The sequence below is a fragment of the Toxorhynchites rutilus genome, chromosome 3 (genome assembly GCF_029784135.1).
Source record: "Toxorhynchites rutilus septentrionalis strain SRP chromosome 3, ASM2978413v1, whole genome shotgun sequence".
Classification (NCBI taxonomy): domain Eukaryota; kingdom Metazoa; phylum Arthropoda; class Insecta; order Diptera; family Culicidae; genus Toxorhynchites; species Toxorhynchites rutilus.
Genome location: NC_073746.1, coordinates 263,728,043 through 263,872,221, shown reverse-complemented (window position 1 = coordinate 263,872,221; position 144,179 = coordinate 263,728,043). Strand labels below are relative to the sequence as shown.

Here is a 144,179-nt window from a genome sequence, read left to right as displayed (position 1 = left end):
TGCACCATCCTCAATCGGCACTGGAGAGAGTTTCACTGCCACGCAAAGAAGGGGGACTTGGAATAGTCGACATATCTGCACTGTGTGTTGCCCAGGTACGACAACTGCGCGAGTACTTCGCAGAACGCGCCAACCAAAACGCGCTATACCGGGCTGTCTGCGCCGCCGACAGAGGATACAGCGCTCTGCATTTGGCGCAAGCGGAGTACCAACTCAACTGCAATCTGCAGACAGTGGAGGAGAAGATTGCAGCTTGGAAGCAGAAGGCAGTGCATGGTGCCCACCCCCATCAACTGGATCGGCCACACGTCGACAAGGCCGCATCTAATCTGTGGCTAACGCGTGGTGAACTCTCTTCAGTAGTAGAAGCCGACATGATAGCCATCCAGGACAGGATAATGCCGACGAGAAACTGCAGGCGGTACGTCTGGCATCAAGACGTTGATGACATTTGCCGGATGTGCCATCAACCAGGTGAAAACATAGAGCACATTATGGGAGGCTGTCCCGTTTTGGCCAACGCAGCCTACACCGAGCGCCACAACAACGTGGCCCGTATTGTTCATCGACAACTGGCGCTCCAATGTGCTCTACTGGAAGACAACGTACCAAACTACCGGTACCTGCCTGCACCTGTCCTGGAAAATGACCGTTTCAAGCTGTACTGGGATCGCACTGTTCTGACCGACCTCTCGATCCACCACAACCGCCCAGATATAATGGTTTACGACAAGAGCGACCGCAAAGTCACCATCATCGATGTCGCTATTCCACTGAACCAGAATCTGGAGGAGACCCACGGTCGCAAAATCTGCAAGTACCGACCATTGGCCGTGGAGCTCAAGGAACTGTGGGGGCTAAGGGAGGTCCCAAGAATTGTTCCAGTCGTTCTCTCTGGAACTGGAATTATCCCGAAGACACTTCTGGAAGCGCTAAAGGTGTTGAACATCGAGAAGGAATTGGCCGGCATCCAAAAGTCGGTCATCCTTAGCACCTGCGCGATTGTCCGACAATTCCTCGGTCAGGACTAGAACAGCACGAGCATGCAGATACGTGCATTCCGCAGAGCCTAGTCCCCCTTTGGCATTCAGAAGCCCGGGGGCAGGTGAAAATTCTGGCTAGGTTCGCCTAGTTAAGAAGTGAGATAAGTCTGCTAAATATTAAAAATATATAATTTTTTTTATTGATTTTTTTGGTTCTCAAATGGGGATCAACATAGGGTAGGAGCCTGCCTGTTGGTCTCAATTGTTCCTATCTCACGCCTCCACGAAGATCATACGACGACATTTTTAGATCGGGCGTGAACTGGAAACACACACCTGGTCTTGGCTCCGAGAACGGGTGTCGAAAGTGGCTAAGTGAGGGGGTGCGAGCGAGTCAGAGCGCTATATCTCTCCCGGGGAAGGCCTCCCGGGTCATGGAGGCCTTGCCAACCCGCTGTCTCCCGGGCAAAGGAGATACACCCAGAAAATGGAGCTACGTTCACGAAGAGTAATTAGAATGCGATCACCCGAGGAGGGTCCCCGAACTGGAGCTGGTCCTGGAACGGGCGTAAGAGCGAGCGGCCAGCGGCTGGAGGGCGATGTGCAAGAGCGGGCCACCAGCCGGGTTCAACCCGAAGAGCTACCGCCACACGGAAACAGCAGCCATCGACATCACCCAAGAAACGCTGCGCCTACGAGACGTGTTGCGACTGCCAGACGACAGTCGTCCACACTTGTGGGTACCACTAGGCGCCGGATCATGTGGACACACGAAATGAATGAATTCGTGATCCGCGCCTATTACATCTGCACTGCTTTGGAGACGGACATGAGCGGTCGCCCTCGAATACTAACAATGTTCGAGGAAGCGTATCCAGAGTTCGTCGGGAGGCTTGATCAGAACGCGATGAACGCGAGGCGTAGAGCGATAGTACGCAACAACATGCTCTCCCAAACGCAAATCGACGAGATCAAGCAGCAGGTGCAGAGAGAAATAAGCTCCAGGAACAACAGAGCAAACGATGTGTCGAGACGAAGTTCAGTACGGCTGAGCAATTCATTCGCGAGTGGGGCACGCGAATCAGCACCAGTGGAGGCCACAGTACTACAACCCCCTGAGCCGGAAGACCCACAGCCAGATCAACAACTACTACGCGATCTGGTCTTCCACTACGACGAGGCGATCTCACAGTTCCGCGACACAGACCCATTGTCGCGCCCCAGGATCCAGAAGTTGCAGCATTCCCGCAGGCTGACAAGTGCAGTAAAGCTCATGAACGAGCACGTTCTTCCGCTGCACTTGGTTGATGCTGAGAACATGGAGGAGCTGCAACTGAAAGTTTACTGTGCTGCTGTGGCGACCGCCAAAAGTTTAGGATACCGTATTAGGCCAAGAGGCGGACTGCTCCAACATCTCCGTGAAAGGCGTGAGCCTCCATGGCGAAGGAGATTGGAGCAACGGATCCTAAACAAGCGCGCCGCAATTGGAAGACTGATGGCGTACAAAAGAGGCAGCAGATCGGCGAAATTATGTCGCCAAGTTGCTGTGATCGTGCGGCCTACTGAACTTCGCCAGCTGGGAGCTCACCAGCTGACGAAAAAACTCGACACACTGGTACAGCAATTGAGCGTCCTAACTAAACGGCTGAAACGTTACTCTGACTCTGCAAAGCGCCAGGAACAAAATCGGATGTTCAGAGATAACGAAAAAGCGTTCTATGACCACATTAGCGACGAGAAGCCCGACTACCGCGAAGGTTTGCCAGATATTAGCGATGTGACGAACTTCTGGGCTGGTATTTGGGAGACCCCAGTACAACATCGCGACGGGCAAATGTGGTTAAGACGGGAGGAGGAGAGTTGTGGTGAAATTGGAGAGATGCCAGCTATCATCGTCGAAGAGAACGATGTCCGCGAAGCCTCGCGGTACCTGAGGAACTGGGCAGCACCGGGCCCCGATGGTGTTCAGAACTTCTGGCACAAGAAGCTGACCGTCGCACATCAAAAGATAGCTGAGTGCTTCAACAAGGTGCTACGTGACCCACACAACCTCCCTGAATTCGCCACTCGTGGCGTCACATTCCTCCTCCCGAAAGACAGCAACACATTGAACCCATCAAAGTACAGGCCGATAACGTGCCTATCGAGTCTGTACAAGATATTAAGCAGCATCATAACCGCCAAAGTTTCTGCCCACTGCGAACAACACCATATCATCGCAGAAGAGCAGAAAGGATGCAGAAAAAATACGCATGGCTGCAAAGACCAGGCCATCATCGACGCAGCCATAGTCGGCCAGGCGGTTTATAACCAGCGGAACCTAAGCATGGCCTATATCGATTACAGGAAGGCTTATGACTCCATACCTCACTCGTTTCTCGTCCGGGTATTGGAGCTCTACAAAATTGATCCCGTCGTCGTTAGGTTCCTGCAGCATGCGATGAGGCAGTGGAGCACGTCTCTGCACCTTAGTGATGGGGAAAATGTGTTGCAGTCTAGAACGCTGCAGATAAAGAGGGGGATATTCCAAGGCGACTCTTTCAGCCCGCTTTGGTTTTGTCTGGCACTGAACCCCCTCAGTAGGACGCTCAATAGAAACGGTCATGGCTATAAAATAAGGTATGGCGACGGCGCCCACGAAGAAGTGACCCATACCTTTTACATGGACGATCTCAAGGTCTACGCTGATTCACGTCAGCGTCTAGGTGTAGCTATCCGGGTTGTCGAAGACATAAGCAGGGACATCTGTATGGAGTTCGGCCTCGACAAGTGTCGCTGTGTCCACCTGCTGAAAGGACAACTTACCGAATCCGGAGGCTACGAGGTCTATGACGGCGAGTTTATAAGAAACATGGTTCGTGGCGAATCCTATAAATATCTTGGATTCCGACAGCTCACCGGGATTCGCCACTCCGACATCAAGACGGAGCTGCGAGAGTTCTTGAGTCGAGTGAACTGTGTCCTGAGGACTTTCCTCAACGCGGGGAACAAGGTACGCGCGATCAACACATTCGCGGTTCCCCAGCTGACCTTCAGTTTTGGTGTAGTCAAATGGAGCAAAACTGACCTAGAGGACCTTGAGAGGAGGATGAGGAAAGCATTCAAAGAGGCCGGAATGCACCATCCTCAATCGGCACTGGAGAGAGTTTCACTACCACGCAAAGAAGGGGGACTTGGAATCGTCGACATTTCTGCACTGTGTGTTGCCCAGGTACGACAACTGCGCGAGTACTTCGCAGAACGCGCCAACCAAAACGCGCTATACCGGGTTGTCTGCGCCGCCGACAGAGGATACAGCGCTCTGCACTTGGCGCAAGCGGAGTACCAACTCAACTGCAATCTGCAGACAGTGGAGGAGAAGATTGCAGCTTGGAAGCAGAAGGCAGTGCATGGTGCCCACCCCCATCAACTGGACCGGCCACACGTCGACAAGGCCGCATCTAATCTGTGGCTAACGCGTGGTGAACTCTCTTCAGTAGTAGAAGCCGACATGATAGCCATCCAGGACAGGATAATGCCGACGAGAAACTGCAGGCGGTACGTCTGGCATCAAGACGTTGATGACATTTGCCGGATGTGCCATCAACCAGGTGAAAACATAGAACACATTATGGGAGGCTGTCCCGTTTTGGCCAACGCAGCCTACACCGAGCGCCACAACAACGTGGCCCGTATTGTTCATCGACAACTGGCGCTCCAATGTGCTCTACTGGAAGACAACGTACCAAACTACCGGTACCTGCCTGCACCTGTCCTGGAAAATGACCGTTTCAAGCTGTACTGGGATCGCACTGTTCTGACCGACCTCTCGATCCACCACAACCGCCCAGATATAATGGTTTACGACAAGAGCGACCGCAAAGTCACCATCATCGATGTCGCTATTCCACTGAACCAGAATCTGGAGGAGACCCACGGTCGCAAAATCTGCAAGTACCGACCATTGGCCGTGGAGCTCAAGGAACTGTGGGGGCTAAGGGAGGTCCCAAGAATTGTTCCAGTCGTTCTCTCTGGAACTGGAATTATCCCGAAGACACTTCTGGAAGCGCTAAAGGTGTTGAACATCGAGAAGGAATTGGCCGGCATCCAAAAGTCGGTCATCCTTAGCACCTGCGCGATTGTCCGACAATTCCTCGGTCAGGACTAAAACAGCACGAGCATGCAGATACGTGCATTCCGCAGAGACTAGTCCCCCTTTGGAATTCAGAAGCCCGGGGGCAGGTGAAAATTCTGGCTAGGTTCGCCTAGTTAAGAAGTGAGATAAGTCTGCCAATATATTTATATATCGTGGCGGTAGCACGAAAATTTTAATAAATGGTAATATGCAATCTAGATTCAGAAAAAAACTGTGTATGAGCATCATGAAACACACAAATGACTTGCAAATGTGAATGTAGTATTAGTAGTAAATAAATGAGTATTTATTCAGGCTAATAAATTAGTAATAAACAACGAATATTTTCGATGGTACAGCTTTTTGGAAAAAAGTACAAATGAGAATGATTTTTAACCCCTCTGGTACAGATTTAAATGTGGCAACACTGCTCCGTTATGCCTGCAAAGAGGTATTAACGTTCAAATCCTTGCACTCCAAACGTAACGCTCGAAACTTTGTACTTACAACCCGGTAAAGATATGAAAGGCGTAGTCCTATGCTGAAAGGAAAACTTGATTTTTTCCAACACTGCAAACACCTAATGATCGTAAAGGGAAGGAGGAATATTGAACATTATAGCTAGAGAGCATTCTCTCAAAAGTTTCACATACGTAGCGGAAAAAAGAATAAACTTATTTTGTGTTTGCCTCTGATTGTATACTTGATTTAGCTCGGAAACTCGGAAACGAGTCGTGAGTTCAACACCAGAATAGATAACAAAACAGAAACGATCCGGCTCTGCAATGGTAGCAAAACCAAGTGTTTTATGCGGAAGTTTGGTTCATTAAATTTCTTATTGAATATTTTATAGTGGTTACGCCTGGGATTTTAGGATACAAGATGCAAGAAAGAGGAAGGATTCTAGGCTAGGCTTGTGTAAATTTTGGTTTCTCCAAGATAGGCCAATTGCGGTTTGTGGTAACAAAACGAGCAAGAGTGAGTTCAACGAGGAAAACTATGCTTCCCACAGTACAGTCTGTTTTCTAGTTTTCGGACTACTGAGAAAAGTTTGCTTTTGTTTCATTTTATTTTAAAATGTGAAACTAATTTATTAGGACCGAAAAGTTTCTCGACCGTACATAGCTGCTCCGAAATGCGGCATAATTCAATTGTGTATGCCATTTTTCAATTCAACAAGCTGATGTATACCACCGAAAGCCCCCAAAAAGGGCTAACAAAGTTGTCATGTACATTATGAACGCCATCTCATGTGACGCCCGTACAGACGATAGAATAACTTACGGAAGTCACTTCCTGTCATTTTGACTTCCTTCCCTCGACGCGATGTTGAATGTATTCACTGCATACAACAGCATCCATAGCGGATGCTGACGACTCTTATCACAATCTCCCAGGCTGGGCGGATAAGCGATGAAACGAAAACAAAATTTTATCCTTAATGGCGCAATATTTTTTTCCAAATTGTCTAATTTATCTTCAGTTTTCATTTTCTCTTGCGTTACTTGTCCCGCGTATGCTTGGCTATACAAATATCGTCCGCGATGTGAGGTGGAAAAATCCAAACAGTGAATATCCCCTCCCGGAGGCGACATCGCTGCAGTAGACTTGACTTCAACCCGTAAGCCTAGGATGCGAGCCAGTTTGACATTTTCTTCGCTTTGGCCCGGCCTTACTGACGCTCAATCACTTACCACCAACATGCTGGAGTTAATAGCTGGAGAACAGCGATGAATCGAATCGGCGCATTATTGATTTCATGCAATTTTTCATCAAACAGCTGTTGTAACACTTGTAACTAGAGAACATTGATAGTTCTTTTGAAGTACTACCAATTATATAATTTATTTTTCAATATGATTTTTCTTTCTAGGATCTATTACATATATTTTTTTTGTTTTTACGTAACGAAAAAAAAAGAACTTATGTACAGCCCGTTTTATCAATAATACATAGGGTAAGATGGACACCCGCAAAAACGTAGTCCTACGACAAATTACATTTTTCTTTTGAATTTGGATGATGTACAAACTCGCAATACAGTGTACTAATACTATTGACACTTATTGTGTGCACCTATCTGTCAAAATTGTAAATAAAAACATAAAAAGCATCAGCAAAGAACAGTTCGATGTAAATTTTCGTCTGCAGGAAATAAGGTTCTTATTGTTAACTAGCTGACCCGGCAAACTTGGTCCCGCCCAAAATTGATTTTTCGTTATCGCATCCACGTTTTCTTACTAAGCGCACATTCATGGGTCCAATCGCAGAACTGTTCATTGGTTGATCTTCTAATCTATCCTTTAAAATTATTTTATACTACAAAATTTCAGTACTTCTACCAAAACTCGATATCAGATTATTTTCAGACACAATTCTCGTGCAAAAATTTTTCATCAACTTGCAAATAACATGTTTCTCCGTTACATGGAATAAATGTTTGATACAGAAAATATGATAGAATGAAGACAGCCCTAAATCGGACAATTTCTTTCTCGAGTTTTGCTCTTATCAACACATTCGACGATCCATTTTCATTTTTATAGATAGAAGACGATATAGGAGTGCGTTTTACCACATTAAAATCTATTTCCACTTTCGAACGAAGATCAATTTCGTTACCGCAAACATCAAAAGAACTAACAACGCTTGTTAATATGTAATGGTAGAACACATGCGAATTGAATTTTTCTAATTTTCCTTCAGAGTTTTCCGAAAAATTTTATTTGTCATGTTTGGTTGAAATATTTGTATTATTTTTGTGGGACCCCCTCTCCATTCCAGAGGAGAGAGGGGTGTCATACCATCATAGAAACATTTCTCGTACCCAAAAACCCTCACATCCCAAATTTGGCTCCATTTGCTTGATTAGTTTTCAAATAATGCAGAAATTTGTCTTTCATTTGTATGGTAGCCCCTCCTTAGAGAGGGGGGTAGAGTGTCTAACCGCCATAGAAACAATTGCACCCTAAAACCTCCACATGCCAAATTTGGTTTCATTTACTTGATTAATTCTCGAGTTATGCAGAAATTTGTGTTTCATTTGTATGGGAGCCCCCTTTAAAGAAACGTTCATCGATCCCTAAAACCTCCAAATGCTAAGTTTAATTCCATTTGTTTGATTAGTTCTCAAGTTGTTCAGCACTCCCCCCTCCCCTCTTTAGAGAGGGGAAAGGAGTGTCAAACCACCATAAAAACATTTATCGCTACCTAAAACTTCCATATGCCAAATTGGGTTCTATTGCTTCATTAGTTCTCGATTTATGCACAAATTTGTGTTTCATTTCAATGGCAGTCCACCAACCCCCATTTGTACGGAAGCCCCCGTTAGAGAGGGTGGAAGAGTGTCTAACCACCATAGAAACATTTATTGCACCCTGAAACCTCCATATGCCACATTTTGTTTCATTTTCTTGTATCATTCTCGAGTAATGCAGAAATTTGTGTTTCATTTGTATGGCAGCCCATCCTTAGAGATGGGGGAAGAGGGTAAACCTAATGCAACAGGTAAACGCATGCCGTTCAACGCTCGCCAAAGCTAGGTTGGACCTTGCTAAAGGATCGTATTCTATGTTTCAAACTAATCGGGCAATCAGTGAAACGAAGGTTTGCGTGCGAGACACCGCCGCTCTCGAATCGCGTCATCTTGGCGGATTGGGTCGCCTCGATTTGTTATCCTCGTTAAATGGGGCTTTGTCCGTATTACATTGACCTCAGAATAAATTTCGAAAAACAAAAACGAAAAAAAAAATTTATAATAGAAATTAATCTTTTTTTGTGAGGCATTTTGGTTTTGTTTAGGCATGACCTTAATTCTAGCCTAGTACACTTTTTCTGAGCAGTCGTTTCTGTTGCAGTTGTTTTCTGGAGCGATTCATTCCGGTCACGTTTTTTTTTCGATAGGGCATAACGAGATGATGTAAGGAATTTTCGAGAAGCTTCCTGCGCCTTGTTTTCATATCGAGTAGTAGTACTTAGTTGAGATTCCTATGCCGAATAATACGCGTGGCCTTGGTGGAAGTCGGAAGAAATATCCTTAACGAAAGTCTGGCTTAGTTATATTTCACAATTCTTTCACAAGTGTGTATACCACAGTTTTCAACGAGTATACGAAAGTCCATCATTTTGTTTTGATTTTACGCGTATGAATTTAACGACGTCCTTATTCTTTCTCCGTTTAATCCGGCGACAAAAAGAACTAATATGATATAGAAAGGTGCTGTAATAATGTTAAGCATTATGCCCAATGAATATTCACCACCACTGAGATTAGTTTATACATTTCATCGAACAATATTCTAAAATACAAAACAATGTCACCCGTCCAAGAAGTAACACCTATGAAAAACGTCACCTGTACAAAAGGTGACACACGTCCACATTGTACCAATACTTGTGATACGCTAAATAATCAGAAACAACGAATGAGGAAGCTACCGGAGATAGCAAGTGTTGATTTTTTTTTTGAGAAATCAACGAATCATTGATTTGTCGGTCTGTGAGACCGAATTAGCGAATAAGAAAAGTTACATGACGAAGTCGTTCCAAGCATCGCTCATTCACCTGCTCCGGTAGATAAGGCGCGAATGAGCTGAATAACGATTTGCAAAAAAATTAAAAACAAAGATTCAAACATGCCTTAATTCAACATTTCCTTCGATGCTGAATCCATCTCTGAATGTTGGAATAAGTTTTAGCATGGAAGAGAAATTTATGGATTTTACAAACTTTTAATTTTCATGTTTTTCTCTTCAAAACAGCATTCTTTCGTTACTGTCTGCATCTAATTAAAAAAAGCGTTCCATATTAGAATAGTGATCGTAGCTCCAAATAACTTTCGCATGGTTTGAGCAACCCAACGGAAATGGCCCAGCATTACCAAACGAATTACTATCGGACCGTAATAAGCAGTCTTCAATGGCACAACTGCACTGAAAATAGAAACTGACTGAGGCGAAGTGCCATCTCCACTACCGACCGCATAACAACCAACAGGGAATCGAAGCTGCACAAACTTCCGATATTATTTATAGTTTATTTTACGATCCATTTCGCTTTCTCGGTACGGTTCAAGTGTTTTCGAGCAGCAGAACAAGCAATGAGTGGCGTTGCAATGGCCCATTGAAACATCCTCTCGAGATACTGGTTTCGAAGTTGTATTTCTTCCGCCAGTTTTCCTTTCGGCGCTGCATGTCCGATCGCTGTCGAGCAGTGTTTCTCGTTTAGTTTATATTTACTGTCCGCTATCTCTCCCGGGCACCCGACTGGGGGACATACAGAACCCTGGAACTATTTTCCTGCTTAATAGTTTCGATGAAAATATAAAATTGATTTCTCGAGAGGAGCTACAACATACACACAAGACCATGGTACCAGGATGGAGAGCCCGGGAAAACTTTTGGGACTTTCGGTTATCATCGCTGTAGAACAGCTGCGGTCACCGTTTTCCCGATTGTGATTTTATGGAGCATAAAATTAGTTCCCCGCCATTGTTGGCTTTGGATTTGTTTGACGGGATCGAGATCGTTTGGGGAATACTGCCACGAATCCGGGTGTCAATGCTGTCCCGATTATGTTTTGTGTTTACTCCAACTGTTGTAAAAAATCTGAGAAATCTGAGAAATACATATTGGTAAGGTGCTGTATTGTTGGTTTAGAAAATTTAACCTACCGGCTGATACCAATAATGTAATTGAATCTTCCCAATAGTTTATTCTGATGAAAATTATTCAATTATGGAATATTTCATCTTATAAAACAAATCACACAATTCATTTAATATGATGTAATTTTTAGAAACCAATTTGTCAAAAAACACTCTCGGTGAAGTGAAATAAGTTCACTTGCCTTGAAAATTGCATTACAGAACAGTCTAAACAAAGCAATAAATCTTGCTTCCTAAAAAATATAAATTTCGAACCAATTTTCGCTCATCCCGCTACAAAAAGATGCCGCGGAGATAACAGATCCAATTAACCCAAGAAATTAGTTCGAAGTAATACTTCACCACTAGACAGAAGCTGCTGCAAGTGCAAGGCAAACAGACACACAGACAAAAATCCACGATAATTGCATTTTCAGTTACAACAGCTGTAAAGTTTCCACCACGATTTTTGGGGAAACGCTCGCAGTGGAGCGAGTGAAGAGACGCGTTGCTTACGAAGCACTGTTATTACATTTCGCATATTATCATCTCCCATTTTGCGCATAGTTTTCTTAGGTGGCATCCCATTCTGTCTCGCTCGTTTTACTTTTTTTTTCTCCAATTCTAAGATATGGGAAGAGAGGATACGCGCCACTGCCAGTGACGATGCCGCAGCAGTGCCAATTGTAAAGCATCGCTGCATTTGAAATGAATTATTGTCCGCACTAACATCGGGAAACGATCTGGGAAATAGCGCTAACGCGGACTATTATCAACCTCGACGTCACAGAGCGTTGTGTCAATATGTTTACTCATCATGATAAAATCTTGCAATGTTGATAACCCGTACGACTTAAAACGAACGTCACCCAGCGCGATTCAATCGAGTTTCCTGTAGGGCCCAAATTTGACTGTCGGGCAAAGGTAACAGGCTGACCAGAACCGTGACTAAAAAGTTTGTATGCTTCTGAGACTTCTGTTGACTATGCGTCTTCGAATTTCACGGCTGTTGCTGAACAATTTCTCGAGCACTTCGTGCTTGTCGTGTTCGATCAGAACACTACTACCAAGAAAGATTCTGTTGCGATCAGTCTCACCTGCTAGCATATATTGGGTTGGGGAAAAAGAAATGTCGTATATTGTCAATAAATGGCAACACTCAATATCTTGTGTTGTACTTATCGCATCGGGTCATACTATACGGCTATTTAAAGACGACAATCTGTGCTACAAGTATCGTTTTGACAGTGTTGTGATTGTCCTTTTCAGTCTCAAGTTATAGCGCGTCAAAGATGGAGTCCACCAAGCAAGAAATTCGCCATATTTTACGTTTATACTACCTGCGAGGTAAAACTGCAACGAAGGCGGTCGAAAAAATTCGTGTAGTTTTTGGACCCAATACTGTAACGATTCGCACAGCACAGCGTTGGTTTGATCGATTTCGTTCTGGTTGCCTTCTAAATGGCAACAAGTTTGCGAAAAAAAGGCGCATATTTGACTTGAATTGGATAATTTTAAGTATGTTAAATAAAGCGTCAAATTTCGATTCCGACAGATCGCACACAGATTCGCACACTGAACCGCACACCGTTCATCGTTGCCTGAATCAGTCTTGTCAGCTTTCGAGAAAAGCCGTGTTCGTCCATGATTTTCCATAACTGTCGTCGGTCGATTGTGTCATATGCAGCTTTGAAGTTGACAAAGATGTTGTCGATAGCAAAGAAGAGCAGGATCACTGGGCAGCAATCTTCAGGAAAATATGCAGTACACGTGGTGAGTTTTCTCCCAGGTAACACTCTCCGGAACGCGATAGATAAGAGTTCTTCGATTCAGGTAAGTATACACATGTTTATTCTATTTGTATTTCATTGCAGGTAAGTATAACTATTTTTATTTCTCCATAATTTCACCATCTAACAATTCACAGAGTATTTCAATAAAACTATTTCACGAATTATTTTTCACTGAACTTCGAGCAGCTGGTCTTCATCGGTCAAAACCGAGCGGTAAAAAGAGATCCCGCATACGATTCAACAGCCTTTTATAGATGTTGGTTGGCGGAAGTGAAAATTTTAATTTCCTGGTTACTTCGATTGATTTTGTCATGTTTTTTGTAGCTTGAAGGTAATAAATTTTCTTGCAAACAATGTCGATCATTTCATACAGATGGCTCTGCATTCGTTCATCGAACATACTGGCCCCTCTGAAATCCCATTTCAGAAATTTCAAAATGTCGATTGCTCGTTGATGGCTGGTTGTTATGATGACCTCTTGCCCTTTTAGAAAAACTGGATGAGCTTACGGATTTATAATTCTGTTGTCTTCGTTGGTTCTTCTGATGGTGTTGCTGGTTGTGTTGTCGCGATGGGTAGCAAGCATATCTTCGATACGGGCCGCACAAATTTTCCGCTGGGTGTTTGAAGAGTTACCACTCGAGTGATCCCGTCTGCTCCGGGGTGCAGTTCGATGATTCGTCCTGTCGGCCAGTGCACAGGAGGAGTGTTCTCGTCCTTTATAACCACCAGGCGACCTTTCTCGATGACTACAGGTGGATTGCACCACTTCGATCGTGGTTGAAGCGTCGAAAGATATTCGTTGTGCCATCGCTGCCACAGATGTTGGAAAAGTTTGTGCGTGTGCTCCCAGTGTCGAAGTCGATTGGAGGGAATTTTCGTGAGGTCCATGTCCGGAATTGCTTTCATCGCAGAACCAATCAAAAAGTGTCCGGGAGTGAGTGGTTGGAAATCGGTGTGGTCGTCGCTGAGAGGAACGAGTGGCCTAGAGTTCAGGCAACACTCGATCTGCTTGAGTAGAGTTTGCATGTCGTCGTCAGCTAGTTTGTTGGGTCCGAGAACACGGTAGAAATGCTTCTGTGCTGACGCGATAGCAGCCTCCCACAAGCCCCCGAAGTTAGAAACCTTAGGAGGATTGAAGCACCAGCGTATTCCATTCTTCATGCATTCTTGTTCAACTGCCTGCTGGTGATGCTCGTTGCGGAATAGACGACGAAGCTCGTTTGCTGCGCCCACAAAATTTCTCCCGTTGTCGCTGTGGATTTCGGAGCAGATTCCTCGTTGTGAGACGAACCTGCGCAGTGCCTGGATAAATTTTGCTGTGCTCAAATCAGGAACGAGCTCCAGATGTACTGTTTTTGTGTTGAAGCAAATAAAAACAGCTACGTAAGCCTTTCGTGGAGCTGCCTTTCGACTGACTGGCTTGAGTAGAATTGGACCCCAGTAGTCCACTCCTGAGACGGAAAATGGCCGCGCCGCGGTGACCCGTGATGCAGGAAGCTCGGACATAAATTGCTCCACGTGTTTTGGACGAACTCTATAGTAAGTCGTGCAGTTGTGAACCACATGCGAAAGCTGGCTTTCTGGCCCCTGTGATCCAGAAGCGGAGACGAATAATGGTGAGCAATAGTTGTGTAGCTGCGTGAAGATGTTTGTGGTGATAACCTCGAACCAACAGTAGGGAAAAGCGATGTGACGATGGTAGAAGAATTGGATGTTTGACTTCGAAAGGCTGTTGCGATCTTTCCAATCTGCCCCCAATATGTATCAGGTCATCTGGTGCTAGGAAAGGATGAAACCATCGTAGAGGTGATTTGGCGGAAATGGGTTTTCCCTGCTGAAGCTGAGTCCAGTCGCTGTTGAAGCATTGTTGTTGAACTAATGAGATCAGCGTTTTCTCGGCCTTGGAGACTTCATCAGAGCTGAGACTAGACCTTTTTGGACGTGGCCTGGCGAGACAGTTGTGACGAAATCGTTGACAATAAGCGAGTACACGCAGCATGCGATCGTAGCTGGAAAATTTCTCCACGAATAAGTCCAGGAACGTGGGTTCGGCTATGGCGGGAACTGAGGCAACTGGTGTTTTTCTGATTTCTAGTTAGGCATCGGAAGGTTCCAGTTCGTCGTGCTGCTGGATTGGCCAACTGCTGGAATGTTGTTGCAACCAAAAGGGTCCGCTCCACCAAAGTTCATTCAGGAATAGCAGCTCTGCTGTTGTCCCACGCGAGATGCAGTCTGAAGGGTTCTGTTGTCCTGCCACATGATGAAAATGACATCCAACCGTGGCGAGTTGAATTTTTGAAACACGGTTCGCCACGAAAGTTGTCCATGTTGATGGGGTGGAATTCAACCAGCTGAGTACCACCGTCGAATCGACCCAAAAGAATGTTTCGGCTGACAGTTGAAGAGACGCAGTAATTTTCTCGTACAATTGTGACGCAAGCAGTGCCCCGCAGAGTTCGAGTCGTGGTATGCTTTGCTTCTTTAATGGCGCTACCTTCGATTTGGCTGTAAGAAGCGCTACGTTTATGGTTCCGTCGGAGTTCGTCGAGCGGAGGTAAGCGCAAGTCTGCTTCTTGCACGGAATCCGCGCCTGAGAACAAGTCGTCCACATAGAAATCCCTTTTCAGGACCGTCGCAGCTTGTGGATACTCGTACCGCTCGTCTTCGGCCAATTGTTGAAGGACACGTGTCGCTAGAAATGGAGCACTAGCCGTCCCATAGGTAACCGTCCTCAATTCGTAGGTCTCGAGAGGATCGTCCGGGGAGAATCGCCACACAATTCTCTGAAGCGGAATATCCTTTTCGTCCACCAGTATCTGTTGGTACATCTGTTTGATGTCAGCGATTATCATTATAGGTCGGATCCGGGATCGCCTGATGATTGACCTGATGTCCTCTTGGGTGACTGCACCCACCATGAGTGCGTCGTTTAGGGAGGGACCGGACGGTGTTTTACAAGACGCGTCGAAGACTACGCGTAACTTTGTTGTAGAGCTGTCATCACGAACAACGCAGTGGTGAGGAAGATGATAGGACGGAGATGGTGCTGTCTCATGGTCGTACACTCGATGCATATGTCCGAGGGCACGGTATTCTTCCAGAAAGTCGCAGTATTGTTTCCGGAGATTTTCATTATGCCACAGACGGTTTTCCAGAAGACGAAAACGGCGAATAGCAGTACGACGATTGTCTTCCAGCTTGGAGAGAATATCGTTTCTGACTGGTAGACGAACTATATAGCGTCCTTCTGAATTTCTACATACGTTGCGTTGAAAGTGTTCTTCACATGCTGCTTCTTCCACCGAGTAGTTTGCAGAGCCGCTATCTTCCTCGACAGTCCAGAATTTTTCCATTTGCTGATGAAGATCTACGACGGTGGCAATATTAACCGATGCTGGAGCTGATGATTGGCCAGTCGATTTTCTTCCGGAAACGATCCAGCCAAAGACGGAGTTCACGAACAGTGGACCATTGGAATCAAGCTGAATTCTGCCAGAGGCTTTGAACAGGTCAAAGAATAGTTCGGCACCTAATATGATGTCGATGGGAGCAGTTTGGTGTAACAATGGGTCCGCGAGTTGGATCCCGGTAGGAATTTTCCAAGATGAAACGTCAAATGAATTAGACGGTAGATCGACAGTCACTCGTGGTAGGATAACGAAGTCAACCGGAGCAGAGTATTCGGTTACTAGAGAACGCACCGTAGAAACAATTTTGAAGCGAGCATGTGTCGAACGATGTCCTATTCCAGCGATCGGGAGATTAATTTTCTGACGTTGGATTTTGAGCCGCCGTATGAATGACTCTGTTGCAAAGCAGCACTCACTGCCGGAATCCAAAAGTGCTCTGGCATGGTGTCCAATACCATTGTCGTCAACCACCAATACAATCGTTGTTGCCAGAACAACGCTTTTCACTCCACGACCTGATGAAGCGTTGACAGTCGTTTCAACGATGGCTGCTGACATTGACATCGGCGGTTTATTATCCGTTGATTGTGCTCGAATTTTCATTGGTTGTGTTGATTCTGGAACATTGGCGCTAGGAAATGTGGACGAAGAATTGGAGCAGAGCTGAGTGTGGTGGTGACCATGGTACTTGCGACACGTGCTGGAAGAGGGACAATCATCTGCTCGGTGGCCTTTGCGGAGACAGTTCCGGCACAGCTGATGACGACGAACTTCTTTGTCTTTGTCGTTGATACTTAGTTTGGAGAAGACTCCGCACAAATATAGAGGATGGTGATTCGAACACAGGATACACTCTCTCGAGTTCATGGTGTTTGCTCCGTGGCTAGAAACAGGGCGCGTAAGTGGCCTTTTCACAGGTTGAGGTTGGGAAACATCGCTGGTTCGTCCAATCGATTGAAGTACTGAGACATGACGTTGAATGAAAGATGTTAGATCGCTGAATTTTATGGCATCCTTCGTTGAAGCGCAGTCCTCCCAGTCTCTCCTTGTTGTGGGATCAAGGCGAATGCTCAAGATTCTGATGAGAATGATGTCCCAGTATTCGGTTTTCTCTCCGAGTTGTTTGAGAATTTTCACATTAGCTTCGAACTTCTCTACCAGCGAATGCAACTCGGAAGCGGATTCCCGCTTAAGTGTGGGAAACTCAAAAATCGAGTCAATGTACGACTGCTTTAGTCTTATGGTGTTCTGGTAATGCTCCAACAACAAATTCCAGGCTACGAGATAGTTGTTGGCGCTGATTGCTATTGTCTGCACTAGTTTTAATGCTTCCCCAGCCAAAGACGAACGAAGGTAATAAAATTTCTGCACACTAGAGAGTTCGTGCGACGAATGAACTAGTGAGACGAAGAGATCGTGGAAATTGAGCCAATGATCGATGTTCCCCGAAAAGACAGGCAGCTTGATGTCCGGTAGACGGATGTGTGATGCCGTAGGGAAATGCTGGTTTGAATGGTTGGCTGGAGACGCAGGGTTAACCGGAGTTGATGGAGCTTTATGCAGCGACAGCAGAAATCCTTTTACACGGAAGTAAACAGTTTCGAATTCAATGCGGGTTTTCAGATGAATTTCGGTGCCGGCCTCGTCCAGCGTTTCCAAATCGCTTTGTACGGTGTTGAAGTCATTCCAGATCGTGACAAGATGCTCCAAACGGACAGATACCTCAACAGCATCGGTTTCATCATCGTAGTTGTCGACGAACGTTGCGATGAGGTTGAATGATGATAAGAGGCTCTTCTGTCTCGTTTTCAGTGATTTGATTCGCCTTTCGCTGGACATGATGAAGGGGGATCTGGAAAGCGAAAGACCGCGCAGCACAAAGAGATAAATGTGAGAGAATGGAACGCTAATTACCTTCTTAAGGCAATTTTCAATGCCTTGTATGAGTTATAACAACGCAGTAACCAGCGGTGATGTAAGTTGTCTTATGAAGAGATCGTAGCCCGTTCTGAAGGGAATTGTACCAGGTAGGTAACCTCAACTGTGCACAGCCACGTGGTTAGGATTCCACAAGCGATAGAGATGCCGGATCAACGGAGTTCAACGATCGATCCGGTTTGAAGGACCACTTTGGCGATAGCAAAGAAGAGCAGGATCACTGGGCAGCAATCTTCAGGAAAATATGCAGTACACGTGGTGAGTTTTCTCCCAGGTAACACTCTCCGGAACGCGATAGATAAGAGTTCTTCGATTTAGGTAAGTATACACATGTTTATTCTATTTGTATTTCATTGCAGGTAAGTATAACTATTTTTATTTCTCCATAATTTTACCATTTAACAATTCACAGAGTATTTCAATAAAACTATTTCACGAATTATTTTTCACTGAACTTCGAGCAGCTGGTCTTCATCGGTCAAAACCGAGCGGTAAAAAGAGACCCCGCATACGATTCAACAGCCTTTTATAGGTGTTGGTTGGCGGAAGTGAAAATTTTAATTTCCTGGTTACTTCGATTGATTTTGTCATGTTTTTTGTAGCTTGAAGGTAATAAATTTTCTTGCAAACAATGTCGATCATTTTATACAGATGGCTCTGCATTCGTTCATCGAACAGATGTGGTGCGTAACGACCTAATACTCGCGGCACTTCTGAAGGGTTCTGCCGAAGTGAAAAAATCTGGTCCGTCGTCGAATAACGGGGCAGGAATTCGGGCTGACAACTTCCCACAAATTTATTCGATATTGGCCATAGATTGTTAAAAATCATCTGAAATAGAATTTTGTAGGCACCAATTAGAAAGGTAGTTCCCACAATCCAGCTTGTCACCTTTTTTCATAGATGGGGTAGATTACTCCATTTGAATTTAAATGTTTCCCGGGAGACAATTTGTCAAGTTTTGTTAAAAAATCCTTACATGAAGGGCGCTTAAATTGTTAATGCTCCTAATATTACAGCATCTCACATCGGAAGACGTCTGAGTTTTACCAAAACTCACATGAATCGTCAGTGGGGCATGGTATTTTATGACAAAGAATGTTTTCAAAAGAATACATTTTGCTATATACCATAACGAAAAGTTCTTCAATATATAGGTTATCAGTGACGAAAAAAATTCAATTTGGATGGTCTTGATGGTTTCAACGGGTACTGGCGTGATTTACGGAAGGAGGAACAGTATTTTTCAACCAGCAATTTTGGTGGAGGCTCGTGCATGGTTTGAGTGGGATCCTGTGCAACCGGAAAGCTCAAAATAGCTTTCACATAATTCAAAATGATTAGCAAGGATAATATACATGTTCTGGTATCCTCTCTCCTACCATTTTTGCGTAGATATCGTCACAAAAAATTCATATTCGAACAAAACAATGCTACTAGTCTCGCTCGCTCTCAGCTCTCTAGAGCACTGAGAGCAAAAGGCAGACAATCGGATATCCCCGTCCGAGATATCTTAGGTAGCCGGGATCCTGATCTTCTGCTTCATCTATACCTGTTCCTCAGAAACGCCGATGTCAACGTTTAATGATGTTTCCTTCGTTGTGTCCCCGTTTCATATCCCTCCTATCCGATCGATAAACTTTTACTTAGTCGCGGCAATACATACACACACTCTTTACAGATGCACGGGCCAAAGGTTGTGCAGTCCACTGATCATTCAACAAGAGCCAAAGGTTGTACCGCTCATGACAACTCTACACGAACTGATGATTGCGCCGGCTAGTGACCATTCTATCCTGGATTCCTCGAGTCGAGAAAGACGCACCACGCTAGATATGGGGTACAGACTAGGGAGCGTTGCTGATTAATGGTCAGCTGCATCCCAATAGGAAGTAGCCCGTGTCGGGCACACGTATAGAGCATCGAAGACTGCAACATACCAATTATGAGAACACTTGTAATACTAACCTCGAGCCAACCGCGAGTAATCGGTTACATATTACTAACATAGTTGTAAGACAAAAATTGTCAAAATATTGGACTCCCGGCCCCGTCAGGCTAACGCCACATGTGCCTTAATAAAAAATATATTTTGGGAAAAAAATGCTACTAGTCATACTAGCAAGGAAACTAAGCAATGAATTAAAGACCAAAAACCCTATAATTTGGACTGCCCGGCTCCCTCTCCAGACTTGAATCCTGTTGAAAATCCTAGGGAGGATCCTTGTACGAAGAATCTGCACTGAGGGAAAGCGGTACACAACGATTGATAATTTCAAGGCCGCAACATCGGAGACATGGGAACATATTGAGAAATACGTTCTGCAGAATTTGATAAATAGTATGCCAACCAGAATTTTCTAGGTTATTAACCGAAATGGCAAGGTTACCAATTATTGGCATGTAAGTCTGCCGATTATTTTGAATTTTTCATTAATAATACTTATGGATTTTGAAATGGTCTTATAAAAACTGGACAGCTGAAATTATCATAATTAACCTCAATAAATAAACAAACGACTCTTTCGAACGAAATTGACGTTTTATATACTTTGTTTTAAGTATTCACACTGTATGAAAATATTGAAATTCTAACTGTTTGTGTTACAAGGAAATATGTTCAGCGTGTTATAGAAGTTGGACAGAATGTAGTTGTTCCATTTCTCAGATCCTGACTATCAACCGGTGCATACACTCTACAAGTTTTGAAGAGCTCCGCTGCGAGGCCATCCTTACCAGCTGCTTTATGGTTCTTAAGATGAATAATGGACCTCACTATGGAGGTGGTAACGCAGTTCCAAGACGCTGCAAGTATGTTGCAGCAAAGTTTGGCTTCTGCATTCTATGTTTATTCTATGCGTACCCTTCCAGCACACTTCCAGCAGCGCTACGATGTTGAAATTGTAGAGTCTCAATATTTCCGAAAGAATTGGGATATACGCAAGAAAGTTGAGAGCATTGCAGTTCCATGTTCAGAGAGTTCCCAATCTCTAGTTCGTGTTCGTTGCATGGGTCTAGTCCGATTGTCCTGTCTCGAATTTGTTTGTGAATTTTCCTGTGCGTTTCATTTTTACGGATGGCTTGCAAGGCCTGCACCAACCCCCTGTCTCGCCGGAGGACCATCGCGCACAGCTATGTTTGGAGTCCCACGCTGGCACGAGGACAGTGATCGGCACCGTGAGGAGGTAGGGATAGCGGTTACTGGACAAGGACCACGAATGGGGTCTATTTTGGGCCTGCTGGTACACAAAGTATCGATGGGATGCTTAGTCCAGTCGTTTACCAAGTGTAGTGTACCGGGGCTTGATATCATTCAGTAGAAAAAATTTGGTGCGGTAGATTGTGGCAAAATGGCATTTACTAATAGTATTTCCGATAAAACTAGTATATTTTAGGAAACATCGTCACGGATTGTCATCCTAGAAATTTTGCATAAGTTTACAGCCTAAAGCCACGCGCGCTCTCCTGCCCCTGTTGCAGGTATATCATCAACCGACAAGAGAACTGATATAATGGAATTATCGTACACAATTTCATATATTAAAAAAAAAAATCGCAAACTTCAGGTAAAACATTTATTCCAAAGTCATCCCTTTTAGTCCAACCGTGCGCACTGCAAAAAAAAAGGAACCAAGCGTAACCCTGATGGGTTGGCGGTGAGAGTGCATCTGCAAACGAATAACAAATAATAATAATAACGTGGAAAGTTTCTTCCTCGATTCTATTTGCTGAATCGTCATCCCTGTTTTTGGCTCTGGTTTGGTTGTTTCGTCCCCGGAGAGGCAGTAAGCTCTAAAATGGCCGAGAAGAAGACGGAGCATCTTGCGAAAGTTCCCATTTTGTGCCAACAGAAAGGATGCAGTTGGCATCTATTGTATTAGTCACTGATAGAATCTACAGGAGAGTAGGAGGAAACGGGAAAAATGCGATTGCGGGCTGTTTTCCCGGATGAGTAATTGAATTTCAATGGGAAACTGATTTTGTTCTCCTATAATCAATGTTTTGGATGTTGGACAGGAACGGATTGTTTTCGGATTCTGTGCTAATGGAAGTTTCGTCTTGTCATTTAAGCCTTGTTTTATTCTATGAGATTGCACTTTCAAGCATTCCGAATTAGAGGGATTTAGGAATAAGGAACCAGGTACTGTAGTCTCGGCATAGTGTGCCATTCATTCCATTCAAAAGAAGAATTTAATCTTTATTCACGAACTTCATCATTTCAGTTGAAAAAAGGGTTGACAAAAATTAATGTCTCTGCAAGATGCCGACAGAACCAAAACTCAATTCATATTCTCTCTATTGAAAGAGGATGCAGATGAACGCTTTGATTCCATCCCTTTTCTGACCATCAGTCGCGAGGCCTTCCAGCGCTTTGTTTTTCACATAAGCGTTAGTGCTTTTCAATTTTCCTTACCTACTGGCTTCATGAAATGGGCAGCCAAGAAACTTCCAAATAAGCAAGACTTGAAACGGGTTTCGCGTTGATCCTACAGCCGGTCCACTGCGGCAAACTGTTCAAGGTTATTAATAATACTTTGTGATTCGTTTGTCACGGCTCTTGACTGTTTTTTATGTTATTTTGTTTTATTTCTCTGCAGATGCGAGTCGAGTAAAAGAAGCCATAACGGAATGGACTGAACTGCACTTTCAATCCATATTCTTGCTGCTGTCTTTTACTGCATTATCATAAAACTGGTACCATGAACGGCAACAGCCGGTTCGGATTTATAATGGTCACTAGTTGTGTTTGATGATGCGAAGAAAGCTGTTCTTTCGATTTGAATTATAGCATTATTCCAGAAAATCTACTTTCCCGATACTCAAGAGGTTTGATATGCAAATATCATATCAATGTGGAATTGGAGCACATCATTTGATTAAATAGTAGATTTAAACATGGCTGCTAAAACAAAATCCATGTTTTTGGTCTGAAAAAATCTTAACATTTCAGTGTTTTCTGAGAAAATCTGCTTTTGAATCCGGAATAACGAAAACGAGCAACTCAAACGGAATGAATCGATTGCACAAACTTTTGTTGACATGTAAACAAACTTTTGTTTGCATGCACACTAAAATAAATTCACTCATTTTTGAGTAGAATCATAAATGTTGCTAATTACTTTTCAACACAGTTCTTAGTAGTCAATTCAATGGAAACAGTTGGGAAATCCGTCATCCTTAATGCCTAATCGCTAATCCCTCAATTGCCAAAATAATTACTGTTCGAGTAGAAATATGTGAATTTGGAATTGTAATGTCAAACCTGAATAAAACATAACTAGATATATGCAGAAAAAATATCATCTGCATCATATAATTATTTACCATTCTATTGGAATAAAATTGGACAAACAACATCGTTTAATTTCATATTTAATTTGAATCTGATGACATCAATCCACGATGTTCGCCTTCGGCCGATAATTGAATTCTGCCTCCTGTTTTGCATTTCTCATTTGATTTCCTTTTTTAACATTTCGTTTAATCGCGACTTGTTGTGAACATTTCAGTCGATATTTTTTGCCACCACCATCCGTTCAGACGTTGTCTTGCGAAACAGCTGTGCGCTCTGTGGACGCTTGGCAATCCGCATCCGTTCATTGCAAATTAGAGTCCAGGTCAATTTTGAATCCACATTGGAAAGTGTTTTTCGGAATACAGAATAATAAACTGAGGCCAGCACTGATCGGCATCTGTGACAGCTTTCTGCTCCGCGAATATTTTGGCCAAAACGTGGGACACAGATGCGATTCAATTGAATCCGATTGTGCGAATGGTGGTTTCGGGCGTTCCATGTATTGCGGCAGCATAGAGTGTTGAAAGAAAAACAATTTTCATTGATTAAAAGTGTGGACAGTACGATGCAACGAAATTGTGCACATGTGATACATGCAGACGGGCTTTCGGGTACAAAGAAGGCGCTAAATTAAATTACCTTTGATATGTGAATCCAACGGACCAGTCAGAGTCGAATAGCCCCCGAACAGTACAATCAGGACGCTCCATGCGGTAGTAGATTGTGCCTATTGCTTTACCCTCTCTGTGATTGCAAGCCAGTGATGACCCAATCTGCAGCAAATTGTTCACCTTTCGCCAGTAGCTCAGATCGAAAGCTTCCTTAGAGCCGGTGGCAGCTATTGAATATTTGTCGCGAGTGTATCTATTTGAAACGATAAGAGTAAGGTAAACAATACATAATAGGATGCAAAAAAGCCATTTTCAATTTTTTTTTATCTGTATTATAGCGATTTTCAACTCATTTGGCTGGTTCGTCACTTTTACTTCCATTTTTGGAAGAATGTCGGGAGTGAGAATTGAACTCGTGACCACTACGCCAGATCGCCTCCTCGAGCCATTTTCAAGAATTGAGAGCTTCTATTGCTCAGTTGTAAAATTTCCCCTCATGTTTTATTCCTGAAGCAGGTTGGAATTACATAGATTCGTGATGATGATGGTTTCATCACATACAATGCTTTGGACTGTACGATTTCACTTTTAGATATTTTGGAATTAAGGAACTAGCATAGAGAACAAAATGGACTGGTGCTACTGTCGATTTTGACAGGGCGACATTTCTCATATTTTTTTTTTTTTTTTTATTTGGCTCAAATTTTGCAGACGCATTCTTTATGACAAAAAAATTATTTATGGCCAAACAAGGTCAATTTGCATCCACATAATTTGTAGTCAGAAAAATGTTCGGCAAAATTTTGCTAAAGGCTACCGTTTCTGAGATCCTGTAATCTTTAAAATAAAATTTACTAAAAATTCTCTACTTTCGGTCTTTTTCGAATGTTTTAGGGTCTTATTAACCTAGAAGTAAATTTTCCTAAAGAATAGATAATTTTCTTTTGCAATGCTTGAATGATGCTGATGTGCTTAACTTTGATGGTAAAAGGTTGTGTGAAACAATAGAGTAGAAGTACCTATCATCGTAATAGTACCTATTACGGTAATACGAGTGAGGTTTTTATAAGTTTAGAAAACATATCTTATTTTTAATGGCTCTAATATGATTTTAAACATCAGAAATCTCTTCTTTATCGATTTTGGTACTTGATTCCATGCGAAACATTGTTCTTTTGTTGAAAAATTTAGTTTGAAAATAGTGTGTCTCATTGTACTTGCTTCTTAGCATTTTGCTAAGGAATATGCGGTAAAAGTAATGAGATTTTTATGCTGTGAGGTGGCTGTTTTGATGCAAACACAGTGTAGACGCATACATTACAACCTTCTTGATGTTGTGATTCGACCAATTTGTACGACTTTATCGAAATAAACATGTATTTTTGTATTAAAGGGTGTGTCACATCAAATTGCATCACGGAAAAAACGCTGTAGAAATTTAATTTTTAGGAATTATATCTTCAGCTTTCGCTTTAAAATCAGATAAGAGTGTATAGATTACGTTGGACATGCTTCACTGTCAATTTTTCGTAAATTTGGAAAAATGTCGTCGAACGAAAAAGAGCGTCGCGAATTAATCCTGTGCACTCATTTCGAGAATCCGGAGTTGTCATATCGGGACATCGGTAAGATGCTGGGAATCGTCCAATCCACGGTCAGCAGAGTACTAAAACGATACTTCGAGAACCTAACCATCGACCGGAAGGTGAAGAACGGCAAAAATGGATGCTCCATCAGTGAAAAAGATCACAAGCGCGTAGTTAAGCAGTTTAGACGTGATCCGAGAAGTTCGGTCCGGGATGTCGCCAATAAGCTGAATTTGTCAAGTTCATTCGTCCAGCGGACCAAGCAGCGGGAGGGCCTGCGTACATACAAGGTTCAGAAGGCTCCTAACCGCGACGAAAGGCAAAACATGGTGGGGAAGACGCGAGCCCGGAAGCTGTACACCGAAATGCTGATGAAGCCGCATTGCCTGGTAATGGACGACGAAACCTACGTCGAAGCGGACTTTCGTCAGCTGCCGGACCTGTTGTTCTTCTCCGCAGAGGACAAATTCAGCGTTCCGGAGGAGATTCGCATACAGAAACTATCCAAGTTTGCCAAAAAGTACATGGTGTGGCAAGCGATCTGCTCTTGCGGAAAGCGGAGCGCCCCCTTCGTGATGACCGGCACGGTAAACGGGCAGGTTTACCTTAAGGAGTGCCTACAGAAGCGCTTACTACCACTATTGAAGCAGCACGAGGGCCCGACCATCTTCTGGCCGGATATCGCTTCGTGCCACTATTCAAAGGACGTGTTGGAGTGGTACGAAGCCAACGGGGTCACCTTCGTGCCAAAAGGAAATGAACCCGCCCAACGCGCCGGAGCTTCGCCCAATATAGAAATAATGGGTGATTATGAAGCAGGCCCTCCGGAAGAACCCAAAAGTTGTCAAATCGGAGGCGGACTTCTAGAGAAAATGGATTTCTGTTCAAAAAAAACTACAACCTGACGTTGTACAGAACCTTATGGACGGGGTAAAGAGGAAGGTACGAGCATACGGGCTTGGGCTCGAAGTATGATAAATGGAAAATGCCAAAAGTTGTTTAATAGTTTTTATTTTACTGTCTAAAATTTTCAAAAGGATCGGTCTACTGGGCGAATTTTTACAGCGTTTTTTCCGTGATGCAATTTGATGTGACACACCCTTTACATCTCACGCATTTGTGATTTTCCTCTCAACCAGCAGAAAGGCCTAGCAACGAGGAGCAGGCAGTTATTTTACAACCGGGAAGCACATAACAACAGTCTAATCTAGAAACGAAACGGATATTCGGTATCCTGCCTATCCGGTCAATATTTGGTATCCGGCTGGATACCGGATATCATAAAGAAAACAATAATTTCTCATTACCAGAAGATAAATCATAATCGGAACTTGTAATGCTTGTTAATTCTTTTTTTTAATTTTTAGTTAATTAAGTGTACCCTCTCTCAGATGATCATCCCGGTGGTTCTTATTTTTTTTAAATTTTGAATACAAATAATTGGTTGCTGGTCTTTGAATATTGAAATTATGTATATTAAATTATGTAATAAAACACTGTGTTAATCTACAAAATCTTAAAAAAACAGAAAAAAATCGACTTTTTTCTTTCCAGTATTGTTATTCACTACACATACACGCAAAAAAGATTGAAGCATTCAAGTATTACATCTCAAAACTTGAAGCTTGAAATGAAGCTTTAAAATAATGTTACCCCATCTTTATGCGTTGGTTTTTCACAAAGTTACAGCGTTTCCAAAATCACGAAAAAATTTCGACTTCACGCTCCGTTCTCCCTAATCTTTGTCGAATGTCGAATCAACGACATAGTATTCCATACTAGGAATAAGATTTAGAGGCATAGTTTTATTTAAAAATTATTATTGACGTATTATTTGAATCCACCTTAACACCTTTTCCATGTGACACCGGATATTACCATAATGGATACACTTAATACGAAACTTCATAATGGGTACATGGAAGTGGTATTTTCAAACATGTTTTTTTATACAATTTAGTCAATTAATCATCGAAATATCAGTGAGAAACCTCAAAAACACAGTTTTAACTACTAGAAAAAGTATACTTTTGTATACTTTTGAACTAAAATAGAGTATTTATTCCCAAATTGATGCAAGTTGGTAACATATGTCCTCCATAATTGGTACACTTACCCTATATATTTTAACAAATCTAATTTGTATTTTCACGATTTTAACATTATCCGTTAAGACCGAAGAGACTCAGGAAATAATCTTTTGATGTTTGAAATGTTCTGGAGTTGCAGCGCATAACAAATATTCCATATTGCAATGTTGATCAATGTGAAAGAAATAATGGACAAAAACATTATAAGCTTATAAAATAATAAAACCTCGAATAAAAAGTAAACAATTTGTGAAATGTATTTAAATTGATTTTAGATAATGAAATGTGTTCAGATTTAAAATAATAACTTGATACGTAGAGGAGTAATATTTCCCAGTTGTCTAACACAAACATACCTGATGTTTCCTAAATGTATTCGCGTTGGTATATTTTTACTGGTCAGACAGAAACGTACCTAATAGTTGTTTCAAATACCCATATTAGTATATAAAACAATGCTGATGAAGCAAAGACACAAGTAAGTGTTAATCAAATGAGAAGCAAGAGATAGTTTAGAAAAGAAGAATGAAGTGCAAAATGAACACAGTAAACATCCGCTAACTGGGCGAAAAGGGAAGAACAATTATCGACATTCGCGTTTTAACTGATCCGGCATGTAAAACGTCAAATAAAATCGAGAGGAACATCAATGAATTGTTTGATTCGCATTGATCATGATATCGGATAAACAAAAGGTTTCCAATGAAAGTTTCTCATTGAGTGCGGCAACAGGTATGAAATATAATTTGAGGAAAATATTTTTCTGTAATGTAATCAATGTTTTTGTCATGCGAAAATAATGTCAACTTTCATAAAATTTCAAATTACATTCGAATGCCCCTCATAGCAAATCTTTCATTTGAATATGACGTCGATTATTTACGAAATTTTGCTTGTCCAAGGACCAGTTAACGTTCGCCCAGTTAAAAAGCAGACCAATTAAACCAGGACCAGTTACCTGCTACAAGGAACGTGTTTTCGAAAAAGTGTTCAAAAAATTGCCTAAATCTCACGCAATGTAATATATAATAAGTAATAATGTAATATAAAATTTAAAATTTGTGATTCTTGTCGTCCGCAGTTGGCCATACGAACTACCCTGTCTAGTAGTAATGATTTATCCAGTAGTGAAAGGGAAGATGTTTGTATGAACAATTCCAGTCAGGAAACAATAGAAGCGACATCAGCAACTTCAATAGAGGCAACGAATTCCAACATAAATGTTCCTAGTCAGGCGACATTATTAAAAGCAACATCAATTGAAACAACGGATTCTAGCGTTCCTGAATACATTCATACAATATTGTTATTTTCAACGAACCAATCTCAGGTATACTCATAACGCCAATAGATAAAACTAAAATTAGTTCTGCTATTTGGTTCCCGGAAAAAGTCGCCCCAGAAAACAACTGCAACAGAAACAAACGCTCAGAACAAGTGTAAGGATACAAGCACTGGGGTCAAAAATCTTTCTGATCTCTACTTTTTTTTCCAAAAATCTGTACCATCGAAAATATTCGTTGTAGAGAAAAAATAATTTATGAGCATTAAAAAATACTCATTTATTTACTACAAATACTACTTTTACATTTGCAAGTCATTCGTGTGTTTGATGATGCTTATAGTTTTTCTGAATCTGTTGAATTTTAGTTATTTTTGTTAGAATCAGCTCCATGAAAAAACTGCGACATATATCCTTTGGAATGATCTGCTTTTCACTGTCCATTGTTCTGACAATTTCTTCTGCTGCTATTCCAACCTAAAATTCTTGTCACTTTTTGAATGATATTAATTTTTAATAGCATTGGACATTGAAACAACGTAAGATTCCCCGCAAATATTAGTGAGAATGATCAAATTAAAATCTTTCAACTCTTCATGTAGCATCGCGAATTCAAGGCTTCAGCCTGGAACGAACGATTCAATCTGATGATCTGGGCAAAACATACGTAATGTGGATTTGTTTAAATGTAAGAAATTTCACGCGTGGAAAACCTGTACCATTCCAGATAAATCTGTACGTGTGGCAAAACTGGTTACAAGTAAGCTAGAAATATTCTGACGCGGAAAAACATTATGGGTATAAGATGGTCTGTGATACCGTGCGTGAGTATACGAGTTATGATTTTGCGCGTAAATGTCAAAACCAAAATACTAATAATTGTGGAAATTGCTTCAGATCGTGGTGAAATAGTTTTAATATGCAATGAGTGGTATATTTCAAAACAAAAATTAACCGAGAAAACGTAATGCACCAGGCGAACATATGGCGTCCGACGTTCGCTAAAGCTAAAGACCATGCTAGAAGATCCTGAGTTTCAAACTAACTGGGCAATCAGTGGAACACAGGTTTGCGTGCAAGAGACCGCCGCTTTTGAAGGCGGGTTGGCGGTCGACTCGTAACGCGTCATATTAGTGGCTTGGGTCACCTCGATTCCTTAATCTCGTCAAATGGGGACCTCGTCCCCAATACATTGACCTCAGAATGAATTTCGAATAACGAAAACGAAAAAAATTATTTATAATAGAAATTACATTTTTTTCTGTGAGGCATTCATACCCATGGTGTTTTACCCGCTCCACAATAGTTCTAGCCTACTTGCGACATTACATTTTTTCTAAGCGGTTGTTTCTGTTGCAGTTATTTTCTGGTACTATTTTTTCCAGTCACGCTGCTTATTATGTCATGAAGAAATATTACGAGATAGTCAACAGCATTAGAAAACACATCTTTGCTCTAAATGCGAAAGTTCAATTTGATGAAAACAGAACCAGCGAATTGTATGAAAAAGTTGAGCTGCTCAAAGAAAAGTCACCAAGAGAAGAAACGAAAAGGGCTGAGCAATTTCAACTCTTTACTTTATTGCCTAAGTCATGGACAGCCGAGAAAATAAAAACAATATTTAATACTACTTCATACACGGCAACGGAAGCGGAAAGATTACTGAATGAAGGCGGCGTGCATTCTACTAAACCCTTACCTCGCTATACGGTCGCTTTTTATACGGCATTTCGCTATAACGGCCCTCTTCAATTCAGGCACGTTTTCGATTTACAGCCTAAAAAGATTCGTTATAACGGCAAACAAAATTTGAGGATTGGTTCAAAAATCACTTTTGTACAGAAGTGAAAAAAATATTTGCGAAACAATAACTTAAGCAAAATACACATTAGGTATGTATACATACACATATTCCATGTAATAGGAAGTTGTTTCATTTTTGTTTATAGATTGTTGTTGGATTTTATGTATGTATTTTGTATGTATACAATACATGTTTATGTTATGTATGTATTTTGATTTAAATGAATTTAATTTTTGATTAAAATCAAATAAAAATAAAAGGATGAAATGCATTTTTAATTATAAACCATGTTACATATTTAACAAATTTGGAACTGACCTGATTGAATTTATATAAATTTGTATTCGAATAATTGATTCCTTATACGGCTTTTCGCTTTGCGGCCGAATTTCGTGGAATGATCTAGGCCGTAAAGCGAGGTATGGGTGTATTGGCCCGAGGGTGGTCTATGAACTGGATGAAAATATTAAGCACGCGGTTGTGCAATTTTACGGAGATGATGAAACCATTCGAACGATGCCTGGTCAGCGTGATTGTGTAACAATTCAGCCATTCCATGACATACCGATATAGTGGTTCTCAGATTTTCGTGAAAAGTGGTAGACTTGATCTTTATCGCAAACAATTAGACCCGTATTTTTGTATTTTTCCGTTATTTTTGATTGTATTTATTTTTTACGGTTTTCATGGTCTCGGGACCAAGGACGTTATATTTCTTTATATTTTTTCTAGAAAGCTGAGGTTTTTTTTACATAAAATATCTTGAAATCATAGATGTGTTCTTTTTCTTTTTTAAATTATGGTTTTTCAAAGTTAACTGAAAGCTCGGAATATCAATTTTTCCTCTTTTTCCTACCCTCCAAAATTCATAACTTTTGAACTACCGGACCGATTTAGATGATCGATATATAAATCGATATATAATGGGTCACAACATTTGCGAAGAAAATGAATTTTGTTTCCGTGATTATCGATTGTATCTGTTTTTTATTATTTGCATGATTTCGGGACTAAGGGTGCTATATATATATTTTTTTTTTTATATTTTTTATTAACATATATATGTTTTTCATAACATATCCAAAAATCAGAGATGTGTTCTCTTTGGTTTTTAAGTTATGATTTTTCAAAGTTAACATGTTTTAGTCATTGTTCAATATTTCTATGCGACTATACTGGATCTGTGCAACAAGAATCCTATTAATTTGCTAATGTGGTAACTAGCAAGAATGGCTTTAATTTGTCAATCATCTGAATCGGTACAGTCCACAGCAAGGTACAGGTACAGCAAAAGTAATGAATTTTAAAAAAAAATATTTTTTGGGATAAAGGTGAAAAATAATGTTTGGACCAATCCGTTAGTTTCGAAAAAACATAACTTAAAAACGAGAACTAACACATCGATGACTTTGAGTTATTCTATGTAGAACCATAATTAACAAAAACAATCAATAATAATGGAAACTAAATTTAAATATTCTGCAACAGAAGTATTTTCCTAAAATGTGATTGATTGGCTTTAATTTGATATATCGATCATTAGAATCACCCTAACAAAAAAAAACGGATCGAAATACGGCTTATCTATTGCATTAAAAGTATTTACAGATAGTTTGGTTGGGAAAATGCAGCAGTAGATTGTGTTTACGCCGATGTTAAAATTGCATTGACACAACTTGCTTAGAAAAAGTTTATTAGAAGAAATGGATGAGAAATGTGTTGATGAAATCATTTTTGAACAATGGGTCACAACTGACAGATGCGATATAGAGACGTTCACAAAACAGGATGAGGTGTTAGTTCCTATTCCATAATTGATACCACATGATTTCATTAAAAGAAAGCAGTCTACTTTTTTGAAATACTGGATGAAGTTCAAAGTCATCACTGGAATGCCCAGCAAGCAACGATCCATCCATTTTCGATTTATTTCAAGAAAAAAGGCATGCTCAATAATTTATGTTTCATTGTAATTTCCGAATATTTGCGTCATGATTCTATTTTCGTTTACTTATTTGTCTCAAGAATGATTGACGTATGACGTATAAGAAAAGCACTTTAATTTGAACAAACTTTATTTCATGTCCGATGGAGATGCATCCAGTCCTTTTAATGCAACGCGGTGCTAGCACCGTTTTTGCACCGAGTTGTGCGCCATGTTTTGCGCCTTGATTTGCACCGTATTTCTGTACATGTTTACACCGCGCTTGAATCTAGTATGCTTTCTCTGTTGAGTTATTTTTCTTCACACAAGCATATACGGTTGGTATGGAGGCGCACTGTTGTTTTTTTGCTTTGCTCAGAACGAGTGAAGACAAAACGGGCGCTAGAATTTGATGCATGTGTGAATAAAATGAGGCGCACATCACACAAGTGAAAAGCGATGTTTAATATCTGAATTCTGCGCTGTGTTCACTCGGCGCTCTCATGTTTATGAACTTAGTATACTTCGTACCAGGAGAGAATACGTTATGAACGCGCGCTGATGAAAATTATTCTCAAGTGCAGCGCATCGTATGTTTTGTGAAGACTGGCTGCATCACAATATAAAAATAAAAATATTAAAAGAAATTTTTCCAGTCTTCGCGAATTTATGAATAACTATGGTATGGATGAATGATGTTTTTTTCGAATCATCGCATGGCAAAGGACCCTGCGATGCCTTAGGAGGAACAATAAAAACACATAGCTACAAAGGGCTAGTTCAGCTAAAGAACGTGAACATCCTATCCAAAATACAAAGGAACGTTTCGATTGGGCTCAGAAACGAAAGCAGGAACAACTAACCTAAATCTTCTTTTCCTATGCAACAACAACAGAGTATGAAAACACCAAGCAACAGCTTAATGAAACGAAAGCGATTACTATTCAAGGCACACAAAAGTACCATTCATTTATTCCAGTTTCCGTAGATAAAATAGAAGTTAGGCAATTTACAAACTGTAATGATAGTAGACACAAATTTAGGCATTATGGAACAATAAGAAAATCTGCAATCAAATGCGATTCTCCATCATTGTACAAAACTATAAGAACTATAAAGCAATAAAATCTATTCAGGAAAAAAATTCTTATTTGAATAAACTCGAAAAACTACAAAAACAACTACTACGTTGCTGATTTTCAGTAAATTTTATTTTAAAGTCACTGTGGGCCTGATTCTCGAATACACTTCACGGTGGAAACGAAATGAAATGTATCCGCGATGACAACGGTACGGTATCGACATCTGGATACGAAATTAGTTTCCCACTAAAACTTATCATTATAATATCAAATTATCCTCAAATGAAATTTTTGTATGAGATTATTATACCACATGAAGAAAACAAAGTTTTCCATTCACATTGAACACCAGTTTGATACGAAGAAGTTAAGTTTCAATAATGATTTTTTATTTGAAAAGTGCTCATTCTGCCTGAAAACTCATTATTATCTTCGACACTTCACTAACTCGTAAAACGTAGTTCAATGGCGTGCCGTTTATTTCGTTTCCACCGTGAAGTGTATTCGAGAATCAGGCCCACAGTGACTTTAAAATAAAATTTACTGAAAATCAGCAACGTAGTAGTTGTTTTTGTAGTTTTTCGAGTTTATTCAAATAAGAATTTTTTTCCTGAATAGATTTTATTGCTTTATAGTTCTTATAGTTTTGTACAATGATGGAGGCCCTGTATCTCGGGAACGATTAGCAAAATTTTGCCACACCTTTTTTATTGCAAATCATCAAATCAGAATCAAATCTATCGGAGGAAATCACGTCCACTTCTCGGCATGTTTCGTAACGTAAAACCTCTCGATCATTCGGTCCGTGTCGAGTGCTTGATACAAACAGCAAGTATCCACAGTCTATACATTTCGTAATGAAAATTACAAAGCTAAGTACCGGTATACAGTGCCAAAGCTAAGTACCGGTATACAGTGCCATACATACAACCAACAACATACCTGGCGGCGAGTGCTATCTGTGCGTTAGACGTCTTCCGGAAACACTCATACAACAGCTCCGCTCCGAGAGCCAAGCAATCGTTGTAGCTAATCAAGTGGTCCAGCGTAAGGCGGGTGGATTCCTTGGTTGGGTTGTAGCAAGTCAGTGTTGTAGTGGTGCTGGTGCCTGTATGTTGAAGCGATATCCTATCAATCACTGGCACTGTTTGAGCTTGGGGCTGGAGTTGTACTCTTATCTCGCTGCAAATCGAAGCCACCGGACGATATAGCAGGAACAAGTTGGACGTTAACGTTCCGGGATTGACATCGAAGGCGATGAGTGGGGTTTTCTGTAAAATTAGCCAACAACATAAAACAAATTATTTGGATAATCCTCGAGGGCCGCGCTGAGGCAATATGACTTTAATCAATCTTGATTAGCGGTCCTCGTTAGTAGCGAAAACGAGTGAGTATGTGATACATCTCACGTCATAATATTAGATGTATTATATACACTTACTCACCAGAACGCTGTCACTGCACTTCCTTTGAAACTGTACTCCAATACGAAATCCTGTTGGCGTAGTGTGGCTAAGATTCCAGTTGGCATGTACGATCTGATTGACCGCCAGCATCTTGGAAGCGTTTAACTGGAAGCCCTCGAACCATTCCGGCCGCAAACTGTACGTACGCTCATGGAGACTGGCAAAATCGCCCGGATTAAGAGGAGCACGCGGAATGCCCTCGACTTTGATGAGAGGTTTTGGAAAATGAGGCCGTGGTTTTCCGCTTCGTGGCTTCGGGAGGCAAGGCTCATCGAAAATCGTACCCTCTCGTGATGACATCTTATGCGATGATTGGTTTTCGTATGGCTGCTTCGATTGGTTATTTCCTCCGATTTTTTTTGCTATTTTTTGTCTCATATTCCGAACAGTCTCAAATTGCGAACATTTCATTGTTAAATATATATTTACTTAACTTTTATGTTATAAATAAATGAACAATGAAACCACAGACATTCTTTGAGCTATAGGCTTCATTTTGACATCATTTACAGGTATCAATGCAGTCTATCTCTATACATATAAAAATGTTCTGTTCGTTTGGGTACGCGTCAAAAACTCGAACAGTACGGAACCAATTAGACTAAAAGTTGTACACAATATACAATCCACTTCAAGGAGTTGTTACGGCATAAAAAATTGAAAAATTGTAAGAAAAATGATTTTATATATGACCAGAGTGCGTTTCTGAAATTGAGCTTCTAATGAAAATCGATTGTTCAGTAATGAATATGGAAACATCTTTTTTCCACGTGTTTGACAAAATCATGAACTGAAATTGTGTTTCGAAGTGATTTAAAATTTATCGATTTCCCTCACCTAGCTCTATATATATATATATATATATATATATATATATATATATATATATATATATATATATATATATATATATATATATATATATATATATATATATATATATATATATATATATATATATATATATATATATATATATATATATATATATAATATATATATATATATATATATATATATATATATGTGCTCCCGTGGCCGAGTGGTTAGCGTCATAACTAACATGCCGGGGGTTCGGGTTCAATTCCCGTTCTGGTCGGGGGAATTTTTCGTCAAAGAAATTTCCTCCGACTTGCACTGTGATCACGCGTATTCTAGAGCTTGCCACTCAGAATGCATTCAAGGCGTGTTATTTGGCATAGAAATCTCAACTAAGTACTAATAAAATGACGCAAGTAATACTACGTTGAGACGGCGAAGTTCCTCTAGGAACGTTAGTGCCATTGAAGAAGAAGAAATATATATATATATATATATATATATATATATATATATATATATATATATATATATATATATATATATATATATATATATATATATATATATATATATATATATACACAAAAAGTTCTGTTTGTTTGTTTGTTTATGTGTGCGTTAAAAACTCGAAAAGTAAGGAACCGATTGAGCTCAAAGTTGTAAATCTTCATTAAAATTAATATTGAAATAGTGTTTGGAATATGAATCAAATTACTACACATGATTCAAATTCCGAATACTTAATTTTCAAATGTAAATTTACTGAATGTTATAAATAATTGAATAATCAAAACCCTGAAATTCTTTGGGTTATAGCCTTCATTTTAACATCATTTACAGGTATCGATACAGCCTATATGCAGAACTCTTAATTAAAATTAGTGTTCGAAATATGAATCAAGTTTCTACGCATTTACCGAACTTTCAAGTTATTCAAGTATTTAAACTAGCTGACCCGGCAAACGTTGTTCTGCCATATAATGTATTCCTAGAGAATATTTTGGTTGGTAAAAATAACGAATATACTTCAAGAGAGTTTGTATGTTATCGTTGATATCTGTAAAACTGATCTAAATGATGATTTTCACAGCGAAACATGCATATGCGTACCTCTTAGTTTCGGATTTTCCCTTTTTATTTTTAATATCCTTCTCATATATAAAGATATGCATAGTCTATTTATTCGAATTTTTCCAATCATGTCAAATATTTTCCAAAGTACTCTATCATTCTAATTTGGGTGAAGACAAACTCACAACATATATGGACGACGTAGATCCGATCAGCCGTTCTTCCGTGATGATGAGTTATACGTACGTGGGAAAAAGTCTCTTTTATATATAAAGATTTAATAATCAAAACCTTGACATTCTTTTGGTTATAGACTTCATTTTAACATCATTCACAGGTATCGATACCGATATAGCGCCCTTGATCCCGAAACGATGTAAACTATGAAAAGCAAATACAATCAATAATTACGAAAGCAAAATCAAATTTTTTGCGAATATAGCATTTTTCCAGAAATTTACCTTTGGATTAATTGACTTTAATTTGATATATCGATCATAAGAATCGGTCCAGTAGTTCAAAAGTTATGATTTTTTTTAAGAAATGCTTTCCCGTACAACATCGAGTAAGCCAACATCTGGTAAAATTCTGAAAAAAATCACACATATAGGGTTGGGGAAAAATAAATGTCGTATTTCTGATCGAAATTTGACGCTTTATTTCACATACTTAAACCTATTCAATTTATGTCAAATATGCGCCGTTTTGTTTGCAAACTTCTTGCCATTTAGAAGGCAACTTCATTATCCCCTCCTTTATAACCTCCCCTCCCCTCCTTATTTGCAAAAAACTCTTTGAGCCAGTTTTCGCAAGCCTCTTTTGAGGCCAACTTAGTATCACCAAGAGCGTTTTGCATGGACCGGAAGAGATGATAATCACTTGGAGCCAGGTCCGGACTATACGGTGGGTGCAATAGGACATCCCATCCGAGCTCCCGTAGCTTCTGGCGGGTCATCAAAGATGTGTGAGGCCGAGCGTTGTCATGGTGGAAAACAACACCAATCCTATTGATCATTTCTGGCCGCTTCTGGTCAATCGCCTGCTTCAAACGGTCAAGCTGCTCACAGTAGAGAATCGAGTTGAGGGACTGGCCATAGTTGAGCAACTCATAGTGGATGATTATCTTCCAATCCCACCAACACACAGCAAAACCTTCCCGACCGTCAATCCGGGCTTGGCGATGGTTTGGACCGGCTCACCGCGCTTCGACCACGACTTTTTTCGCTTTAGGTTGCCGTACATGATCCACTTTTCATCACCAGTCACCATCTTCTTCAAAAATGGGTCGAGTTCGTTCCGTTTCAGCAATGCATCGCAGGCGTTGATTCGGTCTAAAAGATTTTTTTGTGTCAACTCGTGTGGCACCCATACATCCAGCTTTTTTAGGAACCCAATCTTCAGCAAATGGTTCCAAACGATTTTATGGTTTTATACCCAGTTCCTGGTCAATCGAGCGAGTGCTCACATGCCGGTCTACTTGGATGATTTCAACGATTTTATCGGTTACCACGACGATTGGCCTACCAGTAGGGGAAAAGGGGGAAATTTGGACCACCTAAGCAAATCGCCTAATATATCCAAACCAATACGGTCTAAACAAAAAATGTCACATTGTATACTGAGCTACACTTGTTTTCTCTCAATAAATAATGTTTAATCATTATATTCATATATAATCATATAATAATGTTTAATCATTCAATCTACAAAATATATCGTAAAATAAAAGAGATGATTTTTGGACATTAAAATTTGATATGGGGTGATTTGGTCCAGTGTGTGTTTCATCGAAAAAAACATACTTATGTTTATGTAAAGTATTTTGGGATAATGTTACAATCAGTAACCATGTTTTGGGATCGATACCAAGTATCTTGGCCAGATTTCAGACCAGAAAACTGGATTGAGACCATCTCTAATTATGCATGAATCTTTGCACTATTGGTCGAGCATTTTCAAACACTTTTGATGCTTGGTCAAAGAAAATCCGTTCTCGATGGCCTGCGTTGCTCTTTCAAGCTCCTCCTTCTTCCAACGTTGTCTGTCCATCCTCTTTTTGTAATTCAGCGGCATCTGGAATCAATTAGACCAAAAAAAAGTCTCAAACCTGTAGGACCAATTCACCCCACAGAAACGTGTCCATGTCACCCCACACAACATGCAATTTATTGTTATCAGACTTACTATTTTCGCTACATCAAATTGTTCCTCTTCTGTAGGCGTACAGAACTGTACTGCACAATACACGAAAAGTTTGTTCAATTAGCGGGAAAAACCTTAAAATCACTATCAGAAAACTCAATTTTTTTGACTATCAAAGTGCTTGCTGTGTTTATGCTACCGTTTCCCTCTACTTGTGAAGTTTTACGAAAGTTTTTTTTTTACTTTATGTACATACGGTTCAACAATAGAAGGAAATGACATTATAAAAAATCCAAGTTGAGCCGTAATTTTTGAGATAAAGTGGTGGTCCAAATCACCCCATATGACCAAATCACCCCGTGTTACCCTACGGGGTGTATCTTCGACAGCCACTACACAGTTACAGTATCGGGTCCATAAACTACACGAATTCTTTCGGCCGCATTCGTTGCAGTTTTACCTCGCAGGTAGTAAAAACGTAAAATATAGCGAATGTTTTGCTTGGTGGACTCCATCTTTGACGCGCTTTAACTTGAGACTAGAAAGGACAATCACAACACTGTCAAAACGACACTTGTAGCACAGATTGTCGTCTTTAAATAGTCGTATAGTATGACCCGATGCGATAAGTACAACACAAGATATGTTTAAGTGTTGCCATATATTGACAATATACGAAATTTCTTTTTCCCCAACCCACTATTTAGAAAAGGCGGAAAAACACATTCTAAACCTTCAAAATTCAACTTGCAGAAAGTCCAGCAATCATGATGTTTTTGTAAGATTGCATATGACATCCGACCCTCTGATAAGCAGCTTGCGACAAAGAAAATCAAAAAAGGTCCAATTGCTATCACCAACTGCAATAAAACTACTGCGAAATAACTCAAATTTGAGCTCTGATAGTGAGCTATAATCTGAAATTGATTTATAAATTAACATAATGCAAATAAACATCAATAGTAGATAAAGTATGAAGAAAACAGAGTAAAATATTGAGTAAATTGCGCTGTAAAAATTGGTATAACAAATGATGTTCCCGAGAGTTCCCGAGTTCGAAAGGTAGTCTGCCGTATGCTTCAAACTCTGATGAACAAAATGACGTTGAGTATTGACGCACAGACGTGCATATTTTTGAATAATCCACCATCAACATGGTGTCATTTAAGACTAATACATAGTGTCTTCAGCAAAGTTATGTATTTTAATGTTATCTGAAACTTTGTGGAACATATTGAGTTAATATAATGCAATTTAGGTATAACTTAAGTTAAAAAACTAGTTTTGAGATAGTCTCCCCAGAAAAACAGTTATATCTCTGAAGAACTGATAGATAGATATTATGTGTCTTCAGCAAAGTTTAATCAAATTTACAGCTCTACAATGTTGCTGAAGACATAACTCAACTATCTTGTGAATATAAAAAATAAGTTTTTCAAGTTTTTACTGTAACTTAGTGAGAGTTTAAATGAAACCGTTGAATTATCCGAATCAATATTCTGAACAACTTTTCTGAAGACGCCTCTAAAATGTAAAGGATGACGAGAAAAGATTTTTGACCGCCTTTTTCCAGAACACTCTCACTGTGCGCCGTCGCGATTGGAGTTTTATGAAGAGTAGGCAAGATAAATAACGAAACATTTATCACCGGTCCGATTAATTTTAAAGGATATTTTCCGACAATTTTCTGCCGCCACGATTGAGTTTCATAAAGAGTGGGTACAATAAATAACAAAATATATCACTGGTTCGATTATTTCAGAAGAATAAAGATAAAGAATAGAGACGATAAAGAGTAGGCACGATAAATAACTAAGTATACTACCGGTCTGATAAATTTTAAAGAAGTTTTCCGGATTACCTTGTCAGGTTTCCCAAGAACGATTTTCTGCCGTCTCGATTGGAGTTCGATAAAAATACGCGCGATTAATAATTGATGAATGTTGTGAAACATGAGTTTGAGTTTTCGGAATTCGTTTCGTCGTTGATAGTTCACGTTTACATAATCGCATCACTTACCTTGGTGAGTCCTGATTATTACCTTTGCCCACTAACAACTATCCCTTCCGTGATATTCGCTAGGGAACCACGCTATAGAGGCGACCCTTCTGGCCTTCAGCGGCTAATATCATACTAACATTCCTTCCCTTCCCCTGGTGACTGTAAGGACGTGGCCGGCGTCGTTATTGACCATTTAAAGCTCGAATCACCGAAAATTACACAACAAGAATGATTTGCTAGTCCCAAGCGCCATTCTGTGTGTTCTTTGTGCAATTTGGTTGGTTCAGGTCAATCACGGAGAGCAACTACGAATTGTACAGTCTACCCAAGCTCAAGCTCAAGCTCAAGCTTAGTACAACTTGAGATATTGAACTTGATCTCTATCGCATGAACCAATAAAAAAATATTTTCTCTTATTTTGACCAAAGCTGGCCTCTTTTTGACGATTGCTTCCCACGGACGGTTCAATTTTCGACAGTACAGGACCGAATTGAGAATTTTGGCGCAGGAAAGGAGCTCGAAGTAGAAGATCCCTCCACATATACCCGCCTACACAGATCTCACCAAAAACACATCCTGCCGATAATCCTGGTTATTATTTTTGCAGGCTCACCGCATTTCGAAAAAAAGTGTTCGCTACACAATTTGAAAAACACTTTTTCATGCGGTGGATAGGAACCGCATAGAAAAAAATTCCTTAAGAAAATAACCCAAATCCTAATGAATCCATTTGCGATCAACATTCGATTTCCTTTTTTCACTATAAAAAGCGGCCTACTCACTTGCGCAAATCATAACATCAACTCTTTACTCCTTTCAATAAGCTCCTTGTAGGGAGACCAAGTCCAAATAGCTCAATTTTTATTCATGCTTTTAGCTGCAAATTTTAAACAAATAATTTTACATAATATAATAGGTGGAATGAATTTTAACCTACAATCTTGGTATCCTCCTTCAGTTTAAATCTAGGTTATGGTTCCTCTCCGTTATTGACCACGAGTTTTCTACCACTACTTTAGGATTTTTCTCTTTTCTTTCACAGGTTTTACAACTCTTCTGCAGCGGCACGATGCAATCAGCGATCGGCGTGAAATCTACTTAATTTTTTCCAGAACGAAAATATAGCAAAACTGCAGGTTATGTAGATTCTTTGACGGCTTCACCGTCCAATCCCACGTCGAGTAATGCCAATCTAACGACTGGCCGTTTGTAGACTGCGGTAGCTGTACGCACTTGGGCTTGACGGACTCGTCCATCGCGTCCTCTGAACTTCTCAACTCTCGCTCTCACATACTGGTTTCGCACCGCGTCTCCCACCATCAGTACCAAGTCGCTCTCGTGAATATCTCGAACATTGCCGAACCATTTTCCTTGCCTTCTGATGACTGGCAGATACTCTTTGCTCCACCTCTTCCACATCGTATCCGTGATATGCTGCGCAAGAGACCAACTGCTCCGAAGATTCGTCCGGTAGTCTACCGGTTCCGACTGGGTTTGTTTCACGCCCGATGAACTCCCTAGTAAGAAGTGGTTTGGGGTCAACGACTCTTCATCAGCGGTTTCCAGTGGCACGTAAGTTAGAGGCCGTGAGTTGATCATCGACTCGGCATCCACAAGAATTGTTGCCAATGTTTCATCGTTGGGTTTACGTGGGGCGTCGAGGATCGTTCCGATAGCTTGTTTCACCGAACGAACTAGGCGTTCCCAGACCCCACCCATATGAGGCGCAGCGGGGGGGTTGAAACTCCAATGTGTGTTTGCGTTGGTGAACGTTGTAGCTAATGTGTCGTTCATCGATCGTATCTCTTGTTGCAGTTTTTTGTTCGCACCCACGAAGCAAGTCCCGTTGTCGCTAAAAATTTCGACGGGAGCGCCCCGCCGAGCGATGAATCGTCTAACCGCCATCACGCAGGACTCGCTGGACAGGCTATGCACCACTTCTAGGTGTATCGCCCTCACCGTCATACATGTAAATAACGCGACCCAGCGTTTTACTTCCGATCGGCCTACTTTGACGAGAAGGGGTCCGAAATAGTCGACTCCAACGTATGAAAACGGTCTCACGTACGGAGTCAATCTTTGCTTCGGCAACGGCGCCATCGGAGGTGGACAAGGAGTGACCTTTGCCAGTTGACAGATGTAGCAACTTTTCACGACACGTTTGACCAGCGCCCGAAGCCTAGGTATTTCATATCGCTGTCTCATTTCATTGACGACCGTCTCGTGATTGGCGTGGTGGTAGCGGCGGTGGAACCAGTCTGTAAGGAGAGAAGTTATTAGGTGGGTATCTGGTAAGATTACCGGGTACTTAGCTTCGTATGGAGCGTACCACGCAGCTCCGATTCTCCCCCGCATCCGAAGTAGTCCATCCTCGTCTAAATACGGCCTCAGCTTGTAGATAATGCTCGTCTTAGATACCAGATTATGCTGCGCCTGCGCATACTTTTGGTTTTCCAGCAAGGTTCGTCTCTCTGCTGCGTAAAACTCAATTTGAGCCTGCCTCCACAGTAGTTTCTCAGCTTGTTCCAGTTTCTTTTGTGATAATACGCCGTGTAGAGGGCGTTCTCCTTTCCGTGAGCGATTAAGATTTTCGATGAAACGGATCACGTACGCTTGTGTCCGTTGGAGCCTTTCCCACTTACTGAAGCGAGTAACGTCGATGAGAGACTTCGGAGTTTGCCATTGGGCATGCTGTGCATTCGTTATTTCGGTTGCCGTGGTGAACCGACGATTTTCCGGCCACTCGTCTTCCGTTCTGTACAGGAACGAAGGTCCCCGAAACCATAGGTTGCCCATATCGAAATTCGGTCCAGATCCCCACTTTGTAGCCGGATCTGCAGGGTTTTGACCGTTTGCGAGTCCGACCAGAAGAACTTCCGGTTGATGTGGCACGAATGTGACGAGATGACCGATTCAGCGAGACGAGTTCCCAATACCGCAGCTTTGAGTTCCAGCCGTGGAACTGATAGTACCTTTATAGGAGCAACTTTACTCTTTGCGGCAACCAATGCAACTTCGATTCCTTCCGGTCCGGTCGCAGTTATATAGGCCACACAAGCATAGGCTTCCTTGCTGGCGTCACGAATACATGGAGCTGTTTAGGTTCATCCATCGTATGTCGAAAGTAGCTGCGTGGAATTCGAAGTCTATTCAGCGAAGGAAATTCGCTCATCCAAAGTCCTCATTTTCGAAGAATTCGGTCATTGATTGGAGTATCCCAATCGAGTCCAGCCGCCCACACTTCCTGGATCAAGATCCGTCCGTGAATGAGGAAGAATGTAATGAACCCGAGAGGATCGAACAAGCTCATCACAAGCTTCAACATCTCTCGCTTGGTTGGTACGTGTGCAGGATCCATAATCTTCATGATCTCCTCTCTAGGCGACACTGCGTATGAAAAGACATCGTCATGTGGGTCCCATCGCATGCTCAACACTGATTCGGGTTTTTTCCGCTCTCGATAGGCCGAGCTCGTTCACATCGTCCGGCGACGCATCTTCAATGGCTGCTAGCACTCGTTTCGAATTCGACAGGAAGTTTCGGATTTCAAATCCATCCCGGGCGTGAAGGATAATCTCGATGGCTTCTTCAACAGTCGCGAAACTATCTAAATAGTCGACCACTACGTTAGTGGTACTTAATGATCGCCGTCGCAGCCCGTGGGAATTCATCCATATAATCCTTCGCGTTCCGATTTTTTACAAATTGAGCCGAACTTGGGGAACAGGTTGACCCGAAGGTGGCCACATCGAGAATGAAGATCTGAAGAGCTTCGCTAGAAATTTTCCGCCATAGGAAACGCTGCGATTGACGGTCTCTGGGGCAAATCAACATGCGGAGGAACATTTCTTTAGTGTCTCCGCTAACGGCAATCTTGTGTTCGCGGAAATGGCTTAGCACAGCAATGAGTGGCGTGAGCATGTCTGGTCCCTTCAGCAAAGCCGAGTTGAACGAAACTCCATCGACTTGTGCTGCAGCGTCCCATACCAATCGCACCTTGTTGGGTTTTCTTGGGTTGACGACGATACCCAAAGGTAAATACCAGACGCGCCTCTTGTCCGTAGCGGCTAGTTCCTCTGATGTGTCACGATGACAGTAACCTTTCACCACGTATTCGTTCAGCTGTTCATGTACCCGTTCTTTCAATGTAGGATCTTTATCCAGCTTGCGCTCTAATGCTTGAAGTCTACGTACGGCCATGGGATAGCTGTCCGGAAATTCTACGATGTCCCACCTCCAAAGTAGTCCGGTTTCAAACCTGTCTATCACTCGACGAGTAGTTTCCTCCAGCAATCGTCGCGCTCTTTGGTCCATTTCCGATTCCGGAATGTCGAACGGGGGTTCGGCTCCGGTTTTTTCCAGAATGAAAAATTCGTCTAGCTGCTCATTCATCTCACGATCGGGATCCGAAATAGCGGAAACATGGAAGTTTATCGAAAAAGTCGACGGTGTATGAGCCGGCCCAGTGCCGTATATCGTCCAACCTAATCTGCGTTTCGCAGCAATTGGTTCATTTTGCTCTCCTTCCCTTATTTTCAGCGGGATCCCGAGTGTCAAATTATCCAACCCGATAAGCAGCTTCGGTTCCACCAAGTGATAATCGTCGATGGGTAAGTCCTGAAGATGAGGATACTTTTCACTCAGTGCCCGGTACGATAACGGTTGCTTCGGAAGCAGGAGTTGATCCACCGTACGAACATTGCGTAGTTGATGTTTCTGCGTCTTATTTTTTCCACAAATCGTCAACTGTACACGTTTGGAGCTGTTTTCCTTGCGTGTGACATTCCCGGTCCATTGCAGTGTCAACGGTTCAACTGGACCGTCAATTTCGAGCAAATCAGCTACAGAACGATCCAAGAGAGTCGACGACGATCCCTCGTCGATGAACGCAAAGACGAGCCGTTGCTTGTCGTTCTTGTGCAGAACCACCGGAAGAATGCGGAAATACGGAGGAATGTCTCGATCGTCAATGTTCACGGACCGGGTACCGGGTTGACTGCCGGTGGATGCAAAAGAGTGTGGTGTTTCTCCCGAAATCCTTCTACATTGCAGCCCTTCCAGGTTTTACAAGGGAACTTCTGGTGGAAATTCAGACACGTCGGGCAAAGGTTATGCTGGAGAAAGATTCGGTTGATTTCTATCAGTCACCGGATCTGATGCCGATGGCTGTGATGCTGGAAAAGGATTCGGTTGATTTCTATCACTCACCGGAGCTGGTGCCGGCGGCCGTGATGCTGGAAAAATATTTGGTAGATTCCCGTTGCTTAGCGAAGCCTGTAGTGCTGGTCGTGCTTGCGGAGGGGTTTTGGAGTTGGATTTCCGTCATCGAACGGAGTCGGTGGGAGACTAGGTTGTGGTGGTACCTTTGGAATTGCCCCTTTTACCGAGGGGTCTTTGGTCACACCTTCCTGGGATCTGCAGTTGTCCTTCAACCATCGTTGCACCTTACTTCCCTCGAATACTCTCGAAATTCCTGATCCCGAAATCGTTGATCCTCTCTCGCTCTGCTCTGCCTGCTGCCGCAACAGCTCCTGTCGCTTTCCCAATGATCGCTTTAGTTGTGACCGTTTCTCTTGTAGAGCTTTACGCTTTGCTAACTGTTTCTCTCTCAAGTTCGCTTCTTCTTCTTGCCGAAGTCGTCGCTCGTCAAGCTGCCGTTGTTTTTCCTCGAATTCACTGCGTTCTAACTCCTCCTTTTGCTTTAGCTCTTCCTCCTGAAGATTCTCATGCTCCTTCAGTAGCTCCAGTTGCTCTACGAACACCACCGAGCGACTGCTGGACACTACACTATCGTGTCGTGATCGATTTCGACTGTTTGCGGTCTTCTTACACTTCTTGGATGTCTTACTTCCGGGTTCCTTGATGGATCGGTTCTCAATAGCGTCTGGTTGGCCCTCAGTGCCGCCAACAGCATTAGCAACTGATGCATTATTATCTCCAGCTTGGCATTGGGGGCAGATCCAGGCACGTTCTGATACACTAGCACCAACGCCCATGCAGCCGAAGTGGTACCAGAAACTGCAAGCGTCACAGGCTACCATCGAATTGGCTGAATCTGGTTGATCACATAAGCGGCAGCTACGGCCGGAGGTCCCATCATTTTCCATCTTGACCACACGATTCTAAAAGATTTTGTAGGGAGACCAAGTCCAAATAGCTCAATTTTTATTCATGCTTTTAGCTGCAAATTTTAAACAAATAATTTTACATAATAGAATAGGTGTAATGAATTTTAACCTACAACCTTGGTATCCTCCTTCAGTTTAAATCTAGGTTATGGTTCCTCTCCGTTATTGACCACGAGTTTTCTACCACTACTTTAGGATTTTTCTTTATTCTTTCACAGGTTTTACAACTCTTCTGCAGCGGCACGATGCAATCAGCGATCGGCGTGAAATCTACTTAATTTTTTTCAGAACGAAAATATAGCAAAACTAAACTTGTTCAACTCACTCAGCGTTTTCAATTGTGTGGTTTAATAATGACTATAACTCAGGCTCTGACAGACTGATTGTCAGACCTGTCCGTCTTGCGTTCGTTACCATCCGGTCGTTCCGTAACGGCTGCGTCGAGGGGCTCGCCGTGACACTCCTACTGACACCTTAAAACAAACAAAACAAAACATGAGAATGGGAATTAGCTGACACAGTCCCTATGTAAAGCGATGAAATACATTTAAATAATAGAAACATAAATGACCGATGACTTCATGTTTTTTCAAATACCGCACAAAAAATTCGCATAAAAAAACGCACAAAAAGAGGTTTTACTGTGCTCACAGACTATGCGTGTCTCAGTATTATTACTATTGCGTATTTTTAGGTTTTATTGGTACTTAAAGAAAAGGATATAATAGAATGAAAGAACGTCAGAAAATATTTTTTCTTTAACTCCATTCAGTTTTAAAAATCATTTTATTCAGCCACCTCATTGATTGTCGGTCTGTCAGACTTATGCGCGAGTATAGAAAGTTTAAAATTCGGTTCCTGGGATTTTCTGCATTCTCTCATATGGCAGCCATATATCAAGTTGTTTTGTATCCAACGTTATTCAAGCGGTTCCAAATGATTTTTGTGTAGCTTAATTCCTGCGTGCCTTTTATGCGAGCTCCTGGATAATCGAAACGGTGCCTACATGGTCGCATTTGTCGATTTACATTATGTTATCGACAATTTCCACGATTTGCTGAGTAGTGACGAGAGAGAAAAAGAGTTGTGAATTTGAATTTGAAATATCTCGAGATTAGATACTTTTAAAAAGTTTTTTACCATGAATTTTATTATTTGAAATTATCTCTATAATCGGACTACGTGAATTCTTAAAATAGTTGAGATTTATCCACATCATTCTAATCAAAATCATCGCTATGACTTTAAGTCACAAACGCAGGTAATAAAAAGGCTATTGAGATATTTAAAAATAGGTGTTATTTTTCTTTTTTTTCTAAATATTGTTTTTGTTAGTGTTTTTTTTGCAAGTTTTTTGAAAATAATCTTTTATATAAACTAAGGTTCCCGAGTTGTAATTTTTCAAATGTTTAAAATGAATGCGTCCTTTTAAGAAAAGACTACTGAGTTGATAAAAGGTTAGCTATTAATTAAAAATGATTTTGAAAAAATCTACCTAACTTGAGATTTCTATTAATTCAAACGAAAGGAGAAACACACAAGTACTTACTAGTACTTATTAGCACACAATTAAAGGCACAAGCCATTTTTTTAAACTTCAATGGAATCAAAATAGGCAACTCTGAAATACAGTTTGCACCGTTTAAAAACAAATTTGAGCAACTAATTCCTGGTTGAAATGTACAGTATCGTCGTCTGGTGGAAACATTCGTGCTTGGATGGCAAATTACTCCCTATCAGATTTTCAGACCTGAAACTTGTTGAATTGTTGGAATTTGACTCTCAAAAATCTCCCAAGTACATGAAAATAGAAAATCGAAAAATGTTTTTGATGCCAAATGGCTTCAAAATGCATAAAACGTCGAGGAATGGTGTTATTTCGAAAAAAAATTTGACCGAAAATCGACCTTTTGGGACTTAGTCTAAGTGGCCAAAAAATTAAAACTTTGAGGCACCCCTAAATCATGTCCGATTAAGCTGAAAATTTGCACAGGTAATTTCTTGGACCAACAAACAAAATGTACATGGTTCTTTAAATTCGAGTTTTTTTTTCTATACTTTCATTGCCATTCTATGTCCCAGAAGGTCGACTTTCGCTCAAAAAATTTTTTTTTTTGGAGATGGCATCAGATCTCGTTTTATCCATTTCTAAGTAATTTTGCATCAAAACTAAATTTTCCATTTTCCGAATTTCATGAACCACCGAACCCCGATTGATAGTGAAGGAACTTTTGTTTTTTTTTTATAATTCGTTTATTTGTACATGCTCAGTTACATAGGTTTAAAGAAGCCAAACTCTCAAGTATACTTTTACTATTAACATGTTTTCTTAATTCTACGGTTAATGAAATAGGAAACCGATTACTCGCGGTCGACTCGAGTTTAGAAGGGTGACACATTTTTCTTAGGAAAAGGATGGGATGTAAGGAGATTGTAACCATGTTCACACTCACACTCACACTCACTTTCACATTCATACTCACACATCACACTGAATTCTTAAACTATCCTCACATCTAATATGTCTTAACAATTTAACTTATTCTAATGTTAGGGAACCGATAGCTCGCGTAGGACGAAAAGGAGGAGAAAATGGGGGGGAAAGGATGTAAGAACAATCACACTCGAAGATCGATATCTTTAAGGAAAACATATATTTGTGACATGTAATCAAGGACTAACCGAGCCAACACATCTCTCACCGGCACATTGGGCTGCCTTCCTCGGGCCCGAAGGGAGTTTTCTAAATTCGATCTACGACAAGATATAGCTCGCACGACCAAACAACGTGTTCGATGTCGTGGTAACCATGGCCACAAACGCAGAGATTGCTGTCGGCAAGCTTGAAACGAAAAAGCAGCGCATCTAATGTGATTGTGACATGAGTCGGGAGAAGGTCCGAATAAAGTCCCGACTCAAGTCCAGACTTTTGAACCATGGTTTGAGGCTAACCTTAGGGATAATCGAGTGGAACCACCGGCCCAATTCATCTTCGTTCCACTTGCGTTGCCAGTTAGCGATGGTATTTTTACGAACTAAAGAATAAAATTCATTGAAGGCGATTTGACGCTGATAAATATCGCCTTCAATTGCACCTACCTTTGCTAATGAGTCAGCCCTCTCATTACCCGAAATGGAGCAATGTGAAGGGACCCAGACAAAAGTAATGACATAACAGCGTCTGGATAAAGCACTCAAAATTTCTCGTATTCTCTCAAGGAAGTACGGCGAGTGCTTTTCCGGCCTAACTGAACGGATAGCTTCGACAGAGCTAAGACTATCCGTTACAATGTAATAGTGTTCAACAGGTCGTGAGGCGACGCTGTCCAGCGCCCAGTGAATTGCTGCCAACTCAGCAATATACACTGAGCAAGGATTATGAAGACTGTGGGAGGTGCTGAAAATTTCGTTGAACACTCCAAATCCTGTGGACTCATTCATTGAGGACCCATCTGTATAGTACATATTATCACAATTGACACGCCCATACTTTGCATTGAAGATCGTAGGAGCGATCCTCGATCGTTGATAATCTGAATATCCATGGATATCCTGCTTCATGGACAGATCAAAATGCACAGAGGAATTGATGTAGTCAGGAAAACAAACACGGTTGGGAATATACGAAGAAGGATCAACCTGCATGGAGATGAATTCATGATACGAACTCATGAATCCGGAGTGAAAATTTAACTCGATCAGCTGCTCAAAATTTCCGATCACCAATGGGTTCATGACCTTACACCGGATGAAGAACCGAAGAGATAATAATTTGAAGCGATCTTTTAGTGGGAGTACGCCTGCCAAAACCTCGAGACTCGTGGTATGCGTTGAGGGCATACATCCCAACGCAATACGGAGACAAAGATACTGAATTCGCTCGAGTTTAATGAGGTGTGTTTTGGCAGCTGATTGAAAACAGAAACTGCCATACTCCATCACTGAGAGAATAGTTGTTCAATACAACATTATAAGATCTTCGGGATGGGCTCCCCACCAGGTGCCGGTAATTGTACGGAGAAAGTTTATTCTTTGTTGACATTTTTTACTCAGATACCTAATATGGGCCCCCCAAGTACATTTGGAGTCGAACCAGACCCCGAGATACTTGAATGGCATAGCATGAGTGATCGGTTTACCCAAAAGTTGAAGCTTTGGTTTAGCTGGTCTATGCTTCCTAGAAAAAACCACCATCTCTGTTTTCTCCGTGGAGAATTCAATCCCTAGCCCAATGGCCCAGGTTGAAAAATTGTTCAAAGTATCTTGTAAGGGTTCTTGCAGGTCGGATTCATTTGATCCTACGACAGACACCACTCCATCATCTGCAAGTTGTCTTAGGCTGCAATTTTGTGTAAGGCAATTGTCAATGTCGCTTACATAGAAGTTGTACAAAAGGGGGCTTAAACATGAGCCCTGAGGGAGGCCCATGTAAGAGATCCGACTCACTGCCGAATCTCCATGAGAAAAATTCAAATGTTTCTCACAAAGCAAGTTATATAACATATTATTCAATAGAGGCGGCAGACCCCGAGAGTGTAATTTGTCTGACAAGACCTCTATTGAAACTGAATCAAACGCCCCCTTTATGTCCAAGAATACTGAAGCCATTTGTTTTTTTTCGGCGTAAGCCATTTGAATTTCTAAAGAAAGTAACGCAAGACAATCATTCGTCCCCTTGCCCCTGCGGAACCCATATTGTGTATCTGAGAGTAAGCCATTCGTTTCAACCCATCGATCAAGGCGAAACAAGATCATTTTCTCCAACAATTTCCGTATACAAGACAGCATTGCTATTGGGCGGTACGAATTGAAGTCGGACGCGGGCTTTCCAGGTTTCTGAATAGCTATAACTCGTACTTGTCTCCAATCATCTGGAACAATATTATGTTCCAGAAACCGATTGAATAAATTCAACAAGCGATGTTTGGCCACATCGGGGAGGTTTTTCAACAAGTTGAACTTGATTCGATCCGATCCTGGAGCAGAATTGTTACAAGAAAGGAGAGCAAAAGAGAATTCTACCATCGAAAACTCGGAATCAAGATCGCACCTATCTTGTGGTATATCTCGAACAATTTTTTGCACAGGAGCGGAATCAGGACAAACCTTCCGTGCAAAATTAAAAATCCATCGATGTGAATATTCTTCGCTTTCATTCGTTGAAGAGCGATTTCGCATGTTTCGAGCCACTTTCCATAATTTTTTCATTGACGTTTCTCGTGACAAATCTCCCACGAAATTTCGCCAATAAGCACGTTTTTTCCCTTTGATCAAATTTTTGAACTGATTCTCAAGGGCTAAATACATTTGAAAATTTTCAGGGGTTCCACGTTTCCGAAAAGCTTTAAATGCATTCGATTTTTCTACATAAAGCTTGGAACATTGGCTATCCTACCATGGATTGGGAGGCCTTCGGCGAATGGTGGAACCTGGGATGGATTTCGTTTGAGCGCGAGCCGCGCTGTCATATATCAAACGAGAAAGGAAGTTATACTCCTCCAACGGAGGTAAACCATCTCTGGAATTGATGGCTAGAGCAATCGCGTCCGCATATTTTTTCCAGTCAATGTGTCTTGTGAGGTCATATGCCATGTTTATAGATTCAGAAGAATTCGACCCAATGGTGAAAAATTTGAAATTTTGATTGGCAAGTGATCACTACCGTTGGGGTTCTGGATTACATTCCACTTGCAATCTAACGATAGTGAATTCGAGCAAAGCGAGAGGTCAAGAGCACTTGGATTAGCAGGAGGTTTAGGTACACGTGTTGTTTCCCCAGTGTTCAAAACGGTCATATTGAAGCTGTTACAAAGGTCATATATCAACAATGAACGATTGTCGTCGTACTGTGTGAGAGTTGAAGTCTCCCAAGTTCAATCGTGGCTCAGGAAGGAGTGAGCACATGTCATCAAGTTGTTCGCGGCTAACCGCAGCTCTCGGAGGCCAATACAAGCTGACAATACAGAGATCTTTGCCTCTGATGTTTGCATGACAAGCAACAGCATCGATCCCTCCAATAGTTGGAAGGTCAATTCTAAAAAATGAGTGGCACTTATTGATCCCCAAAAGCACCCCTCCGTATCTATCATCACGGTCCAAGCGTATAATATTAAAATCGTGGAAAGAGATATCATCTCGCCAAGAAAGCCAAGTTTCGGACAGAGCAAAAACATCACAATTGAAGTTATGAATTAAAAATTTGAATGTATACAATTTAGGGATAAGACTACGACAATTCCACTGTAAAACAGTGATATCTCCGACCTCTCTATTTGAATTAGACATCAAGAGAGATAATCATTGCAAGGAGGGGCCATGTTTGCATCAATTGTTGCAAAATTGTCTTTAATACTGGAAGCATTGAGATGACAATGGTTCTGATGGAGTCGGAAACATTAAAACACTTGAAGATTTGATCCAAAAGGTCAGACAACTTTATAAATCCCGATTGGGAAGTTGAACTGGACGGAAAAATAGGGACAGTTGGGGTTTTTGATGTCCCCTCGAGTGCTGGGTCGTTCGAAGATGAAATATTCCCACGGAAGCCAGGAGGAACCTGATTTTGCTTGTCCGCTGCACTCGATTTTTTAGGCAAGCTAACAGAGGATATAACCGTGGGGACTTGTTCTTGAACTTTGGGAGTGGTCACATTTTTGCGCCGGGGATTCCCTTTGAAAATAAACGGTGTGCCCTCGCTAGCTGTGTCCGCTTCCATTTCATCAACTGGCAACGCGGAAAAGGTATTGTGTGTTGAGATTGGTTGTTGTTGTTGAGCCAGTGGAGAAGCGCCCTTTAAAATTTCCGCAAAAGTGCGTTTCGAGCGTTCCTTTAAAGAGCGCTTCTGCTTCTCCCAGCGACTCTTGTAAGTTTCACAAGCTGAGAGCACGTGTGGGGATCCTCCGCAATATGGACACTTATGCTCAGTCGCACTGCAGGATTTCCCCACATGTTGCTCTCCGCAAGTGGCACAGCGCTCCTTGTTGGCACAATAATCTGCTGTGTGACCAACTGACTTGCATTTGTTGCAAGTCATGGACTTTGGCACGAAGAGTCGCAGTGGTAGCCTCAATTTGTCTACCATAACGTAGTCAGGGAGGGCGGAACCAGCAAAAGTTACTCGAAACGAGTCGGACGGCGTGAATTTTGTTTTTCCCTCTTCCTGGGACACTTTTCCTAACTGTTGGCAGTCCAAAATTTTAACTATCGACAGAGGAAGCTTTTAAAATCTGCCATCTCCCTTTTTTATAAATTCGTAATCACCCCCGAAATTTCTACGTTATGGCAGGGCACATAGGCGCGATATTCTAGGATGAATCTATTGTCGACAACAATCTCGTTAGCTTGCTTCCGATCAGCCACGACAACACGCAGTTTGTTCGGTCTAACCTTTCTCATTTCGACCACGGAGGAATAATTTTTTGTCAGATCTTTCATAATCTGAATTACGTTCAGCGATTTCCCGTTGGGTTTGGGCCGGAAGAAAACAACCCAGGGACCAGTTCCAGGTGCATCCTCTGGATAAACCTTGACACGGGGAGAGGACACAACAGAAGAAGAAGATGAGGACGAGGTTTGGGCGGGAACGGAGACGGTAGAGGGGGGAGATGAGGTGGATGGTTGAGAGGGATCAGGAGCAACAGATGAGGAATGCGAGGTCGATGGTTGAGTTAAAACGGGGGGGTTCGGGGGATGAATGGCGAGGTTTGTGGATTTCTTAGAGGGGGGCTTTTTAATTGACGACTCTTCTGTATCACACGGAACGCGCTTAAGCGACTTTCCGGCACCTTTTTGTGCAACGGAAAGGGAGTCATCAAAGGAGATCTCCATATTAAAAGACCCCCCACCTTCATCCATCATTTATGTGGCTGATAATTGCAATAGTTTGAATGATTCCTATAACCTAATAAAAAAAACAAAAAACAAAATGAAATAATAAAACTACTTGCTAACGCACACCAGTGCGATGATTGCGGTAACGGCTGCTGCTCGATCGGATGATTGCAGACGCCGCTGCGATTGTGCACTTTTCAGTCCGGTGCTCGTTCTCACGTTCTCACTCACAGCGATTCACACGAGATGCACCAGTACAATTGAACTTAGCGATCGGCTGATCGCGTGTTGAGCGCTCGGCACAAATGAAATGGTGTATCACACCACTAAGCGCGTTCTTCCACACTGATATTGTGTGCGTGCGACTGACCACCGTGTCCGACTCCAATTTGCGATGGCGATGAATCGGCGAGAAATGAAAGCCAGCCACTTTGGCAGGCCTTGTTGCGGCTTCTCCACTCGCTGATTGCGAGGTTGAACACAATGTCCACAAGACCACGGTAAACGCGTGATAATAAAAACACCAGGGCGAGTAAGGTTAATAACAGCTTATGGCACTCGATCACGATTACGGGAACGCAAAAGTAAACGACTGATTGCTTGCGCTGTCCAGACTTGAATGAAGGAACTTTTGTTATTGTGAAAAAAATGGAAAAATCCGAATTTCTTGAATTGACTGCAAAATTGCATGAATTGGGCTTCGAATTGTTCCCGCATCCACCGTATTCTCCAGAGCTGGCTCCTAGCGCCTATTTTCTGTTCGCAGACCTGAACAGAATGCTCGCTGGCAAGATATTTAAGACTGATGATGAAGTGATTACCGAAACTAAGGCCTAGTTTGAGGAAAAACCGAAAGAGTACTATAAAAATGGTATCGAAAAGTTGCAAGATCGCTGTAATCGCTGTATCGCCCTAGAAGGCAATTATGTTGAATAATAAAATTGAATTTTGCCAAAAAAAAAGTAGTTTTACTGTGTTACCTTATAAGCTTTTCAGCCGAACTGTTATGTTTATGCCATTCTGACTGGAAATACTACCGTGGATTTTCGTTTTGTCAAATGCAACAATTGCAATTTCAATTTTTTTAAATCTTTTTATATTGTTGTTTTAAAACTCAAAAAATTCAATAGAATATTCGACGATATTTCAAAGAAAAGAATGATTTTGGTGAACTCAAGTTAGATCTGCTATTAAAATGACAACTTTTTCTACGTCTGAAATGATGGTTGGTTCCCTACATGAATTGTATTGATGCAAATTATTTAATATATATTATTTCGTTCAGCAAATGCAGCCCTATTAAGATAATAATTTAATTTAGAAAGAAACGAATAAATAAGAACGATTTCACATTTCAATTTCAATTTAAGAATGGATACATTGTCAGTCTAAGAATCAGCTGTCAAGGCAGGAATACTTTCAATAACCTGATTTAGTCTTACGTCTAGTTTTTCCTTCAAGGTCATATAGAGTAAGAGTTTCCTTCAAGGTCATATAAGAAAGAAAAGACAGGTACCTTTTCTTTTTGTTTAAACAAAACTTACAAAATGTACTCTCGTTCCCAAGATTTTTCCTTTTTAAATAAAAATTTCAAACGTTACCCGTCCAACACACATGTTCAATATTTGCTCGTATATTTATGACTTATTCTGTTACACGGGTAGCCCCTCCACAGTGATCCATCATCTTTTGCGCCGAGCATAAGCGTGGGAGCAAACTGGAAGACAGGCTACTGATAAATAATACTGAAGTGCTTTTAACAGTTAATTATATTACATATAGCCGCTTAATTCCTGCCTGCCTTTTATGCGAGTGCAAACAGCGCCTTCTAAAATGTGCACCCTTAACCACCCTCCAGCGGCTCGGTATACCGAGAATGTTTAAGAAGATGGAAAACGCCGTGCAAGCGATGGAAGTGAATATCCTTTCCGAGGCCTTTCCTTCCTCTATTCATATGTGAGCGAGCTGTTAGCTTTCACAAAGAAGTCAAGTGTTCGCACAAGAACAACATCTTGAGGCGTCCTCTTCACGCTTCCTGGCACCTCGCTTTGAATAGCCTAGCGAGACCAGGGGATTGGATTGTATTCTACAGATACAAAGAGCAGACACCATTAATCTTTTGAAGTGCTTTTCCGCAGCCTTCTGTTAAAAATTCAATAAACGCTTTATGTGTTAGGCGCAGCTCCCATATCTTTACGAAGGAAGCGTGGTGTACACTAAGAAAAATGTAGTAAAATAAATAATTTCACGAGATATACCCATTATGGAGAGAGAAGATTATCTTGCCTGTAAATTGGAGCAAATCCTCGAGCGGAAAACTACACAAATTTCGCAGTTAATAATGGACTTCAGTTAGACAAAAGTTATTTAACGGTTGCAAGAACTTTATTTATGGCTATTCATCACGCAACTAATTATGAATTGTACCCAAGCACCGAAATCAGGTCGCATACAATTAGTGCATTGAACAGTGCAACGCAAACTGCACATCCGGTGAATGACCTATCCCAAGTTGGGACAGGAAATGCCCATAAAATTAACGCATCGATGAATGCACATCAACGAATGCAAATATATTAGCCAGGTCGTGTATACATTGTTATGCAAATTTCAGCAGGAACAACGCTATAACCACGAGCACCTTGTCAATGATCTTGGTTAACACACAATCAACAAAAAAGGCCGCATAGTGACGTCTTACACCGTTCGGGATGATCCAAGAATCTAGCGTGTGATGCATTCGTCTGGAGAGATAATATATTCGAACATCCCAAAAAAGGAATAAATCATCCATTCGTTGTAATATGTTTAATTAATCAATTTCTGCTTATGGAAATGTATGTAATAAATTCAATTTGCTATTGATGCGGGACAAACAATGGCATCCGTTGAGCAGGAAATGTTGTATTTGCATGTCAATACTATGACCAGTCGGTGTCATTCATCATTATTTCCAATGTGTCATTGCACATGGTGATTGCACATAAAAGTTGTTACGAGGCACAATGCAACTAACTCCGTAAATAATAGGAGTAATTGGCAGTAATTAAATCACGGGGATTTACTATTGTAACTCTCCCATTATCGATAGCTTAGTTATCTGAAATCAATTGATTTGGAAGTATTAAAAACAATAAAACATCATTGATGCTTATCTGCTGATATCCGGACAAATCAGAAAGGACATTAATGTTCATCGTAAATCTTTACATGAGTTTTCTGTTGTTGGTCAAATTGAGAAATATTCCACAAGAGATTAGTTCAGGAAAAAAAAAGTCACAAGAGAGTTGTGTCCGAGACACGACCGCATAATTGACGTAGTATTCAGTTAGGCTATCTGTCGATGTTGGATATGTTTGAAGAATCACATCGTTAAACTTTTTGATAATGATTTGGTAGCCTCCCGCCGTTTTGTTTGGTTGTTGGGTATTGTTTGTTCACTCCACCAGTGTTTACCGAGTGATGATGACAGAAGGATGGTAAACAGTCGTTGGATGGTGCGTATCAGATGGTGTGTTTATTTATGAACATTGAAATTAATCGTTTCATATATCATGTCATTTTCAACATAACTGCTACCATATACAATTTTACACTTACACTTGCGCTAAATTTTTCACAGTACACGATCGGTCATTGATATGAAATTTCACGAACAACCAACATTAAATTTGAATTTTATTTGCTAGAATTGATCGTATCACTCACCTTACTTGCAATATAAAAATGCCCCCGACTTTCATATATTTGCAATGTCGATTTCCCCAAGGCAGCTTGGTTTTGATGTTTCTGTTCCCTAACAGAGAACATTTCGGTAGGAAAAAAAATTCCCCCACTTCCATGTATTTGCAATGCCGAATTCCCCCAGGCAGCTTGGTTTTGATGTCTCTATTAGGGACCTGCCGCATGTGTCGTCAATTTCGACCAATAAGAAGTGGGTATTTCAGTTAGGATAAGGGTTGAGATTTTTCAATTGTTCAATAGTTAGTTTCATGGCATATATTATTTTCTTCAGTATAAAAAAATGTTATGGAGTGCCGAAATCGATTGACGCAAAAAATTCATCAATCCAACATGTAATGACTGTGTAAAAGGCGTTTGAAATTGGACAATTTTCACGATTTGCTCGATGTTCGATTTCAATTTGTACCCCAATATGTTCCCGAAAGACGTAATCCTACGTCAAAAAAAAAAATGTTTCAACGTGAAAACTATGTTTTATCAATACCAAAAAAAAAAAAATTAATCAACTATCCATTTATAAAGTCGTGTACACCAGTGGCCAAATAATGTAAAAGCCATGACCAAAAAAAAAACGCTTGAGCTCACTGACAAATTTTGGGAAGACCTTTAGAGATTTACTAAATTAGATTTTTAGAGATTTACTAAAGGGTGTGTCACATCAAATTGCATCACGGAAAAAACGCTGTAGAAATTTAATTTTTAGGAATTATATCTTCAGCTTTCGCTAATAATCAGATAAGAGTGTATAGATCACGTTGGCCATGCTTCACTGTCAATTTTTCGAAAATTTGGAAAAATGTCGCCGAACGAAAAAGAGCGTCGTGAATTAATCCTGTGCACTCATTTCGAGAATCCGGAGTTGTCACATCGGGACATCGGTAAGATGCTGGGAATCGTCCAATCCACAGTCAGCAGAGTACTAAAACGATACTTCGAGAACCTAACCATCGACCGGAAGGTGAAGAACGGCAAAAATGGATGCTCCGTCAGTGAAAAAGATCACAAGCGCGTAGTTAAGCAGTTTGGACGTGATCGTTCGGTCCGGGATGTCGCCAATAAGCTGAATTTGTCAAGTTCATTCGTCCAGCGGACCAAGCAGCGGGAGGGCCTGCGTACATACAAGGTTCAGAAGGCTCCTAACCGCGACGAAAGGCAAAACATGGTGGGGAAGACGCGAGCCCGGAAGCTGTACACCGAAATGCTGACGAAGCCGCATTGCCTGGTAATGGACGACAGAAACCTACGTCAAAGCGGACTTTCGTCAGCTGCCGGGCCTGTTGTTCTTCTCCGCAGAGGACAAATTCAGCGTTCCGGAGAAGATTCGCAAGCAGAAACTATCCATGTTTGCCAAAAAGTACATGGTGTGGCAAGCGATCTGCTCTTGCGGAAAGCGGAGCGCCCCCTTCGTTATGACCGGCACGGTAAACGGGCAGGTTTACCTTAAGGAGTGCCTACAGAAGCGCTTACTACCACTATTAAAGCAGCACGAGGGCCCGACCATCTTCTGGCCGGATCTCGCTTCGTGCCACTATTCAAAGGACGTGTTGGAGTGGTACGAAGCCAACGGGGTCACCTTCGTGCCAAAGGAAATGAACCCGCCCAACGCGCTGGAGCTTCGCCCAATAGAGAAATATTGGGCGATTATGAAGCAGGCCCTCCGGAAGAACCCAAAAGTTGTCAAATCGGAGGCGGACTTCAAGAGAAAATGGATTTCTGTTCAAAAAAAAAACTACAACCTGACGTTGTACAGAACCTTATGGACGGGGTAAAGAGGAAGGTGCGAGCATACGGGCTTGGGCTCGAAGTATGAATAAAAAGAAAATGCCAAAAGTTGTTTAATAGTTTTTGTTTTACTGTCTAAAATTTTCAAAAGGATCGGTCTACTGGGCGAATTTCTACAGCGTTTTTTCCGTGATGCAATTTGATGTGACACACCCTTTATGAATCCCGCTGTCGTGAATAATCTGCACCGCGGATAATCGGGGTTTTACTGTATACATGTATCGATTTACCAGTAGGTACTGTTTTGTCATTAGTCATTTTTTTATTGGTAGTTTTGCAGTACCTTCTTTACAAATCAAAGGGTACAGTGCGGCCCACAATATTGTGTTTTTAGCAATTTTTTTTCCGGTTCTGCTCGTCGATGTAAGTGTAATTCACATACGTATTAACGTCAACTACAATATTCGTTCGATAACTGGGCGAGAAAGAAGGCCTGGTTATCAACATTCGAAATTTCTTCCTACTTGCACTGTGGTCACGCACATTCAAAACGTATTATTTGTCCTAAGGAATCTCAACTAAATGCTCATGACGCAGGTAGTACTACTTTGAGAAGGAGAAATTTTTCTGGGAACGTTTGTGTCATTAAAGAAGAAGCGGAAAAAAAAGAAGAAGAAGGAGAAGAAAATATTTTTTTCCCTCTATTATTATTATAGTGACTTTCAACACATTTCGGCTGGTTTGTCACTTTTACTTCCATTTTTGGAAGAATGTCGGGAGTGAGAATTGAACTCGTGATCTCTGCGTGAGAGGTATGGATGTTACCACTACGCCAGATCGCCTCCACGAGAAGAAAAGTCATATTTTGATCCTGATTTAATTTCACGAAAATAGCATTGTCGCATGATTATTCATCGTATTTCATTCAGGGCATAATTTCTAGCTGTAAAAACCGTCTAGTGTGAATTTCATATGAATACGAATAAACGATCTAAAGTGATAGGTTTCACGTTTAAACCACGTGATTAATACTGTGACCGAAGGTGAAATAAAGAAAATCGATTGAAGACAAATTGTACTAGTTGAGAGTGTCATTGAGACCAGAACTTCATGTAAATAATGAATATTAATTATTTGTGTGTTTCAATTTTTTGTTTTTTTTTGCTCCATGGTTGGAGGTAACATAATTATGATTTCGAGTAATTCGAACTTAAAGTTTGAAGCTGTGTAGTTTCAGTAGCTTTCAATCGTTCTCCCCAATCTTAGCAGTCTTCAGAATGCAACTCGGTGCTGGTGCGCAACAAGATTTTTGTACCCAGTTGAGCTCCCACTCTTTGTGCACACATGCGCTCTGGCAAATAAGCACGCCATTTCTATAGTGCGCACTTGAATCTGGATTGCTATCTCTGTTGAGGTATTTTTCTTCACACAAGCGTATACGGTTCAAATGGGAGCGCGCTGTTGTTTTTCTGCTTTGCTTAGAACGAACGAAGACAAAGCGGGCGCTAGAATTTGATGTGTGTGTGTGTGTGTGTGTATTGAATGAGACGCGTATCACACAAGTGAGAAGAAATGTTTAGTATCTGAGTTTTGCGTTTTCGTGCTTATGAATTTTGTGCTCTTCGCACCAAGAGAGAATACGAGTTTTCTTTTAGCGCGCGCTGATGAAAATTAAACTCAAGCGCAGCGCTGCGTTTGTTTTCTGAAGACTGGCTCTTAGTTATTCTTTAACAAGGTCGTGTAGTTGTATGATTATGTATGAAAATGAAATGTATGAAAAAATTGTAATGGGTTGTATCTAGGACACGACCGCTGTTTTCAACGTAAAACTAGGGAATTATATTATTCAATCCACTTGTTTATCATTTCGGATATTATTTTAGAATGCATCGACATTTTTGAAATAACTTTTTAGCTATTTAGTTTTTCATTACTTCAGTAGACTCGATTCATGTATGCGAATCAGAATCGTCGAAAGCTATCAACTCTTTTCGTTTATTTGATTCTGTCCTGACTTTACGATTGAACTGCACTGCCAACTCGCATCATACTTTCTCCTTCCCACTCAGATATTGATCACAAACCAAAAACACTTTCGCTCCTATATTCCGCTTGAGATGTGGTCGAACCCCACAACATGCAACAGTAAGGTTTCCCTGTTGGAATTTGAAAGCATACTTCCATGAAAGATACGTTGTATCAGAATAAATGCAGTGTATAATTCAAAATTTTGGATACTCTTTCATACCCGCACTAGTACAAAAAATACTCGTATGCACCTTCGTATGCACAGAGAGCTTCCTTTTTCTGTATCGAGCACCATTCATGCCATTTCATTTTTGTTTTTTCCTCTAGCCATGAGAAGGGTCTGAAACTCTACTCTTCACCTGTCTTGAGAATGGCAATTCACTCCCGCTCGACGCTCTCAGGCAACTATGTTGCTTCAATGACCCATAGCGTTAGGGGGTGTGGCTTCAAATAGCGGATGGCTTATTTACACCAAATATATTGAAAACGAACAGAAACGAACGTATCAATTGCTCATTATTGACGATACGGATAGATAAGCACACAAATCGGCAGAACAAATGTATGGGGAAATGAGAATGATTCCAGCTTTTATTAATTTAAACTGTTCAGGGATTAGTGAATAGTAATGTATAGCATATCAAACAAACCTTAGAGAATTTCCGATTCCATTGTTGTGCAAATCATCAGAATATGTTCGCTGTGAAAATAGTTATTATTGTTCACTTTATTTCATTAAAACGTGACCTGTTTTACGGTTTTCTGGCACCCTTCCTGGAAGACGTAGTTCTAAATAAAAAAAAACTTTCTAAGGTCAATCAGTCTTAAAACTGGCTTGTGTACTTGGTCCCCTCTGACTGAACAATTTGATGATGGAATCATATCATCTGTCATATCCCGAGTTTGTATCGAGTTTGGCGAGTTTTGTTTCTACTCTTTTTTTTCCCCAAAATATATTTTTTATTAAGGCACATGTGGCGTTAGCCTGACGGGGCCGGGAGTCCAATATTTTGACAATTTTTGTCTTACAACTATGTTAGTAATATGTAACCGATTACTCGCGGTTGGCTCGAGGTTAGTATTACAAGTGTTCTCATAATTGGTATGTTGCAGTCTTCGATGCTCTGTACGTGTGCCCGACACGGGATACTTCCTATTAGGATGCAGCTGACCATTAATCAGCAACGCCCCCCTAGTCTGTACCCCATATCTAGCGTGGTGCGTCTTTCTCGACTCGAGGAATCCAGGATAGAATGGTCACTAGCCGGCGCAATCATCAGCTCGTGTAGAGTTGTCATGAGCGGTACAACCTTTGGCTCTTGTTGAATGATCAGTGGACTGCACAACCTTCGGCCCGTGCATCTGTGAAGAGTGTGTAGGTATTACCGCGACTAAGTAAAAGTTTATCGATCGGATAGGAGGGATATGAAACGGGGACACAACGAAGGAAACATCATTAAACGTTGACATCGGCGTTTCTGAGGAACAGGTATAGATGAAGCAGAAGATCAGGATCCCGGCTACCTAAGATATCCCGGACGGGGATATCCGATTGTCTGCCTTGTGCTCTCAGTGCTCTAGAGAGCTGAGAGCGAGCAGCATGGAACCGGATACACGACCTGACAATATGCTCGATGTCGTGGTAGCCATCGCCACAATCACAAAGATTGTTTGCTGCGAGCCCAATGCGATAGAGATGCGCGTTTAGGTTGTAGTGATTGGACATAAGCCGAGATATCACGGGAATGAAATCACGACCTACATTCAATCCCTTGAACCATGCACTCGTCGAGACCTTAGGAATAATCGTGTGTAACCAACGACCGAACTCATCTTCACTCCACATGCGCTGCCAACTAACGAGTGTGTCCTGACGAGGAATGTGAAAAAATTCATTATAGGCAATTTGCCTTTCAAAAAGTGTGCCTTCTGAAGCGCCCACCTTAGCTAGCGAGTCCGCTTTCTCATTCCCCGGAATCGAGCAATGAGAGGGAACCCATGCAAAGGTAATCTTGAATAATTTTCCGACCAAAACACTCAATAGATGTCTTATTCTTGTTAGGAAATAAGATGAGCGTTTATCAACTTTCATTGATGGGATTGCCTCTATTGAGCTGAGACTGTCTGAAAAAATAAAATAATGGTCGATGGGCAGTGTTTCAATGATCCCTAGAGCATAGTATATCGCACCCATTTCTGCGACATACACGGAACAAGGATCTTTGAGTTTGAAAGAGGCACTGTAATTTTCATTGAAGATGCCGAAGCCAGTGGACCCGTTTATGTATGAACCGTCAGTAAAGAACATTTTATCAGATCCAACTTTCCCATATTTTTCCGAAAATATCGACGGAATAACATTGGAGCGTAGGTGATCTGGTATTCCATGGATTTTTTGTCGCATGGACAGATCAAAAATGACAGAGGAATTGCAAAAGTATGGGAAGCAAACTTGGTTGGAGATGCCTGGTGAAGGGTGCACGTCGTGGGTAAGGTACTCATGGTATAAAGACATAAAACTTGACTGAGGAGTCAGTTGTAGTAGATTTTCGAAGTTATCAATCACCAATGGATTCATGATCTTGCAACGGATGAGAAATCTGTAGGATAATTCTGTGAACCGAAGAGTAAGCGGGGGTACTCCTGCCAAAACTTCGAGACTCATCGTATGTGTCGAATGCAAACACCCCATGGCTATACGCAAGCAACGATATTGTATCCTCTCCAGCTTGAGAATATGAATCCTGGCAGCTGATCGGAAGCAAAAACTGCCATATTCTAACACTGACAATATCGTTGTTTTGTACAACTGAATGAGGTCTCCTGGATGGGCACCCCACCATGTTCCGGTTATTGTTTGGAGAAAATTTATTCTTTGCTGGCATTTCTGTTTCAAATACGCAATGTGTCTCCCACAGGTACACTTAGAATCAAAATATACACCCAGGTATTTGAAAAACATAGAGTGTTGGATCGTTTTGCCGGATAGGTGAAGCTGGAATTGGGCGGGTTCGTGCTTCCTAGAAAAAACGACCATTTCAGTTTTCTCCGTAGAGAATTCGATACCCAGCTTGAGGGCCCACGTGAACAGATTGTTCAGGGTATCTTGCAACGACTTTTGCAGAACGACGGGATTAGTACCCGTGATGGAAATAACTCCATCGTCTGCAAGTTGTCTCAGCGTGCAGTCTCTAGTTAGACAATCATCCATATCATTGACGTAAAAACTGTACAAGAGGGGGCTTAGGCAGGAGCCTTGCGGTAGGCCCATAAAACTGTAACGAGAAGATTTTGAGTTGCCATGAGAGAAATTCATGTGCTTTTCTGACAGTAAATTGTACAGGAAATTATTCAGAATTGGTGAAAGTCCACGATTATGAAGCTTCTCTGAGAGATGGAAACATGGAAACTGAATCAAATGCCCCTTTGATATCGAGAAAAACGGAAGCCATTTGTTCTTTGCGAGCAGATGCGATTTGGATTTCAGAAGATAGCAGCGCGAGACAATCATTCGTCCCTTTACCTCGGCGGAAGCCAAACTGCGTATTTGACAGCAAATTGTTCGTTTCGACCCACTTGTCCAAACGAAGTAGAATCATTTTCTCTAACAATTTGCGAATACAGGATAATATTGCAATCGGCCTATACGAGTTATGATCGCAAGCCGGCTTGTTGGGTTTTCGTATGGCTATCACTCTCACTTGTCTCCAGTCATGCGGGACAATATTCAGCTCCAGAAACTTGTTGAACAAGTTCAGCAAACGCTGTTTTGCCAAGTCGGGAAGATTCTTCAACAAGTTGAATTTAATCTTGTTCGACCCCGGAGCTGAATTGTTACATGAGAGGAGGGCAATTGAGAATTCTACCATCGAAAAATTCTCATAATCGCATTGGAGCGGAATATCGCGTACGACGCTTTGTGCAGGAACAGAATCGGGACAAACCTTCCTTGCAAATTTGAAAATCCAACGGTCAGAGTATTCCTCACTTTCATTGGTATGGCTCTAGCCACGCATTCTCCTAGCCGTATTCCAAAGAGTACTCATAGCGGTCTCCCTTGACAAACCATTGACGAATTTCCGCCAATATCCACGCTTTTTTGCTTTAATCAGACCTTTTAGTTTGGCTTCTAGAGCTTGGTACTTTCGAAACCATTCCACTAATACAGTTTTCCTGAATTTTTTGAAAGCGGATGATTTTTCAAGGTAGACCTTTGAACACTCCCTGTCCCACCAAAGTGATGGAGGACGACGTCGGAAAGTGGTAGCCGGTACACGTTTCTTTTGAGCTTGAAGTGCGCTATCGTAAATCAAACTTGATATAAAATTATACTCTTCAAGGGGAGGAAGTTCATGCATCGAAATGATTGCTTCAAATATTAATTCTGCAAATTTTCTCCAGTCAATATTCTTCGTGAGGTCATACGCAATATCGACTGACTCACTAGATTTTGATTCATTGGCGATCGATAAAATTATTGGTAGGTGATCACTACCGTGGGGATCTTGGATTACCTTCCATGTGCAATCCAGGGATAATGAAGAAGAGCAGAGAGATATGTCTAGCATGCTTGCCCGTGCAGGAGGGTTGGCTATCCTAGTTGCTTCACCAGTATTTAAAACTGTCATGTTGAAGTTGTCGCACAGATCATAAATCAACGTGGCACGGTTGTCATCGTAGAGTGACCCCCATGCTGTTCCATGGGAGTTGAAGTCACCTAAGATTAACCGCGGCTCCGGCAATGCCTCGATAATATCAAAGAACTGATGGCGGCCTACCGTAGTCCTGGGAGGAATATATATCGAAGCAATGCAGAGTTCTTTGCCATTGATTTGTATCTGGCAAGCGACAACTTCAATGCCTGTAATCGATGGGATAGTGACTCTATAGAAGGAGTGACATTTTTTGATCCCCAATAGTACGCCACCAAATGAGTCGTTACGATCTAGGCGAATAATGTTGAAATCGTGAAAAATCAGCTCGTCGGCTGAACAAAGCCATGTTTCACAGAGAGAAAATACATCACAGTTAGAACTGTGAACTAAAAATTTAAATTGGTCTAGTTTAGGGATGATGCTTCTGCAATTCTACTGTATGACAGTGGTCAAATCCTTGACCTCTTGCGCTGAATTAGGCATCGAGGGAAATGAACGCTGCTAAAAAGCCACATTTTTCTTTCAAAAATGTTCTCACAACCGGAAGCAAACATAATACTATGCTTTTAAGAGGATCATTTATATTTAAAGCATTTAAAATGTTATCCACAAGGTCTGAAAGCGCAAGCAGGCCAGGTAGTGGCTGTTGCTTCGACCGCGAAAATGGAACAGACGTGTTCGTTGTTGTTCCGGAAAGTGCTGAGGACCCCTGGTTGGTAGCATGACCACGTAAACCGGGAGGTACTTGCTTCGGCCTATTCTCAGCACGTTCAGTTCGAGGCTTCATTCCAACTTGGGAAGTTTCGGTATTCTTTCTGGGGAGTGATGGAAAAGAAGTAATTTTTCTTTTCCTGATGGCACCCTGCGATGTACCGGAACATCCGGCATTGGGAGCGTCAGCAACAGGCTCGTCGTTCTGCAGAATGGAGTAGGGATTGTCCTGTGTCGTTGGCACGGAACTCTTAAGCATTTCTGCAAAAGTCCGCTTGGAACGTTCCTTTAAGGAACGCTTGAGTTTTTCCCCTCGTTGTTTGTACACCGGGCATTGAATAAGATCATGAGGAGTCCCGCCGCAATGAAGACACTTGTGCTCTTTCGCGCAAGGATTCTCATCATGGCTCTCTCCACAATCTGCGCAACGTTTTTTATTGCAACAATAGGCGGCCGTGTGACCGAGTTGCATACATTTGTTGCATTTCATTACCCGGGGTACAAACAATCGAACAGGTAAACGAAGTGCCCCTATTGCAACGTAATTTGGAAGGGCGTAACCCTCAAAAGTCACACGAAAAGAGTTTGTCCGATTGAGAATTCTTTTGTCATTTTTATGTGACACAGATTTCAGTCGATCGCATGCAAGAATCTTCACAGTTTTTAGTGTGGAGTTCTTGAAGCGACCGACACCATCGATTATCTCTTTTCGGGTCAAACCCTTTTCGGTTATTACGCCGTCTATTTCGACGTTGCAACAGGGTACGTATACACGATACTCAATCGCAAAGAGGTCGCAGCGCGTTATTTTGTTCGCTTGGGTCCTGCTTGAGACGACAACTCGTAGTTTGTCTGGCCCCATCCGTGTAATTTCGGTAACGTCAGAAAAATGTTGAGTTAGTTCCTTCGAGATGCGAATGACATTGAGAGGTTTGGATTTTCGTCTAAAGTACACAATGAATGGGCCTTTGGAGCCTTCAGGGTATTTATATTCTTACAGAATATAATAATTATCAAAATGAATAAGTAAAAAAAATATTATAAGGTTATGCTGAGGATAATATTTATATTAATTTATTTTATCTATATAAAATTCTAAAATGAAAAAAAGTTCCAATAAAATTTCAACGGTAATGTAACCAAGAAAAAATAGACACCCCTAATGCCAACGTTTGCCGATTTGGTAAACACACAGATGAACAATGGTGTAAATCGAGCACAGATGGTAGAAGGAATGATAGGAGGACAAAAGAAAAATAAACTTATACTTGCCGCTGCTGTGTGGCGTGTGTGATGAATCTGTCTGAATTGTATCCTCTGCGTCTCGGTCGCGCACCACTTTGAGCTTCGCTCTACTCGCAAGCGCAACCGATGAAAAAAAAACACAGTCTGATTCGATGTGGAAAAAAACACCTTTGTTGGATCGTTTCGAAAACCTGTCCGATCTACTTGCGAGTTATCGAATGAATGTGATTTTTGTGTTTCTACTCTTTTCCGACTTTTGTTTGACAATTGTCTATTTTTTTTCTCAATTGGGCGGAATTGGAGGCGATTGAGTAGATTAATGTTCTTATCGGAGAAATTCACTCCGTTGTCTCGATACCACTGTAGTACCTCTCCACTGTAGTGGCAGCTTGGTAAATCAGGTCAAAGCTTCGCAGGTCCATTGTGAGCTTTAATGTTTGCAAAAACGAATTTGAATTCGCTAGGGACATCAAGAACAGTGGCTATATGATACACACGTTACCCGAAACGAAAAAAAAACCACTTGGACTATCATCATATAATGAGACTTACATAAACAATGTTTGTGAGATGAGGCTATGTTTTTGCATTTTAACAAGAATACGTTTTGGCATGCTCTCCACCAAATTCTTCAGATGCACAACATCTGTTAATCTCTTTCCAGGCTTTCGATAATGCTGTGAAGTACATGTCCTCGTTCGTAACGCCGGTTTGTCCACCTTATTGTCCAGAATAGCCCACAGATTTTCAAAACTGGACTTTGAGCAGGTCATTCTAGAATTTTGATCTGTTGATCCTTGATGATCCTGTTGGAAAATGAAGTCTTTGCCTGAGCTGATTTTTGTAACGGATTCACGAAGATTTTCATTGATGGTGTCAATGTAGGCGTCAACTGTCATTATGCCGTTGATTTAAACCAAGTTGTCTACTCCGGTCAAGGCAAAGCAGCGATGTTTCCACCGCCGTGCTTTGCCTTAGGCCAGTGATGGCCAAACGGTAGTCCGCGGTCTACCGGTCGCCCGCGTAGGTATTCCTAGGCGCCCGCCACCCAGTCTAGGATAGTGTTACCTCCTGTAACCTATTTATAACGTATTTAAATTGAATATCTACTGCCAACCAAAACTTCAAACCTAATTTGTGCGACTTATTTGGCCTGTAGTATGTGAATTTGCAGCAGACATTGAAAGGGAACAGTTGCTCGTCAATTGGAATATTCTCAACATTGACTATTGTGTGCAAATTAATTCCATATTTCGGATATCATAGTGAATTTGTCGGACAAATCGAATGATTTGCATAAATTCAACTCTGAGCATGGTATTTGGTAACTTTGTGGTTGAACTCTTCCAATCTCTTTCCAAAACACGAAGTTTTTCTTCTTCAGTACAACTCTTCACATGTTCTGTCATGTTGTTCGAATGAATGATTCTTCTGTTTGCAGAACCAAAACACCCCTCGCAGATACGAACTATGTTTTGCGAAATTTTATTTCGTTCCCTAGACATATATAGATGATAAAGAAGGCCTTTTTGTTTAAAATTGAGGTTCACAATAATGTTTCCAATTCAAAAATTATTCTAGTATTTTATTTGTAAATATTTTTAACAGCTAAAACCTTCAGAATCTCTTCGCACTCTGACATCAATTGACATTCTGCGATTGGTTTTTTTCCAATTTTTGCTTTCCGGCATCTGTTGTTTATCGTTTCTTTCTTTAAGATTACGAAATCGGATAATGATGATACATCAATGAAAACTAAATTTTTGGAAAAAAACTTCGCCTTCAATGTGAATTTTAATCAAATATGGTTATTTTAATTTTAAAGCTATGATAAGTAAAGTGAATTAATTGTGCAGAGTGAGAAATTAGGAAATTCTAAAATTATATATTGGGCCCTATTATGTAATTAGTTGAAATGAATTTTGCTGTTATAGATAAAGTCTGGTGTTGGCATAATTTTTCGAGCTGTTTGGTTTGCTTGTTGCATTCCTGATATATTGCTTTGGGAAACATTTCGGCAACATTTCGAAATATGCAATTCGCAACGCATGACGTTCGAAAAAGAACTCGATTCGATTGATTTACATTTACTGTTGATTAACAAAATACGATGATTCCTCGGTGTGATAGTTATAGGGATCGAATTGACCGTTCGATTCAATTTGCATAATAGGGGCCAATAATCCAATAGATAGATCTTAGCTAATTGAGGAATATAATAATCATCTTGGGCGGATTTTTATGGAAAATAGATGCTTTGAGTGTTTATAAATGACTATTTACTTGAAAAAATCAACGATATTGATTGATGAGATTTTACAGAAAATAAAGTAATACTTATCAATTTTTAGCAACCGATAATTATTTTTATTTTATAGAATAATGTATCATTGAATATTTATTAGTATGACCCATATTTTTTTCTTTAATCAACTTTCCTATACTCGAGTATACGATCTCACAGATCGAGAATAGTTTGGTTCAGAGGCTGAATTGGTGATTATTGATAATGAATGAAGTTGAAGAAAAAAATATTTTCTGAAGTTGTTTCATTTAATTATATTTTTTCTTACTTTAAATAAATACAAATACCGCCTTAAAATACACAATAACTAAATTACAGAGACACACAGAGTCGGTGACACAGTGCGCGAGTATACGAGTTATGATTTTGCGCGCGAGTTCAGGTTGGTTAAGACTTTGTTTCATTGTCTGTTAATTTTCTAATGATTTTTTGATAAAGCCAACGTTGGTAGACCGTAACCTACCATTTGAAAAATTAGTCGCCCGTGATGCCCAAAAGTTTGGCCACCCCTGCTGTAGGCTGTAGATGCCGATCTTGTAGCGTTCACCTGATTTTCTCTAAACTCTCACTCGTCGTTTTTGATTAATGATCTCAAACTTGTCAGTCCACAAAACACGTTTCCAGAAAGATACCGACTTGTTGAGATATTTTTCGGCGAATTTCCAGTCGTGCTTTTTTATTTTTGGACTGATGTGCGGTAGTTTACGAGCGAACTTGCTCTGTAAAACATGTTCCCAAATCCTGCGACTAATTATACGGTCGGATACTGGAGCTGAAGGTTTTCATCGATAGATCGAACGGTTTCCGATTGATTTTTCTTGATTTCTCATTTTCTGTACAGCACCTCGACTGTAACTATATTTTACAGTAATTTTCCGTTGTGGGAAATTGTCCTTACAGTCTTTTACCACTAAATTGTGGATGGGAATTGAGATTTCTTTACCAGCTGTTACGACGAGACCCCTCAACGCAGCAACGCCTCACGCTACGACGTGGCGTCAGCTGTCAACGAGTGATATGGCGACAGAAGAATGCCATGTAACGCTACTGGAACATAAATAGATGGAACAAAAGAATAATTAAAAACCATCAGAAGGCTTATTGAGTTTGGCTGTACAAATGTATTCTTATTCTAATTATATCTAACTATCATAGAAACATGCATTACACCCTAAAACCTTCACATGCAAAATTTGGGTTCATTTGCTTGAATAATTCTCGAGTAATGCAGAAATTTGTGTTTCATTTGTATGGTAGCCCCCCCTTAGAGAGAAGGGTGAAGTGTCTAACCACCATAGAAACATTTATTGCACCCTAAAACCTCAATTTGCCTAATTTAGTTTCATTTTCTTAAATAATTCTCGAGTAATGCAGAAATTTGTGTTTCATTTGTATGTACCCTTCACCGGCCTCAAAAACCCCTACATACCAATTTTCATGTTGATCAGTTCAGTAGTTTCCGAGTGCATAAAAATCAGACAGACAGACAGAAAAACAGACAGACAGACAGACAGACAGACAGACGGACAGACAGACAGACAGACAGACAGACAGACAGACAGAAATCCATTTTTATATATATAGATTTTTTTGAGTTCCTAAATCTAAATCTAATTCTACCGTGAAATTGTAAAATCTATATATAAAACTAGTTGATGTAAGTATCAATTGAATAATACGAGAATTGCGTAACTAACTTAGCTGCATTCTAGAAACTAGTATTGTAATCAGCGTAGTTAAAAGTTTAGGGGAACTAAATAATGTTATGGCTATGCTAAATAAAATAAAGCTCACACACAGAAAACGTGGTGTTCATTCAAAGTTGATGACCCTAACCCAACACCAGCCATGATTTCATTCAGTTCCAACAAACTTTCCAACGATAAGTAACTGAAGCACAGCTTGAATCGAACGTAAATGGCGCGTACAAATCGTTTTGACATAAGGCAACACCAATAAAAAGGGGTGCGTCAATGTTTTGTTACAACATAATGTGAAATTTTCCAGAGGATTTTTTTTTTCATGTCATACCTGTTTTAACCGAATATTATAAAATTTTCTAAGAATTTGAAAAATTGCGAATCAAATTAAACTTATTCAATGCTGTTCAATAACGGTTGAATGAACTTCTATTTGAGAGGTTATTTTAATTATCATCCACATATTTCTTATCATTAAGCTATGAGAAAGTTTATGAATATGGGTGATTTTTTCGTTGTGAGTCACATTATTCCCGATATTTTTATCCTTCATCTCAAAATAATCGGATAAATATCTTAGTTTGTAAGCTAAATAAACAAAAAAAAGTATTGAACATGCAACAAAAATAATTGCCATCAAATAATTCTAGCACAATTTTAGGTCAGCACCTGCCAGGTAACGTTCATGTGGTTAGAATGTTTCCGGGTGCCAAAGACCCCAAAATTGAGGAGAGAAAAAAGTGCAGAACAAGGATCATGTGCAGCAGTAAAAGTTTAAATAAAATTTAACCACTTTATAACCAGATATTCCTGCTGCCCAGTTTGTCAGATTTCCATAACTTAATCCTTAGATATCGCTTTTCCACGATGTACCCAACCGAGGAAGCATGGAATAGTGCAGGAATTAGGAGGCTAGCTTTCTGCTCTGCACCAGGAGAGTTTTTCACTTGCCGTGATCAAAGGAGTAAACTCCAGCAGGGACGGGTAAAGGTGGTGAAAAAGTTCTCGGCGGCAAATATTTTGTAACCCACTCTGAAAGCGTTTCGTTACGTCGGTTCACCGGTAAACGGCGTGTTTCAATGGATGTGTGTGTGTACATTGGTTCGGCAAAGTTTTGCTCTCGCATTGCCTGACCATATGGGTTTGCGGAGTTAATCTCATCCTATTATGTCAGATTGATAATACTAGAATTGCTGATAGCCACACGAAAGTTGCATATTTGCCCTCGGGTGAACTTTGGCGGGTGGTTGAAATTTTAATAATTGATGGAATGAAGAAGTACTGTTTGGTAGCTGTGCTTGGTTAATGGATAATGCTTCTTTACATTGTAATGAACGTACAGTGATGCTTCTGAATCCGAACGCTTTTCTATCTGGACACTTTTTCATTACATTCAATATTATGCCAAAACCATGACATTTTTTGCATGTTGAATTAATGTACCTGATAGTTACTATTGTGTCAATTTAGTTTAGTGTAAAACATAGTACCTAGCTGTTAACAAAAAATTGTCAAAAATCAAAAATCAATGTGAATTTCCTAAACCCATGTCCGGAATAAAAAGCACATTCAGAATTAATTTTAAATCCGGACGGTCAAAAGTTGATGATTAAATTTCTCATTGAAGGAGTTGCATAAGGGTATGTTAAATGCCTTAATATGGTGCATGGAGTGTGGAGCAAACATTTCCGACCCGGGAAACCGCAAAACTCTTCGGTGTACAGGAAGGGGTCGATTATATGACCCGTTTCTATGTACATGGGTAACTCTGTCTGTAACGCTGTCCCACATTAATATAAATTTAACCCCCTTTCTGTTGACCGATTGATCTGAAATTTGGAACACACCGTTATCTCTGCAGTCATTATAAAACTGCGTATTTCATGATCTTGAAAATTCAAAATGGCGGCCACTATAAAATGGCGGATTTTATATTTTCTCTAATCTCCATCAACATGGGTATCAAACGAATGGGCTTGACTAGAAGAACACAGTTATTTATGAAAAATTCTAATCCAAAATGGCCGCCAGCACAAAATGGCGCGTTGTATTTTTTTTCCAAACATTGTCAATATGGGTATCAAATGAAAGGGCTTGACTAGTAGAATACAATTATTGATGAAAAATATAAATCCAAGATGGCGGCCGCTATAAAATGGTGGATTACATATTTTCTCAGAACCCCATTATTATGAGTATCAAATGAAAAGGCTTGATAAGTAGGATATAATTATTGATGAAAAATGTAAATCCAAGATGGCGGCCGCTACAAAATGATGGATAATATATTTTCTCAGAACCCCATGTGGGTATTGAATAAAAAGAATTGACAAGTAGAACACGGTTGTTTATGAAAAATGCAAATCCAAAATAGGCCACTTCAGATTTCCATTATATACAGTTAGTTGTTTCATAACATGCCTTCTTCCTCTTCTCGGATGATACTAACGTTCCAGTGGAACTTTTGCCTTCTCAACGCACTACTTGCGTCATTTTTATAAGTATTACTTGGTTGTGATTTCTATGCCGAATATCACGCCTTGAATGTACTCTGGAGTGGCAAGCTCTAGAATACGCGTGACCACAGTGCAAGCCGGAAGAATGTTATTTGACGAAAAATCTCCCGACCAGAACGGAAATCGAACCCGAACCCCCGGCATGATAGTGTGGGACGCTAACCACTCGGCCACGGGAGCACTCATTACATGCCCCACAATTTTATATTAATCTCATCAATGCTCTAGATTAATGAAGAAAGGGGTGTGATAACTACTAACTGCTTCTTGAACAATTGTTTTCTCGCCTTTAGTACATCATTTGTATTATTATTATGTTTAATCATAATGAAACCGTTGAACTTAAAAAGTGTTTTTTTACCTATTTTATTTTTTAGTTTTTAGTACATTGTCTGCATCATTAGTATATTTCTCTACAATAAAACCATTCAATAATTTCTTTAAAATTTTGGATTTGCATTTTTCATAAATAACCATGTTCTACTAGTCATTCTCTTTCGTTTGATACCCATATTGATGGGGTTTTGAGAAAATATGTAATCCATCATTTTGTAGTGGTCGCCATCTTGGATTTATATTTTCCATCTATAACTTTATTCTGCTAGTCTAGCCCTTTCATTTGATACCCATATTGATGGGATTTTGAAAAAAAAGTGGCGCCATATTGTAGTGGCGGCCATTTTGAATTTCCATTTTTCTTGAATAACTGTCTACTAGTCAATCCCTTTCGTTTGATACCCATATTGATGGGGTTCTGAGAGAATATGTAATCCGCCATTTTGGAGCGGCCGCCATCTCGAATTTATATTTCTCATAAATTACTGTATTCTACTAATCAATTCTACTAATAATTCTACTAATGATACGATTTAAAAAAATATATATGTGGCGCCATCTTGTAGTGGTTATCTTGTGAAACTACAATAAATAATTGAATTAATAAAAAACTTTTGTACCAAACGTGTTTCCATTTAGTCCCGCTATTTATGACGCACCCGTTAATAAGTTCTACAATATTTAATAAATAATTTCTCTCAAAGAACTGCAAAGAAAACACGTGTCCGGATTTAATAGCAAAAGTGTCCGGATTTCAAATCATGATTAAAAAAGTGTCCGGATTTAAAATCACGACACGATGAAATAAATTTCAAATTTTGAACAAATATAGGATGATTTTGTGGGATTCTGTGATTCATGACTTAGATGACGGCCTTCTTATTCTATAGGAACGCAAATTTTTCATGCTATGATAAGTCAATATATTTAGTAGTTGAAGTTATATTCGTAAGCGCTTAAGCGTCCGGATTTCGATGCATTACTATACATGTCACGTCATGTATATAGTAATCTGAAATGTTAATTTGTGTCCCAAGTAAGCTAACAAGAACATAATAACGAAAACAAATGATTCAACCCCTCGTTGTTTTTTCACAAACGAATTCAAGAATCTTCGCCATGAAAATAGTTCAAAAAATAAATATCTCATGCAAATTTACCGAAAGCATCTTAACACTTCTGCAAATCTCGAAGCGGGACAGATTGCACTCGAATTTTTCTCACACCGAAATTGTTTCTCTCCTACTTTTTGCTACCGTTTAGGGACGAATCTGCCTGTCGCATTTTCGTCAAGTCGAACGCGTCGTTGTATCGTCTCTATACTACTGCATAATTTATGATAAGTACTTCGATACTCCAAATTGCGAATGGCAAAACTGGGAAATCTCTACGCCGAATAGAATAACAATGAGGGTGAAAAGTTTGCACTTTACGACAACTTGGCGCGGAGGAACCGCTTACGAGGATGCCATGTTCTATCGTACCCCTAGCCTAGCGCTGGCGGACGGTATGAATGCAGAAAAAGGTGGCAGATTTTAATCTACTTAACATAAATTACGCTTCGTTCTGTGAGCTTTCCACCAGACGCGCGTAGTATAAAAATTGCTTTTCACTTTAACTCGTAAACACTCGACAGCTTTCTCGTTTTCGATGTCACCGCCGTTCCAAGTTCTTTTCTCTGTATCACTGTACCAATTGCTGGAAGAATTGGGTTTGCCCATTGTGGCTAGATTTTATTTTTAATAAAAACTTCACCAATGCAGGGTGACATGCCTTCTGTTGTCACATAATCCATAATCCCGGCAAATAACGTTGCCGTCGCAATTCCTGCCAAAGAAGCATTTTTGTTGATTTGGCGGAATGTGGCTGATTTACGCCCGAATCAGATGCTGGTGGAACTGGAATCGGAAAAGTACAACTTTTCGTTCTGAAATATGCTAGGCTTAAAAACTTACAGTTGCAAACATTGGGCAGCGCTGTAACTTGTTCATACACCGTTTCACTTTCTAGTTTTCAAATTTCTAGAAGCAACATGTTCAGAACAAGATTTGTGTCATGTTTTCATTTATTTTACAGTTCTTTTCATATTGATAGACCACCCATATATTTGAAGATTCGTGGAAGATGTATAGTTTTCGAGCTTTTTCTTCAATGGTATATTGAATGTACTTCTAAAATATGCGTTTCAAAAAACTGAAGAATAGCAGTTTTCAGCTAATCAACCATTGAGAATTGACGATTATCACCATAAATCCGTCGAACCATCATTCCCCAGAGGTTCTCAATAGGGTTTAGATCCGAAGAACATCCATAACACCAATGTGTTTAAACCTAAACCACGTCATCGTTCCAGTACTAATATGAACTCTGTCATTATCTTGCTGGAAAATAAGCTTTGCTCCTAGTCTTCTGATAATCATTGGTAGCAAACCGGCTTCAAGAACTATAATGTAGTCAGAAATATTCGAACTTTTTTGGCCATGTTATGCTGAGTTTTTAAGGAAATTTGAGACCACACAGTGACTACGCTCTATTTCTCTTCCATTTTTTTCTAATCCTCCATACTATCATCCGGTAGACCAAAATTTGTCCTTTTTCTTGCTCACTCAGCTTTATCTTCTTCTTCTTCTTCTTCTTCTTCTTCAATGGCACTAACGTTTTTAGAGGAACTTCGCCGTCTCAACGTAGTATTACTTGCGTCATTTTTATTAGTAGTTTATTAGTTGAGATTTCTATGCCAAATAACACAACACGCCTTGAATGCATTCTGAGTGGCAAGCTCTAGAATACGCGTGATCACAGTGCAAGTCGGAGGAAATTTCTTTGACGAAAAAGTCCCCCGACCAGAACTGGAATCGAACCCGAACACCCGGCATGTTAGTTATGACGCTAACCACTCGGCCAAGGGAGCACTCAGCTTTATATACTTACCCAAATTAGCAAAATACTGTGAACAAAATGATAATAGTGATATAATTAATGAATCTATCAACAATGGAATAACCGAACTATCTTTTAGAAATAGAATATTTACTTACTTTATCTCGAATTCACCACGCGTGTCATCAGAAAAAGCGTTCTATTTGGATCTTTTGTTTGTATTTGTGTCACAATTCATTGATTGTCATCATTCGTTTAAGGTGGCTTTACTCGAAACGCGTGAAAAACGAATATTTCAGGGTGGTCGTATCATTATGAAAAGCACTTATGTTTCGAAAGGATCTATATTTGTTAATTTAAGTAGAATGTAGAATGTATGGCACACGTAATTCTAACGATCTAGAACAGCATCGGTAAGTATATGATAATCAAACATTCCTCGAAAGGGGTTTCCCCTTTCGAGGAATGTTTGATTATCATATTGTCACCCACAATCTATTGTATTCCATTCAAATTTTTGAATGAATTTTTGAGTGCAAGAATGAATGGCTTATCCAGTTATCCAGTCTAAAGTTGAAAATAAGTAGTTCACAGTCTCTGAAACTTCGTAAAATGAGTTTAAAAGCAACAGGAAATGTGCTACTTTTCAAAATATTTTGCCACATACACGGTCCAGATTGAAAAAGATATAGGTTCACGTTTATGCTCTCCTTTTTACTCTTAGAAAACACTTTCCCACTTCATTTTATAATGTAGTGTAATATTATCACCCATTTATGCAACAGTGCCAGTGGCTATTTGGATAGCGTAATCGTGTAAAACAGCCTTGCATTCCAGCCGCCATTAGTTCGATCCCCCACTTGACACAGATTGGACTTTTTTTGGGTACAATCCCAAGCTGACGTTCAGTCTGAACGAGAATTGTCTGCTCCCATACATACAAATATATTAAAACTTTTGAAAAGGGTGCTTTTATTTGTTCATTTTACCTTTCAGCGCATGCGCATTTTTTTTATCTGTCGAATATGATATGTTTTCTGTCAACGATATTTTGGGTGTACAATTAAGGTTCCATCTGTGCATACAATGATTAGGTTTTTTTTTGCATGCACGTAAGATATAAATCGTACTATATTAGGCTGCGAGGGAAAGAAGTCAATTCCCTTAATTTAACAGTTGCACCATGGCAAAGTGGCAGCGTATTCGTGATTTTTCCACGCGCAAATGTCGCGAAAAGACATTTCAAGCGCCGTGAGAATGTCCCGGTGGATCGTGAAAAGGGTCTTATTCCGAGAAAAGAAAGGACAACTATCTGCGAAGGTGACCACAGGCCGTCCGAGGTCAGCTCGAATTCCGAGGGTTATTGCTGCCCCCAAAACGAAGATTCGGGCGAATCAAGTGCGTCCAATGAGGAAAAAGGCGAAGGAACACGGAATCAGTGACTTTACGACACGGAAGATCGTAAAGTTTAAGATTCTACGAACTTTCTGTCTTTTGATAAATAAAAAAACAAAACCGAAATTTTTAGGAATTTTTCTAATTTTGACATTGACATTGACATGGATTATTACGCTTACGGCTCAAACCATGGGTTTTTCAAATACACGTGTCATATTAAGAACATTGATTGAACCCATTAAAGCTACGAGAAATTATGACAAAATAGAAAGATCTAAAACACAAGAAACAATATTATGAACATACTTGTGACAAGATGAATGAGCAATGACCTAGAGCGATACTCAAAATACTTATACTTATTTTTCGTTATCACATCCACGATTTCTTACCAAGCGCTGTTCATGGGTCCAATCGAGAATTACTCATTGATTGATTTGTATGACAGCCCCCCCTCCCCCCTAAGAGAGGGGGAAGGGTATTTAATCACCATAGAATCATTTATTGCACCCCAAAACCTCCACACGGCAAATTTCATTTCATTTGCTTCATTAATTCTCGAGAAATTTAGAAATTTGTGTTTGATTTGTAGGGCAGCCCTCCCCCCCCCCTTAGAGAGGAGAGAGGGGTCTCAAACTGTCACGAAAACCTTCCCCGGCCCCAAAACCTCCTACATACCAATTTTCATGTCGATCGATTCAGTATGTTCCGAGTCCATAAGAATCAGAAAGACAGAAAGACAGACAGACATCACTATATTTTTATATATATAAAACAGCCTTGGGATCTAGCTGACCCGGCAAACTTCGTCCCGCACAACATTTGTTTTTTGTTATCGATACCTTCAAACATTCACGTTTTCTTACTATGAGCATGTTCATAGGTTCAATCGCAGAACTGTTCATTGATTGATCTTCTAATCAACCCCGTTTTATTTACCTTTTTTCATTATTTTCAGACTCAATTCTCGTTCACGATTTTTCAACCACTTGCAAATAACATGTTTCTTCGTTACATGGAATAAATGTTTGATACAGAAAATATAATAGAATAGAGACAGCCCTAAATCGGACAATTCCTTCCTCGAGTTCTGCTCTTATCAACACATTCGGCGATACTTTTTTTATTGGTTTATATAGAAGAAGATAGGAGTGCGTTTCATCACATTAAAATCCTTTTCCAGTTTCGAACAAAGATCAATTTCGCTAGCGCAAAAATAAAATGGACTAACAGCACTTGTCACTAAGTAATTGTAGAACATATCGGAATTTAATTTTCCGAATTTTCCCTTTTTCCTTCAGAGTTTTCCGAAAATTTTCAACTGTCATGTTTGGTTGAAATATGTGTAATATTTTTATGGGACCCACCCTAAAACCTCCACATCCCAAATTTCGTTTCATTTGATTGCTTAATTTCCGAGTAATGTAGAAATTTGTGTTTAATTTGTATGGCAGCCACCCTAAGAGAGGGGGGAGGAGTATCTAACCACCGTAAAAACATTTATTGCACCCTAAAACCTCAATATGCCTATTTGGGTTTCATTTGCTTGATTAATTCTCGTGTAATGCAGAAATTTGGGTTTCATTTGTATGGCAGCCTCCCGTAAGAGAGGGGGAGGAGTATCTAACCACCGTAAAAACATTTATTGCACCCCAAAACCTCCACATGACAAATTTGGTTTCATTTGCTTGAATAATTCCCGAGTAATGCAGAAATTTGTGTTTCATTTGTATGGCAGTCCCAGGAAGTTGTCTCAAACTATCACCCCGGCCCCAAAAACCCCTACATACCATTTTTCATGTTAATCGGTTTAGTGGTTTCCGAGTCCATAAGAATCAGACAGACAGACAGAAATCCATTTTTATATATCTTCTTCTTCTTGAATGGCGTTAACGTTCCCTATGGAACTTTTGCCGTCTCAACGTATGCATTAACTAGCGTCATTTATTAATACTTAGTTGAGATTTTCTAAGCCAAATAACACGCCTTGAATGTATTCCGAGGGGCAAGCTCTAGAATACGCGTGATCACAATGCAAGTCGAAGGAAATTTCTTTGACGAAAAAATCCCCCGGCCAGAATGGGAATCGAACCCGAACACCCGGCATGATAATGTGAGACGCTAACCACTCGGCCACGGGTGCACCTCCATTTATATATATATATATATATATATATATATATATATATATATATATATATATATATATATATATATAGATTCAATTGGTTTTTGAACTTCTACAAATTGTAGTACGGTGTTCAGAAATGCAATTTCATCGTAATGCACTATACATCCTCGATTTGATGCTGTAAATGAATCTACATAAAACAAACTGCTGGGCAAAAAATTCAAATTAACTATACCTCGAATGAAGATTGAGATACCATGTTTTGACATGTAATGTCAAATAATACATATTCAACGATTACCTTGCATTATTTTAGCTTACTGTTATTGCCTCCAGATATAATAATAATAGATGTATGTACATAGAATTTGAAGTGATTCTCGTAGGGAAGCGTCATAATATTCGGATTCGATTCCCGTTCCGGCCACGAGATTTTTGGTTGAGGATTTTTTTTCCGGCACATGCTTATTCTCCAACCTACTATTCGTAATACATTCAAGGCATTCAATTTGGCGATTATGGTGAATTCAGTAAAGATATGACGCGAGAAATATCATGTTGAGAAGTTTCTCTAGGAACGTTAGTGCTTTCGAAGGAAAAGAAGAAGAAGGATAAATTAAAAAGTACATGAAGAATTTTATCTAAATCTTGAGTTATATAAAACTCAAAACTGAAAACTTATCGCATCACAAATTCTAACGATTTCATCGACCAACCACTGGTCGATTAGTCAACTGCCCGAGACGATACAGTTGTTGAACATGTCAGCGAACAGTCCCTTTGGTCATCAGAGAATGGAGGAGGATGGGGAAAGCGCTCAGTGGTTCTCGAGAACGAAAAGAAAAAAGAAAAACCCTCCAAAGTTCATCCCACGAATTGTATTTTATTGTACCTGCGAATTTTTCACGGTCCGTCAGATTAGCTTCCGTTGTAATATGAAAAAAGTGACCGGATCGCCACAAGCTTCGGTCAGGTGTCTACCCAAGTGGAAGCGGAAGTTTGTGACGATTTCGAGGGGAAAAGTTATGATAATCTGAAGTTATTTGAAATTCAGCAGAAGTACACAGGGAAAGGACGGCATAATATTAATAAAGTTAGAAATTTCTTATGCATGCCACCGACGAACTAAAATAAGTCAGGATGGATGGACAACAAGTCTTATAGATGAAACCTCCATACAAACTTCTGGATCGATATTCGTCATGGGATGTTTTTTGCTCGAATAAGCATAGTTTGCGAATATTGATTTTATTTGTTCAAATCGTATATTTTGCCGAAGTAACTACATGTTTGCTCCCATCCCTTCGTAAATCAATATTCCTGCCGTTTCTTCAAGATGAAATTCAGTGAAGCAAAACTCATCATTTTTGAATAATAAATTTTAATTATCGCTGGTTTGAAAGCAGATAAGAATGAACAGAAAAAAAAAACAACAAAACTGCCAGCAGCTCGGGGCGTTTTATTATCTGCGCTCTAATGCTAATAAATTCTCAGCGTTTTAATTAAAGTTTAATATTTCCATTTATTGCTATTACTCCTCCATTAGCTGTGTTCTCCAATAGATCACATTCCACCAAGTCGGTGATGTAGGGTCTCCCTCATAATTTTGCATAATCTGACTCACACTTTTGCGAAATATGATAAAAATGAGAACCCTGCTTGGAGTATCATCGACGAGAAGCCCGTAATTAGTCCTTGAGCTTCTTTGATGTGTTCGCAGATGTAACTGATGGCAGTTATTGCCACAGTCAAATGAACAACATCGGATTGCTCACTTTTCTCGTATCGCCCCCAAGTGGATTATAACGATGAAATGATGTGAAACGCAATTCACGTTTTACATCGATAATTTTTATATACTTTATTCAGTGGTATTCATAAAATAAATAAGTTGTGTAATTGAGTTGTGGCTAATTTCGCCACTTCTACCATTGTGCAATTTTGCGCTAAATTGACCTGCTGCAACCATCTCCGATATTTTTTCAATTTTGTGCATAAGGCGGCAACTACTCAAAATTACAATTTCTATCAGTATTTGACAAAAACAAATGGGACTGATTTTTCATACGAGCGTGTTTACAAGTATTGACTTTTTCTTCGAAATATCAATTTAACTTTGTGGGAAAATACATATTAAATACACGATGGAAATAGCCTTACTCGAAAATATATTCCAATATTAAAAACTTTTATATTTCTAAATACCCCGAAACTCTTTTGTTCAATACTTACCAGAACCCTGAAATGAAATTTATAAAAAAATGTAAATACCCACCTACACGATACACTCACCATACACCTAGAAAATAAGATACACTAAAATGGAATACTTACCAGTTTTTTTACACGCCGCACATACTGTGCGAATCCAAGGATTGACAGTGAAACACGCATTGTTTACCATACAAAGACACAACAAAACACAATTGTAAATATGAACACAAGAGAAAACAAAACCAGTAGACAAATAGAGACGAAATAGACAAGATTGGATTGCTAACAGCGAACGGAAGTGTTTGATTAGTTTAATTCGCGAAAGTAAAGTGATTTGGAATTTCTGTGCAGTCGTTTTACGTTTCCGAAAAGTTAGTGAAGATAAGAAAAGAAGGTGCCGCAATCGATAAGGTGTACTGCGACAATCAGTGCTTATACATCTTTGAATATTTTTATTAGAATTCTTTCTTAATCTAACACAACTTGAATGATGTTGGCGTCGAACTTACGAAAACGAACTTAAGAATTTTGGAAAAAATGATTCAATACTTTGCGAAACTCGAGCCAGTTTAGTAGACATAAACAACCTAGATTTTGGACACTGGCAAAAACCGACACTCAATGAAATTTTATAGGGTCTACAGTGGAAACCGGATTCGAACTCGGGATAGCCCCGACGGAATATTCGTAAGCTATCGTAGTAGCAGATGGTTATAACGAGGTTTTTTCTGTGCTGTGGAAGATCTCAGAGTAAGCCTCTAGTGGAAACTTCAAGACATTGGGTTCGATTCCCGATCGGTCAAGGATCTTCCAGGGTTGGAAATTTGCTTGACATGCCTTGGTATCTTTTTTTCAGTTTTCGCCTATTTCTTCGATGTTTTTCTAATAGTCAATTTATGTCTGGAATAAAACCAATCCGTTTTTTTTAATCTACTGGTATTTATGTGTAAGGTTAAATTCTTAATATTATCTTAATAATAAATCGTCCGGCTCAAATCATTGTAGGGATATGAGGTGGGACCATCATCAACTCTGTATAAAATACTACATACTACATAGGCTGAAAATGAAACTTTTAATGAAAACAATCGTTTTTTGGGCAGAGCTGTACAGGTCGGACTCGATAATACATATAATCGCAATTTCCCTTTCAACGTTAATTTTCGAATCCAATACATAATCGAATCACAAAAAGATATTTTTCTATTAATGTTTGACATTCATACATTAATGAAAACATTGTTTTCTTGAGATTCGATTATGTATAGGATTTGAAGATAATTCTTGAAAAAAAATGGTCGACTATATATAATCGAGTCCGACCTGTATTTATTCCTTAACATAGATTCTTTCGAGGGCAATACACTTGGCATAGCGAGTTTCCAACATTTCGATTCCCTTTCTGTAGCATATTTCGAAATATGCCTCTACCACTCTGCAGACTACCTATTGGACTCAGGAGTGTGGTAATGGATCCACGTTTCATCCATTGTCACAAAACGTCGAGAGAAGTCCACTCGATTAAGCTTCAACAACGCCAAACCAGCTGTTGAATCATCAACGCGCCGCTGTTTTTGGTCGACGGTCAGCAAACGCGGCACCCATCGCGCGGATATCTATTTTGGTCTTCCAGAGCGAGCTGCATTTACGGTACTTGTTCGACCCATTTTAAATTCACTAAACCACCGATAAACTTTTGACCCATTCCATGAGGTTATGCACCAATGAACCAAATTTAAAATTTAGTTTCAGGAAAAAAATGAAAACGTTATTTGAATAAGCACTAGTTATATCTTAAATTTCTTGAAGCGAATTTGATTTTTATACGCCAACCTTTGAGAGAGGCGAGTTTAAAAAACAACATAATTACATTTAAAATATTTATGTTTTCACTATTTTTATGTTTCTTGAGATATCTCTGCACTTGCTTAAGCAAAATTCAATGTCTATATACCATCGAATGGACAATTAAATACTTGTTCGAAGAGCCGTGGGTAGATCTAGGTTTCATTTTGTAATTTATGAGAAACAAGCGTCAAACGCTTCAAAAACAGGTATTTTGAAACGTTGTCACGTCACAAAAATAGAGCATTTTTTTAATTTATCAGCTGAACCTAAGTTCAAACCTTCTCATACTTGGGTTTCTCTGAGCAAACAATGAGAGTCAACAACCCACAAGATTTGGTTAAGATCAGTCCACAAATAGAGGAGTATCAACTGTCTCAAGAAGTCGTTGTCACGTCACGCAAAGTATTCGATCCATTTCAGCGTGACGTGGTAATATTTTGACTCAATAAAAGAATTTTTTTTCGACATTTTATGTAGAAAACACACAAAATTAAACGATATTTTTTACTGTTTCGGGCTGTTGAACATTAATGTTTGAAACGGAACTGAAACGGTTTCAAAAGACAAAAAAGAACTTTCTTCTATGTTTTGTCACCAATAGATAAACGTAGATCCCATAATATAGAATTGATTCTTGTTTCGACTTCCGGTTTACTGGTAATAGTATTGAATGACAAAAAATATGGAAACCACAAATGATTTGGTTGTTGGTTGCAGGTGTCTCAAAAGCGGAAGTATTCCATCGTTATCGATGTTTTTTTTAAATCGAAGACCGGAAATGGCATGAGATTCCACAATACGACCGTGAATGATAGCATTGGCATTGGTACGCGAAGAAGAATGAAAAAAAGGGAAAAATTGATAGTGAGCAGATAGGAATCGAGCTAGAGGGAGAGTGTTAAGAACTTAGCCTTAGAGCGACGTTTGTGGAGTTAGACAAACAAAGTACACATCCAAATGCACACGTAAACTTCAACGGCTATCGATAGAAGTCAACGTCCAAGCCAAAGTCAAAGTCACGTGCACAAACGCCCCTGCACAGGTACGCGCACATGTACACAGATGCATACAAAGAAATAAAAAATCTTTCGATGGCACGATCAAATGCGTTCCACCTGTAGTGAGCGCCACTCGATGAAACAGAATTGTGCTAGCCTCTGATGTCAAGCGCCAGAGTGAACGTGTTAAACAATCACGATGTAAAAATTGGAGGTCGGTTTAGGACCACCCCGCTAAAACGCTAGAATGCAAAGAGCCAGAGACAAGTCACCATGTTATCAAATTGTCATGGTTATGACACCCTTCATTTGACACTACTGAAAATTTTAAAATACTGAAAATACTGAAGTACCGTTCCTGAGATACAAAGAGGGGTAGGTTCAGGATCACCGGTCGCGTTAGGACCTCATTCCCCTATACGATGGACCTTTGGAAGAGGAAGGGGGGATCTTAGAGGAAAGTAAGAAGTATTTAGAGTAATAAAAACATAATAAATAGTATATTACTTGCTACAATGCGGTAAAATTCTTTTTTAATACTTATTTTTAACTTATTGATTGTGTGACGTGACAACGCTTCGTGGAGACTGTTTTTTCGCACAGAACGCGATGTCACGTCACAAAATGAATGAATTTTTTCAATGTTCTTGCAAGTTTTTTGAAAAACTGAATATACAGGAATCACCGTTCATCTTTTGTTGACAAATCATAGAACAATGTTTGTTTGTATGTTTTGAAACGAAACTGAAAATACAACATTATCGTTCAAAAGTCGGAAACCGCAAAAAGACAAGTGTTGTCATGTCACAAAAGTATTGGGCTGGCAACAAGCGAATTGAACTGCAAAATATTCTCCGACTGAAGATTCTTGTAGGAAATTGTCTCAATTTTACTTTGATATCGTTTACTATTTTGAAATCGTGTGATTTATACATGAAAACGAGAAAAACACTGCTTTTAGTGAGTTAAAACGTTGTCACGTCACGCTGGAATTGGTCTTTTATTCTCGAAGGAGCAGAAGTGGAATAACATGTTGCTAACCACTGCATTGATTGTTCAGGAGTTTTTTCCATCAAAAAACTATTCCTCTTTTCTCATTTTCCATACGAACGCTCAGGTAGTGACACTTGAACAACTGTAGTTTGTGAACAAATAAACGAAATTCCATGAAACTTCACACATAAGATAGTGATAGATGAACCTCTCGAAATGAATCTTGTTAAATTTTTAGTGGCGCCATTTATTGAAAAATCCCGGGACTTTTCAGTCCATGTAGTAAAACATTCCATCCTATGACGGACGGATATAACAATTTTGTATAATGAAATATTTTTTATAATTTTGTATTTGAAATTTCGAAACATCAGTCGTAATGTCTAGGAGAGTAATGAATTTTCTATTGCTGAATATGAAATAACAGAAAAAAAATCCTCAAACCAGTCAACCTTTCATGATTTTTGAAATTTTTAGCGAATGAAGATTTATTAAAATACTTGAAATCCTAGATTCACAGGAAGGTTTCGAGCTTATCGGAGACTTTTTCCGATTGATCATCCAATTCCCACAAATTCGTGGATTGTTTCAGTGTTGGTGTCAAAGTGAGGCGTATTTCAACCAGGATGCTAAGAAGATATTTTACAGCAGCAAGAGCTGTTTTCTTCGGTTGAAAACTGAAGGTGTTCCGTGAATTTGAATTTTGCTATCGTCTCTGCCGCCACCACACAATCGATTCGGTTTGGCCCAAAATTTTCTACGTTCATTGAGCCTTCTACAAAAAAGCTTCAACGTCCTGCTGGCCCTGGCGATCAGCTGCTTCTTCGTTTTGGCCGCCAAATTATTGGAGTAGATCCTCCGTTTGAGGTTCGCCGAAAAATCTTCTATGCATCACAGCTAGGAGACGTTGGGAGGGTTGGGAGAATCTTCGGTACATCGTTTATCTTCAGCCGCTCCGTCTACTTCAGTGATATCTTGGCATAATGAGCTGAAGCCAGGACTGGCCCACATAGCACATACTTCCTGATGAAGGCGGCAACTTTCGACAGGCATTTCGTACTGTACACAGTGCATTCCAAAAGTCCCGGACTATTTTTTAAAACAAAGAAAAAACGAGATACTCAAAAGATTAGATATTAGTTTTCTGCATAGGCCTTCTCTTTCCACACAAATTTTTGAACGTTCGTAGAGTTTCGGAAGGCGCGTTTAAACTGCTCAGCCGGTATGGAGTTCATAATACGCGTCACATTTCGTTGAATGACTGGAACATCGTCAAAACGGTACCCTTCCATAGCGTTCTTTAGCTTGCGAAACAAGAGATAGTCTGCAGGGGCGAGATCCGAGGAATAGGGGGATGGGTGATGACAGTAACCTTTCGTTTGGTTAGAAATTGTGCTACCAAAATCGCGGTGTGCGCGGGCGTATTGTCATGAAACAAAAAACATTCTCCAGATCGGTATTGGTCGGGCCGTACGCGACGTATCTGTGCCAATAATCGTTCCAGGACACTTTTGTAGAAGACCGCAATCACTGTTTGCCCTGGCACAAAAGGCACAAAATTTGATGGCGGCTCACTGCTCCATAATTAAAATTGTGACGCGACAGAAAATCACTGCGTTACTCTTATCAGCCAAAACTAGCAACTGAACCGAGATAGCGATTCACGGTAGAAATGGTAACTGGCCAGAAGTGGAAAGTAGTTCGCGCGTTGGAGCAGACTTCCTGCCACTTCTCGATTTAAGCACACGGTAGTCCCGGACCTTTTTGAATGCACTGTGTATATCTCCCCGTTCATCAAAAGCCTTTAAGGAAAGAACAGCGACTTGGACATTCAGCCACAGAAGGATTATTTTCGGGAACTTAGTGTGGGAGATATATTTGACATCATCACCTACCTGCTCACTGGGTGACGTAGAGTATGTCAAAACATCAATTAAAAATCGGCAGCCATCCAGTTAGCAACCAGGCGACGGTGAGGTCTAGGGCTTTCAAAATGGCTTTTTTTATGCCAAGATTTTAGAATAAGCTTCTAAATTGACAGGTTCAGTGTCAGAGATGATTGAACTGCAAAAGTTTCAAGTATCTATAATTCAACTCTCTATTTCTCTCTCTCTCTTTCGTCAAAACATCATTTACGAATCTGCGGTCATCCAACTAGAATCCAGTTGTCGACAGCGAGGCATCCAAAATGGCCTTTCTCAAGGCCCAGAGTTTAGGTAAAAATTTTGCAATTGGTGAATGAACAGAAGCATGTTAAAACCTCTGTAAAAAAAATTGAGGGGAATTAACTATTGTTTATCCATTGAAAAGTGTTGTTACGGGTTTGTTATACAGCACTTCCACCCTAAATCAGCCGAAAAACAGCAAATTCTGACGGCAAAAACATTATTTTTTTTTAGATATTACAAGATATTTGAACACATAGCACTGATATTATGAATATCTCTAAAATAACACATAAATATAGAAAAAACGATTTTAGTACGCATGTACTCAATTAACTTTGGCAGAATAATAACGTCGATATAACGTACAATTTTGAAAGTAAAATGTACGTTATATCCAAGTCACCCTGTATAGTAGGAAAATAATAAAATCATAACCATATTATTATAATGTTTTTACTATACTTTTTATTAATTTTTGTACTGCAGTTTTTTGCGAAACTCATATAATATGATTTTGGCATGTGTTAGTGTTTGTTAATTTGTCTTCAAATTTAAATAAATATCGCTAGATTATGTAAAAGCTGTCTCCGAACTATGTTTGATCTTCATCTAGTAATTTATCCGCAAGTTGGGACCGGCAAGAAACTCAGAAGCGTCGCGTTGGGCGAAGAACGTGTTAACACGGTTTTACACTTTGGGGCAGCCCATTGGCCATCTTACTTACCAGATCCAAACGTCAACTGCTTCCAATTGTCCGAAACAGAAAAATATGATAAAAAATGGCAATTGGTTCGAACATATGACCAGATAATTACGACTGTTTTTTTTATGAGGGCGTATGCAGACATTGAATATGTTTAAAAAAAATCGTAACTCAAGATTCAGATGTCCGATTAAAACATGATGTTTGACAAAGCTGTTAGAAAATAAATAAACCATTCGGGAAAAATAAATCTTTCTCAAAAACTAAATTTAATATTTAAAACATTAATATCTCAAAGTTTAACGTACAGTGGTGTCATGAATTTTCGAATATTTTTGAAAGTTCAGTACTTTGTGAAAACGTAACCATATAAGAAAGGTAAAATAAAAATGGAATCTGCATGAAAAACTATATATAACGTTTTATTCTAGGACTAACCATGATTTTAAGTTCGCGAAAATGGCAATAAATCATTGTAAATAAATCGAGTTGCAGTTAAAATTAGAGACGTTATACTCTATCTATCCAATATCCTGGAAAAAGGTAGATGGTCGAGTTTCGAACGACATAGCATGCGCTGCCATAACTATTTCGCAAATAGTGACGTCAGTCGTTGTGTTTATCATTGATTGCCCACCGCATCCATGTAAAAATGTTATTTTCAGGAAGTGATTTATCAATTAAAAACGTACATTTTTGTAGAGCTCCCGCTGAATATGAGGCTAATGTGATAGCATGAAGTGAATATTTGTGAAATCACGTTGAAAAAGACGGATAAAAGTGATATTTCCATGTGCCATTTTAATTCCCCCACGTTCATAGAAACAAACGAAGTTTCATTATTTTACCGTTATGAAGTTGATGTTTCGAAGGCTCTCAGTGTCGGTGTGTATGTTGTGAGATAATAATCGCCAATCAATCCAAATTCGCCGAAAATGTTACTGTTTTCGAGAACTAAGCATACGACTGCTCTCTGGACCTTTTCACCACATGAATAATCGAAATAAGCCACGATATAATTGTCATCTGTTAAAAAACAACCAGTTGAATGATTTCATGAGAATTTTAGCTCAAATTATCATGCAACCGTAAGTACTTTCAACATTGTTTTGTTTCTTCCATGTACATTCCACATTGAATGCAAATAATTACGACACGATATTTGGCTTGCCAATACAGATACACTTCTCCTACTGCTCCACCTCTATATGTACCTCATTGCTATCTATCTATCTACGACCAGTAGTTCGTTCTTTTCAGTTATCATGAAAAATGAACACCCCTTCCGCAAAAAAAGGATCAGCGGCAACAGCAGCTTAATGGAACTAAGAGCGTATGTGTAATTATATCTCAGACGCGTGCATTAGTGAAATCCATTTCCCAATTAGCGTTGGCGGCGTCAAATTTACGTACTTCGTCAGCAAAAGACGGCTTATCACTGAAAAAGCAGTTATTTCAGAGGGAAGGCTTTTAGCGTAAAACGTTGAGTTCAATTATACAAATTTTAATTCGCTTTAGATTGGGCTCATTTTGGCGTTTCTTTTCTCGTGGGAGAGGAGGTTTCGGATTTTGTATTCAATGAACCCAAGATGTAACCACATGACACAATCTATACAATTCATATCGAATCGACATTGACTCAATGTAAGAATGAAACAGAGATTCTTAAACATCTACATTATCCAGAAAATAATTTCGATAGTAGAAATACGGCTAAAAATTGTGAGAAAGTGTGCAAAAACGACACATTGAACACCGATCGCCCTGCGTTTGTAATAATTGTTGGTTTACAAAATGTTTCCGACTGTTCGGTAGCTCTCCACTTGTGCTGCGGATGGGTAAAATGGGCGGAGACAAATTTGTTCACCACATCTGCCGCGTGCTTCGACATAGTAGGCCTTCGCGAGAGGATCCATGCTGATTCTAGAAATGCACATTTGTTGTTACAAGCTCTGAAAGTTACGTGATCGAACAGTTGAACGAATTTACCTGACACAGCGGATGAATTCAGTGAATTGCAGGAATATACGATCGCAAAGTTAAGATAGTCGGTTTTGACGATGTCTATCGCAGTATCTGGAATAATATGTTCACAATATTAGTTCATATACCATACTTAACTCTCCTATACGCGCGCGAAAATCTCGTATATTCACAGACTGTGCGTTCTCTATAATATTGATATTGTGTCTTTTTAGGCGTTGTTTATTTAACTATAAATATAATTTTTATTTAACTTCATTCAGTTTTAATAGTCGTTTGATTCAGACACCTAATTGATTCTTGGTTTGTCAGACCTATGTGCGAGTATACGAAGGTTAATTTATATTAATATTAGGCTCAAAATACATTTCTCTAATTTTTTTTAAATTATTGGTATTATTTAAAATTGGAATCATTTATTATTAATTGCTTCCGTGTGACCAAACACTAAATTCAGATCTCTACTGTCAACAACTGGACCGTTTAACCAGAAACGGCCATAATTGGCCATCAGAAAAGAGGCAGTGTTCCATCTACAGGACAACGCACACACACACATACACACGTCTGTAGTGACTCGCCAGAAACTACCGGAGCTTGGTTGGGAGGTTTTAATGCATCCACCATATAGTCCGGACCTGGCACCAAGCGATTATCGCCTTTTTCTTGCATTGCAAAATTTCCTGAGTGATAAATAATTGGGATCAAGAGAAGATTGTGAAAAACGATTACTAGTGTTTTTCGCCAATAAGTACAAGACTTCTATGATAGAGGCATTATGAAGCTACCTTTAAAATGGCAACAAATTTTACAACAAAATGGTTCATGATTGATTCAAATCGGACAATCCTAAACATTCTAAGTAAAGTTTTGTGTTCCACGCAAATGTAATGGATTTATTTTTCCTTAGCCTAATATTTTTCATTAAGCTACCTGCGCAACCAAAACATGTTGACTTTGATAAATCATAACTCGAAAACCAAAAAGTCTCTCTACGGGTGTAATATTTTGCGATATGGAACAGAACTAACAATTTTCACGAAAATCTGCAACCACTATATCGGTTTGGCATGGAATGCCTGATAAGGGTTCATGTAATGAGGTGGTTTGTGAATATTTGAAGCATGCAAATTTTGAACGATTTAAAACACCTTTTTTCAATCCCATCTTCAACTAAAAACACAGAATAAATTCTAATACAGTAGAATCCCGATTATCTGCGGAATCGATTGGCAAGGAAAATGGCGGATAACGCGATAATGAATTAAAATGAGGTGCAAACGCGAAAAAAATATATTTAAGCATGAATACTATGTTTTATCATTACAGTAAACATTAAACTATCCATCTATAAGGTCGTGTACACCAGTGGTCAGATAATGTGAAATCTATGACCAAAACAAAAGAGCAAGAGTCACTCACTGACATATTTCGGGAAGGTCTATAGAATTACAAAGGAACTCGCTTTCGTAGGTAATAGACCTTTAATAATATGCCAATTGAAAAAGGTCTTATTAGTTTGGATGATACTATACCAACACAACCAATTGTTCGTTTTCTAAACATTTCGTGGGAATATAAATAGAAAATGATTTAGTCTAAAAATGCGAATCACACAAAATGATTACCTAATTACTTGTAAAATACATAATAAATAGTAAAAATTACGATGAATCTACCTTTTTCTTCAATGATCTCAGGCAAATTTTCGCATATTTTAACAGCACGAAATGCGTTTTGATTTCAGAATTTCATCCTCATTCAGATCAGGAAAAAAAACAAATTGCTATCGTATCATCTTGTCGCTCTTTACTGAGCAAACCACATTGGCTCCATGTTTTTGTTCAAAACAAAGAATCGCGGAAGAAAGAACAAAACGCTTCCACTCTTCACTCAAAAGCTCAGTCGATAAATCGTCCCTACCATGTTTTGAAATTCACAACGGGCACTAACCTGGTTCTGCCGGGCTCGTGGTATTATATCGTAGATAAAACTGTGGGACTTTGGAGTTCTCGAACACTTTGGGAGACGCGATACCAGTGGAATAGGTTGGCTCATCTGTGGCATTTATTTGTACCGCTCGGATTACGTCAAAATCCATCATATTGCTCGATCTCGTGTATTTTTCCTGGACGCATTCCTCGATGTCGGCATCGTTGGTGTCTTGCAAGCGGCGAATCTCGTACCATTTTCCGGAATACTGAAATGGGAAACACGTGTTTACTGCGGGAAAACCCTAAAACCAGAAAAATTCGTGGGAAGATCCCCTATTCGGGGAAACCCGCTGAAATGGAATACTCACCCGATCCTCATCAAATGTGTACGCTTCTTCGAATATAAGGCAGTTCTTTTCGACAATAACCGCCACCGTCAATGGCGTCAATCTCATCACCAGCACAACAATGAATATCCGAGGATCCATTTTAGACGCCCACAGTCGAAGTTTGTTCTAGGTTGGAGATAATGGAGACGTGATCTTCGCTCTCTCTTTCACTGCGTGCGACACTGACTACCAACAAGCGGTGATCGTGTGTTTACTGATAGCACCAAATAATGACTGAGCTGAGTAGAGCGAAAGGCATCCGCTGGTACACGCTACTCCGTGCAGTTTATGGCAAATACTACTTTATGCAATTGCCATAAAACGAGCAGTGCAACAGTAGAATAGTTAATTGTGGCACATGTGCTGGGAGGAAGGGTAAAATGCTGTTCGTGTTGTATATTTTGGAAATACTTTATTCATTGTCCGGTTTACATTGAAACAGAAACAAGTACTAAAGATAAAACCGTGAGTAAGAACTTAATGGTGGGTGTCATCGCACTATTGCAATATTCATTCCGTTGCTCCGTCATTCTGAACGAATCCGGTTTTAAATGCGTTCCAATCAGAATGTTCACATAAACGTGCGACATGTTATCCAGCACTGGTGTGCGTGACAAAACCCAGGCTGATTCTGCAAGAATTTCGTAGAACAAAATTAAAACGTAACCGGTGAAAAGACTTACCCACAGAATGACTGTTGTTTCCCCTGCAAGACCAAACAAGAGCATAATTCGTGTAATCGGTTCCAAGCACCCAATAGTCTGAGTCTTCTATATTCGGCGGAGTATTGTCGAAGCGAACATTCAGCATGGCCCTACCATTGGCGGAAGGGCTGGTTATGGCTCGACCACGAGCAACCAGTGGGTTCCGGTTTGGCAGTTGCTTCATGGTGTTTTCTACCGTCACTTCCGACGATGTCATGTTCAATGTATACTGAGCTGTAACACATTCGGCATTTGGTTGGTTGATATTTTCATACCGTTTTATCTCATACCAGCTTCCCATATACTGTTTGGAAGATGTAAGATAATGTTCTTGGTTAGTGTCAGTATAATATCGTTAACATAAGAAGAAGATGCGATACAAAAGCGGTGTTTTAAATACGGGGAACATGAAACAAAATAAACAAATTGAACTTGTTCATAAAGCTGATGTGAGTAGTCTCAACTAACAGATTCTATCAAGCACAATTGATATCAATTGCACATACTTGATTGGGTTTACTGGTAGGGGAAATGTGGTAAAGACGGACACCTTAAGAAATAGTTGATTTTCTTCGTGAATTTCACAGAAAATATATAGCTATCTCACCACAAATTGATAGTCCAGGTCTCTTTTCATAATAAAGTTTGTCTTTGAGGCAGTAATTTTGCAAAATGACTGTGTCCGGCTTCTTTAAAACAATTAGATTGAGTCGGGAAAGAAACTGAAAACTCAAGTTTATGTACTCAATAACTTTTGGGGGTCTTCAAATAGGTCTTAAAATGATTGAACAAAAATGTTAGATTAAAATCACCTAGAAGGGCTTATAATTTATCTCATTTTTTCATGTCTAAAATAGCTTCCGTCATTCGGAATGACAAATTCGGATTACGTTTTAGAAACCGCTCTGCTGATTCGTCCACGATATCTGGTTGCACTTGCAAACGTATTTAGTGGGCATACGTAGAAAAAAGAAGGAGGAGATAATCAAATTGTTTTCAAAACAAAATTACTTTCCCTTCAGTGGAGTGTCCGTCTTATCCGACGGACACTCCACTTGATTAGTATAATTTTCATCGATATTTCTGGAGTAAAAATGAGAAAAGAAGTAACGGTAAAACACTGACGTAACGAAAAATACCCCAAGGTATTTTTCTAGGCGTACTAGGCGTACACAATAAGTGTCAAAGGTATTGATACACTGTATTGCAAGTTTGTACATCATTAAAATCTATATATATATATATATATATATATATATATATATATATATATATATATATATATATATATATATATATATATATATATATATATATATAAATGTATTTCTGTCTGCCTGATTCTTATGGACTCGGAAACTACTGAACCGATCAACATGAAAATTGGTATGTAGGGGTTTTTGGGGCCGGGGAAGGTTTTCGTGATAGTTTGACACCCAAATTAAACACAAATTCCTACATTACTCGAGAATTAATCAAGCAAATGAAACCAAATTTGGTATGTGGAAGTTTTAGGGTGCAATAAATGATTTCACGGTGGTTTGACTCTCCACCCTCCTCTCTAAGGGAGGGCTGCCTTACAAATGAAACACAAATTTCTGCATTACTCGAGAATTAATCAAGAAAATGATACCAAATTATGCATATTGAGGTTTAAGGGTGCAGTAAATGTTTTTACGGTGGTTAGACTCTCCACCCCCCTCCCTAAAGGGGGGCTGCCATACAAATGAAACACAAATTTCTGCTTTACCCGAGAATTAATTAAGCAAAAGAAACTAAATTAGGCACATTCAGGTTTAGGGTGCAACAAATGTTTCTATGGTGGTTAGACCCTCCACCCGCCTCTCTAATGGGGGCGGTCATACAAATGAAACACAAATTTGTGCTTTACACGAGAATGAATTAAGAAAATGAAACCAAATTAGGTATATTGAGGTTTTAGGATGCAATAAATGTTTATATGATGGTTAGACTTCCCACTCCCCTTTCTAAGGGGGGGGGGGTCTGCCATGCAAATGAAATACAAATTTGTGCTTTACAAGAGAATTAATCGGGGAGTCTCCGTATCCACATTGGTTGCGCGTTCGCTTAGTAAGCGATCGATCGTGAGTTCAAAACTCAGGGCCCTCATTGACCATCTTTGTGTTGTTACAGAATAGCTACGTCCACGCAACAATCATCAGCGATGGAGATCGATCCACGGTCGAAACAAGATCGATTCATCCATACAACTGCTCTGCTCTGCAAGACACATCGGGCTGCTGTTCTATAAATAACTCAACAATGATCATATCAACTGTCTCCGCTGTCTGGTGGTCTAACTGGATAATGGAAGAACAGAAAGAATACTCTTACGCATAAATGGCTACTGTGTAAATGTACCATATGCAATGGTATAGAAGGAATACTGGCGAATGGCAACTGCGTAATGTGCTATAATTATAGATATGATAACCATGTGACATGTACACGATTAAAATTCAGCTCTGTTACAGCTAAAATACTAATGAGCCTAAAATAAATAAATGGGATAAAAAACAAGAGAATTAATCAAGAAAATGAAACCAAATTAGTCATATTGAGGTTTTAGTGTGCAATAAATGTTTCTATGGTGGTTAGACTCTCCACCCAACTCTCTAAGGGGGGGCTGCCATACAAATGAAACACAAATTTCTACATTACTCGAGAATTAATCAAGCAAACGAAACCAAATTATGTATATGGAGCTTTTAGGGCGCAATAAATGTTTTCACGGTGGTTAGACTGTTCACCCCCCTCTCTAAAGGGGAGCTGCCATACAAATGAAAGACAAATTTCTGCATGACTCGAAAACTAAGAAAATATCGAAATTGGCATGCGAAGGTTTTAGGGGACACAAAACGTTTCTATGGCGAATAGACACTCCTCCCGTCTCTCTAAGGCGGGAGGGGGGCTGCCATACAAATGAAGCATACATTTCCGTATAATTCAGGAACTAATCAAGCAAACGGCTAAAACACATTTTGATTATTGTGCATCTGTACTATTTCTTGCAAATAAGAGACAGATGCAAAGAATGCAAATGTTGCAAAACAAGGCTATGCGCCTGATATTGAGATGTGATCGACGAACTCCGCGGATATTCATGCTAGAATGCCTATAATGGATGTCAGTTAGTCAGCGTATTAAATATTGCACGCTCACGTTTATATACAAAATGACTAATAATATGACGCCGAATTACCTACGAAACACTATAATGTATGGAAGAGACATGCATCGATATAATACAAGACAAGCAAGCGATCTCAGAACCATGAACTTCCGAATGTCGTGTACCCAAAATTCAATTTTTTATAAGGGATATCGACTGTATAATACCTTACCCAATGAGGCAAAGACAGCAACAAGCCTTCGAATGTTTCGTAGTATTTGTAAAGAGTTTTTGAAGCATAATTTAAATTTTTAACCTGGTGTGTAATCAATGTTAGTATGTAAGATGACGAAGCTATAACGGATTATTTTTTTTTGTGATTTTGTCTTTTTTATCATTAGACTATGATTATGGTGGTATTTTATTTGTTTGTACTCGTTTTTAATTTATTTATTTTTTTTTATACATTTCGAGTAGTCTACAACAGTTTGAGCATCGTGCACGTGAAACGGCATAGAGAAGCTTAAAATTGAGCATTGGCTAAAAAAATGGTTCTGTTTTTAAGAAAATCATATTCTAAGGGATTGAAAGTGGAAATTGCGAACAAGCTAGGGATATCTCAACCGGAATTCTTGTAAATTTATCTTTTTTACAGATGATTGACGAAATCTTTCTGTGTTGTGGCAGATCTCATTGCAGATTCAGATTGAAGCGATTATACCCCAGTTTGAATGAAGGGCCTGAAGTATCGGCTGGAATTAGGCTTAGGTTTGTTCAGCTGTCTGGTCTCGAAAACGATTAACAGATCGTTGTCGGGTATCCAGTAAAGCGGGATTTCCTTTGTAAATTCAAAGCTGGTATGGATATAGGTATTAGGTTCGATTCCTGATCGGTCAAGGGTCTTCCCGGATTGGAAATTCTCTTGACATGCCTTGGAATATCCAGCGTTCGGAGGCGATCTGGCGTAGTGGTAACATCCATGCCTCTCACGCTAAAGGTCACGAGTTCAATTCTCACTCCCGACATTCTTCCAAAAATGGAAGTAAAAAGTGACGAACCAACCAAATTGAGTTGAAAATCACTATAATACAGATAAAAAAATATCTAGCGTACATATAATGCCTTTACTTGCTCTTTCGAGTGACAATCTATGTCTATGCTCTTAACTAATATACTGGTTTTGTTTGTATTATAAAAGAAATCCATATATATATATAGTTATCAAAGAAAATTCGTCCAGCTCAAATCGTTGTAGGAAAATTAAGTGGGACCGTCATCATTATTATATAATGAATAGAGTACTATTTTAGGTGTAGGTGCATGTGTGTGTGTGTTTTTTTTATCTTTAGACTATGATGATGATGGTATGTTGTTTTTATTATTTTTTTTTCTTCAATTTTTAATAATTTTATTTATTAGATTAGTTTAAAAATAATTGTGAAGTCTACAAGAGTTTGAGCATCGCGCGCGTGAACCGGCATAGTAAAATTTGAAATTGAACATTGGCAAAAGTGATTTTTTTCTTTGTTTTTGTTTTGTTTAATAAGATAGATCCATTCCAAGGGATTGAAAGTGGAAACTGAAAAGAAGCTAGGGATAGCTCAACCGGAATACTTGTAAATTTATCCTTTTGACAGATGATTGACGAGATCGTTCTGTGTTGTGGCAGATCTCATTGCAGATTCAGATTGACGCGATTATACCCCAGGTTGAATGAAGGGCCTGAAGTATCGGCTGGAATTAGGCTTATGTTTGCTCAGCTGTCTGGTCTCAAAAATGATTAACAGATCGTTGTCGGGTATCCAGTAAAGCGGGATTTCCTTTGTAAATTCAAGGCTGGTACTGACATAGGTATTAGGTTCAATTCCTGATCGGTCAAGGGTCTTCCCGGGTTGGAAATTCTCTTGACATGCCTTGGGAGAGTTACTGGGCCTGAAGTGTCGGCTAGAATTAGGCTCGGGGTTGCTCAGCTGTCTGGACTCGAAAGCGAAAGCGATCGCATTAGTAGATCGTTCTCGGGAATCTAGTAAAGCGGGAAATCCCTTGTAAATTCATGGCTAATGCTGATATAGGCATTGGGTTCGATTCCCGATCGGTCAAGTGTCTTCCCGGATTGGAAATTCTCTTGACATGCCATGGAATATTTAGCGTTCAGATAATGCCCTTACTTGTTCTTTTGATAAACAATCTATGCCAGTGGTACAACCGGACCGTTTTTTTGTTTTTAACTTACTTATTGGTTGATTTGATATTACAAAGAAACTCCTCTATATAATTATCCACAAGATAACTCGTCCAGCTCAAACCTATGTAGGGGAAAGAGGTGGGACCATCATCATTATAAAAAAAAATCGGAACTAAATTTGGCTAAATTTGGTTTTATGGGGAAGAAACATTTCTAAGGTGGTTCGACACTCCTCCCCCCTCTCTAAGGGGGTCTCCCATACAAATGAAACACAGATTTTTACATAACTCGCGAGCTAATCAAGCAAACGAAACCAAATTTGGCATGTGGAGGTTTTAGGACGCAATAAATGTTTCTATGGTGGTTGGACACTCCTCCCTCTCTTTTAGGGTGGGCTGTCATACAAATGAAGAACAAATTTCTGCATAACTCGAAAACTACTCAAGCAAATGGAGCCAAATTTGGAATGTGAAGATTTTAGGGGGCACGAAACGTTTCTATGGTGAATAGACACTCCTCCCCCTTTCTAAGGGGAGGGGTATGTCTTTATTCTATCATATTTTCTGTATCAAACATTTATTTCATGTAACGGAGAAACATGTTATTTGCAGTGGTTGAAAAATCTTGAAAAATCGGAAACTACTGAACCGATCGACCTAAAAATTTGTATGTAGTGGTTTTTTGGGCCAGGGAAGGGTTTTACGATAGTTCGAGACCCCTCCCTCCTCTCTAAGGGAGGTCTGCTATACAAATGGAACACAAATGTCAGTATAGATCCAGAATTAATCAAGCAAACGAACCCAAATTTGGCATGCGGAGGTTTTAGGGTGCACTAAATGTTTCTGTGTTGGATAGACACACCTCCTCCCTCTCCAAGGGATGGAGAAACTGCCATACAAATGAAGCATAAATTTCTGCATAACTCAAGAACTGAACTAGCAAATGGAACCAAATTTGACATGTGGAGGATTTAGGGGGCAGTAATTGTTTCTATGGTAGTTTGACAATTCTCCCCTCTCTCTGAAGGGGAGAGTGGCTGGATAACTCGAGAACTAATCAAGCAAACAGAATAAAACTTTGCATTAAAAGTTTTTAGGGATCGAGAAATTTTTCTATGGTGATTTAACACTCTTCCCCCTCCCTCAGGGGGGAGGCTACAGAACTCGAGAATGAATGAATAATAATAATATAAGGGGCAATAAATGTTTCTATAGTGGTTTGACATTTGCACAACTCGAGAATCAATCAAGCAAATGGAACCAAATTTGGCATGTGGAGGTTTTAGAGGGCACGATATGTTTCTATGGTCGTTCGACACTCCTCTCCCCTCTCTAAGGGGGACTGCCATACAAATGAAAAACAAATTTTTTCATAACTCGAGAATTAATCAAGCAAACGAACTCAAATTTGACATGTGGAGCTTTTAGGGCGCAACAAATGTTTCTGTGATGGTATGACACCCCTCCCTCCTATGAAATAGAGAGGGGGTTTCATGAAAATATAACACATATTTCAACCAAACGTGACAATGAAATTTTTTCGGAAAACTCTGAAGGGAAATGGGAAAATTCGGGAATTCAATTCGAATATGTTCTACAATTACATAGTGACAAGCGTTGTAAGTCCATTTGATGTTTGCGCCAACGAAATTTATTTTTGTTCAAAAGTGCAAATGGATTTTAATATGATAAAACGCACTCCTATATCTTCCTCTATCTATATTAATAAAAATGAATCGCCGAATGTGTTGATAAGAGCGAACTCGAAGAAGGAATTATCCGATTTAGGGCTGTCTTCATTCTATCATATTTTCTATTTCAAACTTTTATTCCATGTAACGGAGAAACATGTTATTTGCAAGTGATTGAAAAATCTTGAACAAGAATTGTATCTGAAAATAATCTGATATTATAATGACGAGTTTTGGTAGAAATCCTAGGAAATTTATGTTAAATGTAAATTGTAGAGGGTCAATTAGAAGATGAATCAATGAACAGTTCTACAACATGATCGTAAGTAAGAAAACGTGAACGTTTCGAGGTATTGATAACAAAAAATAAATTTTGGGCGGGACGAAGTTTGCCGGGTCAGCTAGTTTAAAATAAAAATGTAATTAATCAATCATAATAGGTATCCCTCTTTCCCGACTTTCCCCTACATATTTCCGATACTTGGATCTGGAATTTAGAATCTTAACGCATGCCAAAAAAAATAAAAATGTATGTAGTTTCACTGTGCTTCTGTGTCTGATAATCTCTGTGTGCTAAGGATTTTTAGACACAGTAGTATTAATATTGAAATAACATTCAGAAATTTGTTCTGACGCTCTAGACAGATCGTTTTTCATGTTGAAAACAACAATAAAAAGTTCTTCTCCGACGTGGAATTCAAATGCTACCAGAAAGGTGAGATAAAGTATGAATTTGTGATGAACAACACTTTCGGTAACATGTGATCTTCGATTTCTTATAATAAAGCATGACCGGGATTATCTAGTTTAGAGACACAAATTTTAGACGTGTTTTCGAGCTTTGAACGAATAAAACAAATAATATTTCTTCTATCCTTTATTTCATCATTTGTTTATTGGTCTTTTGAGAATAAAAACATTATTCAAAATATAAAAAATTACAAGCTGCTGAATTGATGGGGTCCGAAAAAACAGTGCCCTGGCGAATACGATTTCAGCCCTTCTGGTAATCCGAACCAAAAAAAATCAATAGATTCTTATTAGTAAAGATGCTGCTATGATCTGAGCCTCGGAAAAATGGTTTTTAGACAAAATGGCAATCGTTTGAAGAAATACATTGTTTTTAGCACTTTTATTTTTATTTTTGGTGCCACGACCACCAATTTTTTGTACTAAAATTGAGGGCCCATAATGTGGAGAAGTCATGATTTCCACAAGCCGGTGTAAAATGCAATACCGCTAATGCCATGATACAATTAGTGGAAGAAACGTTCAGTGAGCGAAAAATTTATTGTTATGGACCCGTGGGTTGGCCTCCAAAATCATGCCATTAAACACCTCTGCATTCTTTTCATGAGGTTATGTGAAGTCACGCTTACTTTTTCAAAAGGACCTATTTGTTTTGATCAATTCTCTTCATCTACATTCTCTACCGTTAATAACTCAGCGATAAAAGCATTTGCTGATGTGTTCGACGATCTGGAATTATAGTAGAGAACCTAGTTTGATAAAACTATATGAAAAAAATACCGTAAAATCCGTCTGCAAGGCAGTTATTAACTAAAAAGAAAATCAATATCAATAGAAAGAATCGATCAAAACTGATATGTCCTATTGAAATGTTAAGCGTGAAGTCTCTGATTTACCCAGATAAGCCGCAGACGATTGACGCCTTGGCAGACAACAATAACCACGTTATCACTAATATAGGCCTTTATCGCAGCAAAATGTGATCATGAATTGGATTACCCTTCCTCCAAGCCAGTCAGGATAGCCAAATTCCAGAATAATAAGTACATGTATGAAAAAATCTGGTCCTATTTATCAAGAGTCGTAATTAAAATTTTCTCATACAAACAAACAGGTAGTAAGAAACACATAATACTTCGAATAATGTGGCTTAATTTTGGTTTTTCAGGATCAAAGCCACAAGTGACCCCTCCAAAAGCAGCATGGGATAAGGGTCTATCGATTTTAGTAAATAGAACTTTCTAAGTGGTTATCCACCCCTGACTATTTTGCCCCCAAACAACAAAGTAATTTCTTTGCGAATTATTCTCTGAAATGAAGCAAAATAACTGTTTACTTCTCCTAGTGTGTGTGAATAGTCACCCGAGTCGTCGTATAAACTAGATTTTTCGAAAAACTCGTTAAATGTGATTCGCACGAAACAATATCCGAATGGCTACTGAAAGAGCGATTTTTGTTTTTGTTTATATTTGACTGGCGACAGTTCTACTGAAGTACAGAGCGGCTCAAAAGTCATTAAAATCTTCAAAAATAAGGTGACTATAAAATCGGCATCAATAGTCAATAGTTATACTACCAAACAAATAACAGATCATATTACTCCTGCTGACCATTTTCCCTTCTCTGACCCTACTATGATTCTTTTCATTCCAAACTGGTGACTGTGAGCACGTGCTCACATTGGTTATTGACTATCCAGAGACAATGGAAAATGCAGAGTGGAAATGGATCACTAATCCCAAGGAATATTTAGTGTATTCTTTGCCTAATAAGTTATCTGACATTGCATCGTAAGTATGGCCGGAAACTAATAAAAACAGTGGTGAAAAAGTTATGAAATAAGTAGAGGTGCTTAATTCCTTTGTCCAATCACTTTTTCCCAGCGTAGTATCATTTAATATTTACCTCACCCTCATTTGAGACATCAAAAAAACATTGAATGAAAAATATAAACAAAATCGAACACAAATTTATCGTGTCACTCCACTAATCGAAAATCACTAAATGCATATGAAACCAATGTTCTATTCGAATTAAATTATCTGCGTTGACAATCCGCACACTTACTACTATTCAAATATTGTTTAGCTTGACACAAAACTGTGTTGAAATTTCAATTTATCTTTATCATTTCCCTGAAAGTTGCACATTTCGAATCAAAGTCATATATGTGTTTATTACGAGGATTGATTTTAGTGATATATTGCAACCACATTGTCGATAATATATTTCACATTGCAATCAAAACATACTTTGTCCCGCAACAGAAAGCTCAATTTCAACAGTTCTTCAAAATATTCTTAGATTGATGGCAATTGTTAATATATTCAACGACCACTGCTCCCTCAACGCACTAACCAACCTGTGTCAAGTTGAAGTTCTCCACAACCGGTAACTCCCGGCATGGCCCTGTGACATCTAAGGACAGCAAACCGGATATGAAGAATGCACAAAATATCAGCACGGATGAAAAAGCTTCCATACTTGATTTGGGAACTTGTTATTCCACTTTCTCTGGCAAACCAACCCAATCGGTCAAAATATCGCTATCGTTCGCTTGTACGGCCTGTTCCGACCGCCGTTGCTATACTGAAACATAATGTTCGCAACTGAGGGAAGAAGTACAATAGAATACATGCTGATAAGGACAAAACTGAGCCGAAATTTACTGATAAAGTTCGTTTTGTTTATCGATAATCACGATAACGTATTAGTCATCATAGAGCTATTTTAGAGAATGATTTTGTTTCCCAATGTTAAAATGACGTCATTGAAATAAACCGACAATAATTTTCTCTACCGATTTCGATAAGTTTCTTCGATCTGCCCTATCCTGTTCTTAATTGCCATGCTTGAGACAGCTCATACTATTGCATCGGAAACTAATTGACCAGCTTTATTCTTCAACTGAAAGTTCTCTTTGGAAAGTCGCTATTCGTTTTGATCATTCTCCCAAGAGTCGTTCATGAATCGAATCAAATTGATGCAGCTAGAAGTTAGTCTTTTCTGAGATTTTACTATCTCGTTTCTGTCCTTCAATTCTTGCTGTAACCGAACAATGTGTTGTGAAACATTTATTTTATTTTTATTTTTATTATACCACGTCTTCAGCTATAATGCTGCTATAAAGGGTGTGTCACATCAAATTGCATCACGTAAAAATCGCTGTAGAAATTCGCCCAATAGACCGATCCTATTGAAAATTTTAGACAGTAAAATGAAAACTATTAAACAACTTTTGGCATTTTCTTTTTATTCATACTTCGAGCCCAAGCCCGTATGCTCGCACCTTCCTCTTTACCCCGTCCATAAGGTTCTGTACAACGTCAGGTTGTAGTTTTTTTTGAACAGAAATCCATTTTCTCTTGAAGTCCGCCTCCGATTTGACAACTTTTGGGTTCTTCCGGAGGGCCTGCTTCATAATCGCCCAATATTTCACTATTGGGGGAAGCTCCGGCGCGTTGGGCTGGTTCATTTCTTTGGCACGAAGGTGACCCCGTTGGCTTCGTACCACTCCAACACGTCCTTTGAATAGTGGCACGAAGCGTGCTGCTTCAATAGTGGTAGTAAGCGCTTCTGTAGGCACTCCTTAAGGTAAACCTGCCCGTTTACCGTGCCGGTCATCACGAAGGGGGCGCTCCGCTTTCCGCAAGAGCAGATCGCTTGCCACAACATGTACTTTTTGGCAAACTTGGATAATTTCTGCTTGCGAATCTCCTCCGGAACGCTGAATTTGTCCTCTGCGGAGAAGAACAATAGGCCCGGCAGCTGACGAAAGTCCACTTTGACGTAGGTTTCGTCGTCCATTACCAGGCAATGCGGCTTCGTCAGCATTTCGGTGTACAGCTTCCGGGCTCGCGTCTTCCCCACCATGTTTTGCCTTTCGTCGCGGTTAGGAGCCTTCTAAACCTTGTATGTACGCAGACCCTCCCGCTGCTTGGTCCGCTGGACGAATGAACTTGACAAATTCAGCTTATTGGCGACATCCCGGACCGAACTTCTCGGATCACGTCTAAACTGCTTAACTACGCGCTTGTGATCTTTTTCACTGACGGAGCATCCATTTTTGCCGTTCTTCACCTTCCGGTCGATGGTTAGGTTCTCGAAGTATCGTTTTAGTACTCTGCTGACCGTGGATTGGACGATTCCCGGCATCTTACAGATGTTTTTTCCGTGATGCAATTTGATGTGACACACCCTTTAATAACACCTTATTTATAGTATTTGTCTTATACTATTTTTTAACCTCTCCCTACACATAACAGTTTGGCTGAAAAGTTTATAAGGTAAAACAGTAAAACTTTTTTTTTCAATATTCAGTTTTATTATTCAACAGAATTGCCTTCGAGGGCGATACAGCGATTATAGCGATCTTACAACTTGATACCATTTTTATAGTACTCTTTCGGTTTTTCCTCAAAATAGGCCTCAGTTTCGGTAATCACTTCATCATCGGTCTTAAATTTCTTGCCAGCGAGCATTCTCTTCAGGTCTGCGAACAGAAAATAGTCGCTGGGGGTCAAGTCTGGAGAATACGGTGTATGCGGAAGCAATTCAAAGTCCAATTCATGCAATTTTGCCATCGTTTTCATTGATTTGTGATTTTTCCCTTTTTTTCACAATAACAAAAGTTGCTTCACTCTCAATGCTGTAACTCACGAACCAATCGACCGATTGCTGTCATATTTTGAAACGTTCCCATTGAAAGATGGTGCTTTGTGATAGTCAAGTAGATTTTTGCATGGGGCGCCATCAAGACGTCAACCTTATGAACTTTTCAGCCGAACTGTTATCTAACTCAAAAATATCTGAATTATTCAATAGATTGAAGCACATTTGAACAGGATGGTTTTGTCCGAACATAGTGTGATACCTAGCGGTCGCAAATAACAAACGCTGGCGAGAAAGTCTTGCTGGAATAAAAATGGTCAACTGCTGCAAGAGATCTGGGCAGTCGATTAGGTCGAACGCAAACATTCTCCCCAGGTATTCTCTTCTTTGATGTAGCGTCGCTAGACTTGCTCATGAACTCGATAATTGTTGTTGTTTGGAAAACAGATTCAATTAAAGAATGAAAATAGCGTTATACCGTTGTCGTTAGATTTGTTCGAAATCATCTTTACGTCTGTAACATCTATCTTCAAGCGGTTCATCTCCTCCAGTGACTTTTTCACGTAATGAGCGAAGACCAAGTCCGGCCAAAACCCCACATCCTCGTCAGGATGATGTATTTGGATGAGATGGCAACTTCCTGCACGCACTTTGTGCTGTAAATCTCCCCGTTCACCGCCAGTCCCGAACGGAAGAAGAACGGCTTTGACATCTCCTTTTCACTGATGGTTAGCCACAGAAGCACTTTCTTTGGGAGTTGGGTGTGGAAGATGTACTTCGCGTCGGAACTTACCTCCTTGGTGAGGGTGTAAAGTACCTGGTTTCCTACCAGTCGTTGCCATCCAGCGTTTCTGATCCACCGGAAAAAATTCCTTCTCTATCACTTCAGTCTTTGTTTCTGGGTCACAGCTTGCTGTTTTGACACGGCCGGTCTTAACTTACTTTTCCGCGTGATGAAGTCCATCTTCGCTAGGTATTTTTTCGTTGTCTGAACCGTTGCTCCAACCTCCCGGCCCAAAGCATGGAATGATGTAGCCACCTTTCCCTCGTCTTCTGCTTTACCTCAGCTGCAGTTTGCGATCGTGTTGCACCGTCGGGCGATCGAAACCAGGGGAGACATTGCGCATTTCGAAACGAGTGATTTTTGTTCGTTTCGACCACTTTGAATTAGCTTTGCTTACGAACTAAAAAATTTTACATTTCTTTACGAGACAAATTTTGCTCTAAATCTATTACATTGAAAATATTAACTTGAAAAAGATACATAATACTTGAACCAATTCGATTTGAGTTCAAATTTTCTCGAAACGAGTTACTCGTTTCGAAATGCGCAATGCCACCCCAGGCTTTCGTTCAATGACTCAAAGTACTTGACGATGTCGTTGCCAATGTTCCAGTTTAAACTGGATTCTTCTAATTTTTTTCTCGATCCAGTCATCTAGTTGAACCCTAAAATTTTCGTTTTTTTAATATTGTCAAGTTTTATTCAGTTTTTATAAGTGTGCTTCAGTTTTACTTATTTTATGTAAAATAATTCACAATTAAAAATATTATCCCTCCTTCCACCTTCCTATCCCTTGACCATTTTTATTTCCTGACAATTAGCGTTCGATCGATCCAAGTTAAATACCTCGGATCGATCTTTCTTTTTCTTACGCACTCAACTCAGTGTTATCTTTCCCTCGCGCAGTGCGTGTGGTGGTAATATACTGTGTTTCAGCCGTGTTTCATCTAACTCATGGATTTCTGCGACAGGCGAGGTTGTAATTTGGTTCTTTGCATTTCGTTCAACTCGTCGGTATTTTGTCGAAAATTCAAAAACGAAGAGCTTTCTCGAATGCTGGAAACTTATTAAACTACTTCAAAACCACTGTAACACTAAATTTTTATCTTATTTAAAATCCTACCCTATAGGCAACGTGATACACTGTCTTTAAATTTATAGAAATATCATTTGTTCTAGGTCTTCCAACCCATTCTGAAGTTCAGGCCAATTGATCTACCATTTCATCCATGTACAATGTTCATAGAAAGAAAACTTACCCAAAACAGTTCATAGAGCCCGCGTTCTATGCTGGCTCTAAGGTTATATGAATATTAGAGGTTATATATCATCTGAACCATTTTAATGTTCAGAAGGTCATAGAGTTCTGCTCCATTGACTTTAATTGACAGAATATAAAATCCATCTTACCTTGCTCCCGCTTAAATCAATGAGATATTAGTTTCTCATGGTCACTCAAACGTTTTTTAGTTCTAATTAGCATTAATTATACGCATAATCTTAACTCTCCTAAAGAGTTGATACATACTTTGCGTGAAATGTGTATGCATCGTAATGTTTATTTTGCAAGTATGCATATTATGCATATGTTTTCAAAAATTCTTACTGGAGCAAGAAGAAATACTTAAGAATACCTAATTTAAAAAAAATAGAATTCATTGCACCAAAAATTGGTTTGGACAAGTCTGATATAAGCAGTAAAATACCAACGAATGCAGTGAATGAATACACGAAGCTTCAAAGGGAATTATAGTTCTCAAGCATTGGAATGCGTAAAAAAAATCATTTTAGTTAAATCATAGCCGATCTTCTTAAAATAAAATGGATTTATAGGATCCAGTTTCCTTTCAGTTTTTTTAGCGTAAGGTAAATGATTTTGGTTTGTCCAATCAGGTATTCGAATGTTTCAAAACGTACGCACAAAACGCACTGCGCGAGGGAAAGATATATATATATATATATATATATATATATATATATATATATATATATATATATATATATATATATATATATATATATATATATATATATATATATATATATAAATAAATACTATAATTGATATAAGATTGTCTTTTGCATGATTTACAGTAGTTTTATAGTATGATTTTATGGATTCACATGTTTTAAAGGATTATAAATTCCACCTTCTATTGGTGTCAATGTGCCCCTCATTTGAGCTAACTTTTAATCAATCACCATATGATTATTTGGCACGTATTCAGACCTTTTCTGGATTATAACACTTACAAACATTGTAAACATCATGCTTGTATACCATTTGTATCAGATTTACATAGCTAAGCCATGTTGTCCAATTCACTAATGTTGTTTTGTCCACATGATTTCTATGGCAAACGCTTGGCGCGCTGTAGTTTGTTTATGGTGTCCTTCGCGCATAGCAGAAATAAAGTTTTTTTTGTGTTGGGTGTGTTGAGGTGAAATGCCAAAGAAAAAGCAATATTCTGGAGAAAACCTAAATTATGAATGGATCAATTTGATGACAATTAACTTAAGCAATGAGAAATGCTTGACCATGACCATAATTTCTCTTTAAGGAAAATCGTTAAAAACATAAATATTTGAATAATTTCAACGCCTTATAGTAGTAATACCTAACAAATGAAACACAAATTTCTGCATTACTCGAGCATTATTCAAGCAAATGAAACCAAATTAGGCATCTGGAGGTTTCAGGGTGCAATAAATGTTTCTATGGTGGTTAGACACTCCACCACTCTCTGTAAGGGGGAGGGCTGCCATACAAATAAAACACAAATTTCCACATTACTTGATAATTAATCAAGCAAATGAAACCAAATTAGGCATATGGAGTTTTCAGGGAGTAATAAATGTTTCTATGGTGGTTAGACACTGCACCCCCTCTCTAAGGGGGGGCTGCCATACAAATGAAACACACATCAAACTAATCAAGCAAATGGAGCTGAATTTGGTATGTGGATGTTTTTAGGGGAAAAAATATTTCTAAAGTGGATCAACACTCCTCCCACCGTTCTAAGGGGCGCTGCCATAGAAATGATACAAATTTCTGCATAACTCCAGAACTAATCAAGCAAATGGAACCAAATTTGGCATATGGAGGTTTTAGGGAGCAATAAATGTTTTAATGGTGGTTTGACACTCCTTTCTCTTAACTAAGGAGGAGTAGAGGGTGCTGAACAACTCAGCATTCATGTGCACATAAATCTATCTTCCCGCTCGCCAATAACTTGCGTTAATATGGTCTTTTGCGTGAGCTTAGATCGTTTCATACTAGAAACAGAAAAATGTTATTGCAATAGTGCACAGGAAACAACTCTATTTCAACTATCTACCTATATTTTACTGCCCCGATCGAGGCTCAATGATTGCTATTTGAGTGAAAAACGAATGATTTTACAGAGATACTCGCTGGCTCAAGCAAAAGTTTCCAATTTGATTCTCTCACTATCTAACGTCATTCCGAGAGGCAAATGAGGGAATGCAAAATTCTCTGAGAATAGATGAGCGGAATCGAGACAATATTTTTCCGTTCAAATCAACAATAAATTTTGCGAAGACGATAGGTGAATGTTTTCTGTCTCAAATAAAGTGCGGCATAAACGAAGAATAGAAGGGTGAGTTTTATCTGTGAATGAGTGTTGTTGAACGAATTTCGATGCGATTTTGCCCATACCTGCATTCGGGCAGTCTGTATTTACGATGCGAGTCGTGTGCATCGGTTGTTACATGTTGGTTGATTTCCAGTAAATGGCCGGTTCGCACAGTTTACTCATTGCGTCTTGCGTATTTGAGGTACACGCCACATAGTGTCCATAGTTAATAGTTTCATCATATGCCCCACGATTTTGTTTTAGTCTCATCATCGCCCTAATAAGGCAATAAAGGAAGGGCTGTGATAACTGCTAACTGCTACTTGCCTAATTATTTTCTAGCTTTTAGTACATTATCTGTATTATTACAGTGAAACTTCGATATAATGTCCCCTCGATATAACGTCATTCGATGCATTCGTGCATTTTACCTCGATATAACGTACACATTTTCAATGTACGATGCCAACTCGTCTTAGGAGTTGGTACCACTATCTCAGATTGCAGTGAAACGTTGTGGGTGTAAACACATTGGTCATTTGAGCAACATTTGCATACTTGAAATATAAAAAAAAATTAGATTACTTTTTTGGAAAGGAGGAGGACAACAAATAGAAAATTCGGTACATTTTAAACTTTTTATTTTATAAATGCGAAAATGCAAGCCAGGCCGCTGAAATTTTAATCATGTTTATGGTACCGATACTGCAACAGTAAAATACGTGCAATTAAATTTAGTTTAAAAATAAAAATATATTTTTTAAAATTTTTTAAATTTTTTTCAAATTTTTATTTCAGTGCAATACACTAAATTATGATCTCGACTGTCAACCAATAGACCATTTGATGCTAGCGATTGACCAGGAACGTTCAGAATTGGCCAACAGAAGAGGTGTTGTGTTCCATCAGGACAACGCAAGGCCACACAATGCCGAGAGCTTGATTGGGATGTTTTAATGCATCCGACATATAGTTCGGTCCTGGCACCAAACGATTATCACCTTTTTCAGGCATTGAAAAGATTCCAGAGTGATGAGAAATTGGAATCAAGAGAAGATTGTAAAAATCTATTGCTTTGGTTTTTCGCTAATAAGAACCAAGACCTCTATGATAGAGACATTATGGAGCTAACTTTAGAATGACAAAAAATAAAAAAATTACAAAAAATTAAAAAAAAAATAATGGATTACTTTTTCCCCAACTTAATATTTGAACGAAAATTATATGAATAGTCCAGTTCCATTAAGACTCTTCATCGGAAAAAAGGCACTGTTATAAGGAAAAAGTTATCTCAACAAGTAAGTGGTCATTTTATCTATTTACCATTACTCGCCAGAATAAAGGGGAACATCATGAGAAAGTTTGGCTTCACCTTCTAGTTGGATTTTGTCATTAGTTACTAACACTAATGAACAGCATCACAATAAAGTAATATGAGCTATATTTCTGAGTTCTTTATTATGCTTTGATATAACGTACAATTCGATACAACGTACAATTTTCAAAGCGAAATGTTGCAAAGTTGCCCTGTATTATGTTTTATCACAATGAAACCGTTCAACTGATGTCATGTGAGTCCATCTGACGGTTCCATCGTAAAGTTTGACATTTTTGACGATATACGTACTCAGAACATTTTGTCATACGGACGCTATTTGTTTATTTTATATTTAGTTGAAAGTTTGGTCTCGGCAAAAAAATGGAACTGAATCGTGAACATTTTCGTGCGATGATTTTTTACGACTTTCGACGTGGATTATCACAACAAGAGTGCGTCAATCAACTTAATTTGACTTTTGGCGATGAAGCTCCATCAAAAACCACTGTGTATCGCTGGTATAGTGAATTCAATCGTGGTCGTAGTTCGCTGTCCGACGATTTCGTGAAGGTCGTCCAAAATCGACTGTAGTGCCAGAAAACATCGATGCTGTGCACGAAATGATTAAGCAAGATCGTCATGTAACCTATTGTGAGATTGAGGCATCCCTAAGCATTAGTTCCACCAGCATATATGCGATTTTACATGAACACTTAGTTGTGCGAAAATTATGTTCACGTTGGATCCCACATAATTTGACAATCGCTCAAAAAAAAAGGCTCGTGTCGATTGGAATAAATGCTTTGAAAATTGGTTTAAGCGCATGCAAAAGAGTACTTTGAAAAACAATAAAAATATATTCGCAGCTTAACTATTTGTTTTTGTTCCTATTCCCGAAATATAAATAGTGACCCTCGTATTTTAAAACTCAGGTCCTTCATTGACCATCTTTGTGTTGTTACAGAATAACTACGTCCCCGCAACAATCATCAGCGATGGAGAATCGATCCACGGTCGAATGAAGATCGATTCATCCATACAACTACTCTGCTCTCCAAGAAACATCGGGCTGTTGTTCTATTAATAACACAACAATGATCATATCAACTGTCTCCGCTGTCCGGTGGTCTAACTGGATAATGGAAGAACAGGAGGAATACTCTTACGCCGAAAAATGGCAACTGTGTAATGTGCTATTCATAGATATGATAAACATGTGACATGTACACGATTAAAATTCGGCTCTGATACAGCTAAAATGCTAATGAGCCTAAATAAACAAATGGGATAAAAAAAATCTGATGTATGGCTGACAATAAACATACAAGGTCAGTTCAAAAAGTATCGCGATTTTTGAATTTCCACGAGTTACGTATATTCATGTTTTTGTGACTAATGCCGACAAGTTCGGCCATTTTGGATGTTCAGTTAATTTTTGACAGCTGCCTCGCTTGCACGTGTTCAGACTCGTCTTCGTTTTTTGCCTATTCCAATTCAGCAGTTATGACCCTATAGAGCAGATTCAGGTATTCGTGGACAGAGTCCAACAGCTTAATTGCAATATTAATGCGATACTGTTTTGGTCGAAATTGAGCAATGCTGGTACGAATTTAGCGGCGACCTGTCTCATAGCCAAATCATTGGTAAGAATCGAATGGTACGAGTCAGTCGTTATGTTTAGGTCCTCAGTAATTTCTTCAACGGAGGGATTCGACAATTGGCCGATACTATTTCCACGTCATCAATGTTTTCGTCTATTGGTGACGTGCTTAGGCGTCCAGCATGCTCTTCGTCGTTCACACCTTCTCGGTCCTTTTTTTACCACCGATAAACGTTACTTCATGAGACATGAGTATCCATATAATGCCACAAGAAAACAGAGAATTGAATATACGTAACCCGCAGGAATTTAAAGTCGCGATAATCTTTGAACACACCTCGTATGTTTAATGTCAGCCTTCCGTGAACCGTCAAAACCACTCAAATACTAATGTTATGGGCACACACACATACACACACACACTGTACACCATGAACTCAAACTTTTGGCATCATTTTTAGTAATGTACTAAAAATCATTATTGACTCTTCGCGCTCTATGCATTTTCCGATCGATGCACAAAAATAGCATTAATCGAATTTCGTCATCCATTTGATAAAATATCTTCAAACTACGTGATATCTACTTGAAAAAATGAAAGGCTAAAAATAATTGTTACAAATAACCAATATAATAATGCAATTCGCTTATAGCAGAACTGTGATGTAGGATTTGGCAATCTCAGATCGAACAAAGAGAACTAATTTTGCTTATACTTTGTTTCCATTATGATGTTTTATTCGAGATGTCCAAAGTTTCTCTCACTATGCGTCAAGTTTACCCGAAAAGTTTATTTTCCGTAGAGTACACTCTTCACTGTTGCACTAATGATAGTAGTTATCAATGCTGCTTCCGAATCAGCAAAGTTGGCCTGCAGCACTTTTCTCTTCGGCCGCCGATGATGAGTATTCCCACAGTGGAAAGTTTCCAGGATCAATTAAGACTAGTTTTACATGGTGTCCTCGTATTTGCATCTAAGAGAGCGTCAAGACGGGGAAAGAAAGTTAAAGAAATTTAATTAAAACCAGTTTGTCGATGAGGAGAGTGTACCCACTTTGATTGGCTTTGCTCCGTAACACGCATATCGGACCGGGACAAATATCGATCTACTAGTTGGTCTACAGTGGAAGCAACCGTCGACCGGACGGTTCTCTGCTTCGACAGTACCCACGCAGCTTCGGCAGATTTATTGCGGGAAAGATTTTTGCACGAATAGATGATTGCATAATTATCATAATCCGTGTCCATTATCCAATAGTTCGAATTGTTGGGAGCTTTAATGATTCAGATAGCTCGGGGCAAATCCAGAATTTCAAGAACACTAGCATACTTACGACCGCCAAATGTGACATTCAATTTGCCTTCCAGTGGGACTTCCTCGGGGTAACTAACAACTGCCCTCCCTATGGAACAATGGATGGTGGTATTTGGTAAACGTTCACAGCAGTTCTCTACCTTAATGTTGCCATCTTTCGCCGTGGTGTATGTTGCGAAGCCGCAGTCACAACCTCGTTCGAAATGTTGGTCGTAACGAAGAATTTCGTACCATTTCCCATCGATGTACTTGAACGGAAAATAAATTTTAACCCCAATATATACAATATCAATATCGTTACTCCAAAAAGTAAATTTCGAGTTGTAAATATTATACAGAAATGAGTTAGAATTTCAGTGCATTGTTTTAGTTAGTTACTTTCTAAGAAAAATATTGAACTGTAGCTCAAATGTCTACTTCTTGCTAAAACCGGGTCGACTTAAAACGCGAGATGTTCGAAAAAAAATCGCAATTTCGTTGAAATCACCTCAAAGGATAATTTTTGTTGTGTAACAACTAATCTTCATTTTGACTTCTTAATATTTTCATTTTTTCAAAGCCCTACCGAGGTCGACTTGTCTTTTTTCATCTGTCGGACAAACTTAGAAAAATATTGAACGTGATCTAATTTTATCAATATTTATCAAATTAGTTTTGATATTTTTTCTCAGTCGATGATTGTATGTTCCTTTCATAGCATAAACTCGCATAAATATAAGATTTATTGTTAATGCAGCTTCCATTGTAATCATTCACTCTTCAATATCAATTTTTAAAGAATGCGTGTAAACATGCGCGCACTAAATGTTGGAATATTTTTTTAACTTTTACACGAGGGTTACATAAGAATGCTATAATCCACAGCACGTAAAGAAACTGTTAATTTTGAGCGTAATCGTCAAGTTCCACCACTTATTGAAAAAAAAAACTGTTCAGTGTCAATGCATTTATTATTCTGGTTCAATTAAACTGTTTATTAGTGTAATTAAACGACTCTCCATTAGCATCATACTGTGTTTAAATCGAAGTTTTTCACAACTGGTCGGTTATCCGGTTGAGGGCATGGTTGATCAATGATGCGCTGGCTCGAGGCTAACATCAAGGTCAACATCAACATAATCAGTAGCGTTTGCATGTCTCACTCAGATGTTCACACCTGCTCACTATTTTGAATGCTTTCTTTTTGGGAAACAAATCGGCACTAGGACACCAAGCAACGGGCAGAAGCTGATTAGACACTGAAATGATCTTTCCTCGGTGATTCCCATTCAAAGTCGTTCAAACTGCTAGGTTCACACATTGTAATCAGTTGTATTTATTTACATAATTTCTATTTATCACTATGCATAATGAAGGCAGACTCGTGTGATAGCCGAGAGTAGGAAAGAATGAGATTCACACTCGAACAATTCGCAGCAGCCGTTCAGGGCAGGATTTGGCATTGAGAGTAAAAGTGATCGGCCGCTCGATCGTTCCATTAACAATTCCCATTTTGGAGTTCCATGTGAATTCAATTCAACGGGGGTAGAATCAGAGCCGAAGGCATTACTGGTATTTCCGGTTCCTTACGACACCTGCAACAGAAGTTTATAAAATGTGACCAGTTAGATGAAATAGCGCTGGAACACGTATATGTACTTACAATGCTTCGCTGTGATTTGTGACCCTTACATGTGACGGTACAAAATATGTCATCTGAAGATATTTCAACTTCTCTATCAGCTGTGTTTCTTTCGTAAGCTTAGCGGTTCTTGACAAGAGCCAATAGCCTTCAATCACCGTCTCGGTGCCATCGATCGATGCACAGGAATAGATGACCGCAAAATTTGTGTAATCGGTATCCACGATCCAATAGTTAAATACACCTTCGGCTAGTAAAGAAATATACAATTGAAACTTCTGGTGAACAAGATATAACATTGCTCTAACAAACCTTTTATTCCGTAGCTCATCCTCAATTTTCCCACTTTAGGTTCCGCTGTTTGATCAGTCAGTGTTGCTATTCCATCGAATGAAAGATATGTGTCCTTGTCGATCGCATATCCCTTGTTTCTAACGTCTAGAGATCCATCCGAATTTATTTGACTGAAGTCTACGGTAACACATTCTAAATTTCGTTCAAAATCCTGCTCGTATCGTTCGATTTCGAACCATTTTCCTAAATACTTGAGGGATAAACAAAGTGTGTACGTAAACGGTAAGCCTGTGTCTATAGTGTATTTTGTTGGTCAAATAATTATGATTCATAAATGGTTGTTGTGAATAAAACAAACCAAATCATATTCGATTGATATCTGCACATATTTTCTACAACATTGTCTGTTCGATTTTGGAAAAAGAGATCCAAAATTTCGTGTTATCACAATCTAGGCCTTTTTTAATTGTTTATTATTGATTGCTCTACTCAAATGGAGTGCCATTTGCAAAAAATAGGGAGTGGCTTAAAGTACATGACCACATTGATAGAGTGAGACTACGGAATTATTTGGTTGGGGGAAAAAGGAATCCATAATTTTAAGGTGAAACTCATAACTTCATTTAATTTGCTTCGGATTGTCCGATTTGGGGCAAATATGCATCGTTTTATTGTAAAATTTGTTGCCATTCTAAAGTTAACCTCAGAATGCCTCTCTCATAGTAGTATTGGTCCTTATTGACGAAAAACTCTAGCAAACAATGTTTACTGTCTTCTCTTGATCCCAATTTCTTATCACTCAGGAAGTTTTGCAATGCGAGTAAAATGTGGTAATGGCTTGGTCTCAAGTCCGATAAAAACATTCCATTCGAGCTCCTGGAATCTCTGGCGAGTCACTATAGACGTGCGTTGTCCTGATGGAACACAACACCTCTTCTATTGGCCAATTCTGGACGTTTTTGATCAATAACTAGCTTCAAACGGTCCATTTTTTGACAGTAGAGATCTGAATTTAGTGTTTTGAACTAAAACAAAAAAAAATTTAAAAAAAAATTAATTAAAAATTAAACCAAAAAATTAAATTGCATGTTTTGTTCTGTTACACTATCGACACCATTAACAACATACTCAATTTCAGCGGACTGGGTTGCGATTTCGCCTTTTTCAAAGAAAAAGTGTAAAATGTACCGAATATTCTCTTGGTTGACTTCCATTGTTGACACCCTGTAACTCACAACTGAGTAGAACAATAAAAAAAAAGCAAGAGATTCCTTTAAGTGTGAAAGGTCATCTTTACTATGAGCATAAACTTGAAATTGTATTGTGAGATATTATGATATTATGTGAGATATCAATCACTACAGCCAGCTATCGAGAAAATGATGGATCACTTATTAAATTATCAAATACTAGCTGACCGTGAAAACGTTGTTCTGCCATATAAGTTATTTCTAGTGAATTTTTTGGTTGTTAAATAAAAAATCATTAATGTATCGTAAGTGTTTTTGAATGTTTTAACGATCTATAAAATTAATCGAATGTGATCAATAAAATATAATTGATGAAACGATTTGAACGAAAGTGTGTTTGATGTGTATGCTGCTGGAAATGACGATGCGCATTGTCATCCGATAAACAAACGTGAAAGGCTCGTGACTCATCTGTTCTATCCTCTTCTATTGTGTTCCATCAAGAAGAAAATTGTAGCTCTATATCGTTGCGGAGTAATTCAGAAATATCAGTGCAATAAAGCATTTTATTGCCTATCTTCCCGAGTGTGATTACGGTCCATTCTCTTAAAGAGATCGCAAATATGTGGGGATGGGATCAATCACATACTGAGGAATGGAGTGCTATAGACGATGACCACCGGCAAAAATAAAAATAATCAAACATTTATTGTCTTAATTCAATGCATGTAAAAAATGTAAAAGGTGAAATGCTGAAGATATGTAAAGAATTGTTACTTGATGTTATTCAAACACTTAAAAGGCATAGTCTTGACCCTTACTTAACTATTTTTCTAAAACACCTCGCATTTCTGTCAAAAATTTATACATGATATAAAATTATTATCAGACACAACTTTCGGTCAAGATTTTTAACCAATTGCAGATAATGTGTTATTATGTTACATAGAATACATATTTGATACGGGAGAGCGTGTTTGTTACACCCAAAAATCTATAATCATTTTCGCTTCAAAGAAATGGAACACGAGCCTCAATGTCGTTTATGACGAATTGTGCGGCAAAATTGCTACATTAGTACAATCCTCGCAATCCTTTCAGCCGAATACATCCTACAACGTGTGAGATCGAATACGTGTAATGTTGCAATAAAGCTCAACAAGGAAATCATTTTTTGTTTGAACACAAGTGCTGTAATGTCATGAAAATGCATTGCGTTTTGGTCTGGCAACAGCAAAGACTGCGTCGGCGTTGCTCATGATAGCGTCTAGTGAAAGAATGAATGCTTCGTAAGAATAGCAGCCGTTCGCTCTCTACGTCGATAATGACACAGCCCAATGACGACAGCCCACGACATCATAGAATGACACTGTCCTGACCACCTCGAACTGTCATACAATACACATAAAAATCCATCGAGCTCTCGCTACTGTTTTGCTTGTTTCGTCTCCTCTAACCGCAATGTATTGATTCAAATTGAGAATTGACGTTCATAATGAATGAAGTAATTGTGGCGAGCTCTCGTTGTTTAATGATTATGCAATATCCGTCTTGTCTATTCAGAACGGCCGGGGAATTTTTGTCAAAAAATTTCTTTCTCCAGATTAATGTTTCTTCTTCCAAATCACATTTTCTCGCCTCATTCTGCAGTCGTATACCATGATTCCAGTAATGTCTTCAACAGCATGCACATTCGATCAATGGCGTGAATATCATTTTGCAATCCGAGCATGTGTGATTCAAAGAATTTTCAATAATTTATTGAACGCATCCGAAAGGGCTATCAGCTCACCGACGATGCTCCTGGCTATAGGCGAATTGAAGATGAAATATGTTCGAAGAAGCGGATGTAGCACCATCTACATCGTTACACGAACATCGTGACACAAGTTTTATATATATATATATATATATATATATATATATATATATATATATATATATATATATATATATATATATATATATATATATATATATATATGTATAGTATATATATATATATATATATATATATATATATATATAAGTTCATCGACATTTTATAATTAACTTTTTTGTAAAAAGTATTGGTAGCGCTGATTTTTTTTGGGGAAGCAGCTAAATACAGTAGATCCTTGATTTATGCTTGACCTCGCGAGAACAATACTTGGTCGGTGTTAAGTCAGACCGGACTTAACACCGAAAGAAGAATGAGAATGATTGAATGAATAAAAGTTTAGATGCAAACTACCATCCTCTTTCCGTTCTGCCAGTTGCGCACATCATTAATTTACGCTATGAAATGAAATTTTACGTGAAAGCACTTCGAAAGACGTCGACTAATAATAGTTTCTAAAATTAAAACACGCGTCATATTATTTTTAATTTAATCACTTTATTGTGCAGCCTTCTCCCTTGCATATTTTTTTCTTTTTTAATTAGCGCACAGCAACATTCGTATAAATAAAAAATCGCACAGATGTCGTCGTTTGGTTCGTTTTTTTTCGATGCACACTGTACTAAATTTGCATCGCGAAAGTTCCTCTTCTTATAGAAAATCAAGATCTATCACGACGATCTTTCTCGCAGCTGACACACACTGCGCCCACAGACGATTAGTGTTTTATTCAGCAACTACCATCATTATTTATTTATGACAACGCATAAAATCAACAATGCGTACGTGTGATTCAATCATACACAAATACACTGCACCTGATGGTATGAAAACCGACGCGGCGCATCTTTTCATAAAACTTAAAAATTTGAGAACAAAAATTATAGAAAAAAATTACAATTGCACTGCAGTGAATGAAAGAAAATCATAACACATCATAGACCCTCTCAGACTTCACTTCGGTAAGTTATGAATCACAGAATTTCACAAGATCATGTTATATTTGTTCAAAATTCGTAAATTTCTCCATTGTGCCGTGATTTTAAATCCGGACACTTTTTATTCACAATTCAAATCTTATGCAATTTATTTTGATCCGCCGTCCGGAGTTAAAATCATCTTCTGAATGTGCATTTTATTCCGGACACGGGTTTGTAAAACACAAATATTAATTTTGATTGTTACCATTTTTTTTGTCAACATTACACTAAATTGATTCGGTAGTAACTATCAGTCACATTAATTTAACATACAAAAGATGTTATGGTTGAAAGTGTCGGATTCAAAAGCGTAGTAAACTGTAGTAGGTAGCACTAAATTTCACAAATATTCAATACGTTTCATAGAATAATCTGAAATGGACAGTCATATTCATAAGCACATCCAATGCATGATGGAAAGTGGAGGGAAGTAGGGATTGAACTCTTTTTTATATTACCTTCTCTTTTTGTTCTATTTCAGTTGGGCGTCGTGCACAAATTACGTAACGCTAAAAATCCGGATTTTGGACCGCCTCCTCCCTACGTAACGCAATTTCCTATCTCTAATACACAGAAAGTAACGCAACCTCGACACCTCCTACCACCCTCCCCCCCACCTTATCGCGTTACGTAATTTGTGCACGACGCCTTACTGGACGCACAAACACTGGGAGAGAGTGAAATTATTCCTCTCGCGAGCGATAAACCTCTACGCTTCGTATATTATATCCCCCCACTACATGTCCATTATACCCGCACCGATAAAAATGTTGTACTTTTCGGCTTGTTTTAATTTCAGTAAAAACATGGAAAAGCACATTTTTATAAAACATTTGGCCAGTTATTTCGAAAACCTGTATATTGAACTGTAAGAAACTGCTTTTATTTTTTTGAAAACATGAGTTTCCTAAAATACAATTGAAGTTTTCCTTAACATAAGATTTAAATTAATTTCTTAATTTAGTTTGGAGCATAAAATAAAGTATCGCTATCAAAAACGATGAGTTGCCTTTCAAATGTGGTCGCAACAGTAACTGAATAATTGTTTGCTGTAAACGAAAGATGAACTGATTTATTTTATTGATTTTGAATTATCTTACTTTTGCACATTATAAAGACACAATTTATCAACGTCCAGTCACAATTTTCAAGTGCTTTTCCAACATAACGTCATTACATTACCAATTAAAATGATCCCCTGAACTATGCATGTAACTAGTGCCTACATGTTAATCCGTATGTTACATGTAACTACGAATTCACATGGTTACCATAAAAAAGAACTCTCATCATTAGGCAGCGACTGTCTCGTCGAATGCTACGGAGAACCGGGGTAATAAATTTTTCGACTTCAACACGGTCAAGGAAACATAGACATATATTCACGCCTTAATCCTAATGAATGTCTAGATATACGATGTTTTATAGCGAAGAGCGCCCGCAAAAAATATTAACCGTTGTCTACAAAGTACGCGGGAGAGACTAGCACTGACTATTACTATTCAGCCATCCGAGGATTCCGGGGATGCGGCATTTCATAGAGAGGCAGCATTTTCGTTTGTGGATAAATCGGTTGAAATGCCACTCGCCCTCTGTTGAATAGTTTCGAACGCAAATGAGGTAGAAATAACACGTAAGATGTGTTTCTATCTTCAACTTTGACTTTTAAGATACTATATGCGGGTCATTAAGTGGTTTTAATTAACTGTTGCAAAGATACTACTTCCACATTAATACTGGTTTTTTAAGTGTTACGCAGACAGTAGACGACAATTCTCGAACGCCAGAAATTAAAGGAAATTTTCTTTATATCGAGATCTGTTATTCATGATTCTCAAATTGTTCTCAATTTTCGCTTGAAAGAACTTCGCTATATAGTGCCAACAACCGACCAACAAGTGTACTGAATTGCGAATAATGAAATTTTAAAAAAACGGCATAGATGTGTTTTAACACTCCTATACTCGCGCATTGGTCTGTCAGACCGAGAAATCAATAATTCGTTCATTTCTCAGAAAATATCAACACTACGACTTTGTGATTCTATCTTCTTCTCTTTGAATGGCGTTAACGTTCCCTGTGGAACTTTTGCCGTCTCAACGTATGCATTTAATTAGTGTCATTTATTAATACTTAGTTGAGATTTCTTAAGCCAAATAACACGCCTTGAATGTATTCCGAGGGGCAAGCTCTTGAATACGCGTGACCACAGTGCAAGTCGAATCCTCCGGCCAGAACGGGAATCGAACCCGAACACCCGGCATGACAATGTGAGACGCTAACCACTCGGCCACGGGTGCACTCTCTGCGATTCTATCTAGCTTTGTTATTAGTCGTTCGTCATCGTTTAGCGTATCGCACGTGTTGGTACAAAGGAAACGTGTGCCACTTTTTAACACTTTCGGTCTGACACACCGATGCGAGTATAGGAGTAACTTTTTTGGACAAGTGCCTTTTTTCATATTCTAGAATATTGTTGAATGGAATGTAAAAATTAATGTTAGTGGCGTGGAATATTTATTGAATATAATGCATAAGGTCATTATCGGACTATTCTTATTTGATTTCAGTCCCTTTAGTCCCTTTTGTAACAGGATTGAACGGATTTTACTATTCGTCGTTAGATTCATATGTTCAAAAGCAAAACATAAATGTTTGACTTTCGTATAGTTATTCGCTAAATATAATGGTCATACATATACACACTTGTGAAAGAATTTCACTTGTGGAATAATTGTAAACAGTAAACTATAAACTAATCGGTGGCTTATATTAATTTTTAACAGTTACAGTTTCGGGGATTTTGTTTTTATAATTGTTCATTCGACAAGAAAACAAGAAAAAGAAAAGGAAGTTCCTAGAAATCCTTTTATATCATCTTTTTATGCCCCATCTAAAAAAAGCATTAATTCTTAATTTACCAAGAATACAGCATATAAGAATATTAGAAATATGCAAACTTTATATTCCAAAATCTTTATCATCTGATAATTATCTAAAAGGTCGTTATACATTCTTCTCTTGGATAAAAGACCCGAAAAACACGCAACAACTGCATGAAATGTAAAAAATATGTTTGTTTCGAACATGCAGTTATGCAATGTTCTGATTCTTACTCCAATGAAACCACAATCTATTAAGACGCTTTTATGTTATTTTATAGCTCCTTATACTTCCATGAATTATATTACTCACTTTTAAGTTGCTTAATTTTTATTAATAAGAGTGAAAAATTCGAATTTCGTTATTTGTGTTGGAGTGTCAAAAATTATTCTGTCTTGAGGAGGCTGATTTAGATGACTATTAAAACTTAATAAAGACGACAAAAACATATTTTTTGGAGTTTTTCATTCAATCATACCCTCTTCTTCAAATAAATGCCAACGAAGCCTGAAAAATACACAATAGCAACATTACAGAGAAGTTCAATTTTCGGTCTGTGACACCGTGCGCAAGTATACGTGTTATGATTTTGCACGCGAGTACAGGAGGGTTAAGAGTAAGCTTCGACTAAGCTAGCTCCGGGTTCAATTGTTACTAGAAAATCGTTCAGCACAATTTTTTCGTCTTCCTAAATCTTTTGGATGATAATACAGTAATCAGCGCTGATTCAAACTACGATCTTATGATGGTTCTACCAATAATAATGATTGAGATTTTACTTTTGCCACTTGCAACTACGATTGATTAGTCCACTATTTTTAATAACTATGGAACCGCTCTGTTTTTTCGGTCTCTAGAGATATGGAAGAATTCCATTAAAGTGGTGTACACAGAGTTGAATATAATAACTATGTATCTTCGTTAATTAGACTATCATTTTATTGTATTGGGCAAATGCGAAATATTAAAAAAACAAAATGCCAATGTCTCAAAATGATTTAACCAGATGTAAAAAAAGTCCTCTCTAAATCATCAAATCACATACAAACTTACGGTACAACGTACCGTACCACGTACCACGTGCGAGTAATAAATTTAAATCTGGTTTTATGTTTATGAAACACCGGCTTTTGGTTCTTTGAATGTTTCTCGCCTGACTTAAATAAAAAATATTGTAACGCTAATCAGATGGACAGCGATTGTTACTATTTTAAAAAGTTCCGATTCACAATGATTTTACTCTTTCAAATCTATGAGAATCTGAAAAAGTTTTGTTTGCTACGAAAATTACTGTAATTTTCATTACTTTATTCGAAAACTTGAACTGTTATTGTTTTCAAAAACGACTATTTTTGCATAAGGCTTTTCATGATATGACGCATATTTAAATGTTGTATAGCACCATCACTATGATAATATTACAATCAATCACTATCATGTATTTATTGTACATGATCATCTCTCCACACATTGATTTATTCAACCAACCTTCTGGAGGTCAAAATTTTCAATCACTGGAATGGAACTGGAAACCAGCGAACAGTTTCCATCCTTAACGAGATACCCTTCACTGTCAGTGATCAGAAGCAGCAGGACCGAAATCACACCGAACTGAACCATTGTTTTGACAGATTTCGAAACTCGACCAATCACTCTCCACGTTGAGGACTACTGCTGTCCTATTTGACTCGACCGCGCGGAGCTCCAGATCGCTAAGAACTGATCTCCTCGCAAACGATACCTTCGGTGATAAATATCTTTCGTAGATTTGTCGCTTTTATTTCTCGATGCGTAACGATTGGCACCGTGGTATGCTAGATGCCTACATGACGGGCGAAAAACAAGTCAACATGCTGTGTTTGATTTTTTTATTTTCAATTTCGAACAGTAAGGTTTGAAACTGTTATACTGAGTTTTTGGATACTTTAAGGGGGGACTCCTGTCTGGAAGGTGAAAAAATAATTAGTTTTCGTGATTTTTTTGGGATGTTAAGAATAATGTGAAGTGTTCGGGTATTTTGGTTATTGTTTAAGGTATATTTGAAGAAGTATTTTCCATTCTTTGAGTGTACAAATAATGATTATTACGTTGTTGACAACTGGATGCGTAGATGCTGTCTGAAAATCGGTGCCTTGCTGTTGGTTCGGTTCAGAACTATTTGGAATTTTTAGGAAAATACCTAAATCGTTACATAGGGGTTTTTGAAAATTCGAAAAATTGCAAAACTGGCGGCCATTTTTTTTTTAAATGAGTTGTTTTTCGTGAAAAATTGCTGTTCGGAAGCATAGAAAAATTGAAAAAAAAAATGATATCAAAAAACGGCTATGTAACACTTTGGTTAATTCATTTTTACATGCTGATAAAAAATTTCAGAAAAATCGTTCGGATAGATCTTGGGATCAGTGTTGCCACATTTTAATCTGTACCGGAGGGATTAAAAATCTTACTCATCTGTACTTTTTCTTCCAAAAATCTGTACCATCAAAATATTCGTTGTAGAGAAAAATCTATTTTATAGCATAAAAATACTCACTTATTTACTACAGGTATCACATTTACATTTCATTTGTCTTTCGGTTGTTTGATGATGCTTATACATAGTATTTCTGAATCTAGATTGTATACTATCACTTATTCAAGGTTTCGTGCTGCCGCACCAAGCAATACTGCGGCGTAAAAGTAAGCATGTACCTTGATGTAGCTTTGTTCAAATGTACAAAATTTCACCAGCGGAAAAAATCTGTACCAATCTGTACCTTTTGACGAAAATCTGTACTCTGTATCGTACAGAATCTGTACCAAAAATAACGAAAAATCTGTACCTTTCCAGATAAATCAGTACGTGTGACAACACTGATACCACCAACTGAAAAAAACATGGGTTCGAGAAAAACGCGTCTAAAAATTCGTACAGCAATTCTATACCCCTTGACCTTACACTTTTGGCTGTAACTTATCAACGAAATCAAATGTCAAAAAATCCTTTTAGGACAACATCACTGAGTGCATAAGCTTCCCAAGCTTTTGATCTTCCAGACCTGCGCCCCCCTTGAATCTCTTGATTCATCCCAATATTCGTTTATTTTTAAACAGTTTCATCTAGCTTGACCTGTTATTACATTCTGTCAAATATATACCAGGAAGTGGTGTGTTAATGAAAATGCCTTATTTATCATCTAAATTCATAATCGCCTTCAAAATAGGCCTCTTCTGAAGCAATACACTTTTTCAACGAACTATTCAGTGATATTCGCATCAACAAAATCATATCAAAAATCGCCGTGGAGAGAAAAGTTAACTTATGCTTAATGATGCTGTAAACAAATGGAACGACAGATCGTGCTCTAAATTGAGATTAAGTCCACTTGTCTGACACACGGGAGTGTATATATATACGTGTCCGTCCGTTGTCTTCTAGAACCTTTCTGAAAAGTTGTGTTCAGACTCCACTGGATAAAACGTCCGATTTAACGTCATACAAATGAAACATAACTCGAAACCTAATCGCAAATCGCAAATCGAGTCAAATTTGGTTTGTGGAGGTTTTGGGAGGCACGAAACGTTTCTATGGTAAACACTCCCCCCCCCCTCTCTTCAAGGGGAGCTGCCATACAGATCAAGCATAATTTTCTGCATAACTCAAGAACTAATCAAGCAAACGGAAACAAATTTGGCATGTGATAGTTTTAGGGTGCAAGAGACGTTTCTATGCTGCCGTAATCTCGCAAACTGACGCAAGTGCCAGAGGTAAGAATTTTCAGTACGGGACTTTTTGTAAAATTGCATGTATAATCAGCATACGCGTACATTACGAAAATCTGATCTGTACAAAATGTGTATTGTTGATGGAAAAACATTGCCATCGGCTTGATTTTTGAAAAAATGCAGTTTTATTCAAGCTATGCCACCAACGCCAGTTTGTTGTGGAAACAGCAAATTTAAATCGCTGTTTCCACAACCGATTGGCGTTCATCCATCAAAGTATGCAAGAATCTGCTTCCAACATGCTGCCGTTGAGCGAATCATCAGGAAGCATCAGGGAGAAGAATTCACACACGTTCCCAACTTTGTAGCAGGCGTCGAGCAGGTTGACGTAGTTGAGAACCCGATTGTAATAATTATGGACAGCACCGTTTTTTTCGAATTCAAAATGCAATTGAAACCATCCGTGTTAAATAACATAAGGCCGTCCGAAATTATCCGAAGTAAAACCGATACAGTTTACGCGAGGATGTTTTGAGTTTTGTTACAAGATGCGTTTCGTTTCGTTTGGAGCATTTAGAAGAGTGCAGCTGTTCACCAAATCCGACATTTACCCTTCAATCAACACTCAGCTTCAATTTATCCGAAAGTGGAACTGAACAGACGAGGGAAGTAAACATCGTCAAGAAGCTTTGTCCCTTGATGCCTGAAGAAAAAAGACACTACATATTAGGGAATACTTGTAATCAACAATTAAATTGATGAGTTTGAACTATTTAGTTCTAATCTTTATGAGCTATATGTGAGAACAGCAAGATACTTCAGTCTAGGATAAACTTTATTTTAAGATGAGTTTGATTTTATGAATTTAAAGTACGTGATTTTGTGAGCTTCTTAGTACATGATTTGTAATTCTGAAATAAAATTTCTATTATAAAAGTAACATTATATGGGGATGGACTGTTTTTGATTAAAATATTTGGCATGACAACCTTTTCGGAAAAGTGTTTTTTTTTACAAGAAAGAAGGCATGTGACTTTTATTATGCTAAACGTTTATTGCGGAAGATGTTGTTATGTGAAATTTGCTGTCCCTGCCCGTCTATCAGAACAGATCAAAAAATCACATCGCATCACTATCAAATTACGTCACATCATAGGGGAAATGGCGCTTGCGCCACTCCGTTTTCAAGCTTTTATCGGGTCATTTTTTCACATTTCTGTAAATTTTCACAATTGTTTGGAAGGATTTGGCATTTGCGAGATTACGGCAGTATGGTGGTTTGACTGAATAACTCTAGAACTCACCAAGCAAATGGAATCAAACTTGGCAATCCAATTTTCCCGCAAGTGTGATATTTTTTCTAAGAACTTCAGTCATTGCCTTCAATTCGATATTGTCGTTCATCTGAATCGGCTCAGTAGTTCAAAAGTTACGAATTTTCGGAAAACGACATTTTTGGATAAAAGGGGGAAAATGATTTTTCGGACCACCCTAAAATGGAAATGGTCACCCTAACGAAAATACGGGTCTAATATTTTGCGATAAAGAACAAAACTACCACTTTTCATAGAAATCTGAGAACCACTATATCGGTTTGGCATGGGATGGCTGTATAAATGTAATGCTAAACATTAGATTTTTTGGGGAGTACTTGATGGCTATTTACACATAAAACTTTGAATTATTAAAAAAACTAAAAACTATTTGTGCTAGAGTTAAGTATTATGCATTGGAAGTAGTGAAAATACGTCTCGTACTAAACGGTTCACAGCTCTCAAAAATATTCGCAACATTTGTCAAGATTCTAATAATAGTAATTTTCTCAGTTTTTGACCCAATCTCACCCCCATCAATAAACAAGCACTATTGTTGGAAATTGAACATAAAAAGACGAAAGATATTTTATTCTGACAAAAAGAAATACCTAAGTTCAGAAATATTTTGATAACAGTAATAAATATAAACTGCAAGTTTTTTTTCTTTATGAACAAAATCAACTTCGTATAATTCAAACCTTTCTTCAGTTTAAAAATCAGGACATCTTTCATCCAACTGATTTGTATTCCGAACTAGGCTCTGCTCTATATACTTCTCCAACAAAGTGCTGATCTTCATATTGATGTCAGCATCTTCGGGAAGACTACGCGTCCTTGACAGCAACCAATATCCTTCGCTCGAACGTTCCTCATCCAGTGGCACACAGGCCCAAACGATTGAATAATTCTCGTAGTCGGTATCAATTACCCAGTAGTTGGATTGATCATTTGCTGAAATATAAACTCGTTTGGTGTCAATCTAAGGGTGCTCATACACTGTTTGACCGAAGCCAAATATTTGACTCTTTTTGACAGATAAAATTTGGTCAACGTGTACAGATCAAATATATTCTACACAAAACACAACAAGCAAATATTCAATTATTGGATGCCTAAAATATTTTTCCAGTCTGTTCTTCGAACCTGTCGGTACATGGTTAGGTTACCTTGAATATTTCAGTTGATTTTTACCATGTTCTGTGTTTGATATTGTTTAATACTGTTGAAAATTGAAGAGTGGCAAACAAAATAGTGTTTGTACAAATATCAAATCAAACCTTATCTGTCAAAAAATATCAAATATATTTTACCTCCGGGCAAACAGTGTACGGCCACCTTAAGCAACGCTTTTCAAACCAGGGTTACTTACGAGCGTCATAAAATGACACATTCAGCTTTGCCTGCAAAATTTCCTCCTGTGGGTAGGATAATTTTCCCGTGCCCAACGCTTCCGAGGCGGCTCCATCCGACAGGCTGTAGGCGGAATTTTTAACAGAAACTGTTTCTGCATCGATCAATCCGTATTGGGCTTGTGCGCAGTCGAGATCCATCTCGAAGTCCTGTTCGTAGCGCTGTTGTTCGTACCATTTCCCGAGGTAACGTTGTACATTAAAATTGTGCACAACTTCAACGTCCGTTCGGCAAGGCCTCTCTAGAACCACCGAGTAGGTGGTGGTCACGAAAAACACAGTGAAGACAACGATATGCACTTGCATCTTGTCTGTAATGAGACGAATGATCGAAATGAATGAATGAGAGCTATGATTGAAGGCTGAATTTTATTGAATTAAGAGCAGCTCGGGGGACAAGATAAGCTAAAAACAACAATAAAAAGATTGATTATTCAATGGGAGCGAGTTAGCTGAAAGATAACAATTTATGCTGTGTCAGGTATACTCAGTCATCAAGATGAATCGACGATCTGCCACGAGAACTGTGTTCTTTAAACAAGTTGTGTAATGCTCATCTTTTTTTATCTCGTTTGTGTACTGAAGTTTTCTGTCCTAAAACAAATCCATTCCAATGGTTCAGTGTTTGATTCTAACACCCAATTTCTATTCTATTTGATACTGGCACATGAGCTCCACAAACTATCAATCCGGACTTGGTTGTGCTCTATCTATGAATTTAATTCAACAAAGCACACCAAATTTAGTCAAGAGGTACAATCATCCTAATTACCAGCTATTCACAGTGCCACGGTTCTCAAAGTCGGTCGTAAACTCCTCAAGACAAACATACTCGTGATTACGAGTATCATCTGGCGGGTTGACTGTATATCGTCAGCGGCAGACTTTCTCATATCCAGCGAGCGAATGTGTCCCTGCAGTCATAAACTCCACATGCAATCACCTCGACTTTTTCAGCTGGCTTTCCTCGGTGTGACAGGCCGCACAAAGCGAGGATTTTAATGAAAATTTAATTTCGCCTTCTCGACTCGAGCCAAAACCTGTGGACGGGTAATGTACGACTGCGGCATTGCAAATTGGCGAACTTCTGGCTTCTGGATGGGTGTAGTTGTCATCATCGTCGCCACCGTCTGCAGCCGGGGCTGGGAGAAGTGGTGCTTTTCCAGCGTATCTACGGAACTCGGCGGTAATCGGTTTGTGGGCGAGAGTATGGCGAACCAAGTGAAAATTGGTGCCGCAGTCACGAACCCGATAATTGCAACGCCCTTCCCGCCCACTTCAAGCTACGAAGCAAATGCAGTGGGAAGGTCGCACTAGTTATCGGAACGCGAGGCGAAGTTTAATGAGAAGTTAAAGTTTGGTCATTTGAATGTGCGGTTTTTTTTCCATCGAAGGGGAACTTTTCACCGTATGATTATTATCGTATTGGAAAAGAGAAATAAAAAATCATTTTGGGACTATTTTTTGCATTTCCTTGGAACATGGCAGTTGTTTAATACTTTAGTTATATTCTCATTTGTATAGATTGTCCCTAAAACATTCAGATTTTAATTTACAGAGAGATTAAAAATCTTTCTCATCTGTACTTTTTCTCCCAAAAATCTGTACCATCGAAAAAATTCGTTTTGGAGAAAAATCTATTTTATTAGCATGAAAATACTCATTTATTATTATAAATACAACATTTACATTTGCAAGTCAATCGTGTGTTTGATTATTTTTTTTTCCAAAATATATATTTTTGTTAAGGCTCATAAGCGTTAGCATGACAGGGCCGGGATTACAATATTTTGACAATATTTCATATTATCTATGTTAGTAATTTGTAACCGATCACTCGCGGTTGGCTCGAGGTTAGTATTACAAGTGTTCTCGTAATTGGGATGTTGCTGTCTCCAATGCACTTTACGTGTGCCCGGCACGGGATACTTCCTATTGGGATGCAGCTGACCATTAATCAGCAACGCCCCCCCCCCCTAGTCTGTACCGCATATCTAGCGTGGTTCGTCTTTTTCGACTCGAGGAATCCAATAGAATGGTCACTAGCTGGTACAATCATCAGCTCCTGTAGAGTTGTCATGAGTGGTACAATCCTCAACTCATGGTAAATGATCAGTGGCCTACACAACCTTCGACCCGTGTCGTTTGTATCTGTATCGGAGAGTATGTGTATGTATTGCAGCGACTAAGTAAAATTTTATCGATCGCATAGGAGAGATATGATACAGGGATACTACGAAGGGAACATCATTAAACGTTGACATCGGCGTTCTGAGGAACAGGTATAGATGAAGCGGAAGATCAGGATCACGGCTACCTAAGATATCCCGGACGGGGATAACCGATTGTCTGCCTAGTGCCCTCAATGCTCTGGAAAGCTGAGAGCGGGCAGCATGGAACCGGATACACGACCAGACAACATGCTCGATGTCGTGGTAGCCAACGCTAGATTGCTTGCTGCGAGCTTAATGCGATAAAGATGCGCGTTTAGGTTGTAGTGATTGGGCATAAGCCGAGGTTTCACACGAATGAAATCACGACCTACATTCAATTCCTCGAACTATGCACTCGTCGCGTCCTTGGGGATAACCGTGTGTAACCAACGACCGAACTCACCTTCACTCCATATGCGTTGCCAACTAATGAGTGTGTGTTGACGAGGAATGTGGAAAAATTCATTATAAGCAATTTGCCTTTCAAAAAGTGTGCCTTCTAAAGCGCCCACCTTAGCTAGCGAGTCCGCTTTCTCATTCCCAGGAATCGAGCAATGAGAGGGGACCCATGGTAAGGTAATCTTGAATAATTTTTTGACCAAGACACTCAATAGTTGTCTTATTCGTGTATCTTCAAGGATCTTTGAGTTTTAAAGAGGCACTGGAATTTTCATTGATGATGCCGAAGCTAGTGGACCCGATTATGAATGAACCGTCAGTAAAGAACATTTTATCAGATCTAACTTTCCCATATTCTGTCGAAAATATCGGCGGAATAAAATCGGAGCGTAGATGATCTGGGATTCCATGGATTTTTTGTCGCATGGACAGATCAAAAATGACAGAGGAATTGCAAAAGTATGAGAAGCAAAGTTGGTTGGAGATGCCCGGTGAAGGGTGCACTTCATGTGTAAGGTACTCATTGTATAAAGACATAAAACTTGACTGAGGAGACAGTTGGAGTAGATTTTCGAAGTTATCAATCACCAATGGATTCATGATCTTGCAACGGATGAGAAATCTGTAGGATAATTCTGTGAACCGAAGAGTAAGCGGGGGTACTCCTGCCAAAACTTCGAGACTCATCGTATGTGTCGAATGCAAACACCCCATTGCTATACGCAAGCAACGATATTGTATTCTCTCCAGCTTGAGAATTTGAATCCTGGCAGCTGTTTATACACAGTTTTTCTGAATCGAGATTGCATACTATCATTTGTTAAAATTTTCGTGCTGGCGCCACGATGTTCAATCAAATCGGAAAAGTTGCTGGGATTTAACATTGCCGCAGCCTTGAGCGTCGGATCATCAAAATCGGACCTTTTTTATACTTGCTCGAGAAAAAACTGACACAAATATCCTTAGAAATGATTTGCTATTCGCTTCTTCTGCTGCCATTCCAACATCAAGAAATGCCTGCAGCTTTTTAAAAGATCCTCAAATTTGATAGTATTGGACATTGAAACAACGTAAGATTCCTCGCAGATGTTCAGCCTGGGTCAAACGATTCAATCTGTTGATCTGGGGCAACACATACTCCAAAAAATGCAACAGCAGTTTTGTCATTGAATCTTTTAACTTTGTTCAAATGTAAAAAAATTAACACGCGAAAAAAATCTGTACCAATCTGTGCTTTTCGACGAAAATCTGTAATCTGTACCGTACAAAATATGTACTGAAAAAAAAAACAAAAAAATCTGTACCTTTCCAGATAAATCTGTACGTGTGGCAACACTGATTGCAACCATTGTTGGACGATCTCAAACTACATCAGGGTTGGTGAAAGATTGAATGAAGATACCGACTAGAATTGATCGATTTTCATAAAAAGATTGATCTTGACGAAGTGATTTTCTAAACGACGTCGGAACTGATTTCCTCATTTAATCGGTACCAGAGAATCGATCTTTGAAGAATGAAGTCTTATTTTTTTCATTTTATCTACTTGTTCTATATGAGTGTCGTCTTTTCTTCAATCGAGGTTTAAAAGATTCATATTCATGATCAAACATCCAAAGCATTTTGTTTTGTTTCCCAATATGAAGGCCATAAGCTCAGAAGAAAAGCATTTTCCAGGACATTCATTTTGTACCATTAATTAAATAAATTAATTGAAAAAACCTTTATTAAGAAACTCTACAACTGGTATCTGTCCAGAATTCCACTGTAAACGATCCCATAAAAGCTAACCGTGTTATACGTCTGGAATTTAGTGTAAACCGATTCTTGGTTGTAGCGCCAGTTCTAGAAAATTACCTTCCGGCTGGAACTTATGTCACCATCTGACTGAGGTATTGTCGAGCTTTCGAATATACTGTTGGACACACGCTTTTGATAGAATCCTAAATAGCCAAAGGACTTGAGTCTCGTTCTACAATCTTTATTATGGAAATTATGGAATTTTATATCATTCCCCCAGTTCTAATGACCAGCGCTTTCTAGAAATTATGGAAAACTGGAGGGGGAGCATTGTTGATTGCAGTAAGTTAAATATAATTGCTAGTGACTTTAACATTGACTGGCTGATCTGTTCAGTTAACGAAGCTACTAGAATATCTAAATATAGTAGATCACGTGTATTCAAATTTTGCTATTGTCCATTCTTTTACAGAGGCCAAATTCAAAATAACTGATCATGAGATAATTTTTGTTTACATTGAGGATGGACAGGATGACCGTGATGAAAATAGAATAAAAATTAAAAACTGGAATAGATATTCCAAAGTAGCCATGTCTCAGCATGTTTCGGCAAGTCTGGATTTTGCAGCAACGACGAGACATCTGAATGATAAAGCAGCTATTCTGACTGATATTCTGAGAGAGTGTACCAATAAATCAGTGGCTGAAAAATATATTGAATTAAAAAATTCGAACAGCTGGTACTCTTTTGATCTTCTGCGTCTCAAACGCAAAATAATTAAAAAGTACAGAAAGTTCATAAGGACTAGTTTAGAAAATGATTGGAGTAGGTACACTTTCGCGCGGAATATATATTCACTGGCCTTGAAAAAGGCTACGATGAACATCAAAATAATAGCAAAGAACTATGGAAATTATTGAAAAAAATATGGAATTCTAAAAATAGTGTACCGCGATCCATAGTTTTCGAAGGGTCAGAAGAGCAATCAAAACAAACTATTGTCGATAAATTCAACAGTTATTTCGTCAAAAGTGTTCTGCTCATCAACCAAGTGAATGGTCAGTGAACCTGACGATCAATATCAATTGTAGACTAGATTGTTTTTCACCCATAACTTTTGCTGAGTTAAGAGATATTTGTTTTTCATTGCAAAAATCGACTGGTATCAATTATGTCAACGCAAAAGTTATACAAGATTACTTTCATGTCATTGGACACGATCTACTGGATCTTATAAATGAATCTCTACGAACTGGGCACGTGCCAACGGTTTGGAAGGAATCCCTTGTGATTCCGATCTCCAAAGTTAATGGGACGGATAAAGCCGAAGAGTACCGCCCTATTAATATGTTGTACGTATTAGAAAAAATGTTAGAACTTGTTGTGAAAGTCTAGCTGATGCATTTTGTAGATAATAACAATTTGCTAATACCGGAGCAGTCGGGATATCGAGATGGACACTCTTGTGAAACCGCTCTGAATCTGGTGTTAGCAAAATGGAAATGTCGAGGCGAGAGAGACTATATTTGTGGTATCTCTGTATCTTGAACGCGCTTTTGAAACAATTTCTAGGCCCTTATTGTTACAAACATTGGAGTGCAATGGAATTGTAGGAATGTTATACAAATGGTTCGCATGGTATTGATTACGTTTGGTTCAGCATTATGTAAGCTACATACCACATTTATCGGATTTGGAAAATCACGCATACAGCAGGAATAACGGATCGAAATTGTTATGATTGATCAACGAAAACACCTCATAGTATGCAGTCAGAGCAGACCATGTACCATTTACCATGGCGAAATAGCTCTATATCATGTGCAGACAGAGTGGACCATGTGACACTTATTTGTATATTGAATTTAAACAAGCGCCAAGTGCCGAAGTCAAACCAACGAAACATTTTCTTGAAGCTAATAGGTACCTTAACGAAATGTGCTTGAACCCGTTACTGTAAAATGTGCACATTCTGAGTATATTAAGACATAAAAAATGCTAGTCCTCAGTGTGAATGATCGCAAAGTGTACTATGACAACATAAATGAAGGTATGTACAAAATTTAAGAACGAATAATCAAAAGGAAGGGTATTTTCATTTGATAGGATTATTGATGGGGGTTTGAGATAATCCGTCATTTTGGATTTTCAAGATAATGGAGTACGCACTTTTATATAGACAGCAGAGATAAGGGTATGTTCAAAATTTCAGGACAATCAGTCGACAGAAAAGGGGTTGAATTTCATATATTGTGGAACAACCCTACATACATACAACCATATCAAGTCAAATAAAACCGTTTAAATCTCCTGTACTCGCGCGCGAAATCGTAACTTATATGCTCACAGACTGTGTGCGCTTCGGTAATAATACTATTGTGTATCTTTAGGCGTTATTGGTTTTTATCTGAAGGAAAATATATAATAGAATGTAAGAACTCCAGAAAATATTTTTCCAACTCCATTTAGTTTTAATAGTCATTTTATTCAGACACCTCATTGATTCTCTGTCTGTCAAGTCTGGTCTGTGTGCGCGAGTATAGGGGAAAAAATGCTGTTTTAAATAATAACGCATGATTCCGTTAGAAATTATGTTTACATCTGGCACGAACAAGCATCACGTTTGTAAGTTCATATTTCGCCCGATAGTTATGCAATGTTGTAGCCCAATGAAATGGAATACACTGAATTCAATATTAGGGTGGAGCAGTACGTAAAGTATATTTATTTGGTAAACAAAAACACTGTCATTATTTTTTGCATTTAACCCCTCAGTGTATTATTTAAAACATCACATATCGAGTGATTTCACTACTCTGCTAAGCGTTCTAGCGCCCTACATTATGCAAGTACACCATGAGTGAGACTCGATGTTGTACGCGAAAGGGTTAATATTAATAGAATATAGGTGAAACTAAGAAACCTGGTAACACTCAGGGTTAGGGGAAAAGAGGGGAATCTGGTCCACCTAAGCAAATCGCCTAATATTTCCAAACCAAGACGGTCTAAATAAAAAATGTCACATTGTATACTGAGCTACACTTGTTTTCTCTCAATCAATAATGTTTAATCATTATATCAAGCTTCAAATTACCAAATATATCATAAAATAAATGAGAAGATTTTTGGAAATTAATATTTGATGCGGAGTGATTTGGACCGTCTGTGGGGTGATTTGGTCCAGTGTGTGTTTCATCGAAAAAAACATACTTATGTTTATGTAAAGTATTTTGGGATAATGTTACAATCAGTATAAGTGTTCTGGGATCGATACCAGGTGTCTTGGCCAGATTCCAGACCAGAAAAAATTGATTGAGACCATCTCGAATTCTGCATTTTCACTGTTTTTCGAGCATTTTCAAACACTTTCGATGCTTGGTCAAAGAAAATCCGTTCTTGATGCCCTGCGTTGCTCTTTCAAGCTCTCCCTTCTTCCAATGTTGTCTGCCCATCCTTTTTTTTTGTTGTAATTCAGCGGCATCTGGAATCAATTAGACCAAAGAAAAGCATCAAACCTGTAGGACCAATTCACCCCACAGAAACTTGTCCATGTCACCCCACACAACATGCAAAAATTAAAATGCAATTAATTCCATTCATTGTTATCAAACTGACAGTTTCGCTGCATCAAATTGTTCCTCTTCTGTAGGAGAACAGAACTTTACTGCACAATACTCGAAAAGATTGTTTAATCAGCGGGGAAAACCTTAAAACCACGATCAGAAAACTCACATTTTGTGACAATCAAAGTGCTTGTTGTGTTCATGCTACCGTTTCCTCCCACCTGTCGAATTTTACCAAAGTTTTTTTACGTTAGGTACATACGGTTCAACAATAGAAGGAGATGACATTATAAAAAATCCAAGTTGAGCCGTACTTTTTGAGATAAAGGGGTGGTCCAAATCACCCCATATGTCCCACTCACCCCGTGTTACCCTACATGACATTTCGAGCCAGACATCATAAGACTATTTGATTTTCAATAAATGACAGTAGTATTGTGAGTTGTTCCCATTATTTAGTTGGCTACAAGGCCAGAAAGCAGTTTAATTCTTAGTCCTCGGGAACAGTAGATTTTCTGATGAGATGTTGCTCGATTGCAGATTATCTTATATATAAAATTCTCGTGTCACGATGTTCGTAGTCAAACTCCTCCGAAACGGCTCGATCGATTTTAATGATATTATACTCAAAAAACTTGGTAGGCATGAGAATAGGTCGTAAACTATATATGATACCGCTAGGATACCTATTATTTTATATTTGATACCGATTAGGGTGGTCCCATGCAAATAAAATCTGAATAACTTTGTTTTCGTATTTTTTTTGCATAAATTTGGCTTGAAAAAAACTTATAACCATATATAACCAATTTTCACCCTCATCTCCTTTTTTTATCGCGATATATGTATTTTCATATAAACGATACCAAATAATTGATTCGTCGTTCGTTTTTTAAACAGGACGAATTTATTTACGTTGTTTAATGCCAGATGGCACTTCGTCCTCTTCATCGAATTTCACCCTACACATACGCAAGTAACCTCAATTCGACTAAAACTGGGAATATCGCCGGCGAGCTGGAAGCCTTTTTGGATGAGCACAATGAATTATTGAAATCATTCTAATCACACCCATGCTCGGAATGCAAAATAACAGTCACGCTATTGTCGTCAATCCTGATAAAAAACCGATTGAAGAGCACGCGTGAAGATCCAATGCGCCACAGTTACTTTAATTATTAGGAACATCATTAGTCATTTTGAATTAATATTTTAATATTATGTGGTTGGAGGAAACGAAACAAATAAAAGAGTGCCCTCGATGGATTCTTATGTGTGTCGTTTGATGAATTGGCGCAGTCAAGACAACGTCATTCTAGGATGTCTTGAGCTGTGTAAATAATCCATGGTCAACATATTCGCAAAGGTAGAGAGCGAACGACTGCGATTCCTATGAGCCAATCAACTGAAGCGGTTTGAGGAACGATAGCGAGACGCTATCATGAGTAACACCTACACAGCCTTTGTTCAAACGACAGCACGTGTGTTCAAACAAAAGAAATGCAGTATTTAATGGGCTCTATTACAAAATTACACGTATTTCGTCCAACATGTTGCTGGATGTATACAAGATTTATAGAAGAATCGTTAAGTTCGGACTGTTTTCTAAGTATTTAATCAACATCGAGTAATGATTTTCATCCAAATTTAAGCAATTTAAAATTATTTTCGTGTCTGCTAATCTGATACAGATCAAATTGCTCCACGAATACGGATTACTTATTTTGAAGTTTATTTTGCGCCGAGGCAAGGTTGCTATATTTCATAGCACGAATGATCAGATTTCTGAATGCAAGAGACGAATCCTGAGATCCGATCGATCCGGTCCATTTCTCTGTACATCATAGATCTCATCTCCATCTCCACATCACACTCAGGTTCGGGAAGTTCCCACGGTCCAATGCAATACATACGGTCAAATCTTCACGTATCTGCTCGATATCCAAGTGGAATCTATCCTTTACGATCACAATCAATTAATTTTATAGATCATTGAAACATTTCAACACACATGTATTGCAATACATTAGTTATTTTTTATTCAAAATATCCACTAGAAGTAATTTATATGGCAGAACAACGTCAGCTAGTTTCTCTATATGATGCTTACCGACACTGTGAGACACTGTGTCTCATAAATGTAATCGTTTATTAATAATAAATATATGTGTTTGTTTCTATGAAGGCGAGGGCGTAAAAATGACAAACAAAAAAGTAGAAGGGTCTGAGCCTATGGGAACGGACGGAAATTTGACGTAGGACTGTGGTTGTTCAGAACAGTTGTTTTATCTCAATGTAATTCTTTTTATTGTTCAGAAATCTGTTAGTTTAACTCTTTTGAAACGCCAAATAGTAGCCCTAGTTTCTGGTAGGAAGTCTAACTGAAAATGGTTAATGAATATCAGTATGTCACATAACAGGGTTGAATGATATATGAAGTATGTGTGGTTCGGTAAACAAAAGAAAATTATATCGTCATTGATTACATTGAATATGAAGTTTATGAGGAAGAAACAAAAAAAAACAAGTTGAAAATATTTACGATTTCGTGATATTTTGAGGTAAAATACACATGAAATCATGAAGTTGCTTTATTTTCAATGGGTAGCTATGATATTGTGATTTATTCTTATTATTAGTCTTGTTCTATACCTTAGAATCTATAGCATCAGCAAGGCATTTTCGGTGAAATAATATTCGTTTACAGACTATCACAATCAAGTCGCATTGGTTCGACTGCTCAATCTATCATAGAAGAAATTGAATCATTAAGAATTATGAATATGAGTTATGATGATTATTAATATTTCATTTCGTTTCATTTTTTAATGCGATATAATGCCGATCTCAATAAGACCTCAAATGATAATCGTTGCCATCCTCCTAGCATTGATATCATTTTTCGCTATACAATTGCCCATGTTGCCGCAGCCCGAAAGACACTCGCTTAAGATGTTCGTCACCCCGTCATATACAGAAGACATTCGCTAACTAGACTATCTTCAACTGGACTTATCTATAACACGTCAACTGAGCCGCAAAGCCCAATTAACGTACGATCACTGTATGGGTGATCGTGACTTTCCTCGTTGCTGGAGGCGATCTGGCGTAGTGGTAACATCCATGCCTCTCACGCTAAAGGTCACGAGTTCAATTCTCACTCCCGAAATTCTTCCAAAAATGGAAGTAAAAGTGACGAACCAGCCAAATGAGTTGAAAATCACTATAATACAGATAAAAAAAAAAAAATTCCTCGTTGCTTTGATAAAATCTAGCATTGAATTTGAATCATGCATGAAATCTTGCATTTGATTACTCAAACATGTCGAAAAAGGTCTTGCTAATGTGTTTGATAGAACGAATCATTGAATACAATTTTGTGTTGCATACAACATTCATGGGAAGAATGCATAATACATGATTTACATTCGCTTCCGCTCGCAAAACATACCTCTTTAATTTGTTAAATTGCTCACTAGTTTTATTATTTTCACTGTTGATGCCTCATGCGAAAAAAAATGCTAGATAAATTTGCCGTCTAATGGTATGTATTATGACATATATCGTAAGAACGATTCTGCGTAATATGCATCTGAAAACTCTTAATAAACGTTACATTTTTGTAGAGTGACCCCCCGATATAGAAATCAAAGACGTAGTTCTACGTCAAAATATATAT

The 144,179-nt window shown here is 39.1% G+C and overlaps 6 protein-coding genes across 7 annotated transcripts; all 6 read right to left on the bottom strand.

Moving 5' to 3' along the window:
• Positions 1-13,047: 13,047 nt before the first annotated feature.
• On the bottom strand, positions 13,048-14,043 carry LOC129774185 (uncharacterized). Its single transcript, XM_055777887.1, has one exon. The coding sequence runs from the start codon at positions 14,041-14,043 to the stop codon at positions 13,048-13,050; it is 996 nt and encodes a 331-aa protein (XP_055633862.1).
• Positions 14,044-14,723: 680 nt separating this feature from the next.
• LOC129774184 (uncharacterized) lies at positions 14,724-17,786 on the bottom strand. Its single transcript, XM_055777885.1, has one exon. It carries the CDS (start codon positions 17,784-17,786, stop codon positions 14,724-14,726), a length of 3,063 nt encoding a protein of 1,020 aa, XP_055633860.1.
• A 5,382-nt stretch (positions 17,787-23,168) lies between these two features.
• On the bottom strand, positions 23,169-35,326 carry LOC129774183 (mitochondrial import receptor subunit TOM40 homolog). The gene is made up of 4 exons (XM_055777884.1): positions 35,006-35,326; positions 34,503-34,831; positions 23,821-24,045; positions 23,169-23,591 (listed from the first exon to the last, which is right to left on the bottom strand). Exons 1-4 carry the CDS (start codon positions 35,324-35,326, stop codon positions 23,483-23,485), a joined length of 984 nt encoding a protein of 327 aa, XP_055633859.1. The 3' UTR covers positions 23,169-23,482.
• A 6,873-nt stretch (positions 35,327-42,199) lies between these two features.
• On the bottom strand, positions 42,200-43,858 carry LOC129774182 (uncharacterized). Its single transcript, XM_055777883.1, has one exon. The coding sequence runs from the start codon at positions 43,856-43,858 to the stop codon at positions 42,200-42,202; it is 1,659 nt and encodes a 552-aa protein (XP_055633858.1).
• Positions 43,859-92,907: 49,049 nt separating this feature from the next.
• On the bottom strand, positions 92,908-132,910 carry LOC129774181 (uncharacterized). The gene is made up of 14 exons (XM_055777882.1): positions 132,545-132,910; positions 131,888-132,126; positions 127,643-127,822; positions 119,241-119,472; positions 118,950-119,178; positions 118,828-118,881; positions 117,327-117,607; positions 117,043-117,266; positions 96,305-96,629; positions 96,086-96,252; positions 95,601-95,747; positions 95,252-95,498; positions 93,305-93,391; positions 92,908-93,238 (listed from the first exon to the last, which is right to left on the bottom strand). Exons 1-14 carry the CDS (start codon positions 132,888-132,890, stop codon positions 92,994-92,996), a joined length of 3,003 nt encoding a protein of 1,000 aa, XP_055633857.1. The 5' UTR covers positions 132,891-132,910; the 3' UTR covers positions 92,908-92,993.
• LOC129777164 (lazarillo protein-like) lies at positions 96,014-106,695 on the bottom strand. 2 transcript variants are annotated; one of them, XM_055783255.1, is made up of 3 exons: positions 106,446-106,695; positions 96,305-96,629; positions 96,014-96,252 (listed from the first exon to the last, which is right to left on the bottom strand). In XM_055783255.1, the coding sequence occupies exons 1-3, from the start codon at positions 106,563-106,565 to the stop codon at positions 96,050-96,052; spliced, it is 648 nt and encodes a 215-aa protein (XP_055639230.1). In that variant the 5' UTR covers positions 106,566-106,695; the 3' UTR covers positions 96,014-96,049. The 2 variants fall into 2 exon arrangements, with proteins under 2 accessions (XP_055639230.1, XP_055639231.1); XM_055783256.1 differs by having other exon boundaries at positions 96,309-96,629; positions 106,446-106,694.
• Positions 132,911-144,179: the final 11,269 nt, after the last annotated feature.

Coding starts and splice junctions, on each gene's coding strand:
- LOC129774182 (XM_055777883.1), bottom strand. CDS start 43,858: ATGGGCAACCTATGGTTTCGGGGACCTTCGTTCCTGTACAGAACGGAA.
- LOC129774183 (XM_055777884.1), bottom strand. CDS start 35,326: ATGTCATCACGAGAGGGTACGATTTTCGATGAGCCTTGCCTCCCGAAG. Junction 24,046..34,502: donor CAGATAGCACTCGCCGCCAG/GTATGTTGTTGG, acceptor CGTTTCAAATAG/ATACACTCGCGACAAATATT. Junction 23,592..23,820: donor GTTGGATTCACATATCAAAG/GTAATTTAATTT, acceptor TTCGCGGAGCAG/AAAGCTGTCACAGATGCCGA.
- LOC129774184 (XM_055777885.1), bottom strand. CDS start 17,786: ATGTCCAGCGAAAGGCGAATCAAATCACTGAAAACGAGACAGAAGAGC.
- LOC129774181 (XM_055777882.1), bottom strand. CDS start 132,890: ATGCAAGTGCATATCGTTGTCTTCACTGTGTTTTTCGTGACCACCACC. Junction 96,630..117,042: donor AGCAAAGCCAATCAAAGTGG/GTACACTCTCCT, acceptor TCTTCCAAACAG/TATATGGGAAGCTGGTATGA. Junction 95,748..96,085: donor CCATTAAGTTCTTACTCACG/GTTTTATCTTTA, acceptor TCTCCAACCTAG/AACAAACTTCGACTGTGGGC.
- LOC129774185 (XM_055777887.1), bottom strand. CDS start 14,043: ATGTCCGAGCTTCCTGCATCACGGGTCACCGCGGCGCGGCCATTTTCC.
- LOC129777164 (XM_055783255.1), bottom strand. CDS start 106,565: ATGGAAGCTTTTTCATCCGTGCTGATATTTTGTGCATTCTTCATATCC. Junction 96,630..106,445: donor AGAACTTCAACTTGACACAG/GTTGGTTAGTGC, acceptor TCTTCCAAACAG/TATATGGGAAGCTGGTATGA. Junction 96,253..96,304: donor AAACAACAGTCATTCTGTGG/GTAAGTCTTTTC, acceptor AAATTCTTGCAG/AATCAGCCTGGGTTTTGTCA.